This window comes from Fringilla coelebs (assembly GCF_963513975.1).
Source record: "Fringilla coelebs genome assembly, chromosome: 6".
NCBI lineage: Eukaryota > Metazoa > Chordata > Aves > Passeriformes > Fringillidae > Fringilla > Fringilla coelebs.
Genome location: NC_140034.1, coordinates 2,764,280 through 2,873,240, shown reverse-complemented (window position 1 = coordinate 2,873,240; position 108,961 = coordinate 2,764,280). Strand labels below are relative to the sequence as shown.

At 49.2% G+C, this 108,961-nt stretch overlaps 3 protein-coding genes across 6 annotated transcripts; 2 read left to right on the top strand and 1 right to left on the bottom strand.

The window, feature by feature from the left end:
- Nucleotides 1-18,710: 18,710 nt before the first annotated feature.
- FERMT2 (FERM domain containing kindlin 2) lies at nucleotides 18,711-69,637 on the top strand. Of its 4 annotated transcripts, XM_084208514.1 has the most exons (16): nucleotides 18,796-19,904; nucleotides 38,679-38,912; nucleotides 50,546-50,680; nucleotides 54,171-54,203; nucleotides 54,641-54,866; nucleotides 54,990-55,092; nucleotides 55,503-55,610; nucleotides 57,209-57,343; nucleotides 58,867-58,916; nucleotides 61,098-61,222; nucleotides 62,536-62,642; nucleotides 63,362-63,583; nucleotides 65,903-65,923; nucleotides 66,386-66,510; nucleotides 67,319-67,460; nucleotides 69,357-69,637. In XM_084208514.1, exons 1-16 carry the CDS (start codon nucleotides 19,388-19,390, stop codon nucleotides 69,528-69,530), a joined length of 2,457 nt encoding a protein of 818 aa, XP_084064640.1. In that variant the 5' UTR covers nucleotides 18,796-19,387; the 3' UTR covers nucleotides 69,531-69,637. The 4 variants fall into 4 exon arrangements, with proteins under 4 accessions (XP_084064643.1, XP_084064642.1, XP_084064641.1 ...); XM_084208516.1 differs by lacking the exon at nucleotides 54,171-54,203 and having other exon boundaries at nucleotides 18,793-19,904; XM_084208515.1 differs by lacking the exon at nucleotides 65,903-65,923 and having other exon boundaries at nucleotides 18,793-19,904.
- Nucleotides 69,638-82,318: 12,681 nt separating this feature from the next.
- On the top strand, nucleotides 82,319-89,568 carry GNPNAT1 (glucosamine-phosphate N-acetyltransferase 1). The gene is made up of 6 exons (XM_084207574.1): nucleotides 82,319-82,378; nucleotides 84,690-84,877; nucleotides 85,598-85,660; nucleotides 86,780-86,907; nucleotides 87,512-87,573; nucleotides 87,799-89,568. The coding sequence occupies exons 2-6, from the start codon at nucleotides 84,706-84,708 to the stop codon at nucleotides 87,944-87,946; spliced, it is 573 nt and encodes a 190-aa protein (XP_084063700.1). The 5' UTR covers nucleotides 82,319-82,378; nucleotides 84,690-84,705; the 3' UTR covers nucleotides 87,947-89,568.
- A 2,856-nt stretch (nucleotides 89,569-92,424) lies between these two features.
- STYX (serine/threonine/tyrosine interacting protein) lies at nucleotides 92,425-106,894 on the bottom strand. The gene is made up of 11 exons (XM_084207081.1): nucleotides 106,631-106,894; nucleotides 98,034-98,066; nucleotides 97,163-97,216; nucleotides 96,119-96,216; nucleotides 95,660-95,720; nucleotides 94,895-94,931; nucleotides 94,365-94,404; nucleotides 94,235-94,285; nucleotides 93,695-93,767; nucleotides 93,114-93,207; nucleotides 92,425-92,940 (listed from the first exon to the last, which is right to left on the bottom strand). Exons 1-11 carry the CDS (start codon nucleotides 106,685-106,687, stop codon nucleotides 92,867-92,869), a joined length of 672 nt encoding a protein of 223 aa, XP_084063207.1. The 5' UTR covers nucleotides 106,688-106,894; the 3' UTR covers nucleotides 92,425-92,866.
- Between the last annotated feature and the right edge of the window lie 2,067 nt (nucleotides 106,895-108,961).

Genomic DNA, 108,961 nt, shown 5'->3' with positions numbered 1-108,961 from the left:
CTGAGATTTCAGAGCAATGTGGAAGGCTCTGGAGCAGGAGTGTTGGATATTTGCCCTCAGAGCTGCCTCTGCCTGCGGAATTTGTGATCTGGATGGCACATGTGGGAGCTGCAGAGCCCAAACTTCAGTTAAAATAGCAAAATATTGTAAAATAACAAAAAACTCGGGCTGTGGAGTTGCGTTCTCAGTGTAAACAGATGTGGCAACATCAGCCCAGAACAGTGGCTGGAGCTGTGGAAAGCCCAGAGTTCCCTGCCTGGGGGGAGAGGGTGGCTCTTCTCCCAAATTCTATTTATTTGGGCTGCTCCTTCCCTGAAAGAATTGGGAGTTTGGCTTCTCTGCTGGAGTTTGGGATTTGGGAATAATTCTGAAGGGGGAAAAACAAAGAAAAAGGGAAGGGAGGAGTGGAGGGGAATGGGAAAATGACACAAAGAGCACTGCAGTGAACCAATATCCACCATTCAGCTGGTGGAAAGGACCCTGCTTCAGTGTGGATCTGTGAAAAATTCCATCTGGCCTCAGAGAATTGGAGCTCTCCTGCCTGACCTGTTTACCCTGGTGGATGAGCAATCCCAGGAAAGGAAAATAACCCCCCGAGAGGAGGAAGCCTCTGCTCCAGCAAACAGCCTTGTGTTTACAGGACTGGCCTCTCCAGATAAGTTGTTTAATCAACTCCTCCTAATGAGGACAACTTCAACACAAAAAGGAGAATCTCCTTTTCTATTTAGAACGTGCAAAACGTTTCCAAATGTGCATGGTTGGTGTTTCAGGGCTCCGAGCTGGGTTGTGCTGCTGCCTCCTCCCTTTCCACCACTGGATCCACCCTGGATCCTTTTTTAAGGGCTGTAAACAAAAGGGGTTAATTCCTGCAATTCTTGTGGTCTGTGGAAACCCTGCTGTAGTGCAGGACATGTTTCAGATTTATGGAATAGCTGTTCCCCTGGCCTCAGGACGGGCTGGGACTTGCTGCCTGCTCTCCATATAAGGGAGGAGATCCGACTTTTAGGTGCATGCCCCTTGGAAAATCAGGGAGAAGGCAGAGCTGAGGAGTAAATCTCACTACTGGGAGGAGAAGGGGTAGTGAGAGCCAATACCTGATCACCCCTTTGTGTTTCTCCTGAGTTGATGGGTGTGTTTATTTGTGATTCTGCCCTAATTAGCAACTTCCTGGACCACCAGCTAATCTCCCGAGCTAAATTCCGAATATGAAACACACCTTGAAAGAATCAGTGGAGACTCATTCTAAATTGTATGCAGAGATGTTAAACAGCCTTTCATCTTTTTAATCCTCAAAAAATACCCCTCATCCTGCTGCAGAGGTGAAATCCTCTTTGCAGAGCAGATGCTGAAGGTGCTGGAAGGGTTTCCCCATTTCTGTTGCAGCACAGAATTCAAGTAGGATCACGTCTGCTGCTTCAAACTCTCTGGTCAGATGCTCTGTGTCAGAATATGGAGCTGGAATGTCCTGGCTCCCAATTACTGACTTGTTTTCTTCTGCAAGGACAGTGTTGAGCTTTCCAAGCTGTGTTGACTGCTGGTTTTTCTCGAGAAACCAAGATAAGGGCAATGTTGCTCACTGCTGTCACTCTTCTGCCTGATACCGACCTGTTTTCCAAACTTGGCCTTGAGGTCTTTGTCCAACTTTGTTGCTTACAATGGTTTTGCTACAAGGTCATTTTTGCAGATAATGAGTATGAATTCTATTCTTTTTCTTAATTCTGTCCCTTTGCTCCTAATTATTCTGTCCTGGTTCTGCTGCTGCTTCCTCTCCTTTTGCATTCACTCCCTCCCTGCTTCAGTGCCAGAGTTCCTGGAGTCAGACACCCTTTGCTTTATTTCACCATGGACAGTCTGGCTGGCCAACCTCAATTATTTTATCTCCTTTCCTAATTAGTCTTATCAAGCTGAGCTGAAACATATTTCACGTTCCCATATTTATATTTTGCCTGGTTGCCACCTGTTTTTCCTGGTTTCCTGCTCTCCTGGTGCTCCTTTCCCACGTGCTTGGCTCTTGAGCTGACTCTGCTGTATCTGAATTGTTGGGAATTGATTTTTATTTTCCCAAGTCCATGAATCCCTGTGTCAACTGTTTGCCCTGAGTTAGTTAATTTATATTTGTGTGCCCTCTGCCAGGTGAGTTTATTTGGAATTCCTTGTTCCCTGTTTTTCTGTTATTAGCTTGGAGATGATATTTCTGCCTCCACACATCTTTTTTCTGCTGAATTGGGACTGCAGGTGATTGACCTGCACAGGGTCACCTCCCCAGGCTCTGCCAAACATCTTCAGTCACCATCACAAAGCTTTTACACACCAAGGCCCAGTTTGAGCTGTATTTAATAATCATTTTCCTCCAAAGAAATCCCCACCATTTCTCTTGGTTTGGCTTTTCCCTCCCTCTTTTTTTTTTTTTTTTTTTTTTTTGTGCTTTTGTCTCTTCCCCACTGCACTCCAACCTGTTCTGCAGTGCTGGGATTTCATTCCTGCTGGATTCCTGCCTGCTGGAATCACCATTTATTTCGTGCTTGTCTGAGCATCCTCAAGACTTTTAGGGGAAATCTTGGAACCCATTTGACCCCCATGAGGCAGCTCCTGCTGTTGTGATCCCCAAGAGTTCTGCTGAAAGCTCAGCACCAGCAGATCCCCTCTGGATGTGTTCAGCTCCCAGGATGGCTTTGCAATGTTCTCACTCTGTGTTTGTGTGGCTCTGGCTGCTGCTCTCAGCTCAGCCCCAGCACTGACAAAGCACTTTCTGTCTTTGTCAATGAATTTTGGCATTTCAGCCAGCCCTGGGGCTGGGCTGGGCTCTCCTGAGGCTGGCTCCCTGCTCCTCGTGTTTCTCCTGCATCCCTGGGGACCCATTTGACCCCCACTTTGCTATAGAAATCCAAAGTTTTGTGTTTCCCTGCGTGCCTTTGCAGAAGCTCCAGGACTGCCAGCCCAGCTCAGAGCGTGTCAACACTTCTCCTCTTCCAAGAGAACTCCCAAACCAGGGAGGGAAATACCTGGAAAAGTTTCAGGTCACCCTGGGGGTCAGTGCTCTCTGGTGCCACTGGGAAGTGAATTCCAGCATCAGCCTTTTCCCCTCTCTCCCTCTGCAGCTCTCCAGCAAACCTTGGCCACTCCTTCCCCTTTGGGAGTAAGAATCTCCCTGCAAAAATGAGCTGGCCCAGGAGCCCTCTCTGGTGGTTTTGAAATCCTTGATGATTTATCCAAAAAGAGATGGGTTTCATTTGATGATTCTGTGAGCATCTGCCACGGATTAACTCCTCTCTTTGTTTCCTAAATAAAATACCAGTTCTTGCTGCCCATTCCCTGGGGCCTCACTGATTGTGGGCATGGACACAGAATCCCAGAATGGTTTGGGAAGGGACCTTAAAGATTAGTCTGATTCCAACCCCCAGTGGGGCTGAGATGGGAGAGGGGAAGTCCAAACTTCTCCAGCACACTCGAGCTCCAAGGACCCCACATCCAGTCTGTTGTTCTTGCTCATTTTATGGCTCTTCCAGGATCTCCAGAAAGTCAGGATTCCATCTCAGACCAGTCCCAGACTGTGCTCTCAAAGGGCAGCTCTGTCTCCCCATTTCACTGCTCCATTCTGGTTTTCTGTTCCTGTTCCTCTGCCTGCAGAGCTCACACTGGCTGGAAACCAAACCCATGGCAAGAGGAAAAGGAGAGCAAATCTGCTGACCTGGGATTTGGGGTCTCTTTCACCTGCTGGTGTCTCTCACACCTTCCCAGAGCTAAAAATGAGATTGTGCTGCCACCAGAGAATCCCAGAATGGATTGGGTTGGAAATCTTAAATCCCATATCATCCCACCCCTGCCATGGCAGGGACACCTTCCACTGTCCCAGGCTGCTCCCAGCCCATCCAGCCTGGCCTTGGGCACTGCCAGGGATCCAGGGGCAGCCCCAGCAAATCTGGGCACCCTGTGCCAGGGCCTCCCCACCCACACAGCTGAGGATTTCTCCCCAATATCCAAATTAAACCTCCTCTTGTGGTTTGGAGCAGTCCCAGTCCCTGCCCTGTCACTGTGAGTCCAGCTGGGCAGGAACAGCCCCTCCTGCTCTCAGGACAGGGGTTTCCTGTTGGAAATGCAAAATGGCAAAAAAACCCTCTGAAAGATGAGAAGAGCCAAAACATGCACAGATGTTTTATCTTCCCACCTTTCCATCCCACTCCTGCTGTGCTAAGCTGAAAGTCCAAATGAGGAACATCCATACTTTGAGTCTTATAATGCCAGTGTCCTGCTCTGATGACTTTCCAGGATGTTTATGACTGCAGGATTTGTCAGAAATGTTCACATTCCTAATTACTTTTAAGTGACCAGTCCAGAAGTTTAAAAATAACTTTGATGTACTTTCAGCTTTGCTAGAAGCACTTTCAGTATGGAAATTTAAGTTTGAGTAATTTGCAAAGAGGGACAGACCACTTCCAAAACAAACTCCACTTTCTAGGACAAAGGGGAAGGGTTTAAAACTAAAAGAGGAGGGATTTAGATTGGATATTGGGAAGGAATTCCTGGCTGGGAGGGTGGGCAGGCCCTGGCACAGGGTGCCCAGAGCAGCTGTGGCTGCCCCTGGATCCCTGGCAGTGCCCAAGGCCAGGCTGGACAGGGCTGGGAGCAGCCTGGGACAGTGGGAGGTGTCCCTGCCATGGCAGGGGTGGCACTGGATGGTTTTTAGGGTGCCTTCCAACCCAAACCATTCTGCAATTCTATGATTCCATTTTCCAGTTGCTTCCTTACAGCCCTTTGTTGCAGCAACCTCCCCCCTACATTCCAGCAGCATTTTCCCAAATAGTTTCACAGCTTCTGGGCTCTGTGCTTTGGACAAGGTGAGGTCCTGTTGGAAAAGCAATCCTTAAGGATCCTGGTGTGTAGCCCTGAGTGCTGTGCAGGGAAGGCTCACACTGAGACAGCAGCTGAACATTTTGTGTTTCCAAAACCCTTCAGATGGGATGGTTCTGTCTCTTGGCAAACTCCTTGGGAAATCTCCTTTTTGCCTTCCAGGCTGCCCCTCCTCGCATGCAACTGAGTGTGTGGGGGGGTTATTTTTGTACAAAACTGAGGTATTAAAAACCAGCAGGAGCTGGGGAGGGAGGTGAGGCTGCTTTGTGGTGGCTGCAGGAAAGGGAAGAGGGCAGAAATGTTCCTCGCAGCGCTGCGTGTTCCGCTGTCACGGATCCACCCTGGAGACACCACATCTGCCCGGGGAGGGGAGCAGGGGGAGGCAGCCCAGGCAGGAGAGGAGCTGATTACATCAAGGAGAAGTTTGGCAGCGCTGGGGAACAGCCTGATGTGGATCAGCCAGCACGTGTGCAGCACATGTCAGAGCTTGTGCTTGATGCTCCCGGCCGGAGCCGTGGGCAGGAGGGCAGGGAGCAGGGTGGGAGCTCAGCTCTGCCCACAGCACCCTCTCACTCACTGAACCCCTGAATGGTTTGGGCTGGAAGGGACCTTGAAGCCCATCCAGCCCATGACAGGGACACCTCCCACTGTCCCAGGCTGCTCCCAGCCCTGTCCAGCCCGGCCTTGGGCACTGCCAGGGATCCAGGGGCAGCCACAGCTGCTCTGGGCACCCTGTGCCAGAGCCTCCCACCCTGCCAGGGAAGAATCTCCTCTCAATATTTCATCTAATCCTCTCTCTTGTTGTTTAAAACCATCAACCTTTGTCCCACCAATTGTTCTTCTGCTATTCTACTCACCCTGAGCACACCTGAGCAAAGGAACTCACCCAAATCGTGGCTATCCCAAGGCTTGTCCTGGTGGGATTTAACTCCTCAATGACCACACCTGGGCCAAGCATGGTTCTGCATGTCCTGTGGGCTTGGATGGGATCTCCCAGAGCCCACAGCACAATCTGTGTCCTGGGAACTGCTGGGCTCTGCTCCCAGGGAACAGGGACAGGACAAGAGGAAACAGCCTCAGGTTGCACCAGGGGAGGTTTAGATTGGATATTGGATATTGGATATTGAGAAAATTTCTCCATGGAAAGGGTTGTCCAGCCCTGGCCCAGCTGCCCAGGGCAGTGGTGGGGTCACCATCCCTGGAGGGATTTAAAAGTCACGTGGATGTGGCACTTGGTGGCCTTGGCAGCGCTGGGGAAATGGTTGCACTGGAACTTAGAGGGGTTTTCCAAGCTAAACAATTCATGATTCTGAGCCTGTCCCAGCCCTGCTGCAGCATCTCTAGCCCATTTTCAGGAGCAGCTGATTCCTGTCCCAGAGCCACCCAAACCCAGGCACTGATGGATGGCTGAGGTCAGGAGGGGCTGATGTGGCAGCTCCCACCCAGCATCCCCAGGCTGCTTTCTAGGGATTATTCACTTCCCTTCCCAAGTCCTGGGGCTCCCTGAGAGTTACAGCTCTGACATCTGCAGCCACAAGGGAAAAACAAAAAAAAAAGTTGAGGTTTCACTGCTTCTTCCTGCAGTGAATTTCAATTCTGAGTGGCCTCAGCCTGGGAATGCCTGGGAAATGTGCAGCCCTGAGCCCTGCAATGCATCCCCAAAGGAAAGCAGAGTCATATGGATTTTGCAGCAAACATTTTGCCAGTTTCTAGTTCTCCTTCATAATCCTGATGGCATTCTTGGCCTCCTTGGGTTCAGGATTTATGGGGACATGTTCCCAGCCTGGTGGGGGAAGCAGGAGCTCTGGCTGCAAGCTGTTCCTGGGTCTGGCTCAGGCTGCTCCTGGGTTTATGCTGTGCCCTCAGGAGAAGCTGTGTGTGGAATCTGAGCAGGGATGGATTTATTTTGTGCATCAGTTCCATCTGCAGTGCTCACTTGTTACTCCACAGCCAAAGCTGTGTTTAAATCAGGCCTTTTAAAGCCTAAAACCTGCTGCAAAATTCCCCCCCCACTCCAAACAATTTAGTTAATTAACCAGCTAACTCAGCTCTGGCTGGCTCTCCCTGCAAATACCCCATCCTCAACAAGATTTTGCCTTAGATTTGGATGAAATGCAATGATTGAGTCATGATTTTTTTCCCTGGCTCAGTTGCTGGAGCAGGGAATGTTGTTCACAATACTGGCTGTTGCCATATGCTTTTTTCATCAACTTAAAGGGTGCAACTTTCTTTTTTGCTTCCCCCTCCACTGACTCACTCCCCAAATATGTTTCTGGTTAGGATGCCTTGTGACTTCTTCCTGACATAAGGTTTTCTAGTTTGCAGGCAGCTTTGGGAATCGCCTCTGTGAGTTTGAAACATCCCAGCTCCTGGGAGAAGCGTCCTGGAGAGGAGGAGCAGCAAGATGCTCACCTGCAGTTGGGGTTCTTGCAGTCTCTGGGAGCTCTCCTGCCACAGAAATGGTTTTCCAAAAGCCTGGAAGTCCCACTCTGATGACTTTTGTGTGAGGATTGCTGTGCTGGGAAATGCCTGAGGGAATTTTGAAGAGATCTCTCTCCTGGATGCTCTGCAGAGCCAGGAGCTGACTGGATGATCCTAATAAATGTGTGTTTCTTGAAGGGTACTTTTCAACATCTGAGGCATAACATACCACAAGTAATTTTTTTTCTTTTAGTTCAGAAGAGGATTTTTGTATAAAACAATCTTAATCAGTGTTTATGATGTGGCGTGAATGTAGTGTGGTGTCTGAGCTAATCCTGGGGTCTATTTTAGAAATTTGAGGCTATTTAAAACAATTCTTGGCATAGGAGTTGCATTTCTAAGCAGCTCAGGATATTCTGTGATTCTGTGATTATCTGTTTGCTTTCAGGAATGCTGTGAATGAAGGACGGGAGATGCTGCCTGTGAAGGATCTTGGAGGGACAGACAGACAGACAGACAGACCTGTCCCTCCTGGAATTCCTTTAAAGGCCACCTTGTGCTGACCCCCAGACCTTCACCACTGATGCCAAATTCCCTTGGAAAAGGTGAGTGAAGAGCCAACCCAGTGCTCCCAACCTCCCAGCACGTGGCCAAGGGAAGGAAACAGCTCCCCAAAAAAAGCAGGCTGCAAATCCTTCCAGGGGCACTTCCTGCACCTGTGAGCCTGGGAGTGACTGTCTGAACACCAGAGACCCCCACACTCCTGGATGTGCATCCCAAAGTCCTCCCAGCCCAGGAGATGCCAGAGGCTGGGAAGAAAACCCTGCCTCTCCTCCAGCTGCAGGAGCTGAGATGCTGAGAGTTAAGTGGCTGGCCTGAAGCCAGAGTGCCTGGAAATGAGCCCAAATCTTCCTGCACTAGCTGGGATCTGACCCTGCAGCGTTCCCTGCCCTGCTGGAAATGTCACCCATGATCTCTGGAGCAGCTATCCTGCAAAGAACACCTCCTGCCTTTTTTTTTTTCCCCTCTTGAAATTGGTTTTCCTCCCAGGACACCCCCATCTGTTTGGTCTTGTGGGATGCAGGAGGGCAGGAACGCGCCAGCCTCTCTCTCGTAGCACTTCTCATTTCCTACAGCCCTGCCTGGAAAGTTGACTCTGGGCTTCTCCACACTGGGAATGTTCCACAGAAAGTTGTTCCAGCTGAGTGACTCTCCAGCAGCACATCCCTGGTGGTGGGTTGGTGGCAGAAGCCACGTGAGGACACAGCGGGGTGGCCCTGCCTGATCCTGGCACCTCTGCCAGGGAAAAGAAATTGGGATTCTCATTCTCCCTGCACCTCCCTAAAACATGGAATCTGCTCTTCCCTGTGCCACCTGGGATGTCACCTGCCAGGAGCACAGGTTGGGTATGGAAGGTGGCAGCTGTGGTGTCACTGCAGAGCCACCTGAGGTGCCAGTGCTGCTCCCAGGATTTGGGCTCTCCTGAGGAGGGGCTCGTTCTGCTGGACCCAGGTGCCACCTTTGCACTGGGGTCTCTTCCAGGAAGGACAGGTCACTTGTGAGCAGCCCTCCACATGGGGACCTCTCCTTGGAGATGCAGGAGTGAATCCTGCAAGATTCTCTGCCTAATTTCCATTGTGCTTAATTTCCATGGTGGTTTGATGGAACCTTGGGGGTTTTTACTGTGGGTTTTTTCCCTTATTCTTTCCAGTGCTGCTATCACAGTTCTTGTCCTGTCCTGGCTCTGTCACCATCCGGTGTCATCGCTTGGGAGATGGAGGAGGAGGAGGCAGAGGTGTTTCCTTGCAAGGAAAAATGTTGGAATAACCCATCCTTGTTCAGCTGGCAGCATCTCCAGTGTCCCAAACGCACTGGAGAGCTGGAAGCAAAGCCTGGCCACTCCACAGCCCTGCAAGGAAAGACAGGGCACCAGAGGCTTGGAAAAAATACCCTGGCAGCACAACCTCGTGGATTTTCCCTTTACAAAAAAAAAAAAAAAAAAGTGTGTGTCAAGATTTTGGTTGTTGGATGGAGATGGGGTTTCCCTAAAGCAGCCAGTGCTTGGTGCAGAGAGCTTTGGGAGCCAAGCAAGGTGATAAATCCCTGACTGTTCATCTCTTGACTTCTCAAGGTGGGAGAGCAGCAGGGGCCTGGGTTGGGATGCCAAATCTGCCCAGTGTCCCCACCCATCCCTGAGAAGGTGGCATTGAATTTCCCAATTGTTCTTCAGTTCCTGGTCCCCAGGGCTCTCACTTGCAGATCCCAGCTGAAGCCATGACATTCTCATGGTTTCCACTGCCAGGGGGCAGGGTCAGATGGGATACTGGGAAGGAGTTTCACCCTCTGAGGGTGGGGGGCCCTGGCACAGGGTGCCCAGAGCAGTTGTGGCTGCTCCTGGATCCCTGGAAGTGTCCAGTGCCAGGTGGGATGGGGCTTGGAGCAACCTGGCATGGTGGAAGGTGTCACCCATGACAGGTATGGAACAAGATGGGATTTAAGGTCCCTTCCAACCCAAACCATTCCAGGATGCTACAATTCCACGATTTCTGCCACCAGAGAATCCCAGAATGGATTGGGTTGGGAAGAACCTTAAAGCTCATCTCATTCCACCCCTGCCATGGCAGGGACACCTTCCACTGTCCCAGGCTGCTCCAAGCTCTGTCCAGCCTGGCCTTGGGCACTTCCAGGGATCCAGGGGCAGCCACAGCATCTCTGGGCACCCTGTGCCAGGGCCCCCCACCCTCACAGCTGAGGATTTCCCCCCAGTATCCAAATTAAACCCCCCCTTATGAAACCCCACTGTGGTTTGGAGCGGGGCTGCCCCAATCCCTCGGTGGGATCCCCGCTCCCACGGTGACCTCACCTGAACCAATTCCCCCTCGGTGCCATTCCCCTTCCCAAGAGCTTCCCCATGGCCTGTTAAGCCACTCCAGAGCACTGACCTGATTTTCTCCTTGTCTCCAGGATGTTTCCTCTCCTGCTGCCATGGGCCTTGGCTTCTCCTCCCACCCTCCCACGGCTGCAGGGCCGCGTCTCGCGCCGCATTCCTCCGCGTCGGAATCTCCGCCTCACTATCTAAGGAGCTGAAGGATATTTCCAACCCAGCCCTGCCAGAAAATATTGGCATCCACCTCCATCTCCTGTCCTCCTGCACACACATCCAGCTCCTCGAGCGCTCTGATTCTCTGCCATGTTTAAACAGCCATCACTGACAGGCAGCTCTCGATCCAGCAGGTTATTTTCTTTCCTGGCTGGAGGGTGTTTTTCCCCCTTTTCCAAGCCCCAGCTGCTTCCTGCAGTTTCCTCTCCTAGTGACTGGGTTGGACTCTTCCTGCTGAGTGTCCATGCTGAGATTTACCTGCAAGGCTGTGCCTGGCATTAACTCCAACCCACCTTTGCAGAGAGTTGCAGAACCACAGCATGGTTTGTAAGGGACTTTAAAGATCACCTGGTTCCAACCCTGCTGCCACACAAAGCTGGAATGAAGCTGCTGCAGCTCCAGCATCCTCCAGTTCTAGCAATGAGCTGTCAAAAGATTTTTCTGGCCAGAGAAGGTGGGAGAGCCCTGCTGGCACAGAGTGGCCACAGCAACCACCCAGGACTCCTTTTTCTGGCTTTTAAAACCCTCTGATGGTGGAGTGACTCCTTCCCTCCCTCCCATCTGAGCAGCTTCCCCAGAGAGCCAGTCTGAGTCTTTCCCAGGTAATGTGTCCATTGCTTTTTGTCCCTCCCCTGTGGAAAGGCAGAAGAGGGCATTTCCTCCCTCTTCCAATCCTCCCTCCCTAGACAAACCCTCTTTTATCTACCTGAAGATGTTATCACCATTCTTTCTTTCTCTAGGGTAAACAGCCTGAATTCTTTCAATCTTTCCTCATTGGTCACTCTCTTGTCCCACCAGGATCTCTCCCTCCCCACTCCCCTCCCCTCTCTTGTTCCTCCCCCTCTTCCTCCTCCTCCAAGGATGTGATTTATAGGGCAGGTGTGATTTATGGGGCTGCTGCTACACTCAGGGTAGGCTTTGCAGCCTTGGAGGGACTTGCACCTTGTCTCAAGTCCCTTATTCCTGAGGTTTTGGATGTTTCTGGGATCAGACAATGGGAACAGGAGGTGGTGTCTCTGCTGCCAGCCTCTCCTTCCTTCTGGCAGGGCTTGGGGCAGTGAAGCCCATCCTTAGGGAGCTCGAGGCCACATGGGTCCTTCTCAGGATGCCACACGAAAGGGAGGTGTGGGATTTTGGGGGATAATTGGTCCACAAGTGTGTCCCAACTGCTCTCCCCATCTGGGTGTTCCCATTCCCCTCCCTGAGGAACTGGGACTGGGGGTCCTCAGTGGGGCCCTCCATGAGCCCACCTGACCCTTATTTCACTGGGAATGTGGGGCTGCACCAGGAGCAGCACAGGACCCTTGGCTGCAGGAGCTGTCTTCCAGGAGCTCCCAAATCACCTCCCTTTCATGGGATTTGGGGGATTCCCAACACAGCTGCCCATTCCCAGCCAGCTGGGAGCCCACCTCCCTTTCCTAGGGGAGCTGCTGATCTCTTCAGAGCGCTGTGCTCAGAGATGAAGTTCATCCCACCCAGCTGATTCAATAACATTGAGCTGATTAAAGCACTCTGCCCTGCTCTGTCTCTATTTTTCCAGCTCTAACTGCATTACCAGCCCGCTCCATCCGATCCTTCCGGCGAAGGCTGGAGCTGGAAAAGCACAAAGCCATGCAGCTGCCTGGGCATCATCCATCTCCCCCTTCCCCCAGAACAGGTTCCCAAATGTGCTGCAGCTTCTCAGGGCATCTCAGATGTCTGAGAGGCAAATAAAAGGTATCAACCCCTTCAATAGATGGATTTTTCTGGTTGTGTTTCCCAAATCTCTTTTTTCAGCTCAGAACAGCTCTCTGATAGCTGCAGCAATCCATGGTGGAGAGATGTGAATGTGACAAGGAAATCTGAGCTTGGTGTCCAGGGCATAGCCCCCCTGTTTCCTGCAGCCTCCCAGTGTTAATTTCCCTTCAAAAGGAAGCAATTTGGGGTTATTTTTTAACCAATGCTGCACATTTTTTAACCAATGCTGCTTTTCCACCCCAGCAATTCTGGGCAGAGAGATCTCTGCTCCAGTTTGGATCTGCATCCTCAGGGGTTGTAAGTCACTGCTGTGTGCCCAGCCTGGACTTCTCCATCTGGAAAATGGGGAGAAAATTGCTGTGATTCCCTTGGCTACAGCCATTCATTGCGGGGTATGATCAGGGAATTTGGGTGACCCGTGCTCACACACACCCCCAACACAGCAAGAAGAGCCAGGATATAGAATCCCAAAATCCCAGAATGGTTTGGGCTGGAAGGGACCTTGAAGATCATCTCACTCCAACTCCCTTGCTATGGGCAGATATCTTTGGTTTTGATTTTGGGGGGCTGGAAAAGTCATAGGGGATGATGCTGAGTCCCTTCCCCCAGACCTGTGACTTGGGGTCTGGGGCAAATTTGGGTGTCTCACACAGGGTGAAAGTGTCCTTCTCCACCAGGGCCATGTCCCCAAACACCCCATGGAGCCCTGTGGAGTTGGTGCTTTGCTCAGGGACCTGTTATCAGCCAGCTCTCACAGGGCTCTGACGTGGGAATCGATAAAAACTCCTTCAGTGCTTTTCAGCCTCTGGCAGCACACGAGCAAAGGCAGCCAAAGCCCAGCGGCTCCGTCCTTGGTGCCTTTCTCCTCCTCCTCCTCCTCCTTCTCCTTCTCCTTCTCCTTCTCCTTCTCCTTCTCCTTCTCCTTCTCCTTCTCCTTCTCCTTCTCTCCTCCTTCTCCTTCTCTTCTCCTTCTCCTTCTCCTTCTCCTTCTCCTTCTCCTTCTCCTTCTCCTTCTCCTTCTCCTTCTCCTCTCCTCTTCTCCTTCTCTTCCTCCTCCTTCTCTCCTCCTTCTCCTCCTGCAGCCTCACAGCTTCCCACAGCAGGGGTGGGATTTGTCCCAAAGGTGTGATTCTTAGGACAGGTGAGATTTAGGGGACTGGAGAGCTCCCTGCACCTTGTCTCAAGTCCCTTATTCCCGAGGTTTTGGATGTTTCTGGGATCAGGCAATGGGAACAGGAGGTGGTGTTTCTGCTGCCAGCCTCTCCTTCCTTCTGGCAGGGCTTGGGGCAGTGAAGCCCATCCTTAGGGAGCTCGAGGCCACATGGGTCCTTCTCAGGATGCCACACGAAAGGGAGGTGTGGGATTTTGGGGGATAATTGGTCCACAAGTGTGTCCCAACTGCTCTCCCCATCTGGGTGTTCCCATTCCCCTCCCTGAGCTGCTGCTGTCATACCCCTGGTCATGGGGATGAAGAATAAACCCACCTCAGAGCATTTTTGGGGGCTGTGGGGTGGGGCTTGGTTCCAGGACTATGGAACCACGTGGGTTGGTGGTGGAGCCAGCATGGAGCATCCCAGTGCCATCCAGAGGGAATGGGTGGCTCAGGCTGGGGCTTCTGGGTGTTCCACAATAGGAAAATCCATCCCCATCCTCACACCCCCTGAGCACCACTGGCCAGCCCCATCCCCAGGGCTGCATTTCCCTCTCCACTCCGCAGTTTGGGGATTTTTGCCAAGCTCCAGAGCACGTCCATAGAGAGGGAGTTATCCAGCATGCCTCAGGGATCCCCCAGGCCTCAGTTCCTTAAAAAAGCCTGTCAGAGCAGCTTCTCCTCCCCCTCAGAGAGGGAAAACTGATGGGCTGGGAGCCAATTCCCGAGGAGCCGTTGGGGAGGGAAGGGCTGGGGCAGGGGAGATAACGGGAGGTGCCAGGGCTGGGCTGATGCTGCAGCACTCGTGGGGCTGGATGTGGGGCTGCCCCTCTGGAATCTCACAGGGTGCTGGGGACAGTTTTCCTCCCCTCCTTCACTCACCTGGGACACCTGCAGGGTGCCAGCACAGGGTGAGTCCCCCACAGATCCACTTCCCATGAAATGGCTTCCCCCAAAAGGGCCTGAAGAGCAGCTGGGAATAATTGATGGTGGAATTTGGGGATTTTATTTTTTTTCCCCTCCAGTAAATGATTCCCAAATAGATGTTTCCCACTCTCTGGCCAGAGAAATGTCAGACCCATCAGAAGAATTATTTGGGATTTTTGGTGTTTCTTCGTGCTGACTAACAGCGCATAAATGATTCAGGGTGTTACTTCTGACACCCCAGAGTCCCCAGCCCCAGGGATGGTGATTGAGTGTTGCCTGACATTTGGATTTTCTTTGAGCCTCAGCTCCATGGGAGAAATCCAGCCTTCCAGGCTGGACTTGGTATTTGTAAAGGCAGAAGAATAGGAGGCCTTCTGGAGGTGGAGAAAAGCCAGAACAGGAGTGGCAAAATTTCAAAAAATCTGATGGACAATAGAAAATGGTTTAATATGTTGCATATTGTGGGAGAAGAGGGGGTGTGGGAGATGTTTGAGCCTTTGGGCTGGATGGAGGTGATGGTCCAACATCCCTGAGGGTTCTGGAGATGCCTGAAACATGGATGTGGACAGCAGCACTTGAGAGGGACAAATTCCTGCATCCCTGTGCAGCATTTACCACGAGAAGTCACAAGCTGAGGATGATGAGTGGTCCCAAAACCATCAGTCAGGCACAGGTGATGCAGAGGAAGATCAGCAATGGGAGGGATTCCTGGGCATGGCTCTTGGGAGACACTCAGGCACCAGGCTGGAAGGTGCAGGGATGTTTTTCAGCCCTGGAGATGAATCAGCTTTTAGGAGAATTTACCTGGGAATTATCCAAATTCTCCATCACATGGATTCGAGTGTTCAGCTAACAATCCCTTTGGCTCCAAGTGATGTTTTAGGATGCTCTAGAACCCCTCAGCCCTTCCAGAAGAACACAAAATTCAAGGACACTCCTGACACTGCCAGCCAGAAAATTATTTGGGGCACGTTGCTTCCTGTGTGGGCCAAAGCAAGAGTCACACTCAGTGGAGGTCACTCCTGGCAGCTGGAAACATCAGAAGGACACAGAAAAAGGCTAAAAGATAAATGACAGCACGGGAATTAATGTCAGCAGGAAACCAGTGGCTGACACAGGCCCAGCCAGAGAACCAGCACAGTTATGTTATGAAGAGCTGACTGCAGAGGAGAAAACCTCCCAGCCTGAGGCTTGGAGAGCTTAATTGACCCAAATACCTGGAAAGAAGGTGAAGAGGGGACAGAGAAGAGCCCTGCAGGGAGGTTTGTCCTGCAGCACAAGCCTGGCAGGCTCCAGTGCACCGTGGCTGATTTCAGGAACTACAGGCAGGGAAATCAGAGGGGAATTTGTAGCTGTAGGGCCTCGAAACCTCAGCTTGACTTGCCAAGGAGGAGGGACCTCAATCCAGCTTAGCGCCTCTTATCTCAGCACAGCTATCTCTTACAGCCTAGGATTTATTCCAGGTGCTGCCAGGAGAAGCTGTGGATGCTCTGGAAGTGTTCCAGGCCAGGATGGACAGGGCTTGGAGTGACCTGGTCTATGGCAGGGGGGGATAGAGTTTACTTTTAAGGTCCCTTCCAACCCAAACTATTCCAGGATTCTTTTCTATGATTTTGTAACCTTTGGGCATGAAGGACCAGGCTGGATGGTTGTGACAGTGTTCAATCTTGGTCCCTGGCTTCATCCCATGTGGCCTTGGCCATCAGAAAAGGGACATGGACAAGGGATAGAGGGACAGGATGAGGGGGAATGGCTTCCCACTGCCAGAGGGCAGGGATGGATGGGATATTGGGAAGGAATTCCTGGCTGGGAGGGTGGGGAGGCCCTGGTACAGGGTGCCCAGAGAAGTTGTGGCTGTCCCTGCATTCCTGGAAGTGTCCAAAGCCAGGCTGGACAGGACTTGGAGCGACCAAATCACAGTCACAACCTAGAAAGACTAAACCTCCCCATCTCCTGTGCCTCTTCAAGATCCTCATCACAAATATCCTTCATCCTTTCATGATGGGAATACTGGATTAACTCCATGCACCACCCAGGTGGTTGCACATTTCTAGGACACGTAACCACCACAGCATCATTGCTTTGCCTTTACATCCAGAAGAAGAGAAGAAATCCACGTCATGTGGATGTTTCTGAAATGACAAAATCAGGGAAGAGGGAATGTGGCCAGGAATAAACAAGGAAGCAGAGTTACCCAGCATGTTTCCTTTGCCAGAAGCATGACCTTGTCCCTGCTGGGAAATGGTCATTTGTGAAAAGGGAGCCTTGGCTGCGTCCAAAAGATGCCTGGAGGCGGAAGGGGATGAAGAGGTGGGGGTTGGAATGAGATGGTCTTTAAGGTCTCTTCCAACCCAAACTACTCTGCAATTCCATGATTTTGTGAAGTAAAGACGTTGCAAACCCCACGTGAACAGTGGTACCAGTGGCAGCAGTTTGGAAGGAAGAATATGGGCTGGGAAGGGTTGGAGACACAAAAAGTGGAGGGAATAACAAGCACCTGCATTTCTCCTTTTTGGTTGGTTTTTTTCCCCCTGAAACTTCATCCTTTTTGAGAAAGAAGCTGCAGACAGGGAATATCAATACCCAGGTGAATATCAAGACCCAGGAATATGAAGACCCAGATGACAGGAGCCTCTCACCACCAGGTCAGAGCATGTTGTGCTCGAACCATCTGAGGAAACGGAGCCTTTTTTTACACAGAGATGCAGGGAATTTCTCTGTCTCTGTGTATGTAGACAGGCTGGGCACTCAGTCCTGTTGATTTCCCAGCTCCAGCCACCCAGCAAAGGCACCGAGCAGCAGAGTTCCATGGCTGGTGACCCTGGGAAGAGCCAGTCTGACCGGCTTGCCCGGAGCAGCCAGGCAGGAACGCCAGCTGCCTTCAACAACTGCCCATAACACTTTAAAAACCAAAACAGAGGTCACGGGCTAAAAAAAAAGTGACAAAACAAACCGGGGACAGGGAAATTGTCACTCAGCTTCGCCTCTGTTTTCCCAAGGATGCCCATGGAGCCATTTCACTGGGGAAATCTCCCGTTTCCAGGAAGAAGGAGCAGATGGGTTGGGAGCTGCGGGGTGGGCAGGTCTGGTAGGTATCATCCCAACCCCGATGGAAGCGGCCATGCATTTCGGCACCTTATTTGGCATTGCTGCTCCCAGGGAGCAAGGACTTGTTGCAAACAGTGGGAAGAGCCCTGGGGATGCTTGGCTGGCTCTGACGCAAGAGCTGCGCCGGTGCATTTTTGACCTTGCTTCGCCTCTCCTGAGTGCTGCAGCTCAGGGAGCCTCTCCCCCCGCACTGGGAAGGAGCCCCCGGGATGCAGAGGGCAGGGAGAGGGGCTCTGGGCAAAGGGAATCTCTGCCCGTGGGTTTAGGAGCAGAAGGAGCCGGCAGCCTTTCCCCAGCGTGCAGCCAGCTGTACTAAAAGGTTACCGGCTCCGCGGGGCCGTATCCAATTGCATCAGCTGGGAACCTCGTCCAACACGCCGGGCCGAGAGTAACCCTTTCTATTTATTGCCCTATTGTTTGAGGCTGGAGGAACACGGAGATACCATCTGGGAAAGCTTTGTTGTTACAGACCGGCTCTCGCCTGCGCTCCAGAGTCACCCTCCAAATCACGCTCCGGCTTCCACGCTTGGGGGGATGGAATGGGGGCTCCTCTGAGCAGGGATTGAGGCCCCAGGAGGGTTTGGGGGGGGAGGTCACCTGCTGCAGGGTCACCCAATTTCCCTCTGGCAGCATCAGCCACGTTAGCAAAAACCCTTGGATAAAACCTGGCTAAGTCTGCCCAGAGTGACCTCAGGAAAGGTTTTATTAGTATTAAAGGTATTAAAAGTATATTAGGTATTAAAGCAGAGGAACAGCCTTTATAAATATCTGCATTATATTATAAATAGCTCCATTATAATGGCAAAGTGAAAATTAGAAAAATTTTAGCATCCTGTTAAGAGGTTTTGTTGCCTGTGTGGTGCCAAAGCAACCTGGTCTAGTGGAAGGTGTCCCTGCCCAGAACCAGACGGTCTCATGGTCCCTTCCAACTCAAACCATGCCATGATCCCACGGTCCTGAAGCTCCCACTGCCATTCACCGGGAATGTGGGAATGGAGAGCCATCCCCGAGGCTGCCAGGGCGGGCACAGCTTTGCTGGGATGTGACTTCCCATCACCTGGCACGGGGCAGGATACATCCAGAGCGCTGGACCTCAAACCACAGCCCCTTCCGCGTGTTGGATTTTCAGGAAGCGCGGTTGCTTGGCGGGATGTGTGTATCACTGGGTGGAGGAGCTACAGGAAGCGGATAATATTTTTTTTTCCTCCATTTGTGCCGGTTCAGACCCTTTTATTTAAAGACAGTTCCCATTTCCCATATTCACACAGATTATGAGGATGGAGGGAGCCAACCCATCTCCCAGCCTCAACGGGGGCACGGGCTACTATGCCAAGGTAGGGTTTTGCCGAATGGGAAGGATTTTTCCTGTGAATTTGGGGGCAGTGCTAAAAACCACCCCAAAGGGTGCGGAGTGGGTACGGCTGCCAGGGAACCCACGCGTGGTTGGGATGCCAAGGTTCTGCCAGCCCTGACGGATGCTCTCCAGGCTGGCTCCCGAATTTCCTCTCCAGGCTGGCTCCCGAATTTCCCCCTCTGGGATGCCCTGGGACCAGCGGCCATGAGCTGAGGCAGGCAGGGCTGAGCAAAGCCCGGCACAGCCGGGCTAGGATGGGATAAAAACCAAGTGCTTGGTTTTTAAAGTGTTATGGCTGGGATGAGCTGAGCCGGGACGAGGTGGGCTGGGCTGGGCAGAGCCCAGCCGGGATAAACCGAGCTGGGATAAACTGGGCCGAGCCGGGATGGGCAGAGCCCAGCCAGGATAAACCGAGCTGGGATACTTTGGGCCGAGCCGGGATGGGCAGAGCCCAGCCGGGATAAACCGAGCTGGGATAAACTGGGCCGAGCCGGGATGGGCAGAGCCCGGCCTGGATAAACCGAGCTGGGATACTCTGGGCCGAGCCGGGATGGGCAGAGCCCAGCCAGGATGAGCCGAACCGGGATGAGCCAGGCAAAGCTGATGCAGGCTGAGCCGAGCTGCGTTGAGCCGGGCCGAGCCGGGCCGGGCAGATCCGAGCCGGGCTGGGCCGGGCCGAACCGGGACGGTCCCAAGCCGGGCCGGACCGATCCCGGCCGGGCCGCCCCCCGGCGATTCCCGGATGTTGGAGCGGCCCCCACTTACTCCGTCCTTCGCTTCCATAAAAGGCCAAGGGGCCCGGCAGCCACAGGCGCGTTTTTCCTTTAATTATTATCCCCCTCCTCCTCCTCCCTCCCTCTCTTCCCTCCCTCCCTCCGCCTCCCGCTCTGCCCGCCCGCGCTGCTCCTCCCGCGGCGGCCCCTCAGGAGCGGCGGCGGTGGCGGCGGGGCAGCGCTGCGGCCCCGATCCCGCCCCACCGCGCCCCCAGCCCTGCCCCGGGGCGCGGAGCGGGCACAGCCGGGCCCATCCCGCTGCCGCTGCCGCTGCTGATCCCGCTCCCGCTCCGTGCCGGGCGCGGCCGGCGGCGCAGGAGGCCGGGGCCATGGCGCTGGACGGGATCCGCATGCCGGACGGCTGCTACGCCGACGGGACGTGGGAGCTGAGCGTCCATGTCACCGACCTGGGCCGCGACGTCACCCTGCGGGTCACCGGCGAGATCCACATCGGCGGCGTCATGCTGCGCCTCGTCGAGAAGCTCGGTGAGTGCCCCGGGACCCCTCGACCAGCCCGGCATCCTCCCAGTGCTCAGCACCCTGCTCCAGTGCTGTGCTTTAACTCCCAGCGCCCTGCCCAGGGCAGTGCCCAGCTCCCAGCACTCTGCTCCAGTGCTGTGCTCCAGCTCCCAGCACTCTGCTCCAGTGTTGTGCTCCAGCTCCCAGCACTCTGCTCCAGTGTTGTGCTCCAGCTCCCAGTACTCTGCTCCAGTGTTGTGATCCAGCTCCCAGCACTCTGCTCCAGGATTGTACTCCAGCTCCCAGCACGCTGCCCAGTGCAGTGCTAGAGTACCCCAGTTTAGCCCCCAGACTCGGCTCCAGTGCTGTGCTCCAGCTCCCAGCCCCCTGCCTAGTGCAGTGCCAGAATTACCCCAGTTTAGCCCCCAATACTCTGCTCCAGTACCTGCTTCAGCTCGCAGCACCCTGACCCAGTACCCTGACCCAGTACCCTGCTTTAGCTCCTAGCACCCTTGCTCCAATACAGTGCTCCAGCACCCTGCTCCAGGACTGTACTTTTGTCCCCCAGCTCCCAGTACCTCTCCCAGTACTGGGCTTTAGCTCCCAGCATCCTGCTCCAGTGCGGTGCCTGAGCACCCGGTGCTGTGCTCCAGCACCCAGCACCCTGCTCCAGTATTGCGATTTATCTCCCAGCACCCTGTCCCAGTACTGTGCTCCAGAGAGGCTCCCAGCACCCTGCCCCAGGTCCCAGCACCGTGCCCCTGTGCTGTGTTTTAGCTCCGGCACCCTCTCCCAGTACTCTGCACTAGCTCCCAGCACCAGGAGCCCCCCAGGTCCCTACACCCTGCTCTAGCTCCCCTTACCTTTCCAGGCTCGCCCTCTCACCCTCTACACCAACCAGACTTCACCACCCCGGGGCTCAGCCCCATCCACCGGCCGCTGCACTCCCGGGATTTTGCACAGAATTAGGAAACGGCTCCGTTTTCGGCTTGGGGCTGGGGGTTTGTTTGGGGACGCTCCACAGTTTACACCAAAACTCCGTCCTGAAGTTCCGTGCGAGCAAAGCTCTCCCGTGGGGGGCGATCGGTGGGGTGATGTGGGCCAGGGGACCTCGGGGACACGGCGGTGTGCGGTGGCTTTGGGAGCACACCTGGACAAAGAGCCCGTTTGGCCGGGACGCGTGGGAACGCCGGGACGCGGCCGGGGCTCGGCTCGGTCCCCGCCGAAAGCGGGGAGCCCGGCCCGGCCCCGCCGCACCTCCTCCTCCCCCCCGTGTCTTTTATCGGCTCTTTACGGCTCGGCTGTGTTTACTTAGCGGTGCAGCCCGGGCTGATGGCTGTAATTGCTCAAATAAAATATTAATTGCGAGGTCCCGCGCGTGCCTGCGGCTGTGGGAGTAGCGGAGCTGTCAGCTGCAGGTCCCGCTCCAATGCGGAGCCCGCGTGTGGCTTTAAAAAGCCCTTCTCTTCCCCCGTGCTCAGGTTTTGATTTATTAATTATCTCGGAGTGGCAGGAAGGAAGAGATGGATATAAATACGCTGGGTTTCCAAAGGAAGCGAGCGCTCGCATCAAAGGGTCTCGTGCTGGAGGTACCCTGAACTCCCCGAAAACTTGATTTTATTCTGCTTTTGGTTTTTTGGTTTTTTTTTTTACTTTAACGCTGGAGGTGCAGAAAGTTTTGCTGAAGTTGGCTGGGGTAAAAGCAATCCAGCTTTCTAGAGGCGATAAAACACCCCCCGTGAGTGAAGGAGCGATGCTCCCCTCGGTGCTGCGTGCCGGGAGATGCCGGAGCAGCTCCGGGAGCAGCTCCAGGGCCGGAGCGTGTGTGGAAATGTGGAAAGCCAGGCATGTGCGCGGGGCCGGAGCCCGGCAGGACCTAAATTAGCTCCTGACGTAATCCATCCCCCCCGAAATGTTTGCCCGGATCCTCTCCACTTGTTAAATTAGGGATTGTATGAGAGGGAAGGAATGCGGCGGCCGCAGCGGCGTGGGGAGAGGGGCTGGAGCTCCCCGGGGGGCTCAGCCCCAGAGCCTCCCTTCCCGGGATGGTCACATCCATGGATATCTCCAGCTGCTGCCTTCCCTTTCCCCTTGGCTTTCGTCGCCCAGCCAAGCTATACGTATTTAGTTCCTTTTTAATCTTCCTGCGTGTCAGCTCTTCCAGCCCTCTCATTATTTTTATGGCTCTTCTTTGAGCTGCTGCCAGTTGAGCGGGGTCGGGTGGGACGGGGCTTGTTCCCCATCCTCCCCTGCTCCTCAATGCCTCCCTTCATCCAGCCTCTGCATCAATTCATTTTGCAATTTTTCCACATCAAAACCCTTTCCCTGCATTTTTAACCTTTTCCTGCCTGTCGTTCCTCTGTTTAATTCCTTACCTCAACAACTTTCAGTGTTAAAAAGAATTATTCTTCTCCTGCCAAGCAGATTTTCTGCTGTGAGTTTTAAGGAAAATTTCCTAAAAATAAAGTTTCCTTGCAGTTCTCTGCTGTCCACACTGTGGGGGGAGGAAGGAAGGTGGGTCATTGCCTTAGGCTGGGGTTTCCCTGCTCCATCCTTTGGGACAAATCCTGCAGGCTTTGGAAAGGAGATTTCTGTGGCCTGCCTGGAGTTCCACTGAAGTTTAGGACATCAGTGAGAATCTGCAGCAGATCAGCCACACTGTGGTTGTAGGGTGCTGGTAGGAAAAATGCCTTCCCTCCTCCCAGCAGCAAAGAGAGCTTGGAAAAGGCAAAAAATCAGCACTTATTGATGCTTGTAGGAGGAATAGTGCAGTAAATATCCTGTTGGGGTGAAGCAGGAGCCCAGCAAAGGTTTTCCTCCTTAAATTCAGGGCTGCATATCCATAAATCCCATGGACTCAGTTCCTGCCTGCACAGAGCTGCAGTTGGACTCTTTGGGAGCAGGCAATTAAAATCTGTGGCTGATGCAGGCAGGGATTGCTGCCCAAGCAGCAGATAGGGATTCTGGTAACTCAAGTGAATTGCAATGACCTGTTGGCTCCCCTGTTATTCATCACTCGCTGGATTAAGCCACTCCATTAATTGAGCCGTGCCAAGTTCTTGGCAAAGTCATCCCTGAAAAATAAGCAAAAAAACTGCTGAGGTTTTAAGAGCAGCAGCATTTAGTTGCTCTGTGAGGGCTGGGGTCTGTACTGGAAACTCCTGGTGCTCTCTCAGGGTTTTTTAGGAATTTTGCCACTATTACAAACAACAACAACAAAAAAAAATAAAGCGAGGTTTAAAATCACTGGGAGCAGAGGAAGGAAGGAAGTGAACGCAGGTTATTGTTGTTGTCAACTTGAGGCTGTTTTAAACACATGGAATTAAAAAAATCCTGCTTTTTTTTGAAACATGCTTGGGAGGAGCTCTGTGGAGTTTATGGAATTCTGTGGGATATATGGGGGATGCTCTGTCTGGTCATGGGAATAAAGGAATAGCTGACAGAAACAGGGCAGGGGGGACAAATGGTGTCTGGCAGAGGCACAGCCAAAGACAGATGACCTAAATGTGCACTGAGCAGATTCAGAAAGTCCGTGGATAGAAGTTTTTTGATGGAAATGTGGATTTCTCTCTGGGATTTTTTACAGGCAGGATATGGTGGCAGGCGACTCCAGCTTTGCTGGGAGCACTGAGCACCTTTTTGGGCTTTTACCTGAGGAAAATAGATAAAGTGGGTGGAAAAAAAAAAAAGGCAAGATATGGAATTATAGATGTCATGGACCAAAAGGGGTTAAGGATATGGGTAACGTGGTGGAATCCCTATTTTAGTGACCTGGGATGGGCAGGAGAGCTGACATGGATAAATGCCAGAGCAAACCCTCTGCCCTCAGACAGGCTGATAATGGCAGGCAGTGATGACATCTCCTGAAGCCTTGGGGTTTGTTTTTGTGAATTGAAGCTGGGATAAGAGTTTGTGCAACTGATTTAACCTCCATTGTTCCCTCTGGCAGCTCCTCCACTATCTCCTTTGTGTCACCTGGGAGAGGGTGGGATGTCACCTGAGGACTGGCACAGGAGTTATCCCATGCAGTTTTGGTTGTAGCACTTCAAGCTCTTTTTTAAAGTGGTTTCAGCCTGCAGATGTGTCTGGGATTTACCCCAGGGGCTCTCTTCGCCATTAAATAGACTTTGCTGTGTTATCTTCCAAGGATTTCAGCTCCACTCCTTGCAAGATCAATTCTAAATATTAGTGTTGTTCTGCCTGTGAAGTCTCCTCTCCTTAATGGACCCCTGAAAGGTTTATGAATAAAACACCAGCAAAGTGCAGCGTCATTGATTTGCCCAGGTTCGTGTTTGAGGTTTTGCAGTGCTTATAAACACTCCAGGCCCTCGTGAGACTGGCTGGGGAAATTTTTTGCCTTGCAACTGGAATGAACTCTTAGAAACAGCTTAAGGCTATGGGAGAGAAATGCAGAGTCCTTGTCCCAGCCCATTCCTGATGTGAACACGAGGCAGGAGGAGGCTGCAGGGCTTGTCTTGTAGGTGGCTTTGGACCTTGCTGGAATGCTGCATCCAGATCTGGGATCCTCATGGGAAGGACCTGGAGCTGCTGAGCAAATCCAGAGAGAAATGCTCCAAGGGCTGGAGCCAGGCTGGGAGAGCTGGGGGTGCTCACCTGCAGAGGAGAAGGCTCCAGAGAGAGCTCAGAGCCTAAAGGGGCTCCAGGAGAGCTGGAGAGGGAGTGGGGACAAGGGATGGAGGGACAGGAGCCAGGGAATGGCTCCCAGTGCCAGAGGGCAGGGATGGATGGGATATTGGGAAGGAATTTTTCTCTGGTTGCCCAGAGCATCTGTAGCTGCCCCTGGGCCCCTGCCAGGCCAGGTTTAACAGGGCTTGGAGCAGCCTGGGATAGTGGAAGCTGTCCCTGCTCATGGCAGGGGTGGAATGAGATGGATTTTAAGTTCCCTTCGCACCCAAACCATTCTGGGATTCTCTGATTGTAGCCACACTTCCCAGAATTCGGTGTCTGAGCATCCCTGCTCAGTGCCAGGTGAGCTTGGGCTGTTTCCCAGTCTGTGCCCACGATGTCACCTTCACCTGGGACATCCACAGCTGCTCATCTGTCCCTCAGTTGCCACCTGAGATGAGAAGGTTTTTTCCCTTCAAAATCAGTGCTCAGTGTTGCTCTCCAAGTGCATGAGAGCCATGAGAGGACTCCAGGTGCCATTCAGTCCTCGGGGAGCTGTTTGTGTCCCCTCTGGGGCTGATGCTGAGACCTTGTCCCAAATAATGTCACAAATGGGGGTGGTGTTTGGGGCAGGCACTGACCCTGCTCCAGATTTCCCTGGAAGATTTCTCCCCAAGCTTTTAAACAGCAAAACCTGCCCAGCTGGCAGTGGGATGGTGAGCACAGAGGGGATCTGGTACCTGCTGAGCACCAAAATCCTCTTGCTCCAGATCCTGGCAGGATTTTGGGCTGCTCTGGGTTGGAATTGGTTCCCCACTGGATGCTTCCACTTCAGCAGCATCCTCCAGGACACCAGCTCCCACTCCAATTTCCATACTGCCACTGGTTGCATTAATTGTGTGGCCTGTGCTGATCCTCACCCTCCAAACAGCACATTTTTGGTGACATTAAGTGACAGTGCTGTGAACACACCCCCCCAGCCGTGCACATTGATCTGTGAGGGGCTGGCTCGTTCCTTTACATCCAGCTTTGGACTCCAGGAGGCTCCAACGTGGGCTCAGATTGATGGTGGCTCAAATAAAGTCCTCTTTGTGAGCCTGAGTGGAATATTCAGCTGAGCTGCCAATGACCAGAGGAATTCAGGGTGGGGGGAGGTAAGAGCCACATAGAGGCAGCTCTGAGCTGCAGTCACAGCAATTCATATCTGTACTCAGACTGGTGATGATTCTTTAGGGGCAAAAACAATTAGGATTTTATTTTTATTTATGTATTTGTTTCATTCTGTCACTGTGAGCCATCTGATTTGGCTGGAAAGAGCTGTCAGGTCCCAGTGGGAGGGAAAGGAGAGTGGGGTGGGAGGTGGTGGTGGTGCCTCAGCAGGTCCCAGAGCCTGGGTTTGTCACACCACAGACAGGAAATTGTTGGGGTTGCTGCTCCCACCCAGCCCAAATCAGCAGTTTCCTCTTCCAGCTCCCTCAGGTTTCGATTTGACACAAGGCACGTGGAGAAGCTGGTGTGGGGAACTGAAAAATTATAGAAATCATCTCATTCACACACTTCCCCTTTTTTTAAATCCTTTTATTTTTTTCCTTTCCCTTTTTCTTCCATCTTCCTCTCCATCAGGGCTTGTGCTTCACCCAGGCATCTCCTGAGTTTGTCTAAACCATACAAAAACTGATGGAACTTGTACTCAGAGTAGAATCCCTGCAAATGTTCAAGGCCATCTTGGACTTGGAGCACCCTGGTCCACTGGGAGGTGTCTCTTGGGGTGGAATTAAATTGTTTTTAAGGTCCCTTTCAACCCCAAGCACTCTGTGATTCCATGATTCAGCAAAGCAGGCACCTGGATTTTAACCCTTGGTCTTTGATGTGATTAAAAAAAAAAAAAAGAAAAAGAAGTATTGTGGATAACTGCCTGAAATTGTGGATGTGGGGAATGTTTACTGAGTTGGGAAAGATGAGGGATTATTTGCTCTGCAAACTTCAGTTGTTTCAACATCACCAGGGACACCAACGCTGCCAGCTCCTGGTTTGGGTGTTGGAGGAGTTTTTTTAGTGGTGGTTTTTCTGACAGATGAGGGGAAGGAAGGAGATTTACAGCCCTTGTGGAGCTCACTGATTTCAGCCCTGGGTGTGCTTGGGGGAAAAAGTCTCGTGGTGTGAAAACATCTTGGGGAAACTGCATTTCTTCATTCTCATTCTGAAATGTGAATTTACTGATTGCTTAGAAAGGGGCAGAGAAACAAGACTGAGCAAAACTCAGCTGGTAGGATTCAGTTCTGAATGTTCCAGTGGCTTTCAGGGGTTTGTGGTGTGTAATTTGGAAAAGTGCTGAGACCCCCAAATTCCTTTTGGATGGAATTTTAGCAGAGTTGCTGTAATTTTGTTTTCTTGCCCAGGTTTGCTTTTGACACATTCCTCTCATCCAGGCTGAAGCTTTTACCAGGTAAAGCTGTTGGGAGTGCTCAGAAGTGCTGAGAAAGTGCTCAGGAAATCAGGGGAAAGCTTTTTTATTTATTTATTTTTTATTTCTGGAGAACTGATCTTGGTTTTTCTCTTACTCACCCATTTTCCAGTGAGGATGCAGCTCCCACTCTGTGACCATTCAGATGTTCCCCTCAGCTGGGAGCTGGGTGCCTGTGCCAGCACTGATCCCTCCCCTCCCAGACCAGCTGGGATCTTGGGACACCTTCACTTTTGGATAAAATGTGGCTGAATTTGGCCAGCAGGTTGAGAACAGCTCTGGTGGGGGATGCACATAAAGAACCAGCCCCACCAGCAGCTGCAGAAACCTTCACAACCTCAGCTGAGTTTTAACTTGCAGAACATCCTGACAGCACCCAAAAAGTCCATCTTGCCAGAGGATTTTAAATCTCTTCCCAGCCCATTTTACCTCCTTGGCTGGTGGTTGTTTTCTTTCTTTTCCCCTGCTCCCTGCAGGCACGTGTATTTGGGGAGGATTGCTTGCTGAAACTCCAATTCACTTAGAAAGTCATATTTTACAAAATTTCCTAGAAGAAGCTCTGGCCCTGTCTTGCTCAGGTTCCCATCCTGGCTGATGCTCCACGGAGCTTTGTCCAGCTCCAGAGCTTCTGCAGCACCAATTGTCCCCATCCCTTGTTGTAGTAACTTCTTCAAGCTAGGTCTAATGAGTTTTAGGAAGTTTATAATACACTCAAGATAGCTCAGCTATCTTGAGTGTATTATAAATCTTTGGAGGCATGAAAATTAGCAAAATGGCTTCTGTTGTAGTGTTGGAAACAAAAAGGTTTAATAAAAGGCAAAATAACAAATAGAAAATCTGAGCTATCTGCTAAACGTTTTTACTCTTAGTAAAACACTTCTCAAAAGCAATTAGTTTATTTACTTCTTTTTCTAGTTAGTTGCTCGAGCAGAACTTTTTTGCTTCTAATTAACTATCTTTAAGTTTGAAGTAAAGTCTCCTGAGTCTTATGAAGTGTCTTTTCACTTAATCAAAAAGAAAAACTTCTGAACTTCTTTCCTTTTAAGAAGACAAAAGAAAGTTTTATCACTCCATCAACAGAGAGCACACTCCTGCAATCCCTCATGTCCTGCCCCAGGGCTTTAGTGCCAGGACTTGGGCTTGTGATGGGTGAGGCAGATCCAGGCTCAAGGCTGGGGGAGTTCAAGGCTTTTAAAAGTGTTTTGTGTTCATTAATGAGCTTTGGTGAACAGGCAGAACCAAAAAGAAATCACGGAATCCTGCAATGGTTTGGGTTGGAAGGGACCATCTCATTCCATCCTTGCCATGGCAGGGACACCTGCCACTGTCCCAGGCTGCTCCAACCTGTCCAGCCTGGCCTTGGGCACTGCCAGGGATCCAGGGGCAGCCCCAGCTGCTCTGGGCACCCTGTGCCAGTTCCCTGTTCTTCCAGCCATGATCCCACATGGATCTGTAGGACCAGGACCAACACTTACAGTTATGGAGTGGGGTGAGGCTGCCTGAGCTACCCTCAGGGCTCCAGAGGTCACTTTCAGGGATCTGAGCTTCAACCAGGGATTAACCAGCACTAAAGCACTTGGGGAGTTACCTGGTGAGAGATTGGGAATTCAAGGTTGGGAATTCAGGTTGCCCATCATTCTCCTTTCCCTGCCTGATGCCTCTTCCCTCCCAGTACACATCCTCTGGCTCCCTTGCTGGGTGTGATGTCTTTTTGGCAGTCCCAGCTCCTCTGGCTTGCACATTCCTTGGGGATGAGTCAGGACTGCAGGCTGCTGTCACCCTGGGACACTTGTCCTTTTTGGAGAGGGAAGGGAGCATGATCCCTGGAGAAGTGTCTTTTCCCTTCCCTTCCCTTCCCTTCCCTTCCCTTCCCTTCCCTTCCCTTCCCTTCCCTTCCCTTCCCTTCCCTTCCCTTCCCTTCCCTTCCCTTCCCTTCCCTTCCCTTCCCTTCCCTTCCCTTCCCTTCCCTTCCCTTCCCTTCCCTTCCCTTCCCTTCCCTTCCCTTCCCTTCCCTTCCCTTCCCTTCCCTTCCCTTCCCTTCCCTTCCCTTCCCTTCCCTTCCCTTCCCTTCCCTTCCCTTCCCTTCCCTTCCCTTCCCTTCCCTTCCCTTCCCTTCCCTTCCCTTCCCTTCCCTTCCCTTCCCTTCCCTTCCCTTCCCTTCCCTTCCCTCTTCCTTTTCTTCTCCTCTCCTTCCCAGTGCTTCCCTTCCCTTTCCAATGCTTCCTATTTTGTGCTGGATGAATCATGGAAACCACATTCTTTAATCAAATTTTCTGCCATTCCATGACTCCATGGAGGCAGGAGCAGCCAGTGAAAGTCTCCTGCTTGATCAATGGGGGGGAGCAGTTGGCAAAATCAGGTTGTGAAGATCCTGTTTCAGAAAAAAATCCAATTTATAAAACCATCAATCCACCCTTGCTTTCCTTTCTTCTGTGCCATAGAAAAATGAGTAATCCACATTTCTCTGGGTTGCTGGTGCAAGGATTTAAAGGAATTCTGTACAGCACTGGTAAAGACCTCCCTGAGCCCATCAGTGCTGGGGGTGTTGGGGAGCTGAGGTGACCTCTGGAGAGTTTCCCAATTTCTCTCCCTGCTCATGGGTTTAGGCAGGATTAGGTATGGCTGTGCAAGCATTTAAATGGAAGATAAAGCTACCAAATATCCAAAAAGCCAAAAATTACAGGGGCAATTTTGCAGGAAAACGTGATGCCACATCCGTGGAAGTGTTCAAGGCCAGGCTGGGTGGGCCTTGGAGCACCCAGGGATAATGGGAGGTGTCCCTGCCCGTGGCAGGGGAGTGGAATGAGATACAATCCAAGTTAATAACCTTTCAAATAAGCTAATTGAGCAATGCTATTAACCCTGGAAAGAGCTTCCTTCCTCGAGTTTGCTTTAGAAACACAGTGGCTTTCAGGCTTGTTAGGATTTGCTCCTCTCCCTGAATCCCATGGGCTGAGCATCTTGAGCCCTGCACTGCCAGGAGCAGCGTTTTGGGACAGTTGGGGTTGATGTATCAGCTCTTCAGGACTCCAGTTACCACCCCTGCCTTGTCAAGACACGGACTTTCCATTGCAGAGCTCACTTAGAATCCCAATAAAAGCCAACAAAAGAATCCCACTTCTCTTTCCAGCAGTGAGTTGTTAGCAGCAGACACTCCGTAATTTCCCTGAGCAAGGACAGACACACGGAACATCCACATGCAGCATTGCATCCCAATGGGCTCAGTCTCCTCCACTGAGCTTTTTTTCTTTCCCCTCCCTCCTCCTTTTTTCCTTGCCCTTGAATCACTCTGTGCCACTGCACTGGGGCTTTGACGTCAGGGCTTTGCCATGAGCTGTGCCCTGGCACGCCAGGGTAGGAGGGAGGTCTCCTCAACTGGGTCGTGCTCATGGAATCACAAAATTGGGAACAAGGCTCCTTTTGTCCATGTTTGTACTTTATTAAGTTAAACTGTTTTTTCATGCAAGAAATATTCTTCTCAGACTGAAATTCCAGCATGGGTTCACCTTTTTTTGGGCACCTCTGTGGGTGTGTGTGGATCTTCTCCTGAACATTTGTTTTCCTGAAAATGAAGTAGGATGAAATTTTTGCAGGGACAAACAGTGATAGGACAAGGGGGAATCTCCTGAACTGGGTCATGCTCATGGAATCACAAAATTGGGACCAAGGCTCCTTTTGTCCATGTTTGTACTTTATTAAGTCAAACTGTTTTTTCATGCAAGAAATATTCTTCTCAGACTGAAATTCCAGCATGGGTTCACCTTTTTTTGGGCATCTCCGTAGGTGTGTGTGGATCTTCTCCTGAACATTTATTTTCCTGAAAATGAAGTAGGATGAAATTTTTGCAGGGGCAGACAGTGATAGGACAAGGGGGAATGGTTTTGAAGAGAGGAGATTTTTAGTCCCAGCTCATTCTTGTTGCAAACACGAGGCAGGAGGAGGCTGCAGGTGTCTTGTTCCTTCTGCTTTGGATTTTGCTGCATCCACATCTGGGATCCTCATAGGAAGGACCTGGAGCTGCTGGAGCAAATCCAGAGATGCTCCAAGGGCTGGAGGCAGGCTGGGAGAGCTGGGGGTGCTCACCTGGGGAGGAAAAGGCTCCAGGAAGAGCTCAGAGCCTAAAGGGACTCCAGGAGAGTTGGGGACAAGGGATGGAGGGACAGGACTGAGGAAATGGATGGATGGGAGATTGGGAAGGAATTCTTTTCTGTGAGAGGCTGGCAGAGGTTTCCCAGAGCAGCTGTGGATGCCCCTGGATGCCTGGCACTGCCCAAAGCCAGGCTGGACAGGGTTTGGAGCAATGTGGGACAGTGGAAATTGTCCCTCCCTGCCCATGTGGGACTGGATGAGCTTCAGTGTCCCTTCCCACCCAAACCATCCTGGGATTCCATGAAAACAATGGTGGGAGCTGCCCATGGTGACAGATCCAGGTGAATTTCAGGTGTCTTTCTGTGTTATCCCTGGATAAAATCCCTTCCACAGGTGGTGGCTGCTGAGTGGCTGCTGTACAGGCTGTTTTCCATTGCATGTGTCAGGTACATGAGGGAAATGTGATTAAAACCCCTCTCAAGTCCCATTAGCTCTGGGAGCATCAGCTTGTCCTGGCTGCAGCTTTATTACATCAGTCTGATGATAATTTTATGGGCTGTTTATCTCCCCATTTCAAAGTATAATTTTTCAAGTGTTGTGACCAGAGGCTGGAGGGATTTTTGTTCTATTTTGAACTTTGCTCTGCAATTAAATCCCAGTTGGGGGGTGGAGGGGACTCTACTCCAGTGCACTTCAGAAAGACTCCTCTATTTTCCTAAAATTACAGCTTTTGCCCCAGGACAGTGACTGTGTCACCCAGCAAACACATCAGCAGTTCTGCTGGACGCGTGATAAATGAAAATAGCTCTGTTTTGAAAATTTTTTTTGCTCCATAATTATCCTGGAAGGAGTGGCTTTGGCATGTTTAAAGGAATCTGGGTTTCCAGAGGTCAGTGGGAGCAGTGAGGACGTTGGAGGGAGGGAGCAGTGAGTTCAGCTACACAGATATATGAGTGTTACACTTTATATATATATATATATAAAATACATAACCACTATGAATAAATATAAATAAATATATATTTTTAAGACACATCTTCAGCATCTTTGGGACCTTCAGTAGCTTTCTTGGCTATTGGAGTGACCAGGGCCAGGAGTTGGGCTTGATGATCCTTGTTTATCCTTGCCAGCTCAGGATTTTCTTTCCCTTTCTCCTTCCCTTCCCTTCCCTTCCCTTCCCTTCCCTTCCCTTCCCTTCCCTTCCCTTCCCTTCCCTTCCCTTCCCTTCCCTTCCCTTCCCTTCCCTTCCCTTCCCTTCCCTTCCCTTCCCTTCCCTTCCCTTCCCTTCCCTTCCCTTCCCTTCCCTTCCCTTCCCTTCCCTTCCCTTCCCTTCCCTTCCCTTCCCTTCCCTTCCCTTCCCTTTTTCCCCCCTATTTCTTCCCCCTTTCTTCTTCTTCTTTATCCTTGCCCTTCCCCATCACTGCTGTCCTGCTCCATGCACCAAATTAGCCTCTTTTTTTTTTAGTATTCTGGATGTTTTAGGAATATTTACCCCCTTCCCTGATTTTGTTTGTGCTCTGAGGCTGTGCCTTCCCCTCTCCTGGACACACAGAAAAGAAAAACCCACCAGAGCAACCACACAAGGTTCTGTGCAATGAATTTTGATGGTTGGTTGTGGTGTTTTTTTTCTCTTTTTTTCACTTTCAGCCTTAAATGTCTCTCCTTCCCAAGTTTTTAAATACTTTTATTTTGTTTTCCATGGCTGTGGATTTCAGTGGGTATGGATTACATCCCCAGGGAGCAGGAGAGGGTATCCCCCATCCCTGAGCTCACCCAGGGCATTCCCAGCTGTTCATTGCTGGAAATCTTTTTTCCTTTCAAGGACTTTTTCTCCTCCTCAGCTTCCCAAGAGTGGTGTGGATGCAGCCAACACCCAGCCCAGGGCCTGGAGAGCCCCTTGGAGCTGTGGGGGTTGGATTAAGGTGTAACCAGCAGGAATTTGTGTTTAAAAGTGCTTTAAAAAGTTCCTGCACTCAGTGCTGTTTGTCCACTTCTGTATTTTTCAATTCAGTATGAAGTGCATATTAATTTTAAAATCCAGAAATCAGCAAAAAAAAACAGAAAGAGGCCAGTTCTATTTTAATTTTCTTATAAAAACCCTTGAGGAGTTTCAGCCCCTCTGCACCAAACTCAGTGAAAAGGTGCAAAACTTGGGGTTGGTTTTGTGTAGATTATCAAATACAAAAATGACTTTTTGCAAGAGAAAATGCTTGGCTTGTGAGTTGGTTTCAGTCCCTGCACTGTATCTTGAAGAGATAGTTAGATATATATATATGTGTGTGTGTGTATATGTATATATGTGTATGTGTGTGGCATTTATTTATGGATATATGTGGATATATTTTTATATGCATTTATTTTGTGTGTTTATCTATAATTATATATGCATATAATTCAGTTTTGTCTCTATTTTATATATGCCTATATAAATATGGGGTAAATTTTTATGTGTATGTTTATGTGCATAATATATCTTATATTTTTTTATATATATTATATATATGCTTAAACATATATATTTGTTTTAAAAATTATTTTTATATAGATAAATTTGAGATAATGGAAAGGCAATTTTTGCCACCTCAGCTCCCCAAGTGTGGCTAGAGCAGAACAGGGATAATCCTGATTAAACCCACCCCTGGGAAAGAGCCAGGGAAAGCTGTGGAGCTCATTCTCCTCCTGTGGAAACCCCCCCAGTGTTTTGGGCTTTGGCTCTGGCATCTTTAGCTCCAGAGGGGGATGGTCCTCTTGGATTGCTCCTGTGGGAATGCTGAAGGCTTGAATCCATTGCTCTAAAAGCCATCATTTTTAATTAAGGAATGAGCTGCAAACTCTGCTGCAGCTGCTTCTGCTTTCTCTCTGAAAGTGGAGAGAATTGCAAGGAAAACAGCATCAGCTGCAAATCCTCTGTTTCCAAAATTCCACCAAAAATCCATCATCCAACCCAGGCAGGCTTGCAGAATTCCTCCTCAAGCTTATGCAGGAGCTTTTTAATTTTTTATTATTAACCCCCAGTGTTAAGGTAATGGAGGCATTTGCAGGGTCTTGGCTGCCCTGTGGATTTATTCCTGGAAGTGGGTGTGAAAGGGAATCTGGTGATTTCCAGGAAAGCCTCTCCCAGAGGTGGGTGCCACCCCTGCCTTCCAAATACCCATCCAGTGGGATTGAGCCATGCACTGGGAAAGGGGAAAAAAAGAGATTTATTCAGTCACATCAGGGCTCTGCTGTCCTCAGCAGTGCATGGAAGGAGAGCCCATCTGCAAGAGGGGATATCCCAAAATAACAAGGAAAATACAGTGTTTACACAGTGCTGGAGACTCCTATCCTACTGCTTGTGAGTCCTAAGCTGGCCTGGAGAAGCTGCCAAGTGACAGCAGAGCTTCTGCAGGAAGGAGCTTCAGGAGCTGCTGCAGCAGGAAAGGGAATTTAAAAAACCATGGACTGGCAGAGGGAGAGTGTTTGGGAGCAGCCAAGTCCTGGGATAAATGGGATTGTTGGGTTATGCCCTTTTCTGACCCAGAGGTGGGGTAACTGAAAGGTGTTTTAAAAATTTTATTCCATTTTCAGTCTCATGAGAAGGGTGAGACAATAGAGATGTTATAACTCACACCATCACAATCAGAAGACAACTGTTTATTGATTACAATTCATTATAAATTCTTGGCCTATCAGCTTTTGCCACACCATGCTGTAAATGCCTTAAAGCCAATCATCTAAAATTACCCCTCATAAGTCCTACTACAATGCATCTTTCATCATTCTATTTCTCCAAAATATCTTATTTACAAAACCACCCTTTAAAACTTATTTTTAGTTCAGTTCTCTCTCAACAGTGTCTATCCTATTCCATAACATTTCTAAATCAACGTTTCTTATCTCAAAGTTTACATGCAAATATATATTATGTGAGTCTTCTACCAAACTTTAAAAATTTTCTACAAATCCATTTCCCACATGGGATAAATGGGCTGCCAGGCAGGGCTGCCTCAATTTTCTTTGCCCTTCACCCAGATTCAGCCTTGCTGCTGGAATTCTGATTGTGTTTGTGGGTCTGTGTGCGACAGCCAGCCCAGAATTAAAGCACACCCTGTGTGCATCTCAATTCAGACTTGTTGCTGCTTGGATTTTAGATTTCAGGGAATTCAGTGGTGCCTGTGGGAATTCAAATCTGCAATTGTAATTCATGCTGGACGAGCTGGCGGGATGTGACTGCGTGGATTGAAAGCTGAGGATGTTTCAGGTTTAAAACACTTCATAGAGCAGCCCTTCACTCCTCCTCTGGCTCTTCTGTCCTCACAGAGGTCTCTGCAGCCATTTGTGTGATTTAAGATGCCTCTCACATTCCCAGGACTGTCTGAATGGCTTTCCAAGGGGAACAGCCCCGTGGGTTTCGCTGTACAAAACATCCTGAACGTCCCTCGTGCACGTTCCTGCCTCTTGGCACAGTTCTGGGAAGCAAATGAAACACCAGATTCTGCCTGGGGGGAAAAAAAAAGAAAATCACAGCTGGGTTTGCCAGCCCTCCCAGGCTCCAGAGGTTTGGGTTCAGGCTGCAGGGAAAGGTGGGGGTTTATTTTGAAGGCCAGGAAGGAAGCGCCCTGCTTCCCTTTCCCGAGGGTGTTGCTGCTGGGGTTGGTTGGGCTCCTGGAGCTCCCTGAGCCCAGTCCCAGCTCCAGCTGATGCTGACAGCTCCAGCTGCCACATCCCTGCTGCCTTCACCTGGGGCTTCCTTGGCTGGGAGGGTGGCAGTGATTTCTTGTCACCCTTACATGTGTGCAGCTTGTTTAATGGAATCCTGGAAGGGTTTGGCTTGGAAGAGAGTTCAAAGCCCATCCAGTGCCACCCTCATGTGCAGGGACACCTTCCACCATCCCAGGGTGCTCCAATCCCTGCCAGCCTGGCTTTGGACACTCACAGGGATCCAGGGGCAGCCACAGCTGCTCTGGGCACCCTGTGCCAGGGCATCCCATCCTCACAGATGGAAGGAAGAATTCCTTCCCACTATCCCATCCATCCCTGCCCTCTGGCACTGGGAGCCATTCCCTGTGTCCTGTCCCTCCATCCCCTGTAAACAGTCTCTCTTAGTCTTTCTTGTGGCTTCCTCAGGCGCTGGAAGGGCACAGTTAGATCAGCTCACAGCTGCTTTTCTGCAGGCTGAGCAATCCCAGCTCTCCCAGCAGATGTGCTCCATCCCTCTGCTCATCCTGTGACCCTGCTCTGGACTCCCTCCAGCAGCTCTGTGTCCATCACATTCAGCAGCTCAGAGGAGCTGCTGGATCCTCAAACACCTCTGAGATCTGCAACCTGTAGTAAACTTCTACATTCCAGGTCTGGGATCTCTAAGGTGAATTTGCAGTGCTTGGAAACTGAGCTCTGATAAATGAGTGATAAATTGATAATAGTTGATAAATGTGAATAAGTGGATGACTATGATAGGTAGATGAATATGAAGTGGCTGGTGACTGATGGTAGTAGGTGAGAAGAGCCTGAGCTGAAATATTCAGCCTTGCTGTGAAGCTGTAACCCCAACAAATCAGTAACTCATGAATGGGGACTCTGGTGAAGGTTTATAAACCTTTGATCAGATTTAACCGGGCTGCTGGCATTCCCTGGCCTGCAGGGATGGCTCCAAGCAGCCCTGGATCCCTTGCAAAGCTCTTGTCAGTGTGTAAAACTCCACAAAGCAGCTGCTAAACATTTGCCAGCCTCTTTTATATATAACTGCTCCATGGGACAGGCACAGACCTTCCCCTTCCTGCTAGAACCAACATCTCACTGTTAATTGAAAGTGTTAATTACTCTCAGGCCCAGAGTGTTGTTTTTGTGCCGTGGCCTGAATGGTTAATCAGCAGTGTAAACCCAAATTCCCTTCTGTTAGGCATAAATGTTACTGATTCCAAATGCCTTTGGTTTTTTCCTCCCCCTGATTTTTGGTGCCAACTCGTTCAGCTTTCAGTAGGGCAGAAGTTGGACTTCATTACCAGAGTCCATTGTAATGATTTCTTGGATTTTTTTCCGGGTAGACAAGGCTTGTGCAAGTTTGCATGCTTTTCTATATTTGGTTTTGTTTAATTTGATTGTACAAAGCTGTTGAAAAGCCCAGCTGAATGTTTCCACTTTCTGCAGAGCTGATTGTGCCATCAAACCAGGAGTTCAAAGGGAAAATCCAGCTCCTGCTGGGTTTTCTCAGTAACCCTGAGCTCCAGGTCCTGGTTTGAGATAGGGACAGACAAAAATTCATTTGTCACGTGGTTCTCATCTCAGCTTAATTCAGATGTGGCTCGTGGGGACAACCTTCACTCTCACAGGATCATGGAATATCCTGGGCTGGGAGGAACCACGAGGATCATCCAGTCCAGCTCCTGTTCAGGACATCAAAAATCCCAGCAGGATGTTGCTGCTGGATTGTGTTCCTTCAGTGCTTTTGGCATTGTGTCTGCTGGGACTTTACCTAATCCTGGAAAATCTCCAATCCTCTGGAATTGCTCCTGCCTTTCTGGCTGGTGCCCTGTGGTGCTGAAGGATGGAGACAGGAGCTGTTGGAATAAATGTCAGCTGGTGGTTTTAATTGGGGTTAAACTGGTGTTTTATGATGGAAATCCAGGATCACAGGGGGATCTGGAGCTGAAAACTGAATTATTCTATTACTAAATATATTATTATATTATTACTATATTATATATCAGTCCATTGTCTTTTCCCTGTGTGGTGGAAGGACCTGGCACTGTCATTGGTTGTTAGAGTTGAAAATGCTCTGCAGGAATGGCAGGGCCAGATGTTAGTGAAGAACATTCCAGGTGTTAGGGAGAATATTGCACAGGGTTTGTCTTTTGGAGTTATCACCATACTTTGATTCCCCAAATGCTTTCCAACCTGAAGGTGACCACAGAGTGGAAAATGCTCTGCAGGAATGACAGGGCCAGATGTTAGTGAAAAACATTCCAGGTGTTAGGGACAATATTGCACAGGGTTTGTCTTTTGGAGTTATCACCATACTTGGGTTCCCCAAGTGCTTCCCAACCTAAAGGTGATCTCCAAGGACCCCATGGTTGCATTCCTGCTGGAAGGAGATGTGACTGTTGAGTTTTCTTGGTCATTTGGGAGGCAACTTTTGATTTCAGTGGAGAATTTTCAGGGTTTTTTTGTAGAAACTGAAAGTCCTGTTGAATTCTCCTTGCAAACCTCCTCCTGGTTCTGTTTTCCACAGGTGCTGAGGTGGTTGGGCTCACCTTTGGGATAGCACAGGTATCCTGGATGGTGGGGAAAAACCCAAGAATTGATAGTTAACCCCAAAAACTGTGCAAAATCCCTGCTGGGAGAAGTGTTGGGTCACTCATGACCCCTTGGCTTCGTGTTCCAGGTGGGATCACTGCCAGGCTGGTGATCCACAGACACATTGAGTCTCATCTTTATTTTATCCCTTGGATTCCTCCCTGCTTTTATATCCCATCAAAACAGCATTGAATACAAGCAGTTCCTTGTATCCAGAAAGAGCTGTTGAAGCTTTTTGGATCCATAGTTCCTTCTCAGGAAAGGAGGAAAAAAAAAACTTTAAAAAACTTCTTTTATCCTCGTTCTGGTGCCGCTTTTAACTGGGGGGAAAAATGGCTTCTTTGTTGCAGATGTCAAGAAGGACTGGTCTGATCACGCTCTGTGGTGGGAAAAGAAGAAAACTTGGCTCCTTAAAACTCACTGGACGTTGGATAAATACGGGATCCAGGCAGATGCCAAGCTCCAGTTCACCCCTCAGCACAAGCTGCTGCGCCTGCAGCTGCCCAACATGAAGTACGTCAAGGTCAAAGTCAACTTCTCTGACAGGGTCTTCAAGGCTGTTTCTGACATCTGCAAAACCTTCAGTAAGTGTTGAAAAACCTCCCCCCCCTAACCTGAGGAGTTTTCCTGGTTGGTTTGGCTCCTGCCTTTCCTCTGGTGCATGTGCTTGTGCTGTAAATTTGAGAAATCCTTGGTGTTTCCTGGCTCGGAACAGCCAGGAGTCACTTGGACATCAAACAGCCCAGATGTCCTCTCTTTTTCCCTCCCTACTCTTTTGTGTGTAAATACTTCAATAACAGGACCAACTGAGCCAAAAAGGGATTAAAAAATTCATTTTTTGTGCTGAATTCTCTTCCATAGCAGAGCTGTCCTCGGGTTTGTCACAGGCGAGGTGGTACCAGCCCTGCTTGATATTCAGACTGGTTGTGATTTTTTTTTTTTCTCCCTCCAAATTTATGTGCTGGATGAAAAGCAAGCCCTGAAATGGGAAATCTGCCAGCCCTGTGGGTTGTCTTCTAGTGGAAAATGATATTAGAGATTAAGTGGTGATGCTCCACTGTAAAACTGTCTGGTGGAGGGAAGGAACTGAGTCTTGCTGTCTCCTCTTCACCCTCATTTCCTGGTGGAGGAGAAGCCCTTGAGAAAGGAGGGATCATTCCCTACCAGGTATAATTCATAAATCCCTCATCCCAAAACCCAGTGTTTCTTCCTGCCCACCAAAAAAAAAAAAACCCAGTGAGGAGATGGCAACCCCACCCCAAGGAGCTCCAGGAAGCACTCCATACTGGAAATCTCCCCTCCCAGAGGAACCTGCACCCCATCCTCAGCTGTACCAAATCTATTCCTGCTCTCAGAAGGCAGCTGAGGTTACTCTTGGCTGACCCAGTTGTTTGGGGAGACAGGAAGAGCTCATCCCTACGTGCAGTGTCCAGCACATCCGTGGTTGGGTTGGTATTTTTAGCTGGTTACAGATCTTTGCTGTTGCTTTCCTGTTTTGTTGGGGTTTTTTAAAAATGTAAATATTGGGCAATTTCTCCTTAAAATAGAAAAGGCTTAGCCAGCATTGTTTCTGAGTGGATTTTGCCTCCCCCACCCCCATGTCTCACATTTGGGCATTTGGGATGTCGTGCTAGACAGGGAGGTCCCAGGCTTGGACGCTGATAAATCTCTCCAGCAGTGACTCATGTCAGGAAATTCTGATCGGTTCATCACGGGACAGCAGATCTGTCAGTGATGCTGTCAGAACCTTTTGTGGGCCTGAAGCAGCCTTTTCTTCCAACTTCAGAGCTTTCAGTGTATTTCTGACCAAACCAGCAGAATAATCCTGATATTTGAAGGTTTGGGAGCAGGGGAAAGCCTCTGGGATAGCAGAGGTTGGAGCTGTGAGCAGGCAGCAGGGACACATCCATCAGGGGTGCTGCTGACTTCCCTTCTGCAGCATCTGAAGCACTGAAATGAAGTTCCTGATTTTGAGGGAAGCAGGGCTTTTACTGGAAATTTCACTTTCCTTTGAGTGCCTCTCAGCAGTCTGAACTATTTGAGGACAGACACAAACTGCAGTGATTAAGTTGTTCAGCCCTCCCAGTTGTGTTTACTGGGAGCCAGATGTTCAGCAGAGCTACTGGGAAGATGATCCATGAGCTTGGCATCGGCTTGAGGGAAGAGGGACTGGGATGTGGGGGTGCAGAAGGGCTGGAGTTGGAGGGGCTGGGATGCTCTTCCCAGAACCACAGAGGCATAAATACAAATGATGTACAAATACATTTTCTATAAGTGTTAAAATGCTCCTATAGGCGTTGAAATACCACTATTTATAGATGTCATATCTAATGTGTTTTAACATTTATACACTTTATCTATACATATAAAATATACATTATACATTAATATAAAGACCCCATAATAAATAAATAAATAAATAAAATATTAAGATTCAAATCTTGGCTCTGAGGGTGGCCCAGAGAAGCTGTGACTGTCCCATCCCTGGAAGTGTCCAAGGCCAGGCTGGACAGACCTTGGAGCAGCCTGGGATAGTGGGAGGTGTCCCTGCCCATGGCAGGGAGTTGGAATGGGATCATCTTTAAGGTCCCTCCCAATCCAAACTATTTTGTGATTTTCCTTTTTCCCTTCCCATTTGTGTTTTCCTGCCTCATTTTTCTTCCATTACCTTTCCCTGCCCTCCTCAACATCCCTGCACAGAGCTCTCATATTCCATCTTAATCAAGACAATTGTCTCTCCAAGGAAAACTGAGCAGATATTTCAAGGTGGAAGGGAAAGTGATCCCTGCATAGTCCTTGTCTCTGAAATCCCTTGATTTCTGAGCTCCAGGGAACTCAGGACAGAGCTGTGCCTGGGAGTTGCTCACATTTTGGCTCTACCTGTTTGCTGTCATTGCCCCTGCATCATTTAATTACACATCTCAGTAACTCCAGCACAAAGCACCAGCAGTGAGTAATTGAAGTAATTCCTGATGTTCTCAGGACTCTGACTGGTTGCATTTATAAAACCCTCACTACACCAGCAGGAACACCTGTGGATGAATTATTTAAGGCTGTCTTTTGCTTCTGTTCCCTTTCAATTGTTACCCAGAGGTGTGACCCTTGGAGAGTGTGGTTGATTTTTAAAGTGAAGTCTCTGTTCTTGTGCAGAGGGAAGTTATTCCACAGGGCAGCTCTCCAGGGCTCCCAGGAGGTGCCTGTGGGAAGATGCTGGGGCCACTCACACATCCCTCACTTTGCTGGAGGTCGTGTGAAGCCGGAAAAAACCCCAATCTCACTCCCAGTGCTGGATTGCAGCCCCTTGATTCCCACAGCAGCCACTCAGGAGGGTTAAAGGCAGGGATTGACCCTGGCAGGCACAAGGAGAGGAGCAGGCAGTGCATGGGATGGGCAGCCCTCATCCAAAGGGTGGCCTGGAATCCTGCCCAGAAGCCGCAGCTGGCAGGCAGCTCCAGCTGAAGGGCCAGCTTTGATCTGCAATTAAAGACCAGAGAAAGAGAAAGTAAAACTTCACTTTTTTTTTTTTTTTTTTTTTTTTTTTTTTTTTTTTTGAGCAGCAGGGATTTGTGCTTCCTGCCTGTCTAGCAGTGGAACATGGGGGTTGGGATGGGATGCTCCCTGCTCTCATCATCCCACTGGGAGATAATTCCACCCAGAAAACTGCCCATCAAATATCCAGCTGCAGATTTGATGGGCTGTGATGCCTTGTGCAGGCTGCCCTGGAGCAGAGGCTGGATGGAATCACAGAATAAAGCAGGGATTTATCTAAAGGATCCTCCATGGACCCACCTTGGGCAGCACCAGAGCCCAGCCAGGGCTGCACCCAAGATGACCCAAAATGGCCCCAAAATGCCCGGCCGGGCACGGGGTCTCTCCCTGGGATCAGCTCTGCTCCATTTGCACCTTGCAGTTCATTGTCCCAGCCCAGCTTCAGCCCCTGCAGTCCCACCCTGCTTGTTTTTCTCTCTCCAGCCCACGGGGTTTGTGCTCCTGGCCTGAGATTTGGCTCATTTGTCCTTGGTGCCCAGCTGGAGCAGGAATTGTTTTGTCTCCCTGCTCTGTGCACAGAGCTCTCCATCCCATAATATGGAGCCCAGACCCACACACTAAAGCAGCATAGAATGTGAAAATAGAAAAGCTAAACCTGAGGTGTCAGCTGCACTGAGTATTTTATTGGTGTGAGTGGGAATATCCTCCCTGAAGGTGGGATTGGGAATATCCTCCCTGAAGGTGGGATTGGGAATATCCTCACTGAAGGTGGGATTTGGGGAGGTAGGAGATGCTCCCCCATCATCCAACGTAACAACAAATGGAAAAATCCTCTTTTCCTACGTGAACAGGAAGGAATTCTCAGCTGTGAGGGCAGTGAGACACAGGGTGCCCAAAGCAGCTGTGGCTGCCCCTGGATCCCTGGCAGTGCCCAAGGCCAGGTTGGACAGGGCTTGGAGCAGCCTGGGACAGTGGAAGGTGTCCCTGCCATGGTAGGGAACTGAGTGATCCTTCAGGTCCCTTCCAACCCAAACCAGGCTGGGATTCTGGGATGGCTTCACTTGATTCCAGCCCAGTGAATGCCTTACAGCTGCTCATGCCCTTCCAGCATTCTGCCTGGATTTTTTTCCTTGTATCCCAGGAGCTCCAAGGGACTCCAGGCAGGCTCTGCTGCTGCTCTGTGGGCACGTGGGACAGGAAAAGCAAACAGCAAGATGAAACAGTGAGAGCTTTTTCCCAGGCCTCAGCATTTCCTGCCCCAGCAATGCTCCTTCTCCTGGGGACACGACTTATGTTGGAGCTGCAGGGTGAGGGGAGATGCTGTGGCAGCAGAAAACCTCCCATCCTTCTCCTCTTCTCCTGGCTGTGAAGATTTGGGACCTTTGCTGCCCTCCAGCCTGAGAAGAGGAGCAAGGAAAATTCTGGTTGATGTTCATGGGAGCACAGAGAGAACAACTCAGTGCCAGAGCTGGGAGGAGGAAGCTCTGGGAGGAAACTCTCCAAAATTCATGACCAATCCCTCCTTACCCACCCTGAGGCTGTGTAAGACAGAGAAATTCCCTCCAGGCTCTTTCATTTCCCCAGAGTCTGGTAGAGCTCACACCCAGCTCCTGCCTCATAATCCGTGTGAATTAGTCACCTGTTTTGGAAAACAGAGTCTGGGGAGCATCCTGTGCCCAGCTGTGGCATTTCCATGCCCACATTCCATCTTGCTCTGCTCCCCAGCTCCCCTTCTTGCACAGGGTGAGGGTGGTGTGAGGATCCATCCTGAGGAGCTTGTGGAGCTGGGGATGCAGAGAGTCCCATGAGGGTGCAGAGCTGCTTCCCATCATCCCAAAAATAAGGAGGTTCCCGAGACTCAGCAAGTGGTGGGAAGGTGACAGCCAGCCTTCCCTGCCTCAGCCACCAAATGCAACCTGAGCCGAGGTGGCAGTGGCATTTGAGAGTGGCAGGATGCCAGCCCAGCCCAGCCCAGGGAAGGTGACACCATCCCAGTGCCAAATGTGACCTTACCTTTTTTTTTTTTTTCCCCTCCTCTCCAAACACTCCCCGCTCCAGGACAGAACGTCCTCTGACTCCTGAAGTATTTGCAATATTTCCACGCCCTCAGCTGCCAAAAAGACTTCTATAAAAAGCCACTGTTTGTTGTTTTTTGGGGTTTTTTGTTGTTTTTGGGTTTTTTGCAAAACTGAAACCCTTTGGTGGACTATGTGCAGCGTTCCCAGGGCTCTGTGACAGGCACATGGAGCTCCTTCCCTGGTCCAGTTGCTTTCCAGGAGGCAAAGCTGCCTGGAATTTATGCAATCACAGAATATCCTGATTGGAATGGACCCACAAGGATCATCAAGTCCAATCCATTCAAGTCCATCATCCTGGCCCTGCACAGGACAGGAATCTCACCATCCCTGGCCACTGCAAACTTCCTACACTTTCTTTTCTTCCTTCACACCCTGCTGGTAAATAAAGTAGTGTTTTCCCTAAAATCATGGAGTCCTGGTAGATGCATATCTCAGGGGGAATTTGAGGAGCAACAGCAGCATTCAGGAGGAATTCCTTCCTGGAAAGTGTGGTCAGGCCTTGGAAGGGGCTGCCCAGGGAGGTCTGGAGTCCCCATCCCTGGAGGTGTCCAGGGAAGGACTGGATGTGGCACTCAGTGCTCTGGGCTGGGTGACAAGGTGGGGATAATTCACAGGTTGGGTTTGATGATCCTGGATGTCTTTTGCAGCCTCAGTGACTCTGGGATGTGGGGATGCAGGCTGTGGATGCTCAGGAGCATCAGGAGGATGCTCGGGGATGACGCTCACGGGGAGGCGGCGGCGGTGAAACCCCGAGCACGGATCTGCCGCCTTTCCCTGCCACGAGCAGAGAGCTTTGGCAGTGGCACAGCTATTTCTAAATATGTCCAGGGAATGGGTGTGGAAGGAAATCTTCCCATTTCCAAAGCTGGCCAAATTGCAACGTCCTCAGCTTTTTCAACTGCAGGGCCCAAGCGTTCTCTGCCAGCTGCGGCGTTTTCCCCTTTTATTGCCTGCCCGTGCTCAGCTGTCAGACCAACCCCAGGAACTGGGGTCAGGGAAATAACCAGATTTAATTACAGAGTGTCTGAGATGGGAAAAAAAAAATTCCTTTCCGCTCTTCCCCCCTGTCCCCACCCCAGTGGTGTTCTGCGTGTGGAGGAGCATCAGGTTTTATGTCACCGTGTGAGTCAGAGAATTTTTTCATCCTTACTCTGCTGTTGACAGAGACCCTTTAAATAGAATTCCATCCTGAAGACATTAGGGCATGTTGGCCAAGCCTTCCTTGGAATTAGCTGGATTGCTCTTTATGGGCTGAAGCGGAGGGAAGAGTGTGAGTGGATTGTTTTTCTCTTGTTCGTGGGATTAAATTAATGGAGTTTCATTGGACTGGAGCTGCAGTTCAGCCACTTCAGGGGCAATGCTTGTAGTGCTGCCTGTGCTCCAGGAGGCATCCAGATAATGGGAGCCTGGGGATTTCGTCCCACTTATGGAAAAAAACATCCAAACATTCAAGTGTTTGTTGACTCTGCCTCTCCAATGGCTCTTTTTATTGGCCTTGCAGTAATGCTTGGCTCCATCACCACTGCCTGCATCCTCCTCCTCCTTTTCCTTCTCCTCCTGGGTCTCTCTGGGCTGGTGGTGCCTGATTTCAGCTCTGGGAACCACTGGCACAAACATTTACACCCCTTCAAACCCCACTGACCCCATTTTTGGGTGGTTTTACACATCATTGCTCCCTTGGCAAATCCATAAGTCAACAGGCACTTGGATTTTCCACCCACAATTTGGGAAAGCTCCAGCAAAACCTCTGCCAGGCTCAGCCCCAGCTGATTCCACACCCATAGCACTCCTTGGGCATCTCCAGAGGCTTTGTGGGATGTCCTGAGAGAGCTGCAGGGCCCCAGGCAGTGAGTGGAGAACTTGGCTTTGGCCCAGATAAATGTTTAAGTTCCTGGGCATCTGAAGAACCCATAATAAAATGTACTGAATGTACAAACCCAGTAAACTGTGCTGGGGAGGTGAGGACCTGCTCCATCAGATACTGCCCAGTGTCCAACACAGCCACAGCCTTATCTCCAGACACTCCTCAGGTTATGTAAGTTCCTTTTTTTGTTTCTTTTTTTGTTTTTTTTTTCCCTCTGGTCTGTTTTGCAGAACTTTATCTCCAGAGAATTTATGTTGCAGATAAGTCGGATGCTTCATTTTGTAAACTTACACTGTGAAAAACCATCCACAGAATTCACTCATTCCAAGAAAAAAAAAACACCCTGATTTTTGGTTTTAAGTCTGAAATGGGGTTTGAGGTCTCATTTTTCTGAGACTTGTCAGAGTGATGCACAAAGGCTGTAATTTTTATGAGTCACTGGTTGGAGGGAGCAGTGATGGAGTGCAGAGAAATCCCACTTCCCAGAGATATCCCACTTCAAAACACATCTCCTGAAGGAGGGTGGCTGGATCAGCATTAAAGAGAGGATTTCCTCTCAGTGTTGTCTGTAAATTTATGGAGTTTTTATGTTCAAGAATTAAGGAGGTGAAGCAGCCCTCTGGCCTTTAGGGGAGCCAGAAACGGGGAAGGAAATTGGATGCCGGAAGCTTCTTTGCAACAATTAATTTTCTTTCTGCATCAAAAATTTCTTTGTGTCTCAGATTATTATCTGTGTTTATGAGAACTGGATACTGAAAGTAGTATGATTTCCCATCATTTCAGTTTTTGGGGACATCCATCAGCCCTTGCAGTCAATGATGTCATGTTGTAGATGTGGGTGATGTAAGAAAACCATAAATCTGATTTCTTGTGGGAATGGGAGCTCCTGGAACCCTGGAAGGATCCAAGGCCAGGCTGGACAGGGCATGGAGCAATCTGGGACAGTGGAAGGTGTCCGTGCCTGTGACAGGGGGTGGAATGAGATGGGCTTTAAGGTCCCTTCCAACCCAAACCCTTCTGGGATCCCCATCACAACACACCTTGGTGGATAAAGATGCAGCAGCTGCAAGATTTACTTGGTGGATTTAGTGCAAAAGAGCATAAACAGAGAATTTTACACCCTGTAAGGAAGATTTTTTTTTTTTTAAGTCAGTTTGCAGATGATGTTTTGTGAAGGAAGAGGGTTTAATCCCAGCTCAGGAGTTTGTCTTAAATGGGAGATGAATGGGCACAGCTGGGCTGGGTGAGCTGTGCAGAGGCTGGATGAGAAATGAGGGATGACACTGGAAAAAAAGGCCAAGGATTCCCCTTCAGCCACAGACAGCAGGCACAGGCAGGATCTTGCAGGCAAGTGGAAGAGAAGATGCTGCAGGAAGCAAAATGGCTTCATCCAAAAGTTAGAAAAATTTCTCTTGGAAATTCAAAGCCGCCTTTCTGATCATATTTTGAGCTCCAGAATGTTTCCTTCCAGGCTCAGGCATTTCTGTCTCTTTCCCATAGAATCCCAGAATGGTTTTTGTGGGAAGGGATCTCAAAGCCCATCCCATCCCACCCCTGCCATGGCAGGGACACCTCCCACCATCCCAGGCTGCTCCAAGCTCTGTCCAGCCTGGCCTTGGACACTTCCAGGGATCCAGGGGCAGCCCCAGCTGCTCTGGGCACCCTGTGCCAGGGCCTGCCCACCCTCCCAGCCAGGAATCCCTTCCCAAGATCCCATCTAAACCTCCAGTTTGAAGCCATTCCCTGCCTGCCTTGGTGGGTTTGTAGAGTCCTGGAGCCTGTGGATGCACTTGGGAGGAATTTGCTGCTCATCCTTAGGATCCCTGCTCATCCCTGCTGGATGTGCTGCCTGCTCCACCCCCTGCAGCCTTGTGCTGCTTCCAAGCAGCTGCCCAAAACTTGCCCTGGATCCTTCCTATCCCGCTGGGAGCATCAGGAACAACTGAGGGGCTATAAAAAGTCTCTTTGATATCAGATGGTCAAGCCCTGGGATGATTCCAGGATTGCTTCCAGAATCCCAGCCTGGCCCAGAGCCTCCTCCTGGCCTCCCTGAGTGCTTCCAGCTGAGAGTTACTGATGCACCATAAATAAACCTCAGAGCCTCAACCTTGCTCCAAAATACCAGGGGAACTCCTCCATTTAGGCTGTGCTGCCTCTTGTCCCCTGCATGTGACCCTGGTTGTCCCAGCAGATTCCTGCTCCATGAGGTAAGCTGGCTGGGATAAATGGGAATGCATGGAGCTGCCTGCACTCAGCCTCTGGCTATTTGTTGCTAGAAATGGTCAAAAAGTTGGGCAGGGAAACTGGAGGGGTGGGTGGTGGGGTTTAGTGAGATGATTTGTGTGGTTGTAAATCAGGGTTAAATTAAAGCTGAAATTAGAGAAAGGTTATCTATAAAAAGGAGTAAAATAGGTCAATAATATTGGAATAAATATATCTAAATACAGAAATAAAACTAAATTATAAGTTTAAAAAGTTCGTATATAAAATATAAATATATAAAAATCTATATATCTTTTAGAGATTTAAAATCCATATAGACATCTAAATCTATATATTTTCAGCCTGGAGGTGTTCAAGGCCAGATTGGACAAGATTTGGAGCAGCTTGGGATAGTGGAAGGTGTCCCTGCCCGTGGCAGGGGGTGGAACGAGGTGGAATTAAAAGTTCCATCTAATCCAAACCATTCTGGGATTCAATGATATGATTGAAATAAATAAATATAAATAAAGCTGAAAATAAATTATTATTTTTAAAATAATATTTTTATTTATATATATATATATTTAATATTTACATATATAAATATTATGTGTAAGTAACTACAAGAATATAAATAAAAATAAAATTAAAGCTAGGTAATGGGATGGGACACCCACAATATAAAAGACAGTTAAATCCAGAAGTGTGCAGCCTCTGGATTCAGGAGTGCCAGGTTTAGTGGGATCCCCTCCTGAAAATCACCTGGAAGGGGGAAGTTCCCAGTGTGGCACTTCCCAGCCTGTTTGCAGGGAGCAGTGATGCTGGTGAGGGTGGGCAGTGTGGGGCTGTGTCCTGCTCAGGTCACGTGCTGGGGACCAAATTCCAGTGTTAATTATAATCCTGGGAGTGCTCAGGGAGCTCCCACTGCTGCCAGCCCTGTAACTCCTCCTGCCTGGGACCAGGGCTGCCTTCCCAGGGCATTCCAAAGGGAAAGCTCTGCAGCTGAGCATGGTGGGATGATAGGTGCAAAAAACAGAGCAGGAAACAGCACAGGAGCTTCAGCATGGACAGACAGACAGCTGCAGGGGAGACTCCAGAGCCCCTTCCAGGCTCAGGCATGTCCAGAATCTCCATCAGAGAACCACAGGATGGATTGGATTGGAAAGGACCTTAAATCCCATCCCATTCCACCCCTGCTATGGCAAGGACACCTCCCACTATCCCACATGGCTCCAAGCCCCAGTGTCCAACCTGGCCTTGGGCACTGCCAGGGATCCAGGGGCAGCCACAGCAAATCTGGGCAATTCCATCCCAGCCCCTGCCCACCCTCCCAGCCAGGAATTCCCCATTCCCAATCTCCCACCCATCCCTGCCCTCTGGCACTGGGAGCCATTCCCTGGCTCCTGTCCCTCCATCCCTTGTTCCCAGTCCCTCTCCAGCTCTCCTGGAGCCCTTCCAGGCCCTGCCAGGGGCTCTGAGCTCTGCTTGGAGCCTTCTCCTCTCCAGGTGAGCACCCCCAGCTCTCCCAGCCTGTATTTTCCCAATCCAAGCTGTATTTCAGAGCTCTCCAAGGCTTTCACCACTGCACTTGGATGGCTCCATGCCCAAGTGAATCCTTTTCCAGCTCAGCTCCCACACACTGACCAAGCACAGGGACTCCTGGTCCTGCTCCAGGCTCTCAGTGGTTTCAGTGGTACAAAGGACAGCAGGCTCTGCTTTCCCAGGAAACTCCTTCCCACCTGGAATTAAATACAGCAGACCCAAAGTTCTGCCTTGGTGGGTAATAAAAATTCCCTTTTTCCTTGCTCCCTATATTTCTATGGCTCAAATCACAAACACCATGGGATGCTCCTCATTTTAAATGGGTTTTACATTGTTCAGGTTGGTCCCAGGCAGGAAAATGGGAGAGGTTTGCTGTGAAAAGGAAACACTTCTGCCAAAATCTCTTTAAAAAGTGGGTAAATGATAGGCTTTAAACTTTCCAGTCTGATGTGTAAATGAATGGCTTAACTCTTGGATTGCTCCCATGGAAGTGAGAGGGTCTGGCCTGTTAACCTTCATGGCTAAATAGGGATTGTGTGCTGATTTCTATTTCTATTTATTTCTATTTCTATCTGTTTCTATTTCTATTATTTCTATTTCCATTTCTTTATATTATTTCTATGCTATTGTGTACTATTATAATCTTATATATTATTTCTAATGTTATTTTATGAATGTGGGGGGTTATTATTTTTTATTATTTATATTTAATGTATGAAGGTGTTACTAGGCTCTGTCACAGTGCTCACATTTCCATTTAAGTGGCTGTGCCTGGGAAATTCCACATTTTATCCAAATATTTTGTTACCTTTCCAGCCAGGGACACTATTTGTTTCCAACAGGCTTGCAGGGAAAATGTTCTCAACCTGATTTTTAAGCATTACAGAGCAGGAAATTCATCCAAGGGAGATACTGGGCACTGCTGGATGTTGTTCCTAATGGAAGGATATTCTTCTTTTCCCCCTTTTTTTTCATTTTTTCTCCCTTTTTTCTCCTTTTTTCCCATCCTGCCATTATAAAAGTGATCCATTTTCCCCTCCAGACATCAGGCATCCAGAAGAGCTCTCCCTTTTGAGGAAACCCAGAGATCCATCAAAGAAAAAAAAGAAGAAATTGGACGATCAATGTGAAGACGACACCTTCGAGCTGGAGGGGCCTCTGATCACGCCAGGGTCGGGTGAGCTGGCAAAAAAAATGGGAGCAGGGTTAAAAACTGGCACAGCACCGTGGGGCTGATGGAATTTCTGAGGGTCTGTGGGAGAAACAGACCCCAGATCCATGGCACAAGTCCTGGCGGGCTGCAGCACTCGCTCGCACGGATGCATGTCTGGGGCTGGAGCTGTCACGCATTTTTGGGAGCACAGCAACCCCCAGGCTTCACAGAACAAACCAGAGCCCAAGTGTGGCCACTTGAGCACTCAGATGGTGCTGCTGAGAGCTTTTCTTAGCCTGTTAAGAAAGGAGTTCAATGGAAAATCGTTGCTAATGTCTGCATTCCTGGCGTGGTTTGGGCCGTGCCACCGTTCTACTCCGTATTTACAGCCCAGCAAGGGCAGAGTGTTATTAATTGCTTTAGTGTTGCCTTACATGAACGGTGTAGCTGTGGATTGTGATGCTGAATAAATCCTTTTATTGCTGGGGGCTGGTTGGCCAGTGTGGATTCCAGATCCAGAGCAGGATTGGGAAGGGAATTTCTGGTGGAGTAACATCCCTGATGGAGCTGCCACAGGCAGCAAATTGATGCAGGTGTTTGCAAGCAGAAGGGGTTTTTCAGCTTTTTTTCCGTGGCTGCTGGGAGTCTGGTGTCTGAAGGCAAATGGCAGGAGTTTAAACCATAATTTTGGCCAAGTGGGAGCACTTTATCCCAAATGGATTTGTGGAGAAAGCCACAGTGGTGAGCAGGAGAGACGTGTCTGGCTGCCAAAGTTCTCAGGTTTAAATCCAGCAATCCAAGGGCAGCAGGGCAGCTTTAATTAAAAAAGCTACCCTGGAATTGTAAAGTTGTATTAATTGATGTTAAATCAGCTGCAGGGAAGGTCATGGAGTGTGGTTAATGCCAGTGGTGGCAGAGGGCTTGCAGAAAGGATTTTGGCTCTGTGGGGTGATGTGCACCACGGGTCTGCAACAAGGAAAAATAATCCCCCTTCTGCTCTGATCCCACTCTTTCTCCTCTCTTAAAATTAAAAATACTTCTGGGCTTGTCCTCTTCCACTCCTGGCTCAGAGAATTTGGGCAAGGCTCCAGTCAATTTTCATTTCCATTTGGCATTTTCATCTTTAGAGTCCATTCTGAGCCTTTCCAACAGCCAGTGTTCACAGAGAGCATCTCTGTTAGATTAATAGGAAAGACTTGGCCTTCTTTGGGGGAAATTTATGCAAAAGCTGGGCTTTATTTTAATTATTTATGGCTCTTCCAGTGAGTCACTTGGCTGGTTTTGCTCTCCTTGTGAATGAAATCACTCCCAGCAGGTTGAATTCCTGCCTGTTCAGGTGCCATTCGATAAAAGTCGTGGGTTTCATCTGAATAAATCATTTCTAGTGTTGTTCCAACATCAGTTTGTGTGCTGAAAGCTTCTGGAAAACTAATTAATAATTCAGGAGGTGCTGATTTCAATGTCTTGGGAGTGTTTTGTCACTGAGTACCCCAAACCTGGCAGTGAAACCATTTAAATCCCAGTGGGCAGAGTTGTCAATACACCCACAGGATGTGTTGCCCAACACTTTCCATTAGAAGACCTGTAGTCACTTGTTTATATAAATTAGCCAAATTTGTAGCTGTTTCTGCTGGAACTTTCCATGACACTGCCTGCCTGGGGCAAGTTTTTTAAGGGAAGCTTCTTTTGAGATGTTTCAGGTGTTTGGAGAAAGAGATGGTAAGAAAAGTGCAGGGAAGCTTTGCTCTGATGGAGCAGACACTCAGTCAAGGAATGTGGGGGATATTCAGGGAAAAAAATTGCCCAAAAAGTGGGATTTTCTTTTGTTGTTCCAGTTGATGCTCAGTCTTGTGTGCTTGAGCCATGTGAAGACTGAAGCTGCAGTGAGGGTGGATGGGGAAGAGGAAGAAAATCTTTTGGGAAGTGGTTTATGGGGGTTTATGGCTGGTTTTTGTTGGAGTTCTCTGCTCCAGTGCTGTAATAATCCATGGAGAGAGCACCTTCCTGCTGCTTTTATAATCACAGAATCACAGGATAGCTCGAGTTGGAAGGGATCCTCAGGATCGTGGAGTCCCAGCTCCCAAAGTACAAGTACCTGGTCTAAAAACCTGGAAATCATCCCTGGCCTCTTTCTTGCAAATGAAGGTGGATTTTTCCATCCCTTGACCATCCCTGCTGCTTTTTTTCTCTTGCCTGGTTTGCTGGATCTGTCTTGGTGACAGCACCCATGGTGCTTGCAGGTCCCCAAATGATTCATCCAGACTGGGCTGCCAGCAAAACGAGCAGGAGCATTAAAAGCATCCTTGTTTGGTGGTTTTCACTTACATTTTCCAGCCTGCCAGGCAGTTCAGAATCAGGTTTGTAATTATTTGGAGTTTCCTAGCCATGATATTGGCTGTCAGTGGCAGTGATGCTGCTGATTCCCACAGTTCTTCCTGCTCCTTGAGATGCCCATTGTGAAAATTGAAGGTTCAGAAAGGTTTTTCCATTGGTTTCATCTTGGATTTTTCCAGTCCAGCTCAGTTTTCTGTCATTCCTTGGCCATGAGGGTTTGGAGCAAGGGGCTGGAGCCAAAGTGGTGGCTCAGGGCAGCAGCAGGAGGTGGCACAAAAGGTTTTGTTTGTGTCATCTCAACTCTGTCACCATCTTCAACACCTTCAGGAGAGCTCTGGGAGGGGGAGCTTGGGTGCATTGAATTGCAGGCTCATGATTTAGGAAGGGCACAGCTCTTTCCCAAAAATCCAGCCTGCTGTTGGACCCTCTGGTTCTGGTGGGCAGAATTGTGCCCAGCAGGTGATGCTGGGTGAGCTCCTTGGCCGATGTGTGCACGCAGGGGAATTCCTGCCATTAGGAGATGGTGGATGATCCTCCCTTATTCTGAAAATCTGGATTTTATATAAAAATTCAGTGAGGTGAAGAGGGGCTGTTTCATTGGATGGTTTGGGATGGGAGGGACTTGAAGCACTTCCATGCCAAGGGCAGGGACACCTTCCAGAGACCAGGTTGTCCAACCCCATCCAAACTCTCCTGGAACACTTCCAGGGATGGGGCAGCCCCAACGTCTCTGGCTATTTTAAGCTATGAGATACCGAGCTGGGTTTGGGTTTTTTTCTCTTTAAATTAATAATTTTAAAATGTTTGGGTGTTTTTATGTCTGTTTTGAGTCGGTACGAGCTATGAAGCTTCAAAAGGCCTGGGAGTAACATTTGCTTTGGGATCAGTCTGGCATCACATTGCACCACTCAGCACATTAATCCTGAACTTGTGTGGCCACCTCAGCAAGCTTTTCCATCCGGGAATGCCACATGTCCATGCCCAGCTGTCCTGGGGAAGTCACTTCAGTTGCTTTGCTGTCACCAGCGCTGCTGCAAACACTCCATTAGGGTGGTGCAACCTCACCTGTGCTGTTCTGCCCTCTTCCAAAAATGCCCATTTTTGGCTTCTGTCCTTCTCCTGCTCTCCGGGTGACTTTCTCTCGCCTTCTCACTTCCCTCCTTTCTTTCCCTCTCTATAGGCACCGATATTCTTTACATCGGCCCCGTCAAAGGTGAGCTCCACCTCAATAGGACTTTTGCCCTCTGCCTCTGGTCTCTTTGGCTGCACCCTTAGTTTATTTTCCTGCTCCTCTAAAACTTTTGACTTCCAAAATCTTTAAGCAACAGGTAATACCGGTAAGTCGGGGGCCACTCATGTCCCAGATGCCACAGAAACTCAGGGGGCAGGAGCTTCCCGGTGTGGGAGACCTGAGTCTTTTCCCATCCTTTGGGCTGGAACAAGCTTTCCATCAGTTTTGCTCTTGGAGAAGAGCCAAGAGAGAGGAGAGGGACAGGGAGAACGAGCAGCGCTGCGTTTTCCCGTTGCCATAAGATGAGAAGGGAAGGTTTTCCACACGCCGGCTCCGGGTTTGCGCGGAGCCGGCGTGGCCGGGAGCAGGCAGGGCTCGGCCCGAGGCTAATTCCCGGCTTTTATTCCCCTCGCTGGTAGGAAATATCTATTCAAGCCCAGGACTCTATAGCAAAACGATGACGCCGACCTACGACGCCCACGACGGCAGCCCCCTGTCCCCCACGTCCGCCTGGTTCGGCGACAGCGCCCTGTCCGAGGGCAACCCGGGAATCCTGGCCGTGAGCCAGCCCGTCACCTCCCCGGAGTCCCTAGCCAAAATGTACAAGCCCCAGACGCTGCTCGATAAGGCCAAAATCAACCAAGGGTGAGTTCAGGAGATGAGGATTCGGGGGTTTTTTTGGATGATTTTTAAGTTGTGTTGTCGAGAGCGTCGTGGCGACTCTGCCGGAGCGTTCCATGTGTGTTATCCCGTGTTGGCGTTCCGCAGGTGGTTGGACTCGTCCCGATCCCTCATGGAGCAGGAGGTGAAGGAAAACGAGGCTTTGCTACTCCGGTTCAAGTACTACAGCTTTTTTGACCTGAATCCAAAGGTACGGAGCTCCTTGTTCCGCTCCCATTTTGAAATTTCCATCCTTTGGAGCGAAGGGTGCCTGATCTCTAACGTGCTGTTTTGTTGGTAAATCTCCCAAAGACTGTGGGAGTTTGAAAATTGGTGGTGCAGGCATCAAACCCAGGATTTGTGCTCCATTATATCAGGGGATTTAGGTGTTGCTAGAGGTGCTCAAAGAGTTCTTAAAGCCGCAGATTTTCAGTCTCAGATCAAAGTGTTGTGTTGAGATGAGAGATCAGAGAATTCCAGAATAGTGTGAGTTTCAATGGGCCTTAAAGACCATCTCATTCCAACCCCCTGCCATGGGCAGGGACAGCTTCCAGGGGATGGGGTGGTTTGTGTTGAGCTGGGCTCCCGGTTTTCCGAGCGTTCCGCGTTTCTGTGCCGCAGTACGACGCGATCAGGATCAACCAGCTGTACGAGCAGTCCAAGTGGGCAATCCTGCTGGAGGAGATCGAGTGCACGGAGGAGGAGATGATGATGTTTGCAGCACTGCAGGTGAGACACGGCCCCAGGCGCCCCTGGGTTGGGTTAGTCTCGGTTTTGTTCTCAGACTTCTCTGCTCATTAATCTGATCAACAAAATTGTGGAATCCCAAAGTGGTCTGGGTTGGAAGGGACCACAAAGCCCATCCAGTTCCAACTCCTTCTGCTATCCCAGGCTGCTCCAGCCTGGTCTTGGACACTTCCAATGATGGGGCAGCCACAGCTTCTCTGGGCACCCTGTGTCAGGGTCTCACCACCCTCACAGCCAGGAATTCCTTCCCAACACCCCATCTAAACCATCTCTTCTTCAGTTTAAAATCATGCTTTAAGCCTCACCTTGTCTCTGGTGGGAGTTTGGCCTTCTCATGCTGGAGAAGTTGGGTCATTTCCCATCTCCAGATCCTCACTTGAGTTTATGAGATAATTTAAATACTTGCCACTGATTATCCCTCATGAAAAAGAACTTGACCTGCTTTTACCAAACATGTTTATATCTATCCTAACTTCTAGTTTTGTCCTTTTTAACCCATCCCATACGAACACGGGGTTACTGAACTGTGCCTTTCTGGCTCTCTGCCCCCAAACCAGCTGGGGATAATCTGTGGCTTTCCCAGAACTATTTATTTATCTGCTTTATGAAATGCTCTGTGTGATTTGGCATAAATGCTCCACCTGCTATTGCCTTCCATGAGAGGGATGGCAGGCGTTTGTTCCGTGTGGTCTGGCACACCTTGGAGCTGTAGGATGCAGAAATCTCCCCCTCAGGAGCAGGGCTGCCTGCTCCAAGGGCCCCTCCCAGGAAAAAAAGAGAGGAAAGCAGAAATATAATGACTCAGTTTACATCCAAGTGCTCCAGAGTGGGTTGGGCACGGTTCTTCCTGTGAGATTTTATGGATGTTTTGGTTTTCTGGGGTGAAAACAGAAGCAAAGACATAGAATCCTACAATGATTTGGGTGGGAATGGGCTCTAAAGGTCATCTTGTTCCACCCCCTGCCATGGGCAGGGCCACTTCCACTATCCCAGGCTGCTCCTGCCCCGTCCAGCTTGGCCTTGGACACTTCCAGGGATGGTGGATCTTAAAAATATCCATCAACACCTGGTGGGAGGCAGGAAAGGGGGTGGACAGAGGTGCCCAGGAGGAGGAGCAGAGGCCATGGACACAGCCTGGAACATGGGAGGGTCCCTCTGCACATCAGGCAGCATCTTCATACCAGGAGGGTGACTGAGCACTGGCACAGTTTGTCCAGAGAGGCTGTGGATTGTCCATCCCAGGTGGATTTGGTCCTGGACAGCAGCTCCAGGTGGCCCTGCTGGAGCAGGGAGTGGGACCAGGTGACCTCCAGAGGTCCCTTCCAACCTCAGCCTGGTGGAAAGAGCAGCTCTGCCCTGTGGGGTCCAGAGATCTCCTTCAGGGATCAGTGCCTGGAGGCTCCTTGGACTGGAAACATCCAGGATGGTCCCTCCTGACCCAGCAAACCCTCCCAGTATTTGCTGGCCTCTGCTCCTGGTGTCCCACTCTGCTTCCCAAGCATGGTGGCTGTGTCACCATGATCCCGTGGGATCCTGGGGTCACAGGAGCAGCCAGGTGTGACCCTGGCCTTGCCTTGCAGTACCACATCAACAAGCTGTCCATCATGTCCTCGGAAAACCACCTGAACCACAGTGACAAGGACGTGGACGAGGTGGACGCCGCGCTCTCGGACCTGGAAATCACCTTGGAAGGTGGCAAGACATCAACAATCCTGGTAAGGGCTGCAGGGAGTTTTTCCAGGCATCCAACCTCATTTATTTCCTTTTTTTTCTTCTAATTCTGATGAGAAAGTTGCCCACACCCCAGTAATATTTTCTTTAAAACACAGAGATTTTAGATACCAAGGGGTAGTTCTGGAAAGGGGGAACCCCAGGCAGCATCTGGAGCCAGGATCTTACTGATCCCCCCATGCACCAAGCCACCCTCCTGATGAAATAATGGAAAACTAAATGGAAATTAATTGACTTCCCCAAGTAACTGAGTTTTCCACGTTGAGGTTCCTCTTCCACTGTTTCTAATTCAGGTTTTATAGCACCTAAAGCAGCTGCTGGATTTTCAGAACTAATTTAGGCTTATGAAACCCTATTTTTATTAGACTGGATTTTAGCCTAGACCTGTATTTCAGAGCATTTGGGGTTTTTCTTCTTGATATGGCATTTTAACACTGGTTTTCCACCTTTAAAAATATAAAGCCTGAAAATTAAAGTGCATTAAAAGGACTCAGTCCTGTCAGCCTTGGCCCGGCACAGCTTTTCCAGGCATTTTGCACATTTAAACTGTCTCTTTCCAACCCTAAAATCTGAAATTTTCCACTTTTACACTTCATATAATTTTTTAAGTGTTTATGACGGGTCCTTTTGAAGCTACATCCATCCTTAGATGCTTTATTGCCATTAACAACAGCAGAGCTTTGCAGTATGAACCAGAAATAACAACAAATTTCTATCACCAAGGCATATTTTCTAATTCCTTTTGCAAAACCAGATTTGAAACACATCACTGAGGAACAGATTCTGCCAGACAGGAGTGGAGAGGACAATGATTCATCCAAAAAAACCCATCCCTTTCCGTAGGGCTTTGGAGCAGGAGCCATTTCCAGATGCATTCGAGTAATTGAATACGGATAATGGGCAATTACTGGATTGTTTGTTTAGATTCTGCATTTTTTTTCCCTGTGGTATCTGTAAACAGTTTCTCATTGCAGACTGAAAGTAAACTGTCCTGCTACTGGAAGCTGCTGGAGCAATCCTCCCTTTCCCTGCCCCTCAAAATTGTTTTTACTTCCAGCTCCTGGGAATTGCAATTGCCACCCTGATGCAAAAAAAAGGGAATTTAAACTCAATATTTTCAAAATTTTGGGGGAGGAAAAAAAAATCTTTCTAGGCTTAGAAATCCCAGTTAGTTCTCTGCAGAGCTGCTTCTTCTTCCCTTTTGTTTGGAGCATCAGGAATAAGTGAAGGGAGGAGAAAATTCCCTGTGCAACAGTGAGCCCGGGCTGGGAATTGGCTCCAGCAGCAGCAGGAATTCCTCAAAGGAAAATCAAACCTTGTCCTCTGCTTTCAAAACAGCACAGCTGGGCCTTGCATTTTTCCACTGCTGGGAAGTGGCTGGGGCTTTCTCAGGAGCAGTTTCACAGCTCCTGAGCCCTGCTGGTGCTCCTGGTTCCCTCCCCTGCACCACATCCTTTCCCTGCTGATCCCACTGCTCCCAGTGATTGGGATCATCTTTGATTTCCAGGGTGACATCACTTCCATCCCAGAGCTCGCTGACTACATTAAAGTCTTCAAGTAAGTGCTGATGGGAAGAGCTGCTCGTGGAACTGGTAATGCCTGTGAATAATTAATGGTCCTGCCTCTCAATTTCCTTTTTTTTTTAATCTCCCAGCCTTATATTCAAAATATTCAATATTTAAGATGATTGGTTCTTAAATACAAAATGCAAGGTGTTTTCCTGCTCTGGTGCATCCCATAGCCAGCAGTGTGTGCTTGGATGTTTCTTTAACACATTTAATGCCCAGGAGAGAAGAAACCATCCTAAAATGAGGAGTGAAACCTAAAAACCTCCCTCAAAGACTTCTCCTGGTCTGCAGGAGGCTGGAGGAATTCTGTCCAGCCAGGATTCCAGTCTCTCCATGCCAAAAGGAGCAGGTTAAGCTGACTCTGCCCCTCTCCAGCTTGCTCAGGATTTAGGTTTTTTTTTTAGCTTGCTTTGACTTGGTTGGTGGTTCATGGAAACCGGGAGCAGCAGCGTCTGCACTTGGAGGAACATTTTTGGCAGCCACCACCATCTTTTGCAATTTATTGCCTGCTGCATTGAAAGTTCTGGAAGCTGGAAACACTGATGGGATTTCACAGCAGAGCTGCAGGATAGTGCTGGGGGGAAAAAAAAGCTGCAGACAGTGAAGTAGCTCTGGAACAAACCTTTATTTTATGAATTGTTTGGTTCTGGAGGCAGAACCTGGCACTCTCTGCTCTGAAAACCCCTTCTCCCTCTCCAGAGGTGAATTAATGAGGTCTCTGCCTCTGTCTGGGCTTGTGGTCTGGCTTAATTGGGATGAAGTTTCAAGGCTGTGCCCATCCCCTCAGTGGGTGTTTTTTCCCTCCCTTGAACAAACAAACAAACAAACAACTTGTTCTTCCCCTTGATCTGCTGATTTGTCAATCAAATTAGGCACCACTCTGGGAGCTAATTGCCTGCAAATTGGAGCACCAGGGGATGGAGCAGCCAGAAACTGCTGGTTCCTCACTCAGTGCAAGCCCTAAACCCTGAGGTTGGGGTTTGAGGCTGTCAGATTGAACACAGAATTCTGTTTGCTCCTAAAAATGGGGCTCAGGTGGTATTTTAGTGCCAGAAATCCAGTGTGAGTGGTGCAATGCTTGGAGCTGTCCCAGCTTTGGATGTGCCTCTTGTCCCACTTCAGCTGGGGAGGAGAACTGGGGGAGCAGTGCATGTCCCTTGTATTCCATACATTAACTCCTGTAAATGTGTCCCAGCATCTGCCTGGTGTGGCTGTAGAGATTTGGAATGGTTCTCTCTCCCCTGCCAGCCAGGTTACTGCCCTTGCCAGGTGAAATCATAGAATTCCACAGTGTTTGGGGTTGGGATGGACTTTAAAGATCATCCTGTTCCAACCCCCTGCCATGGCAGGGACACTTTCCAGTGTCCCAGGCTGCTCCAAGCCCCGTCCAGCCTGGCCTTGGGCACTTCCAGGGATCCAGGGGCAGCCACAGCTTCTCTGGGCACCCTGTGCCAGGGCCTCAACACCCTCACAGAGAAGGATTTCTTCTTAATATCCCATCTAAAATACTCTCAGCAGCTGTTTCTGAGAGGAAAACACGAGAAATGCATGAGAGACTGCAGATCCAGCCTTAGAATAAAGTTTAGAAATCAGGGAAGGTTAAAATATTCTGACTCTTGGGGTTCTGTAAAGGCTCTGGGCTTGTGCTGAGATGAGTTCAGGGTGCTTCACACTGCAGGGCCACGAGTTCTCCTGCAGAATCAAGCAAAATCCATGCTTTGTGTAGAAAAGAAGGGAACTTTTTGTGCTGTGGAGTGTTTAAAAAGAAAACAAGGAGTGCGCTCAGGCGTGTGCGTGACTGACACGTCCTTGGAAGTGCTGCTTCCCCCCAGAGCCTGAGCAGAGCAGTTCCAGTTTCATGTGGTGCCTGGAGAGGCAGATTTTGCAGTGCTTCATGGACTCCTCTGTTTTTGTAGCACAGTCCTCCAGCTCCCCCCACCTTGTCCCAAATTATCTGCCTGGGATTGAAGAGTCCAAAGTTGGAATTGGAGCTCAACTCTTTGATCCAGCAGTGAAAGAATGGCTGAGCCCCCAGGCAGGAGTGGGAATAATCCAGGCTGCTGACAGCAGCTTGCCAGGCTGAAATTCTGAGGAAATCCTGAGGTTTCCAGGGGAGCAGCTTGTTTTAGGAGCTCAGACCAAGTGAGATGTCCCTCCACGTGTCCTGCAGGCCCAAGAAGCTGACGTTGAAAGGCTACAAGCCCTACTGGTGCACCTTCAAAGATACCTCCATCTCCTGCTACAAAAGCAAAGAGGAATCCAACGGGACTCCTGCTCACCAGATGAACCTGAGAGGTAAGAGAAGCACAAGGCTGGGCTAAGAGAAGCTGCTTTTTATTCCAGGAATAGGCTGCTCCTCCTGCAGGTTGTTTTCCCACTGCTTTATCGTCTCGGAATTCCATCCTGGGGTTGGGTAAAGGTGTGTAAAGGAATGAAGTGGCTGGGTTTGATATCGTGGCACAGACTTGGAGTTCTGAGTGTGTTTATGTGTGATCCCACAGGGAAGCACCACCAGCCCCCCCAATACCTTGGGAAGAGAGCTTGGAGAACCACGGAAGGGTTTGGGTTGGAGGGAACCTTCCAAACCTTGTTCCAACCTTCCACCTGCCCTTCTCCTTTTTGTCAGCTCTCCAAAGGATTGCACTGATTCCCATGGCAGAAACTGGAAAGGACAGACCATTTTCTAACTCTGCTGCTTTTATTTCTCCTCCTCTCCCTGCTGCTGGTCGGGAGCAGCCTCACTCCAGAGCTGAAATTCCTGCAGTGGCTGCCTGTCCTTATGTCAAGTGAAACATTCCTGCTCCAGCAGCCACGGAGCTGCAGCGAGCTTTGTGTGTTCTCCCCGTGGATGCAGGAGCAGGGGGGATGCCAGGCGACCTCAGGCTGCTGTGGGATCAAGGCCTGGCCCTCAGGACCTTTCTGAGAGCTTTTGACAAATCTGCTGTGAGGGCAATTTCAGAAATCTGGGAGGCGGCGTTGGCGCGGCGCTCGCGCTGCCGTGGCTGGGTCGGTTCGTCAGCCCTGTGTTTACACAACCCCTTGGAATTGTCTCCAGGCACCAGGAGCAGGATGCTCCCAGCCAAATCATGGAATCCTTGAATGGCTTGGGTTGGAAGGGACTTTAAAGCCCATCCTCTATACTGGGATGGTCCAAGCCCCACCCAGCCTGGCCTGAAACACTTCATGGCATCCCATCCCTCATCAGTAACATAGAGGGGACTCAGGGTGAGAGTCAACACCCCTCCTGTCACCTTTTCCTATCCTTTCATGAAGATTTTGGGGTGTTTGCCAGCCACTGGATTCATTTCTGATTCCGGGCAGAATCCAGGAGTCTGTGGGTTCACTTTTGCTTCATTGCTTTCATATTTTGCTTTTCCCCCAATTTTCCTGACACTTGGAAAGAGGGACATCTGACAGGTTTTTCTCTGTGCTGTGTGGAGTCTTCATCCCATCAGAGGTGTGGAACAAACCTTTGGCAGCACTGAGATGCCACCAGCAACCCTTGGTCAGGGAGCTTTGCTCTTTATTTTCCTAATTTCACTTTTCTTTGCCACTTTTGAAATCATCATTCCTCACACCCCTGCTAAACACCATCTCCCTCATTGCAGGATGTGAAGTTACCCCTGATGTGAACATCTCTGGTCAGAAGTTCAACATCAAACTCCTGATTCCAGTGGCAGAGGGAATGAACGAGATTTGGCTGCGTTGTGACAACGTAAGTTCCTCTCTTGGGCTGGCAACCTCTTCAACCTTTTCCCACCATCCTGCTCTGGGGATGTTCTTTAAAAACCAAATCAAAAATGCTCTCACCTGTCTGATCTCAGCATTCCAAATGGGCTCCAAGTCACCTGTGAATTCATGTGGGATTCACATTCTCTGAACCTGAGAGAAGCAGAGAAAAGAATGATCAAAACAATCCTTACCTCATTTGCTGCTCCTGTGTTGTGCCAAAGCAGAATGCAATGAGGAGATTGTTTACCCAGAGCAATGGTGTTTTGTTTCCTTGGCCTGTCAGGGCCAAGGGCATGTGCAGACTGTTGGCCAGCAGACACTCACAAGATTCTGGGCAGTTGAGCTGAGTTGGGTGCTTTGTGCAGATTCAGTTCAGATGTAATGTAATATAGTGCAATAGAATATAGAATAATATAGTATAATCAAGTAATTAATTAGCCTCCTGATAAGATGGGAGTCAGATGCATCATTTCTCTCCCCTCATCGGGGGTTGCCTGCTTTTCCTAGAAGTTCAGAGCAGAAAACAACCTTGGCTTCGGGGTGCGGTTTTTGGCCACACGTTGGTTGGTTCCTGCCTGTCTTGGTGCGTGCTGGAGTCTCCTGAGGCTGGGAGGGGAACGAGGTCTCCATGGGGTGTTTCTTGAGGGGTCTGCTGGTCCCCCCATGTTTGTGACAGACACGTGTCCCTGTTTTGGGGGGCAGGAGACGCAGTATGCCAGCTGGATGGCCGCCTGCCGCCTGGCCTCCAAGGGCAAGACCATGGCCGACAGCTCCTACGGCATGGAAGTGCAGAACATCCTGTCCTTCCTGAAAATGCAGCATTTGAACCCAGACCCTCAGCTGATCCCAGAGCAGATCAACACTGACATCAACCCCGAGTGCCTGGTGTCTCCTCGCTACCTGAAGAAGTACAAGAACAAGCAGGTAGGTGCTGCTGCTGGCCTGGGCTGGGCTGGACACGCGTCCCGGCGGTGGCTGGTGTGTTTAACACGGCGTGGTTTGGATGTTTTGGATGTCCTCACTCACTGGGATGCACGTGGTTACTAAAAGGAGGTGGGACTGATGGGTGTGGTTTGGATCCAGCACCTGGGGATGGCACCCAGCACCGGGATTGTGCCACGTGCTGTGTGAAGCGCACGGACACGGCGGGGAACCTTCAATTGGGAATGCATCTGAAATTGGTTGATGTTTATTTTAAACACGTTCTGGGAATGGTTTGGTCCCTGCTGATAATGGTTTGGCTCCAGCTGCCCCATCTCTGCCCGGTGCTGGGGTTAAAACCCCTTCCCCTGCACAGAATCCATGGAGAAATCCCCGGGATCAGCGGAGTTGCAGTTGCTTGCAGTGCTTTATCCACACTTGGCTGTAACACGGTTTGCATATTTCTCTCTTTGCTTTTCCACTGCTTCCAAATGCCAGTCCTTGGAACATTGCTTCAGTTTTGAGTTGCTGTGACTCGTGCTTGAACTCCATCCACGCTCCATCCCTTCCCTGCCTGACAGGGCTGAACTGTTCTGCACTGGGAATAAATGCAGGATTCTCTCAAAGAGAATTATATGTCAGAACAGCAGCAAAAATAAGGAAAGCATTGCTCCGTGGCCTTTTGGTGACTTAAATCCTTCAGGCTGCTGGCTGGGGCTGGATATGATTTCTCCAAGCCCAGAAGAAGGCTGCAAGTCAGAGAAGCCGGAAAAATATAACTTTTTATTGGCACAGCACGATGATTTCCTGGCAGTGGAGTTACATTTTATATAGCCCTTATTATTCTCCTGAATAAGCCTTTATATCCCCTTGGATGGAGGAGAGGCTGCATAAATATACTATTTTAACATATATATATATAGATATATATATTTATATATATAAAATACTTTCTAGGTTTCTGGGAAAACAGAGGCACCTGGAAAAATATTAGCTGGGAAAACTTGCTTACTGTGCAGGTATCCTGGTTGTAAAAATAAAATCCATGGAATTGTGGGGATAGGCACGATGGGGATGATCCCCTGTCAAGATGTGGCCATGGTGTGGACACCAGGGCCCTCATAGGCACCAGCTAAGCAGCGGATTTAGGATTTTCCTTGGTAGCCAGAGGCAAAGCTTGGAGCAGCAGAGGATGTTTGCTGAGAGGAATGAGGGATGGAGGCTGCAGGAATGTCAGGAATTTGACCACAAGGGTCCTTCTGAGGCACAGGGAAGGAGGGGGAGGAGGAGGAGGAGGAGGCTGTGCAGCCCACAGGAGGTGCTGGAATGGGAATTGGCTGTGGATTGATGGAGGCTCTGGGTCCTCCCCAGCCCCAAGACCACTGGGGTGATGTTTGTCTCCACGTGCAGCAGCATAGGGTTGGCAGGTTGGGATTGGAAGCACCAAATCCTAAATGAAAGTAGACAAAAACTGACCCAAAGTAGGGATTTTCAGAGCTCCCAGGTGCCCTGCCAGAGTTTGGAGTCAGAGCCAGCAAGAGCAGACATGTCTCTGAGAAGGACAGCTGATGTTCCCTTTATCTGCTTGTTATCCCAAGCAGCATCCCAATCATTTCTCCCCATATCCCAAACAGAAAGATCTGCTGAGCTCAGAGTGAGCTCCTGAGCTTCCTCTTGAGCTTCCTCAGCCAGAGAATGGCCTTGAGTTTGTGCAGAGACCTGGAGAGGGAAGTGAGGCCATGAACCCACCTCTGAACTGGCAGCTTCACCCTCCCCTCACCCCCCAGCAGGACCATGGAATCACAGAATGTCCTGAGTGGGAAGGGACCCACAAGGATCAGAGTCCAGACCCCCCAACAGCCCCACCCTGGGCATCCCTGGCAGCTCTGTCCAAACCCCCCTGGAGCTCTGGCAGCCCTGGGGCCGTGCCCACTCCCTGGGGAGCCTGGGCAGTGCCAGCACCCTCTGGAGGAGGAACCTTTCCCTGAAATCCATCCCAAACCATCTCAGGACCAAAACCATCTCTCCACAACTCCAGGGCCCAGCTGGGATCACTCCAGTGCTCCAGCAGGGCCGGCATGAGCGGTGACTCTCTGCTCGCTTGTCCCTGCTCACATTCCCTTTGGCTGCTTTTCCACCTAAGGAATTGTGCATGTGGTTTGTTTTGGTTTTTTTTTTGGTTTTTTTTTTTTTTTTCTTGAACTTTGGTTTGCAGTTAATTTACACTTTTTCTTTGCTTTGTTGCCATATTTCTGATTGCTTTTTTTTCTTTCTGCCTCCTTTTCTTTTTTTTATTTTTTCATTTCGCCTTGCCATCTTCAGCCAGGCTATGTAAGAGACTTGGTAAGTGACAGCAACAATAAAATTAAGATAAAATAAATTTAATCTAGAACCCCCTTGGTTTAGAGAGCAGCGGTGAAAGCACTAACAAAACCTGCACCCTCCCCGTGACACTTGGGCCCTGGTAGGTTTTTATAACAGTCCCCAGTGATTTATGGGGTAAAACTGGAAACCCTACACCACAAATTTGCCTTGTTGTTCGTTCACATCCTTAAAGTTCCTGAGAGCATGAGTGGCTCTTTGCCTCCAGACGGCTCTGCTCTATATTTGCTTTCCTGTGTCTGGAGATGGGAAGCTCCACGTGGGCTCTGAGCACTTGGAGCTGAAACAAACCCTCAGGGGAGGAATTATCAATTATCCGCGCTCGGATCCGCGGCGGCTCCCCGGCCGCCCCCGTGCGCGTGGCAGCGGAGGTGGCACCGAGGTCCCCTGTCCCCTGACCCCGCTGTGTCTCGCCGCCCGCAGATCACGGCGCGCATCCTGGAGGCTCACCAGAACGTGGCCCAGATGAGCCTCATCGAGGCCAAGATGCGCTTCATCCAAGCCTGGCAGTCGCTGCCGGAGTTCGGCATCACGCACTTCAACGCAAGGTGGGTGGGGCTGCGGGGCTGGGCTGGGCTGGGCTGGAGGAGTTTCCTTCATGGGTACAGGGAGTGGGGTAAATACCCTGGAATCATCGTGGAATGAGTTGGGCTGGATTGGGTTGGGTTGGGTTGGATTGGGTTGAGTTGAGTTGGGTTGGATTGGGCTGGGTTGGGTTGGGCTGGGTTGGATTGGGTTGGGTTGCATTGGATTGGATTGGGTTGGGTTGCGTTGGATTGGATTGGGTTGGGTTGCCTTGGGTTGGATTGCCTTGGGTTGCATTTGGGCTGGGTTGGGTTGGATTTGGTTTGGTTGGGTTGCATTGGGTTAGGTTGGGTTGCATTGGATTGGGTTGGGTTGGGCTGGGTTGGGTTGCATTTGGTTTGGTTGAGTTAGGTTGCCTTGGATTGGATTGGGTTGGATTGGGTTGGGTTGTGTTGCGTTGAGTTGGGTTGCATTGGATTGGGTTGGGTTGCCTTGGGTTGGATTGGGCTGGGTTGGGTTAGATTTGGTTTGGTTGAGTTGGGTTGCATTGGATTGGGTTGAGCTGGGTTGGATTGGGTTGGGTTGTGTTGTCTTGGGTTGGGTTGCCTTGGGTTGGGTTGGGTTGGGTTGGGTTGGAAGGGACCTCAAAGTTGATCTCATTCCAACCCCTGCCATGGGCAAGGACATCCCTGTGCACGTCCTTGGCTGGGGAAGTCGCGCTGCAGCTGAAACTAAAAACATGAGCTGCTGTGATTTATAAAAATGATTTTACAAGTAAACTCAGCTGCTGGGTTTGTGTGTCTGACTTGTTTTTCTGAATCCCTTTGCCAGGTTCCAGGGTGGGAAGAAGGATGAGCTGATTGGCATCGCCTACAACCGGCTGATCCGCATGGACGCCAGCACGGGCGACGCCGTCAAGACCTGGCGCTTCAGCAACATGAAACAGTGGAATGTCAACTGGGAGATCAAAATGGTGAGATGTGTCTGACACCCTGTCCTCTCCCCTGCTCCTGTCAGTGAGACAGGAACCACTCCTGGAGTCCTGGAATCCCAGATGGGTTGGTTTGGAAGGGACCTTAAAGCTCATCTTGTTCCAGCCCCCTGCCATGGGCCTTCCACTATCCCAGGGTACTCCAAGCCCCCATCCAGCCTGGCCTTGGACACTTCCAGGCATCCAGGGGCAGCCACAGCTGCTCTGGGCATGCTTACCACCCTCACAGCCAGGAATTCCCAGTTCCCAATCTCCCATCCATGGCAGTGGAAGCCATTCCCTGTGTCCTGTCACTTGTCCAAAGTCCCTCTCCAGCTCTCCTGGTGGAATTGTTTGTGACCCTTAAGAAAAAGCCCCAAATCTTTCTCTCCTGTGGCCAGGAATTGTTTTCTCCATTCTCTGAACCCCACACAATTAAATGAAGTGAAACCTCAGCACTGATGCTCGGGCTCCATCCTAACCCATAACACAAATATACAGGGTCTTATCCATACTAAAACTCCTTTCATTTGCTGTACAACTCAGATTTTCATGTAAATAGCAAACAAAACAGAATAGTTAGTTCCCCAGGCTCTGAGATGGGCTTTCCCCTGCTGTTACATTTGGATGCAGAAATTTTTGGGCTCCTTTTTGGCAGAACACACAATTAAAACTGCCAGTGATACGTGAGGGCTGGTCTCCTGTAGTTTGCAGCTCATTAAGAGTTGCTGGAAAAATTATTCAGCGTCCCCCTCTGCCTCAGAGTCATTGTTTTGACTCAGTTGCAAGCCCAGATATCCCAATTATCCAGCTTGGATACTCTGCTGGGAATCCCCATTCCTCCTGCAGAGCTGTCAGTGATGGGGGGACAAAAAGAGAATGAGCATCAATAAATGAATGGTTTGTTCAGTCACTCCAAAGTGAACTTCCCCAGCCCCCATAAGATATTTCAGTGGGCAAAATTCAACTTAGAAAACCAGGGAAGAGTGGAAAGAAAGCCCAGACTTCCACAGGTCTGTGCCCAGTCCCTGTTTCTCTGGAAGCAGGGAAAGTGTGGCCACGTGTTCACCGTGGAGAGGTGGAAACACACTGGGGAATTGTTTCTGAGTCATGGGGGAATACAAGGGATAATGGTAATTTAAATAAATAAATGAATGGATAAATAAATAGAAGACAATTAAAAAGGCAACAAAAGGTATTTCAGTATCTAAATATTTGAATAAAAGTCATAGGATATTTAAAGGGGGAAGGAACTCATAAGGATCCTCAAGGCCAAATTACCATTCACAGGATCCCAGAATGGTTTGGGTTGGGAGGGACCTTAAAGATCAACTCATTCCATCCCTGCCATGGGCAGGGACACCTTCCACTGTCCCAGGGTGCCCCAATGTCCAACCTGGCCTTGGGCACTTCCAGGGATCCAGGGGCAGCCACAGCTGCTCTGGCAATTCCAGCCCAGCCAGGAATTCCCAATTCCCAATCTCCCATCCAGCCCTGCCCTCTGGCACTGGGAGCCATTCCCTGGCTCCTGTCCCTCCATCCCTTGTCCCCAGTCCCTCTTCAGCTCTCCTGGAGCCCCTTCAGGCCCTGCCAGGGGCTCTGAGCTCTGTCTGGAGCCTTCTCCTCTCCAGCTGAGCACCCCCAGCTCTCCCAGCCTGGCTCCAGAGCAGAGGAGCTCCAGCCCTTGGCCCCCTCCAGGCTCACTCCTACATTGGCACCACAAAATTTTGCTCAGGCATTAGAAAACCATGTGAACACCCCGAAAGTGAGGGAGAAGGGAAGCAGCAGCAGCAGCCCCCTGGGGCAGGCAGGGCGGGGCTGAACTGAGCTGAGCTGGGCTGAGCTGAGCTGGGCTGGGCTGAGTTAAGTTGAGCTGAGCTGGGCTGTGTGTGCCCGCAGGTGACGGTGGAGTTCGCGGACGAGGTGCGGGTGTCGTTCATCTGCACCGAGGTGGATTGCAAGGTGGTGCACGAGTTCATCGGGGGCTACATCTTCCTGTCCACGCGGGCCAAGGACCAGAACGAGAGCCTGGACGAGGAGATGTTCTACAAACTGACCAGTGGCTGGGTGTGAGCCCCGCCAGCCTCGCCCCACAGGAGCCCCCATGGCCATATTCATGTTTAACTTTCCAAAGCTGTCCTTTGAGATAATGCTGCTTAATAAAGTAAGCTTGAAATGTATCTTTTTTTTTTTTAAACAATTGGATTTTTGGTTGGTTTTTTTTGTTGGTTTTTGTTTTGTTTTCTTTTCTTTTTTCATTTTTTTCTTTTTTTCTTCTTTTTTTTTTTTTTTTTTGTTTTTTTTTTCCTGCATTACCAGACCAGTTAATCTGTGTGCACTAATGAGCACTTCTGTTAATTTGCTATAACCAGACCATGTCTGGGCAGGGTGACGGTGACCCACAGATCCAGACTCCGATGGGCAGATCAGGATAAAGATTTAACTGACTTTAAAAAGCCAATTTTGAAGAGAACTCTAAGCCATCTTCTTGTAAAGCCATCCAGGGCTAACCTATATGAAGTCTATTTATCATGTTTAATGCATGAGTGTTTTATTTCCTTTTTTTTTGTGTTTTTATTCTGTACATTTGACCTGTTTGAAGTCGTCCTGCTCCCAAGCAGAGCTGCCATCTCTCCTCTCACACTACACCAGGACTCTGAAGGTGCCTGACATGACTTTGAGGATAATTTTGTGTGGCCTCGAAGATGATCTTCTGTTAGTCTGTTATAGCTTGGTTTTATTTGTTTAACTTGCCTTTTGATAATCATTTATATTGTCTTTTTTTTTTTTAATTTTATTTGTACACCGTATTGTATTATGACACTTTTAGTATTCACCAGCATAGTCACTGTTCTGCCTCTGATATGCAAATTTTTTCATTACGATATGAAGTAAAAGGTTTATGAAGTAAAGGTTTTTGTGTAACTAATGTAAAAAACCACAAATTTTATAAAGTTGTACAGTTTTTGTAACTAGTCTCACAAGCCAGCTAGGATATTGCATAGATCAGCAGTAACTGTAGGATGTCTGGAAGGGGTACGGGGACAAACCAAGGAATAAAAAACCCACAAAAAATACAATTTCAGTCCAGTAAGTTTTGATCTAAGTTAAAGGGGATTCCAGAGCTGTGCCACAACACCCTCAGTAGCTGATCCCTGGGGCCAGGACTGCCAGGTTCATTAAGCCATTCCCACATTAACGCTAACGAGGAGGGATCCCGTGCCCACCCAATGCCAAGGAATATCCAGCGTTGCGTTCCCACAGTCCGTGGTGTCAAGACTATGTTCAAATACATTTTATTTTAAATAAAAGTCAAATCTTCTATTTAACATTCAGCTGCCACTCCTGGTTTTTGGGGTCTACCTGTGCAATGGAAAGGCCATAAACAATTCCATAGGATGGAGTCATCCCATGCAGCCTCGGGCTCCCTCCTGCTGCCTTATCCCAAATTTGCTAAAACAAATGACACCAAAGTTACAACTCTGGAATGGTTTGGGTTGGAAGGGACCTTAAAGCTCAGCTTTTTCTACCTCCTGCCAAGGGCAGGGACACTTTCCACTATCCCAGACTGCTCCAAGCCCCATCCAGCCTGGCCTGGAACACTTCCCGGGATCCAGGGGCAGCCACAGCTTCTCTTGGCACCCTGTGCCAGGGCTTCACATCCTTCACCGAGAAGAATTCCTTCCCAATATCCCATCTAACCCTGCCCTCTGGCAGTGGGAGCTGTTCCCTGTGTCCTCTCACTTGTCCAAAGTCCCTCTCCAGCTCTCTTGGAGTCCCCTTTAAGTCCCACTCCCTGGCCAGGCAGTGGAAAGCAGCCCAGGGATTGAGGGAATCACAGGATCTAAACTGAACAAACCACTAAACCATGTCCCCAACTGCCACATCCACAAAACTTTTACATCCCTCCAGTGACTCCCTGCTACCCTGGGCAGCTGTGCCAGTGCCTGGACCCATTCCATCAAGGAATTTCCCTAATATTTCCCTTAATATCCAACCTAAGCCTCCCCTGGCACAAACTCATCTCCCCATTTCCACACTGATCCTTTCACACCACGTGCCCCGGGACTGGCTGCACCCTTGCTCCATAAAATCCAGATTAAGGAAAGGGTGGCCTGGAGGGGCTGGGTAATTCCTCCCACTCCAACAGCAGCACCCAAGACTTGCCAGGGATGCTCCCAGTCCTGCCCCACACCCCCGGGCTCCTTTGGGATGCAACAAGTCCGGGCAGCTCCGAGACACGCGAGCGGAGGGCGGCGAGCGCGCTCCTGGCAGGCAGCACCAGGATCTCAGCTGGAACAGCTCCAAAGCTGGGTGTGTGATGGGGATGGCTCCCTGAAAAACACCTCCTATTGCCTCCCTGAAAAACATCCACCTCCTATTGCCTCTCTGAAAAACATTCACCTCCTATTGCCTCCCTGAGAAAATTCAACTCCTATTGCCTCTCTGAAAAACATTCACCTCCTATTGCCTCCCTGAGAAAATTCAACTCCTATTGCCTCTCTGAAAAACATGCACCTCCTATTGCCTCCCTGAAAAACATTCACCTCCTATTGCCCAGCCTAAAAAACACTCACCTCCTGTTGCCCAGCCTGAGGTCAGGCAGGGTGGGGAGGTGCAAAGATGGATCCCGTGCCCTCGGTCCCCAGGCACTGCTGCAGGGCTTGGCCTGGCCGGAGCTGGGGGAGGTGATGAGGCAGGAAACGCCGAGCAGAAAAGGAGAGGAGGTCGAGGAAGGGCCATGGGAAGGCAGAGGCTGCTGTCAGCCCTTCCCCACATGGCCCCCGAGGGTGGGAGCTGGGAGAAGCTGGGTGGGAAGCGCTGCTGGAGCTGCAGGAAACAGGGAAGGGTCACAGGGGGCTTGAGGTGACCCAAAGGAGTTTTCCAGGAGATTTCTGCTGGGTTTTCCAGGATCTTTCCTAGATGAAAACTTCTTTACTCCTTGGATGAAAAGATGCAAGTGGTAATGAGTAGAGTGGGGTAAAAAATGATATGGGTTTCCTAAAATCTGGAGAAACACCAGATAAAATATGGCACAGATGGGAGTGGGCACACACTGAGGATGGACAGGGGTGAGGAGGAAGCGTGAGGAGCACACTGGAAAAGGGATTAAGGAGGGAAATGGGGAGAGCTGGAGCCCACAGGAAGGGAAGGATGATCCACCTCAGGGACAGGCAGCAGAGAGGACAAGGAGGTTTGTGGTTGTTTGCTCCGTGATCCTGAGCCAAAGGAAAACCAGGATGTGGTGGGCACAGAGGGTTTCCAGTGATGTGGAAATCACAGCTGGGTTTGGGGTGTCTGGGCATCAAACCCAGCAGCAGAGCGTGAGGAGGGTCTTGGCAAGACAAGGCACAGCCAGTCCCAGTTCCTGCAGCTCCAGCACTGGAAGAAGACACAGAGATTTATTTTGCTGACACAGGGAAATCTGGCCGTGGTTGTTTCTTTTGAGTAATCAAAGCAGTAATCCAAATTAAAACCCAAACCAAAACCCAGGAGGAGCCAGCCCGTGGGTGTCCCCAGCCCCCGGGGTGACTCAGCCTCGGGGAGGAAAAGCTGTGACTGCCTGGCATCCACAAACCGGTGGCTGTGCTTGGGAAAGAGGAATTATTTCCAACTTCCAGCGATAAGCACATGGTGGGGAGGGAGATTCAAAGCCCACAGGGCTGCTCCAACCTCGGTTTAACAAAAAAAGCGGCAGAGATGCCTGAGAATGGGACAACTGCAGCCCCCCAACAGCAGCAGGGCCAGGGGGATGATGTTCCTCCCTTGCTGACCCCGCTCCAGGACCTTGAGGAGGGGAAAAGGAAAAAATAAATCACTTTTTGGCAAGGTACTGATGCAAACCGGCTGCCAGGCTGAAAATGCACCTCTCTGAATGCGTGCAGCGGGGGATTGGGATGCCTGCGTGAGCCAGGCATGGCCTGGGGGGTCGGCTGGGATTCCTACAGCCTTTTAAGCCCCAAGTAATTTAATACCGTGCAGATGGGCGAGTCCCGGGGCGGGTTGGGAGCGGGATCAGCTCAGTTTTGGATGCGGGAGAGGTTTGCAGACGCTCAGATATTTTAAAAAAACAGCAATAAAAGATATAAAATATCTGTATATATAAAGATCTAAAATCTATATCTAAAATATATAAAATATCTCCCCAGCAGGGCTGTCCCCTGCAGCAGGCAGGGGGTGAGAGCTGCGTATGGAGACATCCTGCTGACAGGAATTGATGCAAAAAGGGACATTTGGGGGAGCTGCTGCCTTGTGGGGAGGGGGAGGGCAATCACTGCCCATCCTTGGAAATTTTCAAGGTTAACTGGATGGGCCTTGGAGCAATCTGGGATAGTGGAAGGTGTCTCTGGTTGGAAGGAGATGATGTTTGAGGTCCTTTCCAACCCAAAACATTCCCCGATTCTGTGATTCTTCTCTAACACCAACTGATCCCCAAGCACTCCAAAAGGAGCTGGGTTATTCCCTCCACCCACACGCGGGTTTCCAAAAGCCCTCCCGTTCCTGATGGCCGCCCCAGGGGCTTTCCTGTGGTGGGCAGAGGCTGAAAAAAGCTCCTTAAATTAATCCGTAGTAAACCCCAGGCGGATGAGTCACTGCAGCGTCTCGGGAAGCACACTGGGGCTCCTGGGTGGCCAGCAGCGCTGCCCTGGCTGTGAGAGCAAAGATCTCCCAAATTCCCAGTGCTCACAGCAAGGGGAATGCCAGGGCTTTACCCGACCTTGCCCTGCCTTGTCCGACCTCTCCAAGCATCCCAGGGCTGGGAGCAGCACAGCAGCACCTTTCAGCCTGACCTGCCCCACACAGGCACCCTCTGAGGGCACTCAGGACCAGCAGGGATTTTCCTGGAACTGATTAGGGACGCAGGAAAGGCAGACCTGGTGTCGCCAGAGCCAGGATCCAGCAGCGGAGCTGGAACCACGCGCGGATGTGGATGCGCCTGGTTCTGTCTGGCCTCATTTCCCAGGTGTATTATCCCTCATCTCCGAGGCAGGAAGGGATGGGGAGGATCCAAAGCCTTCCAGAGTGACAGCACCAGGAGTGCTTTAATGGGTCTAATTAAATCTGGGCAGATCAGTGACCGAGCTCCAAACCTTTCTGGAGACCAGTGGGGGTTTTATTTGTTTGCTTTCAGTCTCACCAGAGCCCCGGGTGCTTTGATTTGCAGCCCTGAGGCACTAAACAGATAAAAGATCCATAAATATCTGCTGATGTTATAGATCTGAAACAAATAAAATGCCTCCCCCCTGCTCACAGCTCTTCCCGTAAGCACCAGTGCGATCCCGGCCTGCTCCCGTTTCCATTGGCATCCCAGCCTTCCCTTTGAAATCCCCTGCATCCCTCCAGCTGTTCCACATATTTCAGGCTTCAGTCTCCCCCCAGAAACTGCTCCTTTGGTTTCTTTCCCTTAAGCTCTCCCGTCTGGATTTCATCATTCCAGGATGCAAACGGGGACTTTTCCCAGGCCGAAGGTCTGCGATCCCTCGGGATGCAAACCTGGATCTTCCTCTGCTGATGGGCCGTGGGGGAGAGGATAGGAAACTCCAGTTTAAGAAGGACTTGAAATCCCAACATGCCAAATTCATCCCAGAAAAGCTGCCAGGGAGCTCACATCAGTGTGATCAGCATTTGGTCTGATGTGAGGAAGAGGCTGTGGAGCTGCATTTCAGATTTTCTTTTTTTAGCTTGACACAGGAGCAGCAAAATATTTCCCAAATTCCCAAGTGACTCAGAAAGGCCAATCCCATATTTCACAGTGGCTCAAATAGGCAGGAACCTGTCAGATACTGAAATCATTCAGAAATTTTTCCCTTTGATCCCCAGCTAGGACGAAGAGTTGGTAACAGAGCTCCCCTGTGCTGTCAGCTCCTGGTGAAGCTGCAGATTCCCAGCTGGTGGGAAGCCTCTGCTTGGAAAACTCCCACTCCCCCTCCCCTGAGAATGCAGCAGTTTGAGCAAATAAAGCATTTGCTCTGGGTTTTATTTTTGGCTTTTGGTCAACAGCTGGTCCGTCCCTAATGAGTGAGCTGGGCTTTGATTTCCTGCCTGGAGAAGGGGGTGAGAAATGGGAGAGGATCTGGGTTAGAAATTTGACTCACACCAGCGATCCCAGCTGGGATTTACTCCCATTAGTCCTTTGCCTGGGGACATGTCCCAAAGAAAGGCACTGGAACAGCTCAGGAACAAGCTTAGGGGCCACAGGGGAACTGCAGGGGTGCCCAGAGAAAGGGAAGCTCCTGATCCCAGGCTGTGCAAGGACAGGCACTGCACTGCCCTCCAAACTGGGCTCAGGGAATGGGATGACAGTGGCTCTGTTCTTCCCCTTGTGCAATTCCTTCACCTTCATCACAGAAACCCAGAATGGTTTGAGTTCAGAGTGGCCTTAAATCCCATCTTATTCCATGGGCAGGGACACCTTCCACTATCCCAGCTTGCTCAGAGCCCCATCTGACCTGGCACTGAAAGCTTCCAGGGATGGGACAGCCACAGTTTCTCTGGGCACCCTGTGCCAGGGCCTCACCACCCTCACAGCCAGGAATTTCTTCCCAATATCCCATCTAAACTTGCCCTATTTTCCACATCTTTTGTTTCAGAGCATTTGAGCCCACTGAGCTCAGGTTTGAGCTCTCGCCCAGCAGTGGGAGATGGGATCCTGGTCCCAGTGGAATGAGCCCAACAAATTCCTGCTCACCCCGGGGCAGGGATGGCCAGACCTCACCTGAGAAAAACCAGGTTCCTTCTATCCCTAATGGCTCTCAGCAGATTTAGGCAGGAGGGCAAAGAGCTGCTGGGACCCTGAGGAAAGGGTTTTGTGAGTTTTGCGTTTCCCCTGGCGAGGCAGCGAGGGCGAGGAGAGCTCTTGGGAATGGCAAACCTGGGGAGAAGGCTGCCCATCCTTCCAGGGGGACAGGGCTACCCCGAGGCCACCTCCAGCCCCCATCTATGCTGTGTCCCACCCTGGGTGGCCCTCTGGAGGGACCACATCTGATTCACATCATCTCCCAGCTGAAAATCCTGTGCCAGTCCATTCCAAGGATGCAGCTTTACAGCCAGGGGCTCCCTGGAACTCAGGAGGAGCCACAGGGTCTGGCTGATGGCTGTGGGCAGCTGCTTTATCTCCTGAATGTTCTTCCCCTTCCCATAAACTGGAGGAGAGGGTGGGAATGTGTCTGAGACAGGGAAATGACTCCTGCAAAGCCCTGAAGTGACAGATCCTGGAAGAGAACCGGAGTGAGAGCAGGGAATGTTGCCGGTGAGGGAATGTGGGGGAGATGAAGAGCCAGGGTGGATGTGCCCCTGGCAAAGCGGGGAGCAAAGGGAAGAGCCTGGCCCCAGCTGCTCCCCCAGCACCCACGTTGGCCCAAATGGCCACAGGGCCTGGAAATGAGAGCACCTGGAACCTCTCAAATTGTCCTTCAAGCCCTCTGTGACCAAGTCAATCCAAATGATGCCATTAATTAGGCAGAGTTCAAAAACAACCTTGCCGGATTTTCTGTCTCCTCTTCCTCCCCTACAACTGTACCATGGGTAAGAGAAAGGAGGAAAAACTCATAAAGCAGAATTAAGGCAAGATCCTCCATGGAGCATCCCTGATTCATCATCTTCCTTTCATTCTGAGGGACCCCCATCCTCCCCACACACACCCCCAAAGCAGAGCTCACCTTTCCCATCCCAAGCATGCAACACGTGTCAGCTCTGAGGAATGCTGGGCTTCATTAAATTCAGGTCACTAAATTCCAGGGAAGCACCCAGGCACTGGCAGGGGTCCCTCATTGTCTGCACGGCTGCAGGAGCAGCACCAGGCACGGAAGAAGCTGAAATCTGATGTGTAATAACTCCACCTAGAGGGAAAAGGGACTGGGAGAGCAGGGCTGAGCACATTCCCCATCCTGGCACAGAGGAGGGATCGCTGCCTGGCCACAGGGATGGCCACTGGCACAACAGTGGCATGGTCACAGAATTGTGGCTTCACAGAAGGGTTTGGGTTGGAAGGGACTCCCAAGCCCATCCAGTGCCACCCCTGCCATGGCAGGGACACCTCCACTGCCCCAGGTTGCTCCAAGCCCCATCCAACCTGGCCTGGAACATTTCCAGGGATCCAGGGACAGCCACAGCTGCTCTGGGCACCCTGTGCCAGGGCCTCCCCACCCTCACAGGGAAAAGTTTCTTCCTAATCTCCAATCTGAACCTCCCCTCGTTCAGTTTAAATGCTCTGTCCCTTGGGTGTGTCTGAGACCATCAGTTCCCAGTGATCCCATGGCTGGCTCAGATCCCAAAGCCACCTGTCCCTTTCCACCCCCAGGAACAGCTGCCCCTCACTGGTCTCACACAGAAGATTGTTCAAGTCCTTCACTTGGGACACTTAAATATATCCCTTAAATATACCCCCCAATAGCCATGGAAGAGGAGGGCAAGGGCTCAGGGCTGTATTTCCTTTGGAGAAGCTTCAATCCTGAATTTAATGGAGCTTTGGGGAACACAGCACTCCATAAGTGTCCCACTGATGGGACATCAGGTGACAGCATGGGGCAAATGCCATCTTGGTGCCACCTTGGTGGAAGGGGAAAAGGCAAAAGCTGCTATTTACTCACCAATCCAGGAGAACAGGCTATGGAATCCACAGAGTGCTCATTTTGTACAGGAAGATCTGCCATCCCAAGTCTCTGCCTGTGGCTGATGAGAAAATGTCCTTTCACCCCAAATCTCTGGAGTCACCTGCAATGTGCACACCCCTGGACCTGCAGCACTTTGGGATCAGAAGCACCATTTGGGCTTCATCCCTCATGTCTCACCCTGAGGCCAGATTCATGCTGGATCTGATCCCAGCTCCAGTTTTTTGGGATGAGCTGATATTGTTTTACAGCCACATTCAAAGGAGGGTGAGAATCATAACTAAGTTGGAGCTTTTTTTGTTGTATTTTTAAAGCCTTGACTTGGACTCTGAACCAAGATACTGGAGCATTAGGGGAGATGTTGTCAGCTTTAGGTAAGGATTTTCTCCATTAAAAAAAGTGGGTCTGGGACATGGGCAGAAAAGATGGGAAAACCTGAAGACACCAAACAATTCTAGCCTCCATGGATGGCAGGCTGGGGCTGCAACACCCCTGTGGCCCCAAAGACTTTCTGGGCAGTTAAATTACATTTGGCTGCTTGGTTAAAGATGGGATAATTATTTCCAGCAAGGCAGACACGGTCCAGATGCACTTCTCCTTCCATAACTGCACTAACACTATCCCAAAGCCCAAGGAAATGCCATTTCCCAGGCCCAGGAGGCCATCTGGATGGCAGCAGAGCTTTGCCAGGTTTCCTCTTGACTTTATTAAGCTGGAGCAGATATTTAGTATCTCATTATCTGTCTGCAGGAAACACTTGGGGAGACACAGCAGCATCTTTCTCTCCAGGAAATAAACAGGCACTGGATCCTCCGCAAAATCCAGGTGCCTGGAGCCGGTTTGTGCAGCTCTTCTGACATTTCCACCCCTCAGGACTTGTTTGTGGCTGGATACAGCCCTGGCTATGAGAGGTTAAAGGAGCCAAAGAGGCAGATCCCTGGGTATTCCAAGCCCTGAGCATGTTTCCAAAACAGAATATAAACACTTTTATTGTGGCAAGGATTCCTCTGCTCTTCCTGCCTTGTGTCATGCAGCCGAAGGAAAAGGAGAGCACTTTTTCTCCCCTCATAAAGCAGGGTGTGTGCAGGCTCTGACATTGACATCAAACAAGTGCATGGCTCCCTTCCCAGCTTTCTGGCTGTCCCGTGGTCATGGATTTGCAATTGCCCTGCTGACAAATCCAGAGCAGCCAAAGGAGATCACTTTAGTGGAGTTTTGGGGGTTTTTTTTCCCCCACTGCAACAGAAAATGCCACAGTGGAACTGGTGGAGAGGAGATGTGGAAATGAGGGAACAGTGGAAAGGTGTTATTTCAACTTTCCCCTCTGTCTTCAGCAGCCAAATCCTGGCCTCAGAGATACCAGGGAGCTGTGGATACTTGCTGGCCTTGGAAAGAATTGCAGAATATCCTGAGCTGGCCCCATGGACCAACTCCCTGAAAGGTGCCTGTGCTCAGCTGGGCTGGGCTCTTTCTCCAGCAGCACTGACAGAACCAGAGCACACAGCCTGGAGCAGCACCAAGGGAAATACAGGTTGGATATCAGGAAAAAGTTTTTTACAGAAAGGTGATAAAGTTCTGGAATGGCTGCCCAGGGAGGTGGTGGAGTCCCCATCCCTGGGTGTGTTTAACAAAGCCGGGATGTGGCACTGGGGGCCAGGGTTCAGTTGAGCTGTTGGGGCTGGGCTGGACTCCATGATCTTGAAGGTCTCTCCCAACCCAGTGATTCTCTGAATTCTGTGAATTCTGTGAATTCTGTGAATTCAGTGGATCAGAGTCCAACTCCTGGCCCTGCCCAGACCCCCAGCAATCCCACCCTGGGCATCCCTGGAGCTCTGGCAGCCTCGGGGCTGTGCCCATTCCCTGGGGAGCCTGGGCAGTGCCAGCACCCTCTGGGGGAAGAGCCCTTCCTGATTTCCACCTAAACCTCCCCTGGCACAGCTCCATCCCTTCCCTGGGTCCTGTCCCTGCTCAGCAGAGCAGCAAAGCCCATATCAATTGTGGACTCAGCAGAAGTGGCTGATCCCTGATCCAGTTTTTCCCATCCTGGAACACCAATCAATGTAATGGAGCTGTTGGAGCGAGTCCAAGGTGATCAGAGGGATGGAGCAGCTCTCCTACAAGGAAAGGCTGAGGGGGAATTTGGAAGAGACTTCAGGGTGACCTAACTGAAGCCTCCAGTGACTGAAGGGAGGCTACAGAAAACATGGAGAAAGACTATTTACAAGGGCCTGGAATGACAAGGAAGGTTTTCCCATCCACTGCTCATTCCCCTGCTCTGGTTTAGACTCTTGCTGCTACAAAATCCATGTGCAAAAGGATTTGTCAGCACCTGTGGTGGGGAACAGGACAGCACTGGTCTCCAGGACTGACAAACTCAGCCTTGCTGGGGCAGAGCAAGAGTTTTAACCAAAATACAGGATTTTCCCCTCATTTTTCAACATTCCACTGCTGCACAGGAGCGCTGGAGGTCGGAGGCTGAGATGCACACACAGAGTGCACGGCTCAGCTGTTAAATCCCACAGGTCAGACGCACCTGCTGGGTCAGGATGTCCCTCCACAGCCACTGCTGGAAAGTGGGAGGATGCTCCTGCAGAAGAATTGTCCAAAAGTCACTGCATTCCTGCTGCAGGTGCAGGAACTCTGCCCTGAGCCTCAGTGGGGAAAGCTGGGCTGACCCCATGTGGTCATGGCCTTGTTATGGCAGGGTTTTGGTTTTAGAAAGCATTGACTTTGCACTCTTACTTACACAAAGTGTAAAATCTACCTCGAATCCATAAAGTCTTTCCATCCAGGAAAAGGCACTGTGGTGGGAGTTAAGCTAAACCTCTGTCTGGCATTTTTCACACCATGGAAATGTGTCCACACTCCCAGTGTCCCTGTTCGACCAGTAAAGCAGCACAATAAAATATTCATTTTTAGCATGGATGGGACATTCCCCCTCCTCTGAATCCCTCAAAACAAACAAGAAGGGATTGGAGGGGAAACTCACACCCAGTTTGTGCCTTTCCCTCGCAATAAAAGGTTAAATATTGCAGTGGTTCATCTGGCTGCAATCTGAGCTTCGCCCCCAGATTTTGGGTGTGCCTGGACCGAGGAAGGTCGGTGTGTGTCATGGTCACTCTGGGCCTGAAGAAGTCAAAAAATAAGGAATGTTGATTGTTTCCATGGTTACAGAATGATTCATTCTGATGGTAAAATAACAGGGGAGACACATGGAAAATGAGATTCATGTCTCAGAAGCGTTTTGTGTAATTAATTATTGCATTCACCAGTTCTCCTGCTCCAGGCTGCATGCGTGCCCTGACCTCAGCTATTCGTAAAACTGTCTCTTGAGATGATCCCAAAGTTGGGTTTTTTTATTGAAAAGGAATTTAAACCCTTACTCATGGAGTCTGTCAGCCTTGGAGGCAGAACAAGGCCCGTCCCAGCATAGGTCTTGCACAAGCAGAGCAATGGAGTCTCCAGAATCCCACTGAGATAAAAATGATCAAAGTGAGGGCCTGGAGGGACAGGAAAAGAGACAATGGCTGTAAATTGGAATAGGGTGGGTTAAGATGGGATATTAGGGAGGAATTCTTCCCTGTGAGGGTGGGCAGGCCCTGGCACAGGTTGCCCAGAGAAGCTGTGGCTGCCCCTGGATCTCTGGAAATGTTCCAGGCCAGGTTGGACAGGGCTTGGAGCACCCTGGGATAGTGGAAGGTGTCCCTGCCGTGGCAGGAGCTGGAACAAGATCATCCCTAAAGGTCCTTTCCCACTCAATCCAGTCTGGAATTCCATGGTTCTAGAATTCCAAACCCATCAAACGCCTCAGCCTTGGCATCCCTGAGGAGGTGAGGGGGTGCAAAGGGTGTGTGTTTGTGTCATGCCTCGCTGCCTCCACCCTTCTCCTCGATGAGCCCACTGGGACTTCTGTGAAGGTGAAAAGACCCTTCAGGCGGCGGGGAGAGCAGCGGGAGCACGGAGCCCGGACAGGACCCTCCATCAACGCCCGGTCCCGTCCGCCATCTTGGCAGAGCCCTGAGGGGGGCGGGAGGGGCGTGGCCTCACTGGGGGAAGGGGCGTGTCCACAGCGCTCCCGCCCAATCCGCGCGAGGGAGCGAGCCGGGCCCTAAAGGTCGCGAGGCCGGCGAGGGGCTGGGTGAGGGCGTGGCCAGAGGGCGGAGCTCAGCGGCGATTGGCTCCGGTCGGTTGCGCTCGGCTGCGATTGGCTGCGCTCGGGAGGGCGGGCGCGCGCGCGCGCCGGGCCCGGCATGGCCCCGCCCACCCCTTGCCACGTCCGTGCGGCGCGTGCGGCGGGGCCGGCGCGCGCGGGTGAGTGCGGGCAGGGGCCCTGAGGGGCTGCGGGACGGGGGGGAGGGTGGGATCCCCTCTGAGGGGTCGGTCTGGGGACGGGTCCCACTCCCGGGGGGCTGCTTCAGCTCAGGGATACTGTGGGGACACCGCCGAGGGACTGCGCCTGTGTGGGGGGATCGATATGACCGCCCCGAAGCTCTGTGTGTGAGGCGGCGGGATGCGCCTCTCCCGAGGGGCTGCGGATGGAGTGAGGGCTGCCCTCAGCAGGGCGTGTGTGAGTTGAGGGGCTGGTCTGGGGAAGGGTCCGACCCCCGAGGGGCAGCCTCACCCCCCGAGAGACCGCGTGTAGGGTGAGGGGTGTGGGACCCCCCGAGGTTCTGTGTGAGGGCTGCGCGTTGAGGGGATCCCCTCAAGGGGCCCTGTGTGAGGTGGGGGGAGCCCCTCGAGAGGTTGGTCTGTGCCAAGGGGCTGCTTCAGCTGAGGAAAGCCGGGGGGACCCAGCAGGGGCAGAGCTGGGCTCTGTCACCCCGTCCCCCACAGCTGGGGGGCTGTCAGAGGTCTGGCCAGGCACCCACTGACACTCCCAGGGGGTTTGGGGATGTCCCCCGGGATGGCAGCTGAGCTCAGGGGGTCCCTGGTCATACCCTGCTCCCAACACATGTGGGGACCCCAGGATGCTCCAGAAAAACTTCAGCTGTGCACCAGGACGCCTCACAGGCCTGAGCTCTTCTTCTCTGTATCTTAATCCGTTTTTTTTCATTTTTGACATTATCCCAAGTCATAGTTCTTTCTCCAGAAAACAAACGTAACTCTCAACTCCATCCTGCTCCAGCTGTGCCGGAAGTAGTTGGGAAAGTGACTCTTAGTTAGTCACTAATTGCTCATAGAGCATTGAAAATTTTATTTTCTCTTTGTGCTTTTCCCTTGGTGTGCTGTAACCCTGAGCTGGAGTTTGAGGTCTGCTTTATTCTGTACAGACACTGTTTGAATGTTGATATAGGCACTTGGGAATTCTGGGGGCAGAGGAAAAGTGACATTGGACTAGCTGAGCTGGAGGAACAGAGAAATCTGTAGGAATGTTTCTCTTTGCAGTTCGTCTTTCCCGCTGTTACATTTTGAAAATTCACACGGGGTGAGAGTTTGTGTTGCTGTTGAATTGCTGTAACAGCAAATGTTTTTACTTTTATATGCAAAATTAGGGTGAGAGCTGGGATTCAAAGGCCAGTGTGCACCAGCAGGTGGCATACAAAAATATTTTGTGTTGGTTTTTTTTTTAGTTAAGAAATTTCAGTTGATTTACTAGAGCCACTTTCACTTTTGAGGCTCATTACACTGTGATGCTTCACAGCAAACATTCTGTTCTTCCTTTGGGCTGTGAGGTGTCTTATTTTAAAAAGTGTCGTCCCAAACACTTTTTTCTTTCTGCTTTTTGGCCTGACCACTAGTGTGTGACTGCTAACTAGTGTGTGACTGACCACTCATGGTGCAGCTAAGGCAATCTCTAGATTTCTAAATAAATTGGAAGTTTTCCTGAGCTCTGCTCATACCAGAACCCTGACCAGGTATTCCACAGGGGACAGAGTAAGAATTATTTTCCTTTATCACAGGATTTATCATGGGATTTATCATAGGATTTATCACAGGATTCCAGAATTGAAAGCCCATCTCATTGCACCCCCTGCCCTGGCCAGGGACACCTTTCACTGTCCCAGGTGGCTCCGAGCCCTGCCCAACCTGGCATTGGACGCAATAAGGAAAATTGCTGCCTTTGTCACCCAGAATAAGCCAATCTCTTCAATCATTAACAGGTGTCTCATTGTCACCTTGGCCCTGTTTCATGGCCACTGTGGGGCTGTGCTTGGCAGCTGGGCTCTGCAAACACACAGAGCAAACAGGACAGCCCGGAAGGGGCAGGCTGGGCTGTGGCTGTGCCATCACCTGCCGTGGGACGTGGCACCTTGTGCCTGAGAGATGAAATATTTGTGGGGTGGGACTGCCTGGGAAAAAGTGCAGGTTTGAAATTGAACAGGAGTGCAGATGATGGCTAGCCAGGGTGTTGGGAGGTTTCTTGTGAGTGATGCTTTCCTCCCCAGAGGGCTGTAGAGTTAATCCCCTCCTCTCAGGTATTGTTTATCCTGGACTGCCCCAGGACAAACACACGAGCTCCATGTGCTGGCTCCGGCTGCACACGCTCTGCTGAAGGCTGAGCAGATAAAGTGAACAGCAGTGTATTCACCTTCCTGGAAATCCCTGAGGCAAATCCCATGGCATGCTACAGGGGGAACAGCTCATTTAGGGATTAAACCATGCCTTACCCGTTCCGTTCCAGGTCTCTGTTTGCAGCCATGATGCCTGTGGCCACCGTGATGCCCGATGACACGCCCATGTTTGACCCCAGGATCCTGCAGGAACTCGACTGGAGCGAGAACACCACGACCTTTTCTCCTGCCATTTCTCCACTGGATCCAGGGGATGGGCTGGTCCTGAGGCCACTTTGCACAGCTGATTTAAATCGAGGTAGAATCCTGGTTTGTTATTGCCAGAAATTACACTGGGGGCTGAGTTGGTAACTTGTGTTTCTGTAGGAGCTCTCAGTAGATTGGGATTGCTCATTTTCCCTGATTTGGGCTGTTTTTATCAGTAAACCATCTGATGGAATTTTAGAACATCCTGAGTTGCAGATGACCCACAGGGATCATTGAGTCCAACCCCTGAGCCTGCACAGGACACCCCAACAATGCCATCCTGAGCCTTGTCCTACCATCCCTTGGGGCTGTGGCCATGTCCTGGTTTGTCCTGTGTGACCACATCCCTGAATTTGAGCTTTTGGCATCATGGATTGGTGCTGTGTTGGGTGACTCTGAAAATTTGGTTTACTGTTTTAATCCTAAAATTCAAGTAAAATCTTGCAAATGATCCACAAGTTCCTATCCACCATTGTTTTGGAGAGGGAGTACAGTTGTTCATACTGTAGCCTTTAATACCAAAACAACAGGAACAAGCATCTTGGTGCATGAATTTTCCTTCACTTCTGGAATTTGGATAAAAAGGTTGCTTTGGACTCATTATTCCAGGCTCACTTGAGCTTTAGCCAATCCTTCAACATTTTTTCATCCCATTGTGATGTGATGGTGCATGGTCCCTCTCCAAACAGCTCTGTTGGTCTGTCCTTGCTGTTTGGAGCTGGCTGTGTGTCTGTCCCTCACTGAGTTGTTTTCCCCCCTCCTTTCCTGCCAGGTTTTTTTAAGGTTCTGGGTCAGCTGACGGAAACAGGAGTTGTGAGCCCGGAGCAGTTCATCAGTGAGTACCTCATCATTCCTTGGCTTTTCCACAGGGCTTGCAGGGAATCAAAGGATGCTGACAGCAAAGCTGCTCAGGTGTGAGGCTCCTGAGTGCCTGATGCCAGAGGGAGGGATGAGTTCAGCTGCCCTTGGCACTCAGCCTTGCATCCAGCTGCAGCTATCCCCAAGGGCTGCTTCAATTGCTGCCTAAATTGTGAAACTGGTTTTTAGACTGAGCTTTAGATAGCTGGTAGGATGGATTATTTGGGTTGCTCCAAGCTCCTCCAACCTGGACTGGAACACTCTCCAGGATGGGGCAGCCACAGCTTCTCTGGGCACCCTGTGCCAGCCCCTCATCACCCTCTCAGGGAAGAATTCCTTCCCAGTATCCCATCTAACCCTACCCTCTGGCAGTGGGAAGCCATTCCCCTGGTGCTGTCCCTCCAGGCCCTTGACCAAAATCCCTCTCCACTTCTCTTTGAACCTTCTTTAGATCCCCTTTAAATCCTACTCCCAGGCCAGACAGGCAGTGGGGAGGCAGCTCAAGGACTCAGGGAATCACAGGATCTGAGCCAAACCCAGCACAATCCATGTCCCCAGGTGTCACATCCACACAGCTTTTGAATCCCTCCAGGGATGGGGACTCCACCACTGCCCTGGGCAGCTGGGCCAGGGCTGGACAAACCTTTCCATGAAATTCTTCCCTGTGAGGGTGGGGAGGCCCTGGCACAGGGTGCCCAGAGAAGCTGTGGCTGCCCCTGGATCCATGGAAGTTCCAAGACCATGTTGGACATCAAGGCTTGGAGCAGCCTGGGAGACTGGAAGTTGTCCCTGCCCATGGAAGGGGGTGGAATGAGATGAGCTTTAAGGTCCTTCTAGCCCAGAGCATTCCATGATTCAGTACTGTAGTGCCCAGGTGCAGAGCAGCTCAGCAAGGAGGGTTTTCTGGGAAAATAAGGAAAAGGAATTTGTGTAATTCTTGCTTTTTCATGGGTGTCTGACTCTGGGGCATTTTCTGGAGTCTTGGGTGCATCGTCCTGTGATCCCACAGTGATCAGCAGTCAGACCCTGCTGCAGATTGAACTGCTGTTTACTGTGAGCCTGAACTGCCTGTTCCACACTGTGCCTGCTCCCACAGAAACCTTTGAGCACATGAAGAGGTCTGGAGATTACTACGTGACCGTGGTGGAGGACACCAACCTGGGGCAGATCGTTGCCACGGCAACGCTGGTTATAGAACATAAATTCACTCACTCCTGTGCCAAGGTAAATCTGCAGCTGGGAAGGGAGGAAAAGATGCTGGCCCTGACTCTGGGTGTGTTGGTTTTATGGTGTTACTGTGTGGTGACAACCTCAAGTTGTATCAGGGGAGGTTTAGGTTGGATATAGGGAAAAATTTCCATGTGGAAAAGGTGGTCCAGCCCTGTACAGGCTGCTCAGGGCAGGGGTGGAATCCCCATCCCTGAAGGGATTTAAAAGCCACGTAGATGTGGCACTTGGGGACATGGGTCAGTGCTGGCCTTGGCAGTGCTGGGGAACAGTTGGGCTCGATGGTCTTGAAGGGCCTTTCCAACCTTAAAAATGTAAATATTTAAAAATATATTTTAAAGTATCAAGTATTTTTTGTATTTAAAAAATATATCACATCCTGGAGTGCTGAGCTGATAGTAAAAGGAGGCTTTGGCTTTTCCTAAGGAAAAGGAGCCCTTGGAGATCAGTCCCATTGTCCCAGAGAGCCTTGGAAGGAGTCAGACGTGGTTCTGACAGAGAGCTGGCTGAGGATCTCTGTGCTGGGAGTCCCAGCCAGGCTGTGAGCACAGGGAGTGCAAGGGCAATTCCAAGGCTAACAAACACTTGCCTGTGTTTTCAGAGAGGCAGGATAGAAGATGTGGTGGTCAGCGGGGAGTGCAGAGGGAAGCAGCTTGGAAAACTGTGAGTATTCCCCACCTTTGCCATTCAGCAAACCCTTTACACCTCACACCTTCCTGCCAAGCACCTGGGAAGAATTCAGCCAGCAGGGATCACCAGCTGGGCATAAAATGATCTGCAGGAAAACACAGAGAGTGCTGTCAGCCCTCAGTGTTGTGGCTGTGATAATAAAACTCATTAAATATTCACTAACCCAGCATTTACCTGCTGATTTTTGTCTTTTTTCAGATTAACATCCACCCTCACCTTGCTAAGTAAGAGACTGAACTGTTACAAAATCACTCTGGAGTGTCTGCCCAAAAACGTGGATTTCTACAAGAAGTTTGGCTATTTGGTATCTGATGAAAACTACATGTTTCAACGGTTCTTTAATTAACAACTTCTAGGTGTTCTGGGTTCTTTTGTTTTCTTGGAAAGACTGTTGGTGGAGGAGCTTGTGCTGCAAACATTCTCTCCGTGGAAAATTTCTATAGTTTATTGCTGCAGATATAACAATCCCTATAAATAATGAACATCAGATGTGTAAATCTTGGGGAAAAAAATTACTGAGGTTTTAGAAAGAGTCCTTTGGGTTAGAAAATAAGTTTAGAACTAATTTTTACTACTGTTGAGTCGAGGTGAAACTTTTCTGTTCTAGCTGAGTTACAAAGGACTCGTTAAAGGGATGGTTTTTAACCAAAGGTCTATATTTTTATCTCAAATCTTTTCTTGCATTGTATTTTTCTAAAGGTTTGTGCTTCTTTTCTCAGTAGCCAAAGGACAGCCCTGGGCCTGTCCTGGCTGTGCTGATGGAAGGATGATGTAGCTGGGGAAGGGATGAGGCTTCTCTTATGCAGAATTAGTGACACAGAACAGGCCTTAGTTCTGGTTTTTTCCATGACACCTCATGGAAGTGCTGGTGGTGCATCAGAAGTTTTCTAAGCACTGTTTTCCAAGACTGGATTTGTTACTGTTGGTGCAGGTTGGGGAGAATCCTTCCAGGCTGTGCTGAAAATGGATGTGTGCTTCTCACTGCAGGGCTCCTGCACTTTAGCTGATAACTTGGTTTTCAGGATAATTACTTTTTTTTCTGACATAAAAACCCCAAATGTGGTTTGCAACAGGGCAGAGGGTAACTGGGAAACTGGAATGTCTGAAGGAATATATCCCATAGGGAGTGGGGTTCTGCCTAATAATCATTGGGAAGGGGACTGGGATGGCAGATTCAGCTTCACCTGAGAGAGCTGGGGGTGTTCAGCCCAGAAAAGCCTTAGAGCCACTTCCAGGGCCTGAAAAGGAGGGAGAAAGATTTTTGTGTGGGCAGGACATAGGGATTGACTTTGCACTGCCAGAGGGCAGAGATGGATGGGATTTTGGGAAGGAATTGTTCCCTAGGAAGGTGGGGAGGTGCTGGCACAGGGTTCCCAGAGAAGCTGTGGCTGCCCCTGGATCCCTGGAAGTGTCCAAGGCCAGGCTGGACTCTGGGGCTTGGAGCAGCCTGGGATAGTGGAAGGTGTCTCTGCTGGAATGAGATGAGTTTAAGGTCCTTTCCAACCCAAACCCCCCAGCCCAGCCACTGGATCTCCAGAGGGCCAGGAGGGATTTGCACCTGTGGCACAGCAAAGCAGGAGAGAAATCCTCCCCTTCTCCCAAGGGACTGCTGCTCTATGGAGCTTCCCTAGTGCTGCAAGACTGGATCAGTGATTTTGGCACTTTTGCCAGGGGTGAAAAGCAAAGAACATCGAAGGCCTGTTGCCAACAGTGGTGTTTTGTGTGGGGAGTGACAAATCCCACAGCCATGAATAGGGCATTGTACCCAGCCAGGGTTGTTTGTGGGCAGCCAGGCCTTCCACACTGTCCTGCTTTGTGCTCTGGAGAGCAGCTCTACAGTGCTGGGGGCTCTGCTTGATCTTCCTGAGGGTTCTTCACTCCATCCAGTGTCTCCTTGGTGATGTCTGCTTTATTTATTGATTATTTTTTTAAAGAATATCTTTGTTTAAGCTGAATAAATGATTGCCACCTGTATCTGGGCTGTTTTTCATGGAGTGAGGATATGCTTGGTGAGCAGCAGCAGCTGCTGCAGTTACCTGTTCCCCTTCCCTAGGCTGGAAAGAACACTTTCAGCAGCTCCACGTGGGTTTCTGTCCCAAGAGAAAGCAGACGTGCTCCTCTGCCAGCATCTGCATGGCTCAAGCCCTGACTCTCATTCTCTAAAGCAGCTCCTGCTTTCTGCTGGCCCAAGTGACTGAGGTGGATTTTCTTGCCTTTCACAGTTGTAATTAATTCAGAATTTCCAGGATTTAAAGTGGATTATTTGAATTCCATGGTATCTACACCATCTAAAGAGCCCCAGGCCCTCATTAAGAGTTAATGAGAAGATCAGAGTGAGGAGCAGGTGCTGTGGCCCTGCTCAGATCATTGTCAAACAGATGAATGGGGTTGAAAGCTGGGGTTTGTGGCTGCAGCACAATGGGCACAGGCCCCTGGGGCAGCTGAAGAGCTCTTTGTTCCTCCCAGAGGTGACATTCCCACCCCTCTGCACAAACAGCAGCTGGAGAGCTGGAAGTGCCCAGCCTGGGGCCTGGGAGGTGCCACTGTGGGGTCAGGTGTGCCCCGGGCCACCACAGTCACACAGGGGCTGTTTGAAACTGTCACAGGGACGGGGACAATGCCACAAGTGCCAGCTCTGCATGGCCGCGGGGGAGGGAAACAGCAACTGCAGCAGCCCTGAAATTTATCCACGGTGCAAAGGGCTGAAGAGGGAAGAGCAAGGGCCCCTGTATATTTGTCTAAAATATGTATAGTATATATGTATATATAAAATCTATATATGGATGTTTTATGTATATATAAAATCTATACTGACAGATTAAAAATGTATACATATATATACATATCTAGAGAGACTCTCTCTATATCTATATATATATATTAAAAAAAAAATCAACCATGACCTCCTTGAGGCAAGCACCAAACCTTTCACAAATGTCTTTTCCCTGCACCACAAAGGCATCTGGGTACCTCTGTTTAAGATATATATAATTATATATAGCTATGTAGATCTCTTTATATATATATTCATATATATGTATATATATATAATCATACAAATAATATATATATAAACCCAGCAGTATTTGGACACCTTGTTGATTAATACTGGAGAATCCCAGACTGGCTTGTGCTGGAAGACACCTCAAAGCCCATCTCATTCCACCCCTTGCCATGGACAGAGCCACTTCCACTATCCCAGTTTGCTCCAAGCCTTGTCCAACCTTGCCTGGAACTTTTTTTTGTCAGAACCAGCCCTGACAGCACTACCAGCTTCTCCAGAGGCTGAATGTTACCTCCTCCCTGTGATTTAATGTTGTGGCTGAGACCTTTCCCACCCTAAGGAAGAGATTTCCAGCTCCTTCACTCTGCTTCCCCTAAGCTGGAAAAGGCAATTTCAGCACCTCAGTCAAGACCTGTGGATTCCCAAAGATTTGGGTGTTGCAGTTTTGTGTTTGAACCTGGGAAATAAAAATAATAATTCACCCTCCGTTTCTCCTTCCAGTCCACAGTGAGGGACCCTTCTTCCAATTCCTGCTTTTACTTCAACCCCCAAAACCAAATGTTGAAACAAACCCCTCCTGGCAGTGAAACTACAGCAGACAGACACAGGAAGCTTTAAATAGATGGCTTAGTAATAGATCTGAGGAAAATTAAATCTCAGAATCCCCTGGGATCTGACAGGCAGACAGACCAGAATGACTGTGAAAGGCACCAGGAGGAGGTAATGCCAGGAAAAAAACTGGATTGATGAGAAATCCTTAGTCATGGAGCTTGTCAGTAGGAAGGGAGTGTTCCCAGGACCCCAGAGAGAACAGACACGGCCATGGACCAGCCTGGAGATGAATCAGTGCCTTCCATCTGTGCTTCATCCCTCCCCTTCCCCAGGGAGCTGGAATTGAGAGGGATTTGATGCCTCCCAGCCCCGCTCCAGCAGCAGCTCCTGGCTGGCAGTGCCTGGGGGCTGTGCAGGGCCAGGCACAGCCCCACGTGCTCCAAAGGCCAGGAATGCATTTCCCAACAGCCCCAGAGCATTCCTTTATGGAGGGACAAGTTCAGAGCAGGAACAAAGCCTCTGCAACTGCAAACCAGCACTGAACACTGGCACAGTGCAGCTCTCCAGGACATAAATCACCTCCTTTATTCCAGCTGAAAAGTTCCTGCCTAAAGCATCACACCATTTTTTGCAGCTTTTTTCCCCCCTGAAGGAATTACTGTGCTCCATCACTGCTGCAGGTGGCAGAGGGTATCAGCAGGAACAGGAATGTGCTGCTGGATGCTCTGATCCCCAAACCCTGAGCCCATTTTTTCCCTGTTAAAACACAGTCTGCTTACCAAGCTCAGACTTCCCAAACACAAACATTTTTCTAACAGCCTTGCTCGGTCCCCACAGTGCTCCCAAATCATTCCAGCCTTGGCTTTTAGGCAACAAACATTGAGAAATAAAGCAGATGCAGAACCAGGACTGTGCTTGCACAACCTCTGTGCTGCTGAGGCAGGAGAGTCACAGAGCTGCACCATCCCCAATTTGAAAACCTTAAAGCACTAAGAAGTGTTTTCTTAGCTCAGTCTAAGGTTTTACCAGAGCTGAGGTGAATCCTTTAAGTCTTGATCCCATTATGGGCAGTGCCATGGGCCTCAGTTTTCAAAGACAAATCCATTTTTTACCTCAAATGATGCCACAACTGCCTTGCAACAGCAACTACTTCTTGTAAACCAATTTGAGGGTGTTCTAGGTAGTTCAACGTCAATTAACCTCTATGGTTATGTTCCAAAAGCACATTTCTGCCATAATACATACTGAGAACAAGGTGAATTTTAGCAAACTTTTTCTTTACTAAAGTCTCTTGTTATAAATTACACAAATAACTTTATAAACAAATCCCCCCCCGCTTGCATTTTGTTTAAAGTAATAACTTTATATCATACAAATAAAGAAATTTCAAGTATGAAAAGTGCATTATTGCAATAATACCTCTTTGCAAGTCCAAAAATCTTGGTTTAGAATAAAACTGTAAAGTGTAAAAAAGGAGTAAAACAATCAGTGCCATCTATTCATTCAAGAAGTCCAACATCTTAAAAATGATGCTTAGTGTGTTGCAGAGGCAGATTTACATCTGAAAGCAACATGTAATTGAAAAGAAGCTATGTGTGTTCATTGTTTTGCATTAATTCTCATTCTGGTTTTTGTGTGGGCGTTTTTCCCTAGTTTTCTTCACCTTTCTTGGCAGGAATTCTCACTACAACCAGTGCTTGTCCTCAGCCATCAGCCATTCTGTGCTGCTGCCACCTGCATGGTGCCAAGATCTTCATCCTCCTCATGCATCCTCTTCAAACTTCCTGCAGGAGGCAAGAAGGAACTTCAGCCATGGCAAACCAGGACATTTAAACACTTCACACTGAAATTTAAACTCAGCTTGCACACTAAAAGCCCATCCCAAGAATTTAGGATTCTGCTGCTAAAGGTTTGAAAAATCCCCTCACACCCCTACCCAGCAGGAAAAGCTTCTCACCTGTGCTGCCAGGTGGGACTGAGAGGGATCTCTCCAGCTGCAGAGGTGACATCATCTGGATGGTTAATTTTGCTAGATAGATGGCTTCATATTCCTGGAAAGGTCCAAAAATGTGGATTGGAATTACTCTGGCATAAAAGCTTTGTAAGGATGAGCAGGGCAAATTCAGGGAGCATCTCATATTCAGGCACAGATTTGGGAGGAGGAGAATTCTCTGTTGCTTTGCCATGAATGACAAAACCATCAGGAAGTCAGAGGAAAAGAAAAGTTCAAGGATGACTAAAGAAATGCCTTTAAGAAACAAACCACATTTCCTTTGCAGCTCCTTCAGCACCAACCAAGACATTTCAGAGCCTCCTAATCACTGCAACAGACCTGGATTTTTATTTCTTCTCCATTCCTGGATTTGCTTTGTCCAAAGCTTAACTCTAAGGAAACTGAGGTGCCCACTCATCTTCCTCCCAAGCTTTCCTCCAGCTCCTGACATTTCTTTGAAGAATATTTGTGTAAATATCTATTTGGCAGGAAGATGATTCATTAAATGGCTTTTCAGTTATGATCAAGAATTTTAAAAAAGTCACCTGAAGTTGATGAACAAATCCAGCATTAGGATTAATACAGAATCTTCTTTCTTGGACATAAGTAAATGCATCCCTTAAAAAGAGAAGAAAACACTTCAGTGAAAATGTATAAAAGTCTCTGTGGTTTGAGCCTTCCTTCAGATTATCAATTTTTCAGCACTACAGAACCTCTAAACCCTCCCCAGAACTGGTTTTTACAACTGAAATTGCTTGGCCAAAGCAGGAAGCAGCAGCAGCTGTACAATTCTGTCTGCCCACCCCAGTGCTCAGCTCACTTTCCTGTTCAGCACAGGCTCAGAACAGCCCCTGGGGCTCTCCCAAGGTTTTATCCATGGAGGGAGGCAGGTGCCCTCATTCCCTGAGCTGCAGGTGCCTGATTCTTTTTAAAAAGGGTGTACACACAACTGCAGTGAAGGAAAATGGAATCATCAGCTCCTGGTAAAGCCTTAGGGAAGGCACTGAGTGAAAACACAAGAGTTTCTGTTCCCTCCAAAATCATTATTCACTCACACCACCTGAATTAAAACCTGAATAACTCACCTGTACTTCACCCCAAATGTTTCCATTATGTATGCAATAACTAAGGCAGCACTGGAAAAAAAATATGAAAGTTAGAAAAATATCTTTCAGTTGTTTAAAAATATTAATATCAGGGTGGATCATTTCCTACCTTCTAGAAATCCCTGCATTCCCATGGACAAGAACTTTTCCTGAGAAGGAAAATAAAACCAAATTAACCATATTTGTATAAACTGAATAAAACTCTTTGAAATGTGATTTTCCCTTGTTATGGAGAACCAGGCAGCAGCAGAGCACACCCAAATAAAGCAGGTGTTGTCTTCCTTCACCCTGAATTTCTAACTGCACTCTGTCCTTTGGGATACAGAACTGGGATTGCTGCTCCTGTGAGGATTCTGAGTGACAGAATGGCCACAATGCAATTTCAGGTCCTACATTTGAGAGGGGACAAGAAAGCCTCAGGGACAGCACTCAGCTGAGTTTCATGTGAAAAAAACCCAAATCCCAGAGGTTGATTTTCCAGTTAGAGGCTGAAGGAAAGATCATTTTGCTCTGAATTTGTCTAACAGAGTTCAAATCAAGCATAACAAACCCCCCAAATTTAAGAAAAGCTCTTATTTAAGAGCCTCTAATCCATACCCCTAAGTTAGTTTTATGAGGGGAAAGTTCATATAATTTTACCTCCACTTTGTAAACTTCCATCAATAAATTCTTTAGTCTGAAAAGAAAAAAAATATACAAGACTTAAACTTTCAGATTATTTTTAGCGCAAGTAGTAGAACACTCAAATTTGGTATAATTATCAGTGACAATAATGCACCTTTATGCAGACTTAAACACCATTTCAACTGGACATTTTGTACTTTAAACTATTCCTAAACTTGTCACTGCAAAACCATTGAACGCACTTTTGGGTTTTTTGGTGGAAGAAGGAACAAAATCCTTTTGCTCAGTTGCAAACTGGACTAAAAAAAAAAAAAATAAAATCCCACAGCTCAATACCAGGAGTTTGTTCCAATAATGGGCATTGTTTGATTTACAAGTTACTTTTTAATTCCTCTGCAGCAAACATGTTTTCAGACACTGTAAAACTTAGCTATTATTTTGAATTTCATACAAGAAATGTAAATATTCCTGGGCTCAAATAAAAGTTTCCCCCAGGTCAAGGGCCCCAGAATTCCCCCATGACCAAATCTCTCTGTTTTAAGGCCTGTCTTTTTTAATTTTTATTTCTTTTTCTTTTGATACCATCACAAGAAGCAGCTCTTACAACTCCACCTGTTTCCACACTTGTAAAAAGAAGTTAATTACATTTATTAAAGTGTCAATAAAGTCAGGAGCTGGCAGCAGTTCCAGGTGCCTGAGGCTGAGTATCCCAAATGTGAAACTGGCATTTGTTAGTTCAGAAAACTCCTGGGGATTTCCCTTCCCAACCCATCTACTCACCATAGGGAAAAATCGGATTATATTCTCCACTGGATTATCTGCAATATCCAAGACTAAATACCTGCAATGAAAATGTCCTGTGAGTTCACAACACCACAGAGCTGCTGCTCCTGGGAGCTGCTACAACCCCTCCCCTGCAGGAGGAAATCAGCACAACCTTTAATTCCTGCTCTAAACTCCAGAAATTCCATCCAGAACCTGGTGAGGAAAGGAGTGGGGGATCTCCTCCAACACCCCCTGCCAGATTTCCCCTCTCAGAAATCACTGAAAACTGAAACCAGTTACTGCAAACTAGGGATAAATCTGATCTGCAGACTCCTCCAGGATGAAGAAAATTCATGGCTTGGATTTCAAGTCTTTCTGCACCTCAGCACATTTTTCACATAATTCTGACAATGTGAAAATATTTGGAAAGAACACACACAACACACAGAGAGAGGAATCTTGATCATTTCTCACCTAAATAACTGCTGGAAGTTTGGTTTAATAAAATTTGCTTCAATGTTCTGCCGTATGCATATTACATGGGTTATTCCATGTTTCTGGAGTATAGGTAGCTGTGGAGAAAGAAAAAAATATCTTTTTAAAATTACAGATTCATCTATTAGACAACAATAGAAAAATAAATAATAATAATTATTAATTATTATTATTAATAATAATAGAAAAATATTAAATATACTAATAATAGATATATTACTATATTATACACATACTATTTATATATTCTATATATAAATATACAACATATTAATATATAAATATAAATAAAAAATATACATATAAAGATAAATATATAAATATATAAATGCATAATAAAGATATAAATATTTATATATTCTAGATATAAATAGAAATAGTAATTAAAAAAAAAGCTCTACTTAGATACAAAACAGGGCTGTATCAAGGAAAATCTGAGCTGGTTTTTTAGAATTCAGCGTGTAAAAATGTTGTTTTCCAAAAGAAAAAAAATGACAAAACAGGAAGGCATTCACTGAAGTTGTTTGTCTCTCCCCACCTTTCCCTTTGCCTGAAGTTTCAAGTCCCTACATGAGAGAGGAATTTGCAGCCAGCACTGGATTCTTGCTGGAACCAGACCATGAAAATAAGATCATTTAAACCATGAGGCAAATTTGCAGAGCCAAGCTGTGCCTGAGCAGACTTTATTGTAATTAAATTTTCCTTGTTTTAATGTCTGCGTGTGAGTTCCCAGTTCTGACTGGTCTTGCAACGCTTCAGCAAAGGAAATAGGGACTGGTAAAGTGCCTCAAATAGCTTAAATTCTCTATGAAAAATTATATTTAAGACTCAATTTTAATACAAATAGCTCAGACCATCCCACAAATGCAGCACATATTCCTTCCACTCTGGCATTTTTCATGTTCCAGTTCAGAACTGCAACCAAATTTACACCTCTATAGATACACAGAGCAGATCTCCACAGTAACAAATCAAATCACCACAGCAAAGCTTCCCTGGGAGAGAATATTCTGAAAATCATACCTTGCTTTTCATAGCTGAAGAATATGGGCCTAAAAATAACCCAGGTAAGATTTCCTAGGAGGCAGGAGAAGAACAGACATTTAATACCAACTCCAGATGATCTGAAATAACACATTTCACTCACCTCAGAACATGGACACAAAAAACTTACATATTCCTGAAATGTGTAATCAATGTCATTTATAGCAGGACAAGGAAAAAAAAAATGGTTTGGCAGGATAAAAGAAACATGATCTTGGTGCTGGAGATCTTGTTCTGGACCAGGAACAAAGTCCTTGATTTGGACTAAGCTCCAGGTTGATTCCTGCATCTCACCCAGCCCCAGATCTAGGGAAGGGAACTCTTAACTTGGTTTATTATCCTGTCTTGTAATTAATTCCAAATTGCTCTCATGAGAAGAGATACAAACATGGAAATTCCTCAAGCTTCAGCCTAGCAGGGGGAAAAGATCAGTTTTTAACCATTTATCTCCTCACCAATGAAGATATGCAGGTGTGCAGATCTTGTCTTGTGCTAAGGTTTGACTGACACCATGGTAGGAAAATTTTAATTGTCCATCCCACTGAAGAACCCTTCCAAGTCTGAGGTAGAAGGCAAACCTCTGATACATTTTTTGTAATCATCTAAAGACATTCAGAAAGACAAAAAAGTAATATTTGGGGGATTTCTGTTTTAGTACCTGCACAACAGAGATGCAAACACACCTGTATTCCAAGCTGGCAAATCCTCACCTTAATTAACTAATTCATTCTGTCTCCCATGGTGCTGCCTGACACTTCACAGATAAAGACTGATTTTGATACCAGCTCTTTTTTCTCCTCATTAAATGCTCCATGGGCTTTACCTCAAACAGTAAATAAAAGTGTCCTACCTGCATCTCTCTCCTCATGGGATAGGTCCAATCCTTAAAAAAAATAATTAAAAATAATTATATATACAACAAGAAAAAAACATTAAGGCAGAGATGTGGACATGCATTTTATATAAAATAATCACAAGTTCTGTACAAGCTCCCTGCTACCTTTCCAGCACCACCTAAGTGCAAGGAACACTATTTGGAAAGTTAACGTGAAGAAACCTCAAGTATTCTACAGAAAATCCTTAAGGCTGGAAAAGATCCTTATCAGCTTACCCACACCTCAGCTTTCTGCTGAGAAACTTCCCTCTGAAGTGAGGAGGGGAAAACAGAAAAAGGAAAAAAGCTTTAGAACATTCTGTACTGGTAAGAGAAGCAAAGGAATTCCTTTGGCTGATGCATTCCTGCAGCCACTGAAATAACAGAAGATAACAAGCAGAGCAGGTGACTCCCTTAAAATCCACACTGCCTCACCTAATTCACTCTGAAAATTCAGGATTCAGCTCAAACAATTCCAGAAATTTGTGCTCTCCACGACCACAGCAAGCCCTTAGTGAGTCTCCACCCCACAGTAAACAGTTGAGGAGTTTTATTTACTCCTCACACAGTAAATAAAACACTCCTGCCCAGGATCCTGCTGGTCATTTACCCCCTTCCCCAGACCTGGGAGGGCTCAGCTCCCATTCCCCATTCCCAGCTGACCAGAGCAAACACCAGGATCAACATTTCATCCTCTGCTCCACTCTGCAGCTCTGCCACAGCTGAACAGAAGCTGCTCAGGCACAGACTATTCCTGTCTTTCCTTCCCTACAACTCCCACTGGCCTCTATTAACAGGCTCTTACTCATTCCTTGACCCTCACACATGAAGGAGTTGGAGCTGAGATCCCAGTTACCATCTGGAGGTAAAAAAAAAAAAGAATACTCAAATATATCCAATAGACTGCATACATTTATTTACATAACTCTGTTGTTTGAGTCTCACACACACCAGCAGCTAAGAAAAAGCTTCCCCTATGTCCTGATGTCCTCAGAAGTATGGGGAAGTTAAACATCAAATATTCCAGCTGGGAAGGGAGGTGTGGATTACAGCAGGGAGGATCCCTTAAATTGCAGCACTGTTCACCTGAGCACCGACACTTGTCCCAGTAGCATTAAATTCACATTAAACCTCTTTTTACTAACACAATAAAAATCCTGTGCTTCCCTCAGACACCCCAACAGTGCACAGGGAGGATTTTCCAGCTCTTGGTCATGGAATTAAGAAGGATTTTAGTATCAGTAAAATTATTCTGGAAAAGCAAGCAAACAAACATTAAGCCATTCCAGACAATCCTTTGGATAGCAGCTAAAGTGGCAGCACAAACAGGGAAATAAAATGCACAGAAATGGGCTTTGCTGAAGACACACAAGTAGCTAAATTACTTCTGCATGTTCCAGCTGGAATAATAAACTCCTGGAAGCAGAAAGGAGAAATGTTGTAACAAAAGGATGATATTTACAGAACTGTATCCTTTGAAGGGGGACCTGAGAGGGTTCAGCACAACCCTGCTGGCTTGCTCTGTACACAAAAGCATCATTCACCCCAAAAGGCCAGAAAAGCCCAGGTTTGTCCAAGTCTAAAGCCAAGCCTAAGAGCAATAAACTCTGAAAAGCTTAAGCTGCACTCCAGGAATATACAAGCACTTTAGTAGGTCTATTACTCTGTTTGTAGAATTTAGAAATCTTAATCTGGAGCACAATAAAAACACAAATTCATCACTGTTTTGGCATAACAACACATTGGAAATATTCCTTTCAAAAGCATCAGAAGCAGGAAATTTTTAGCCCCAACAGCTGTAAACTGTGCAAAATAAATAGGTAAGAATTGAGCAATGCAAGTCCAAAGGGAACCAAATCCCAGGAGACAGCACAGATGCTCTGAACAAGAAAAAAAAAAAACATTACAGGCCCCAGACACTGGTATTTAGTGCCCTCCAAGAAGCAAAAAATACAGTTTCCAATGGGATTTAGTCTGCAAAATACCCCTCTGAAAGAGAGTGTTTAAGGAAAACATTTAACCTGAGACAAGTACACAAACTACTGAAAGAATGATTTTGGTGACTGCTGACAGCCCTTCAAGGCTTTCAAAACCAACAATGCCAGATTATTCAAATGTTATGCAAAGTTATGTAAAAAACCCAATCTATTAATGGAGACTGAAGCCAAGCACAGGTTCCATTTTAAGGAATTCATTCATCAGCCAGGTTTTCCACACTGTCTGCAGCACCAAGCAGACAAAAAACAACTGAAAGCTTCTCTTTTGATCAGATCAAATGCAAGAATTTTGCTAAGAAAACAAAGGGTGATGCCAGAGGTGGAGGGAAGAACAGCATTCCTTGCTGCCAAGGATTTGGGAGGTTCTCCAGTGACAACTCACTGGAAGTCTCACTCATCAATACTTGCAAGACACCAAAGAGATGGAGTGGAAAAAATAATCCTTAGAATTCCAAAGTTTTAAAAATGAGCCACTCCCCTCTGACAGATCTCCAGGAGAAGGGGGAATAAAGCACATTCCAAAGCCTTCCCTTCCCCATCCAATCTCCAGTTGAAATAAATGGAAGCTATGAATTAATAGGTAAGACTTGTCCACACTACAAAGAGCCTCTTGGTATCCAATAAATGTTAGCTCTGCCAAAAATTTGGGTTATTTTGCCCATATCTTGCCACAGCTACACCTGCTCTTCCTTAGAGCAGTTTAATGGCAAAATGTGATGTGGAATTTTTTTTGTAACAGTGCCCTTGACTGGGACTTAATCTAAAAAATTTATCTTGGGATTTTTTAAATGGGTTTAGCAGCCTTGACACGGAGAGTCTGTATCAAAGCAAAGAGGGTGGTTTTTAAACACAACAGCCAACCTGCATCTGCCTCTCCAGAAGGAATGCAGTGAAATGGATGCACGTGACACAGCTTAACTGGTCCCTCACTGACAGCTGAAGTCTGCAGACCCATCTGATTTTCACACATAAAAGGTACAGCCCCAGTCTTTGTCAAAGCTCAGCTCTGGCTGAAAAGCAAGCCCAGTTAGGATGGTTCAGCTCCTGCTGCCTTGTAATTAGTAGAGCCTGCCAACCACAGACCGGCCCAGGTGAAGGGAGAAGCTCTCAGAGATGCTGCAAAAACCACCAGGAAAAGAAATCCTATCAATGGTTAGAGGAGATGACCTCGGGCAGTCTCTTCTTGCTTTTCACCTGCTCAGCACCACCCACCCCCTGCAATGACAACTCCTGCTTCCCAGACCCCAAATCCTTTGGAAAAGCTGCACACAGCTCCCAGTAAAACCTCCCTGACCACCCCAGGAGTCCAACCCTTTCCCAACTCCCAGACAGTTCTTTGTTGTTGATTTATAGCATCACTTCCCTCTCCACACAGATTTCTTTCCCCATCACAATCCATCCCAGCAGGACTCCTGCATGATGGATCATGCACGTTAAAAACTCAGAACTGTCAGACTCCTCTTGCCTGAAGCTGTTTCCCTGTAACACTCCAAACCTGCTACAAGGTTCTTCCAAAAGTTGTGAAGCTGGAGCAGCAGAAACTGTTACAGCAGCACAGCCGGGGGCTCTGACCTGCTCCAGCTCCTCATCTGCTCCGGCCAAGTGAGCTCCTGGCTCTGCCTTTAATACTGCACAGGAAATTCAAATTACAGCCCGACTGTGTTATATCAGAATCCAAGGCACAGCCTGACTGCCTTAGAGAGGGCAGGACTGCATCAACTGCCAGCAGCAGCATCATCCCCCTGCCCAGGCTGCAGCTCGGACTGGGGCTGGGTCCTGATCCCGCAACAATGACCTCGACACAAAGGCTTTCATTCCCAGGCAGATTTAAGGGTCATTCACACGATGACTGAGATCACACCTTGGGTTTGAAAGCATTTTACACATTATTTCACATAGCCCAGCGAAGTGGAGGAGAGGGATGTTGTTATCATCATCAAAAAACAAAAATCTAAATCAGTATTTGTAAAATGGAACAACTGCAGAAGAAACCTCGAAATAAAGCAGTAGCAGAACACACTTCCCATTTTTTAATAAGAAAGGAGACAAACTAAATGAGGTGCTGAAAAGGAAAATATTTGAGTATCACTGAAACCTGTCACATCTATCACTGTGAAAGGTGGTACTTAAGAGCCTCGAAATTAGCTACAAACAGGAATGAAGTGAAAGGTTGTGTCTTCAGTTTCAGTCAGGATTCATGTTCTTGGACAGTTTTATTAAAAATAAGAGGGTTATTGTACAAATAGAATTATTTCAGTTGGAAGGGGCCTACAACAGTCATTTAGTGCAACTACCTGACCAGTGCAGGCTCAATTATATATATATTTTTCCCCAGGTAGAAATCCTGGTGTAAGTCTATAAAATACACAGAATTAAACCAAATCCTTTAATTCTCTGAAGGTGTGAGCATGTCACTGCCATGAGCAGAGCTCGAGGAATGTTTGGACAGTGATGCTATCCTAAAGGTGGCTGAGGGCTGGAGAAAGGGGCAGCAAAAAGGGTGAGGTGACATTGCCACCCTTGCACAGCTGCTCCATCCCAAGGCCACCACACTTAGGAGAGATGGGAGCAGATTTACTGGGAATTCTGTCTGTCAAGAGCCCTCAGACAATGGGAAGACCCCACCAGAGACATTTTTGGTATTAAAAATACAAAGGAACACAAAAGGAGGAAGGTGGAGAAGAGGAATAAAAGCAGGTGGGAATGACAGAAGGAGGGAAGGAGGGAAAAGAAATGTTATTTTAGCAGAGATAAACACAAGCCACAGAAAAAGATAAAAGGTGAAACTAAAGGAAAAGTAGAAACAAAATTCCTATTTATCCTATTGTCTAACATTGGTCCTAAAGGCACCTCATCAAATATCATCAGCACACAGGACCAGCAGCACTGATAAAAACTCCCATCATGTCATTTTTTTTCCAATAAAATTGCAAATAAAGCAGTGGAGGCAGAATCCTTCAGCTGCCTGGAAGCACAAAGGGTTAGAGTTAGGTTTAGGCACTCCAAGTGCCTGGAGTGCCACACTCACACAGATTATCAGAATTGCTCCTAATGCTGCAGGAATGGCCTTTTCCATGCTCCTCCTTTTTTAATTCCCGAGTTGGGCTATACTGAGACAATCCTCATTTAGCTAAAACAACCCAAACACGACTTAACTCCCCAATTCTACAAACTGCTCCACCGTGCCTGTGTGGATCCCACCAGGCCTCCCCTGGATGGGAGGCACAAATTAATCAGGACTGACAGACTGCTCAACTCCAGCTGCCACAGAGCACTGCTCTGATTTATGCAAAGCACTCTGATAGTATCCCACTGAGTTGTGATCAAAATCTGTCACCTGATTTACATCTCCCAGCACAACACAGCATTTGTTCTCCATTTTTTGGGCTCTATTATGTGGGCAGGTAAAATAATTCTAATGATACAGGCTTCCTACTTATTTTAAAGAGTCTGCAGAGGAGGGGAAAAGCTGTGTTTTAAGGGGTTTATTTGTGTTGCCTATCAAAAGTGAGAGTAAAAAAAAGTTTAATAGATTTGTTCCACCTTTAGATGGGCTGCACCACTTCATAGTTAAAAAAAGCAGTCAGAAATACATTAGCATTTCAGACTAAATATAGCTGTCAAAAATGTAAATTTCTTTTTTAGAAAAACTCCACGTGCTAAAAAGAAATCAGCTTTTATGTATAATAAAAAGGCAAATACGTCTGCTTAGTCAATAGGCTGCTAATTTAATTACAAAACCCATGGAGAGTCCTAAAAAAAATTCTAAGTACATCATGAATACTTGGTTTGCTCAGCCTGACTGCAAGCAAATACGTTTTAACAAAGAAATAAACTGGTAATTGTTGCTGTGTTCTCATTATATATATCCTAATCATTTTTTTGTTTTGTTTAAAATTTAATGGGAAAATAATTTCTATTAAATTCCTTCAATTATTCCAGTCCTTACTGACCTTCTTTCCAGAAGTACTAATAAGCCAACATGTACTAATTCCTATTAACCTGACCCTTTTTAATGTGTTTTTAGCCATAATTTTTCCTCTCAGTATAAACATGTAATACAGAACTTCTGAAATTTAAGAAGGTTTGAGACCTGACCTTGGAAAATGCGTTGATTTTCGAAAAAAAAAATAATCTAAGTCTAGAAATGATTCCACATCACATGTAATCACTATTACTCATAAAACTGAGATATTCACCATCACCAGACTGTAAAAGAACACACAGTTCACAGACATTCTCAGAAAAGCTTCGCCAGAATGATGAGTTCCAGGTTTTCTGGCATTTCCCAAGCTCCCAAAAGCATCGAGAGCCAAGAGGTTTAGAAATCCAGCAATCCCAAACACCACACTATGGATTAGGGACAGGACAAACAACATCGAGGCTGGAAAAGTGACCTATTTATCAGAGCCATCCCTGCAGCCTGCCCCAGTCAATCCAGGCTGCTCTTTCCCCTCAACACTTCTTGTGCCAGGAAAGAACGGGATGCTGTGCAGCCAGCCAGTGATTTGGCTCTATTTTAATTATTATTATGATTATTAAAGCTGTGACATGGTTAGCAGTGTCAGCTCAGAGAAGGGAGCTGGGGGTGGCACTCGGAGTGAGTTAAAGAAGTGACAAAGCTGCACTCTTGAGCAGCAGGAAGTCAGCCAGGGATTCCCCAAGCTCTCCCTCCTCCCCCTCCCAGTATCTTGAAATCAAATCTGCCAAGCCAGCATTAAACCATCCACCACCAACTTCCCAAAATGTTAGGGATTACTGCTCATTAAAGAGCCTCCTGGCTGCAATGCACATGAGCACCTTCTGCTTTCCAGGAAAATCCACATTTTGTGGGCAGGATGATTTTAGTTTCCTCAGTTCACTTTTCCAAAGCACTGTCTTAAGGACTGGGCTTAAGTCTCCTACACTTTGCTTTTAACAAGCTACCTCCACAAGAACTCTGACACTCACCACTGGCTTTCACTCTCCTGTTTCCCCCACATGCTCCAATTGTTTATTATCTTCTATCAGAGCTCAGAATTTGTTTACTTGATCTTGTATTTAGATCAAGTCAGACACAAACGCAGCATATCGAAAAGAAATTCTTACAGTTTTTAGAATCAATTCTTGAAAATCCCCACTATGTGAAGTTCTAACACACTACAAATTATATTATTTACAGACAGCCCATGAAAAAAGACAAAAGTAAAAGCTACCCTGAAAGACACTGTATTACAATCTCAGTTTTCACCAGTTAAGAGTTGTTAGACTGGCACTGAGCTCTGGTTTAATTTTTATTTTAACCCCACATTCCTCTTTAGCCATTTTAGATGAAAAGCCACCCAGGCTGATTTAGTTAACAAAACTGTGGATAACACAATTGGTTTCTCCAGAAAGAAAAGATATTTAAAAACAAACAAATTATAAACCTCACAGGGCGGCAGATGATTTGTGCTGAGATACAAAGTGATTACAACTTTGTGAGAACAACTACATGTAACACCTCCAGAGCTCTGAAGTGATGGGGAGTATTAAATTCTGACAACAAAAACAGAACAAGAAGAGACACTCCCATATTTCAGGTAATTTACCGCCATAACAACATTAAGCAACGCTGTTCAAACAGAAATAAATGCTGATGTTTAGAAATATGACAATCTACAGACGTCTGAAGAGCTCAGACACTCTCAGCTTCCCTCATGCAGGCTGTGACATTTCGCATTAAATATTTGAGGCCACCAAAGGGGGGGGGAGAACAAACACTCGGGGACGTTTGTGACACACAAAAACAAATCACCAGCGTCCAGGGTCAGCGCCGAGGAGTTCAGCCAAGTTCAGAAATCAGACACCGCGCTGCCGCGGCTCCTGAGACACCGCACAGCTCAGCCCGAGCACACATTGCCACCTGTCCTCGTCCGCAGAGCAGTCCTGGCTCTGGAACTCCGCGGAAACACCTCCCCGATGGAGCCGGCGAGCGCCGGGCCGCCCCGGGAGCGGCGGTGGGGAGCAGGGCACCGAGAGCCCGGAGGGGACCCGCAGGTAACTCCCTGTGGGGCTGCTCACACCGGGACACGGCCAGGGGGACACAGACAGGCTGTGACACACTGAACGCAGGAAGGGGGCATAAAAAAAGAGTGGGGGCCGCCGTGGGTGGGGAAAAGCCAGAGGAGATGAAGCGGGGGGGCTCGGTCCCTTCAATGTGAGGGTGGCGAGATTGCCCAGAGCAGCTGTGGCTGCCCCATGCCTGGAAGCGCTCAAGGCCATGGTGGACCGGGCTTGGAGCAACCTGGGATAGTGGGAGGCTTCCAGGCCGGAGGCACCGGGGAGGGGAGATGCCGGAGGGCCGGGGGTCTGCGAGGGCGATGGAGGGAGCAGAGCCCGGCAGCGAGCAGGGGAGGGGAGACGCGGCCGGTGGTCGCAGGGGGTGTCACCAGCACAGGGCGGGACACGGACCCGCGGCCTGCGATGGATCCCAGCGGGAATCCCGCGGGAAGGGGCGCGGGAGGCACCGCAGGGCGGGCAGGGCTGTGAGGGGACGCCCCGGCGGGGCCGCGGGCCGGGCGTGTGCGGGGGGCCGGGACCGGAGCTCCCGCTCACCTCAGAGTCCTCTTTGGCCTGCGGCAGCGCGGGGAAGGCCGGTTTGGCGAGCTCCATGGCCGGGCGCTGTCCGGGCGGGGCAGGACCCGGGGCAGGGCGGCTATTTGGGCAGCGGGGCCGCGGGCTCCGGCTCGGGAGCGGCAGGAGATGGAGGCGGCGGAGGAGGAGGCGGCGGCGGCGCGCTCAGCCGCTCGCGCCCGGCCGCCATGCTGCTGCTGCTGCTGCCGCCTCTTCTTCCCTCCTCCTCCTCCTCCTCTTCCCACCTCTTCCTCCGCCCCCTCCTCTTCCTCCTCCTCCTCCTCCCAGCCTCCCGCCCGCCCCCGGGCCCCGCTCCCCCAGCCCCCGCCCCGCTCCGCCCTCAGCGCTCTGCCCTCCCCTCACGGGCAGCTGCCGTCGCCGTTCGTTTAATGAACCTCCTCACAAGCGCTAAATTCGGGGTAATTCACCCCAAAGTTTCAGTAATGGGCGCTCCGCCTGTTAGCTGTGACCAGAGCCCGGCTCGGAGCGCCTCGCGGCACGGCGCGGCCATTGACGCTCCCTGTCGCCGTCCCCTGACATTGCTGAGGGCTCCTTCTCCTCAGACGCCCGCTTCCATCTTGGCTCCATCGCCCATGGGAATGACACTGCTGCCTCACATTGTAGCCGGCAACGCCGGGAGGGTCATCTCTGCACGGCCCAGGGAGGTTTGGAGGCCCCGACCCTGGAGGTGTCCGGGAAACGCCTCAGTGGCCTCGGTGCTCTGGGCTGGGGATGAGCTGGGGATCAGTCACAGATGGGACTCGTGATCCCAGTGCTCTTTTCCCACCTCAATGACTCCGGAATCTCTAGTCTGCTCCTCTTCGTGTAAATGATGTCCTCAGAAACCTCAGTGTTGGGGCAAGAACCTGTTTTTCTGCTTTTTGAGGTCCCATGCTCTGAGAACTCCAGGAGAGCTGGAGAGGGACTTGGGACAAGAGAAGGGGGGACAGGAGACAGGGAATGGCTCCCAGTGCCAGAGGGCAGGGATAGGTGGGAGATTGGGATCCGGGAATTCCTGATGTGAGGGTGGGCAGGCCCTGGCACAGGGTACCCAGAGAAGCTGTGGATGCCCCTGGATCCCTGGAAGTGTCCCAGGCCAGGATGGACAGGCTTGGAGCCACCTGGGATAGAGGAAGGTGTCCCTGCCATGGCAGGGGGTGGAATGGGATGGTCCTTAAGCTTCCTTCCAAACCAAACGATTTTATGATTCTGAGATTTCACTTTAAACTGCAGTTTTTCATTCCTTTGCTTTTCAGTGAACCAAAATTCTACACTGGTGTCAGTGAATTTCTGAGGGAAGCTTAGTCAAAGTAAGCAAACTCAGTGGGTTGGTAGTTTAAATAAAATTGGAAGTGTCCGTTTGGAAATACTAGCACCAGAATTTTAGAGTCTCAATTTTTATTTCTAGTGCACCTTTCTGCTGTTTTAATAAATAAAACTTTGAGAAATCTTCAACAATCACCTTTCAGCAGCCATTCCCTCAGCCAGAGGCTCAGCTTGCTGTTTACATCACTGTTCTGCTCAGAAATGGACTTTGATTTCATGTTCTCATTGTTCCAGGCACAGGGGCTGTACGAGCTGCACTCAAAGGGTTGTTAAAACTAAACCTGAGATTTGCATCTTTACACTCCTGACACAGCCATGACAAGGAAAAAGGTCTGTAACAGTCATATAAACAGGGAAATATTGTTGCCTGTCCTGTTTTAACAGTTCTACACCTTACACCATCTGTTTGATCTGTGATGGGAAAGGAAATAAAACTTCAGCTGTTAAAATTGCCAGGGAGATGCTGTATGTTTCCTGGGAAGTCAAGAGCTAATCTAATGTACTTGTCTGTCAGCTGAGCAGGCCCAGAGTAATCCAATTAGGATAATTAGAAGTAGCCAGAAGTGCAATTTAGTGCATTGCTGCTCCAATCCAACATTCAGGTGAGCTGCACAGTGCAGTGGGTCTGTGTGCACCCCTCAGGGTGGAACTACTCAGAAAATAAAAATAAAGCAGATGCCCTTAAAACCACCACCACCTTGTTTACTTATTGCAATAAATAAACCCCAGCTCAGGTAAATCCTATTTCCAGAATTCAGCAGCAATTGAGTGAGCCCAGGTGGGCAAAGAGGCCAAGGGCACCTGGCTTGTACCAGGCACGGTGTGGCCACAGGAGCAGGGCAGTGCCTGTCCCCTGTGCTGGCACTGCTGAGGCACCTCCTGCCCTGGGGACAGCTCTGGGCCCCTCATGACAAGAAACACTGAGGGGCTGGAGAGTGTCCAGGGAAGGAGCTGGAAAACTCCTGAGGGAGCTGGGAAGGGGCTGAG

Coding starts and splice junctions, on each gene's coding strand:
- STYX (XM_084207081.1), bottom strand. CDS start 106,687: ATGGAGCTCGCCAAACCGGCCTTCCCCGCGCTGCCGCAGGCCAAAGAG. Junction 96,217..97,162: donor CTTCAGCTATGAAAAGCAAG/GTATGATTTTCA, acceptor CTTTCTCCACAG/CTACCTATACTCCAGAAACA. Junction 94,405..94,894: donor TGGAAGTTTACAAAGTGGAG/GTAAAATTATAT, acceptor TTTCCTTCTCAG/GAAAAGTTCTTGTCCATGGG.
- GNPNAT1 (XM_084207574.1), top strand. CDS start 84,706: ATGATGCCTGTGGCCACCGTGATGCCCGATGACACGCCCATGTTTGAC. Junction 85,661..86,779: donor GAGCCCGGAGCAGTTCATCA/GTGAGTACCTCA, acceptor CTGCTCCCACAG/AAACCTTTGAGCACATGAAG. Junction 87,574..87,798: donor GGGAAGCAGCTTGGAAAACT/GTGAGTATTCCC, acceptor GTCTTTTTTCAG/ATTAACATCCACCCTCACCT.
- FERMT2 (XM_084208514.1), top strand. CDS start 19,388: ATGTTGGAGCGGCCCCCACTTACTCCGTCCTTCGCTTCCATAAAAGGC. Junction 19,905..38,678: donor GCGCCTCGTCGAGAAGCTCG/GTGAGTGCCCCG, acceptor TCTTTGTTGCAG/ATGTCAAGAAGGACTGGTCT. Junction 66,511..67,318: donor ATCACGCACTTCAACGCAAG/GTGGGTGGGGCT, acceptor TCCCTTTGCCAG/GTTCCAGGGTGGGAAGAAGG.